The 144,179-nt window shown below is 40.8% G+C and overlaps 5 protein-coding genes across 5 annotated transcripts in view; 1 reads left to right on the top strand and 4 right to left on the bottom strand.

The window, feature by feature from the left end:
• The window catches only part of rnf144b (ring finger protein 144B), a 23,205-nt gene extending 19,087 nt beyond the window's left edge, over positions 1-4,118 (bottom strand). Inside the window, exon 1 of the mRNA XM_039806555.1 lies at positions 3,798-4,118. The gene's annotated coding sequence lies outside the window, so the exon portion shown is untranslated. The remainder of the gene's footprint in view (positions 1-3,797) is intronic.
• Positions 4,119-6,669: 2,551 nt separating this feature from the next.
• On the top strand, positions 6,670-12,950 carry si:dkey-29h14.10. Its single transcript, XM_039804804.1, has 5 exons — positions 6,670-6,934; positions 8,274-8,415; positions 9,116-9,154; positions 9,676-9,822; positions 11,331-12,950. Exons 1-5 carry the CDS (start codon positions 6,851-6,853, stop codon positions 11,546-11,548), a joined length of 630 nt encoding a protein of 209 aa, XP_039660738.1. The 5' UTR covers positions 6,670-6,850; the 3' UTR covers positions 11,549-12,950.
• Positions 12,951-13,004: 54 nt separating this feature from the next.
• Positions 13,005-23,354, bottom strand: iqcg (IQ motif containing G). Its single transcript, XM_039804826.1, has 12 exons — positions 23,298-23,354; positions 19,426-19,543; positions 18,897-18,941; positions 17,324-17,463; positions 17,110-17,144; positions 16,889-17,011; positions 16,583-16,667; positions 16,314-16,475; positions 15,327-15,401; positions 14,823-14,954; positions 14,640-14,729; positions 13,005-13,172 (listed from the first exon to the last, which is right to left on the bottom strand). The coding sequence occupies exons 4-12, from the start codon at positions 17,450-17,452 to the stop codon at positions 13,059-13,061; spliced, it is 945 nt and encodes a 314-aa protein (XP_039660760.1). The 5' UTR covers positions 17,453-17,463; positions 18,897-18,941; positions 19,426-19,543; positions 23,298-23,354; the 3' UTR covers positions 13,005-13,058.
• A 4,605-nt stretch (positions 23,355-27,959) lies between these two features.
• spire1b (spire-type actin nucleation factor 1b) lies at positions 27,960-111,297 on the bottom strand. The gene is made up of 16 exons (XM_039806298.1): positions 110,683-111,297; positions 104,166-104,194; positions 76,131-76,367; positions 73,246-73,371; positions 62,427-62,501; positions 61,007-61,171; positions 59,082-59,168; positions 58,058-58,187; positions 47,097-47,260; positions 46,871-46,964; positions 46,213-46,359; positions 33,392-33,543; positions 32,442-32,512; positions 32,294-32,321; positions 29,595-29,905; positions 27,960-28,542 (listed from the first exon to the last, which is right to left on the bottom strand). Exons 1-16 carry the CDS (start codon positions 111,038-111,040, stop codon positions 28,293-28,295), a joined length of 2,424 nt encoding a protein of 807 aa, XP_039662232.1. The 5' UTR covers positions 111,041-111,297; the 3' UTR covers positions 27,960-28,292.
• A 7,509-nt stretch (positions 111,298-118,806) lies between these two features.
• Positions 118,807-135,275, bottom strand: LOC120561788 (V-type proton ATPase subunit C 1-A-like). Its single transcript, XM_039805027.1, has 13 exons — positions 135,105-135,275; positions 134,521-134,670; positions 133,580-133,647; positions 131,740-131,825; positions 131,210-131,304; positions 130,871-130,962; positions 130,286-130,384; positions 130,125-130,193; positions 129,824-129,916; positions 129,056-129,149; positions 124,032-124,129; positions 123,745-123,871; positions 118,807-119,504 (listed from the first exon to the last, which is right to left on the bottom strand). Exons 2-13 carry the CDS (start codon positions 134,650-134,652, stop codon positions 119,406-119,408), a joined length of 1,152 nt encoding a protein of 383 aa, XP_039660961.1. The 5' UTR covers positions 134,653-134,670; positions 135,105-135,275; the 3' UTR covers positions 118,807-119,405.
• Positions 135,276-144,179: the final 8,904 nt, after the last annotated feature.

Here is a 144,179-nt window from a genome sequence, read left to right as displayed (position 1 = left end):
TTTACCCTGCAGAGATCTGAGGAGCAGTTAACCATAGTCCTCACAAATCCATCGGGGTTTAGAACGCCAACACAAAGAAAGAGGAAGGTACCGGACATCTGGCCTACAGTAAATGAGGGACATTCCGCAGAATTTCCGGCGGCACCTGAGCAATCCTGGAAGTAGAACATTGTGTATATAGACTAATATGTACTCTATGCAGAGCGGTGCTTTGAGCTAACATTAGCCTGCTAACATGCTCATAATGGTAGCACTGAAATGCTGATGGTAAGCGCTGAGCAGGTATAAAGTTTACCATATTCACCTTTAACATGTTAGCATGCTAACATTTGCCAACTGGCACTAAAGACGTCTGAGGCTGAAAAGTCAGAAGATCACCAGAGGTATTACAATTCATATTGAGGGATACCGGAATTTGTGTACCAAATTTCACGGCAATCTTTTCAGTTTTTTTTTTCAAATTTCATGTAAGCAACAGACATTAGGATTCATCCTCTCGGCACCGTAAACATCTGCACAAAGTTGTGAGCCACTCCATGGAATAGTTTTGAAATATTTCAGTCTGGACCAAAGTGGTAAACCAACCGACCTACAGACAACAAAAATACTAAAAAGCTGTATTATACTTTGAACATCAATCATAAATGTAATCTGTGACTTCCGCCTTTGGCTATCAGACATTATGCACTAGTTGCATACTTTGGGAGAGCAGGACAGAGGTTGGCAGATAATAAAGGCCTAATCTGGTGTTAAACGCAACCAAAGTCACCAAACCCAAAAATGGTCTCTTTGGTCGTGTCCAATCCCAAAAAGCATGAAAAATAATAAACTCATAATCTGGGATTTGCGATTAATCCTGTAGATGACAGTGGTTGGACACAGAACGGGGTCACACAGGAAACTGTGGCGTTAAAAACACACTCTGCTGCCTGAGCGGGCGTTTAAATCACACATTATCACACACACACACAATGTTCTCTATTCCAGCAGGCTGTAAAAGTTGGCAAGAAACTTTAGGGCAGCTCAATCAATACCACGCCACCACCAGTGTCCTACATTTTTCAGCGAGTGCGCTTTTATTATGTACTACCGATCGGAGGCGGCATTCATGCAGAGGACTGATAGTGGAGCTTGTGTAGCAGCGCATGTTGGTATTTCTGCACAGTCATGGTGTATCCTACAGCACTGCTCTAAGGCCGACGAGCTGAGCCGGATGAAGTCGTCATCCCACAATACTGTCAACCTAACCTGTCCTGCCCAAGCATACGCAGTCCCGTGGTGTCACATGGGAAAATAACAGGTCTCCAGTCAGCTTACTTTGCTGCGTGGAGACTCCTATATGTATTTAATAACAGTGTACTACTGTAGTAGGGCTGCAGCTATCCATTATTTTAGTAATCGAGTATTCTACCGATTTATTCCATTGATTAATTGGATAAGAAATACTTTTGCTTTATAGTAAACAGTAATAGTAAATAAATATACAAAAGAGAGGTTTCCTTTTTTAGAAAAAAGCAAAACATGTATTGCCTAAATTGCACACAATAACAGGGATAGATATTAATATTATGTATATTTTAAGCACTGGCTCTTCCCCTTCATGCCTCTGGCTCTTTTGAGTGTATAACGCTAACAGCAGGGCAATTCAACTACACTGTTCAGGTGGACGCATTTTAAGAAGGCTAATACTGAGTGAGGAGAAAGAATAAAGAATGCAGACATTACCGGCATGGTCCAATGACATCATTCACGTGCATATTAATTCAATTCAATTCAATTCAATTTTATTTATAGTATCAAATCATAACAAAAGTTATCTTGAGACACTTTACAGATAGAGTAGGTCTAGACCACACTCTATAATTTCCAAAACCCCAACAATTACAGTAATTCCATCAAGAGCAAGCATTAGCAGTGGCTATCGCGACAGTGGCAAGGAAAAACTCCCTTTTAGGAAGAAACCTCAGCAGACCCATATTAAGTAGCCACGAGGTTAACCCATAGAAATAAAATGAATCCGGCTAGTAATAATCATCCGTGCAGACCACAGTGAGCTGTACAACATTAGTTACATTGTTTAAACAAAGCTTCGAGGCAAAAAAGTTTGCATCGAGGATTTTTAATGGTCAAATCAAATCGCCCTAGTGTACAGTGTAAATCAAAATTTTAAGGAATTTGAGATTACCTGGGTAATCGGTTAATAGATGAGGCTGTTGGAAGTGTTCTTACCACAGAACAACAGACAAATCAGTGTCGTTGCACCTTTGATATGATGGATATGAAGCAGTTTGATTGACTATGAAGTGTATGAACATACCTGCACATGGGAAAAATTGTTAAGTCTTTGTAATCTAGAGTGTGGTCTAGACCTACTCTATGTCCTGAGATAACTCCTGTTATGATTGGACACCATCAATAAAATTGAATTGAATTGAATAGATTTCATCAATACTTCATGGCTGTCTGATTCTAATGTGATAAAGTGAACAGATTTAAGTTTGCATGAATGAGTTGGAGGATTACACCATAGTCAAGCATGTCCACCCTGAATGTTTGCACATGGGACTACATCTAAATATATTAAATGCCAACAACCACAAGCTTCAATACAAAATGCATCACTATTAGTGGTGGCCTTCAAGAACCCCATCCTGACTGCAGTCCCTGCTTCTGAGCAAGCACTTAAATCTGAGAATAAGTTAGAGCTATTCATTAATCAAAACGCCCTTGTGTGCTAACAGTTTCTTTTAGGCGTGGAGCTGGCCATTCAGTGATTAGCAGTCCTCGCGGATCAAGGTCTAGATGGCATTCCAGCCACGGGGGATCAAAGCATCATTGTTGAACAGAGAGGCAGAAACGGAAAACCAGATCTGCCCGGTGGAAAGCTGCTGCTGCTTTTCACACAGGCTGCCACTGTGTTGGGAAGGAGGCAGCTGGGACTTTGTGCTTGGGCCTGGGAGCGTGTAGCAGAATTTATATGGCATCATTTATACAGCTGCCAGCACTCCCTTTCTGCCGTTCTTGGTTTCTGGCCCAATAACCTGAGTGTTTTTGGGAGGCAGCCTAAAACAAGAGCACATAAAGTTCAAACAGCAATATGAAGTAAATGATGGGAGTTGGGAAATGCAAACCTTCATCTACTGTAGGGCTGCAACTAACCATTCATTTCATTATCGATTCATCTGCTGATTATTTTCTCAATTCATCGTTTGGTCTATGTAATGTCAGAAAATTGTGAAAAATGTCGCATGTCCCATAAGAAACATCCCAGTTTCTCAAAGTCCAAACCTCCATATTTGAGAGGTTATTTTTGCATGAAAAGTACTTTATCGATTAATCAATTATCAGAATAGTTGCCAGTGATTTTTCTGTCCATCATCTAATCGTTGCAGCTCTAACTAACTGTACATCAGTTGAAGCAGAATCTGTGTGATGGGTATTGAATTAGATTGCAGGGATTTAAAAGGTAAGGTATAGCCTATATTCCCGAAGTAATAGCCTATCCGTTGTTGTGAGATAGGCCTATGCACATTTTCCCACAATTACCCCTTGGTTAGTATGGTATTGTTTATGAAGAAGCAACAGTGTAACGTCTCATCTGTTACAGTGCATTCAAACACACCACACATGAAATCTGACACATCTGCATCCCTCTCAAGGTTGCATTCTGGTATGGGTCATGACGCATTAATGGTGTAAAATGTCATAAGGTGAGGTGTAAACAGTTTTGGTAATGCAAGGTCTATGTGATGCAGACCAAAGTCAGTTTTTGACCAGAGCAGAGAGGAGGGACCTACCTTGCCTGTGGACCACTGGGTGTAGGAGCTGCCTGAGTCCAGAGCCACAGCCGCAGTGCTCTTATTGTGGCACGGACACATGTGTTGATAAAGTGCGTTGTTCTAGCCTAATATAACCTCTGCTGTCACCGCCTAATTCCACTGGCACTCCGTTACCGCCTCTCATACACACGCACCGGGCTTAAAGAAAAACTAAACATATGTTTAGTCGTCCTGTCTGTCCTGTGTGTGTTAGCTAATGTGTCTGCTCGGCTCCTGCGTTTCGTTTTCATCCAGGAAGCTGTGGCTGCTCTCTGCTGATGAGCTCCACTCTTGACTACTCCTGCTGGTTAGTTCACTGTAGTCATGCTGCTTTCAGGCGCAGTCGGAAATGTGGTAGTCACGGTGTGAGTGGCTCAGGAACGAGTGTTAGGAAGCCTATAGAGCCCCGAAACTGGCAAGAGTAAAACAAAGGTTATCAGACAAGTCAAAACTGTGCATATTACAGTATGTATGCACCGGTGTCAGACATTCCCAAGGAGATAATTAGTATTTTTTGGCGAACAGTTGAAATATCTGAGAGAGCAAGACAAAAGGGACTGCAGTATGCATTCAAGGGATATATCCACGACATAATATGCAACCCATTAGCGAATAATTTCATCAAAATTGAAAATGTTTGTAGCTTGAAGCTAGCGCGGACCGCTGATTAGCTTACAACGCTAGCTAGTATTCGGGGCACAGGGAAAATAAAAACAAATCGCTATTTAGCTATACCACTAAAAAGGCTCAAATATCACCACACGTCAACGGTAGTATAATGAGGGTCCCTAGATGTTAACCAAAGCATGGAGAAAAGTGTAAGTGTACAGACAGTTTATTAAAAAGATAGATTAGAAAGACCATATAGCTCCCAAGACACAGCCGCCTGTATACGAGAACGCGACTGTCTTTATAATCTCTCTTTCTTCAATCTATTTCTCAATGCTTCTGTTAACATTTAGATACTCTCATTATGCTACCGTTGAAGTGTGGTGATATTTTTATCCTTTTTAGTGGTATAAATAGCGATTCCCTGTGCCCCGAATACTAGCTAGCATTGTAAGCTAATCAGCGGTCCGCACTAGCTTGTTTCAAGCTACAAACACATTCGATTAGCATGAAAACATGTACCAGAGAGCGATCGAGTGGGTACACATCTGTTATTATCCCCTAAGTTCGTTTTGCGCCGGAATTGTGCTTTATTTTACGTTCAAATATATGCATTATGAACAAAGAACCGTCATTATTTCCAAGCAATGCTGGGCTGCGTTAGCTAGCTAGCCAACATTAGCGTGTTCTAGCCTTGGAGCAAACGTAGCTAGCTGTAGGTGTTTTTGTTAATCTTGTCGACATTTAGTTGTGAATGGGGCCTCCCACACTGCTTGACAGACACCTGGCATTTCTCCCCTTGGGTTTCGGGAAGGGAACAAATTCCACCACCGTGTTCAAACTTTTAGGATACCGGGTATCGGTTTTGCACAACACTTTGGCGTGTTTCCCTTACTCGAAAGCTTGACAGACCTCCTGCGCCTAGTTACGGTTGCTAAGACACGATTGGCCTGTGGTGGTTTTCGGGCGTGGCTTAGCGAAGGGTCAATTCCTTACTCAGCAGCATTTAAATATATATATATATCAGTCCCTCCAGAAAAACGTGATTATGCGATCGCTTAATTCAATGCATAATCAGCCAAAGTCCGCATTTGCTCAAATATGCCGCACTTTCGCCGCATAAATGTCCGATTTCCGTGCAAAATATGCGGGGCTTGCATGATTTCATAATCCCCGCAATTTCGTTGAAAAAAGGCAAGATCTTAGCAGAAAGTTTAAAAATGTTTTTGCAAGTTCCCGCAATTTCATCGTATAAAATTGCATAAATATCCCACATATTCCATTGCATTTTTTAAGAAAATGTGCCGCATAATCAAGGATTTTTGCCTGCAAATATCACAAAAAAATTCTTTCAAAAAAAAAAATTTCTGGAAGGACTGATATTTAATAATAAAATAATAATAAAAAGTATAGAAAGTATTCTCATTTTTTTTAAATGCATGCAAAAAAACTTATAAATATATTATCAAATAAAAAGTATTTACATGATGAAAGAAATAAAACGTAAACATCGGTCCCTCAAGTAGTAGCCTACTTCCGAGACATGGACACCTGTTTCCTGGGTGAAAGCAAGAAACTAGAATTAGGGCTGCACCATATGAGGAAAATATCTAATTGCGATTATTTTGACTGATATTGCGATATGATTCACGATATTGGAGGGAATGATCATTTTTGTATCATTATTATCATATTTTCATTGAAAACTATAATAATTGAAGTGTGATTTTTTGCAAGGATCTGTACCAAAACATGATGTCTTCTTTAGTCTGTAGGATTAGGATTTGTAGGCCAGGATGTCTCTGCAGCACCACAATACTTTATTTTAGAATGGTTTGACACATTTTGCCTTTAACAAATATTGCGCCCCCTGTCCAAACAGCATGTAGCCAAAGTTACTGATCTAGTTTCGCTTACATCCATTTGTTTTATTAATCCTAACATACTGTGCAGTATAACGTAGGGTAGGCCTACTTGGAATTTGGAATATACGAGGTGCAGTGAAGGCATCAGAACAGAGCTAGTGAAGAAACACCAGCGAGAAATAGGAAAATAGCCGATGTGTCCAAACTTGAGAAAATAATTGTCTGAAGTAATATATCACATAATGTCATATTAAATAGTAGTTACAGTATTACTGTTGTGTCAGTCACTGGCAAACACTGAAAGTCCTTTAGCGGAGGAGGGTCTGAGCGAGACAACACAAAAACTCAGTCTCGTGCAGGCAAGCGTTGATGTCCAAAACACGCATAGTGACGTAGGCCTACACTCCCACGCTGTCTAAAGAACCTGATGGGACTTCAAGAGAGGTCGGCCTGATGAGACGGAAAACCCCATGCACCGGGGCTTTCCTGGACCATTATTGTGCCTGCTATATAGTCGTTGTTAGCAGCTTTTAACATTATAACGATCCCACCGCACGAATGATGGACGACTCTGACCCCCTAGCTCCGAGTCCCTTCAGTAACAGCAATTCAAAAGTCAAAGAAAGAACGCCGTTCAATCAGGTAAGATTTTTCTTTTATATTTTCCCAACTGACACCTGTTTCATGTTTTCCCCATTTGTAGGCTACCTGGGCTATTAGGTGGACAAGATCTGGACCTGGTCCAATGTGGTCTATGAAAAAGAACAGTGAAATCTCCCTTTCATTGCATTTTCACAAATAGAATAAAGCTTTCACAAATCTGAAAGTGCGTTTTTAAGAATCTGTAGCCTCTCTGGGATAACTTGATCCAGATTTGACAAGTCTAGGTGTAGTGGTTTTGGATCTGGACCCGGTCCAATGTGGTCTACTTATGAAAAAGAACAGTGAAATCCCCCTTTATTGCATTTTCACAACTAGAATACAGCTTTCACAAATCTAAACGTGTGTTTTAGACATAATACATAATTTACCTTAATGACTAAAACGCCTTCAATTAAGTAAGAGGTTCAACAAACGGAGGATCAGTCACTCAGCTATGCAGCTTATGTTTCCCTGCTGAATCGAATGCTGTGAATCGGAAGCCAACTTCAGCTTTAAGTTGCCTTTGAGCAACACTAAGTAACTTTTAAAAGTTACAGTGTTGCTTTAACCGCCGAATCGGAAGCCAACTTCAGCGTCGTTCAGGTATAGACAGTACAGGTCGGTGCGTTTGACGTTTTTAAAGTGAACTAAAGTAACCAAAGACGCAAAACAACCACCATATCCATAAAGCTACATTTTCAAATTTCGGAATATCCAAATTATTAATAATAAGATGAGTATTTATACAGCTGGTATACTACAATCTTTTTCTTTTTTTTAAGTAAATGTGATATAGCATACCTTTCAATTCAATCTTTTTGTATTTATTTATTCATTTTTGTTATGTATTATTTTATTTGTATTACAAGTAATTTTTCTTCTTAAGTTTACTTATGTTATGTCATCTGTAAGATTGTTCATTGAAAGGAAAATGACGTAGTATGTTGCTGTTCTACAATTGTTTGTGTCACATGATGTTTGTGGAAAATATGCAAATAAAGTTGTGAGAAAAATGACTGCCATCATACCTTACGTGCACCAAGGCTCCCTGAAATCTTGCTATGGCCTGTATTAGACAACACATACACGCATCATTTTTCCAAGATGGATAAAACAAATACTAAACTTAATGTTTTTGTGATAAAACATTTAGTTCCAGTTCCAGAAAAGTCCCCAGCCCCCAGCAAGAGAAAGTATACATGACCTAGAAAAACCCAGCTGAGCACCAGGTGCTCTAGCGGTGTGAGCTGCTGTTTTTACAAAAACTCCACTCGGACCACAAGGTGTTATGTGGGAGATTTTGAAGCTAGGGGGATTTCTGTCTGCTTCTATCCTTCAGGTGATGACCTTTAAAGCCTCCAACATGCAGAGACTGGTCCAGGTGGTGCAGAGGGTGGTGCAGAAGAGCTGCAGAACAGCCTGCCAGATGTTCTGCTGCCCCTTAGATACTCTGCTGTGTGAAAAAGTCACATTCTGCCCAGGTAAAAAGGATTTTTTATATTATCAATCTTATTCATCTTATCTTGCTTTCATGTCAGGTCATGATTTAGACTGTATCTTTAGATGTGACTGTTATAGAGTCTTTGTTTCTCAAAAACAAGACAAATACTTTTTTATAATTTTATCTTTACTGCTGTATCGTCATATTGCGTAGTAAGGCTAGTCTATATCCACGGCGTTCCACTTCTGGGATTGCTCCGTTGAAGCCGGAAATTCTGCCGGATGTCACTCTTTTTGGCCAGATGTGTCTCTGTGTTGGCGTTCTAACCTCTGGTGGATTTCTGAGGACTCTGGTTAACTGCTCCTCAGATCTCTGCAGGGTAAATCCAGACAGCTAGCTAGACTATCTGTCCAATCGGAGTTTTCTGTTGCACGACTAAAACAACTTTTGAACGTACACGTTCCACCAAAACAAGTTCCTTCCCGAGGCTATTTTGCAGAGGCGACGTACGGAGCTTAGCGTCGCCCAGGATGATTGTGACTGGTTTAAAGGAATGCCAATAAACCAGAGCACGTTTTTCTCCCATCCTGTAATGCTGTGTAGACTAGCCAGACCCTCCTCCTCAGCGCTGTGGAGGAAGGTCTGGCAAAGCGAGACTATGTAAGCCAGCAACATGTGTGCCAAAAGAAAATGTGTCGTGAGTAAGAAATGTAACTTTACCTCGTTCACTGTCTTAACAGCTCAACCTCATCAACCTACAGGGGATAGAACTACACAATGTAAGTTCAACTGTTTAGGTTTGTTTTCTGTTTTAACAATAAAATGTTCAGGATCTTTATACACTCCTCAAATCTCTTGGTTTGATCCTTTCTTGGTCTGTTTTCTTCCAATTTAAGGGACATTTATTTTTTCTTATTCTCATTTTTCACACTAGCCTTGAAGGCCACAGTGCATTTCACTATATTGCTGGTCTATGTGACAAATCAACCTTTGAATTCTTGAAACATACCATCATTTCATGTAGCTGCTTGTACAAACTAATCCGTTGACATGTTTTACCTGAATAAGGATAACATCATCTGTGGACCGAGTAAATCAGTATTCATCGTCAGCTCATTTGCCATAGAATAACCTCAAACACTTTATTGGCTGTTGCTTTTCATTGAGGCTGTCAGCAAAATGTTGAGGAACTTTGCGATTGTTACGCATTTCTGCTGTTACATCACTCTGGAAGGACAACTTCCCATTCTCATATTCTCTTCCTTTTTCCCCTTTGTCTCCCTCGCCCACTCAACAACAGTGGCACTTCAGAATCCACCATCAACCATTTTGATTGTGAACATCAGCAACTCCACCTTGATCGACTGCGTCATCGGGAACGACACCTACCAATCTGCGGTGGCTGAAAGTCAGCCGCTAATGCAGGAATCTGAGCGCCAAAGGCATGGTGGGTAACAGCCAAACCTATTTCATAGCAATTTCTAGGAATTGAAAGCACCTTTAGCTGCAATTGATAGTGCGCTTTGTAGGGCTGGGACGATATGCTTTTGTCCCGAATTTGATTATTTCACGATACATGGGTGCCGATTCGATTTGTATTGTGATTCTAGAAGTATTGCGATTAGAGATTCACAGATTACAACTTTCTAGGCCGATTCCGATTTTCTTTGAGTTAGGCCAGCCAATACCGATTTTAGCCCATTCCGATTTAATTTTTTCTAACCACTTTACAGCACACACAAATATTTATTTTCTATCTTTTCTTTAATAGAACATTTTGAACAGAACATAGAAAATGTTTTGAACAGATAATGGATCACTATAAAATAGAACTATATAAATTACTCCTGGTGTGGGAAATTCGCACACATCTAAAGTGCAATGTTAGAACCATTTCCTTCTTTTCACATCCAATATCACACTAAAAAAATGTGATTTGGGTTTTTGGTGTCGTCCCTCCACGCCCTACTTTTTCCTTGCAGGTGTTCATATTGTAAACTTGTTATCTTCTGCACACACGCTGAAGAATTTCCAAACAGCGGACATGTTGCAGGTTAATTCACGAGGTTCCCTACATGTGCGAGAATAGACCTTTTTCACGGCAGACATGTTGACATGTCATAGTAGGAAAAGCACAGGTGTATTCAAAACCATTACTGATGGCTGTATTCCACTTAGGAGAAGTCCTGGTATTGTGCATGCTGACTCACTGAAACAGCTTACTGGGACACTTGATGGAATGGAGCCATTGTTAAGGTTATCAATTTCAGCTGTGCTTTTCCTACCGTGACAAGTCAAGATGTCTGCTGTAAAAAGGTCCATTGCGTGGACACGCGCTTCACACCACGAGCGGGTATGCGCCACACACGGCGGAAAAGTTGAGAGAACTGTAACTCGTATAACATATGTTGTCAGTTAATTGTAGCGTCAATGAAATCGGCATATGTCAGACTGACCTGCCGGTCGCCGGTTATGGCTGAGCACGTGAAAACCGGCCAATTCCGGTCACCGGCCGGTCTTTTGCTGCATCTCTAATTGCGATTCGATAGTATTGAGTATTGCGATTTTCTTTTCCTTCTTTAACAAAAAAAACTAAAGTTGAATAATCCATTTCTCGAGACAATATATCATGAGACATTTCTAAAAACTAATTGTTTTCTAAAAAAGAATGCACATTACATGTCAGTCAGTCTGACATTTATTTCATTTGTAAAGAAGTACATAACATGGATTTTCTGCATTTTCTGCTGGTATGTTTGGCTGGAAACTGATATGATGTAGTCCCTGTCGAAAATGACAAAAAAGAGACGCAACACGACTGCAAAGAGATGCAAAAACCCACAAAGAGACTAAATATATGGTGAAAATACACGCACCTAACTCTTCCACAAAGCTAGGGAAAACACTGTCCTATTCATGAGAAGTGAAAACATCTCTTTTGTTGATATGGAACAGATCAGGCGAGGTGCAGCTGCAGCCGTGGACAGCAGGGGGCAGCACAGACCTCTGCTCCCCCCCCTCCTCCTCCTCCCCCCGGTCCTCCCCTTCCATCCGCTCAGCCTCGGAGCATCAACATCTACAGCTCCCGTCTCAACTGTGTCATCATCGGAGACAACAACTACATGCACGCCGAGCAGACCCACTCCACTGTAACTGAAGTACTACAGGTGTGAAGCTTTGGCCACACGGAGCGGACACACACACACAAACACACACACTACACACTCTAGCAACAATGTCATCTTTGGGAGGATCATAATTTAAGCTCTAAATATGAGATCAAATATTCTTAGTCTCCACACCACATTTTTTTTTTTACATTTGGGATTTGTTTCAGTCTTTGATTCCGACTTGTTATGAGTTTGGCCATCGTTAGCTACAGACATAATGTCTGCCTCTTCTACTCCTTTAGCATTATTTAAGGGCCCATTTAACAATTATTTAAATTAGCAATACATCTGTAATTGATTCATTGTTAAATTGTCTATAAAATGTCAGAATACTCAAAATATTGACTTAGTAACTCAGAATATTGACTAAGAATCTCAAAGTAACGAGAAACTTTAAAATATTGACTTAGAATCTCAATATATTGACTTAATAAAAACCGTTAATCACAATTTACAGAGCCCAAGTTGACGTATTTAAACAACTTTTGTGTGATCATCCATACGAAACCCAAGAACATTCACTCTAATATCAAAATAATCAAAGAATCAAAGAATGATTGGCATTTTTGTTTAAAAAATAACCTAAATGATTAATCAATTACTGCTTGATGGACTGATGGATTAATCAACCGATTGTTTCAGCTGTTGTGTGTACATTTTGACTGACACTACTGTTATGGGTTAGGGTTATGGATCTGGTCTTGGCCCTGACATTTGTGGCTACTGATTTAAAAATATTAACCATAGTTCATCACAGTTCTTCTCTTCAAGTGTTGTAAGAGTGTCAGCACGCACAAACAGACGTCAGCTCCCCAAACTTTATCCTCTTCAGTCAAGGGCTTTCCTGTTTTGCAATGTGGGCTCTTCTGGTCCTCTGTCAGATGTGGGGACATAAAGTTGGGAGCAGTTGGAAATTTTAAGTGGATGTGACGTTTTGGTGATTCATCTCCCTCTGATCATCTGATCTTTCTGTAATTGATGTCGGATATTCTGACAGATATACTCTTTTAGGGAAGACAACTGGCTTCAGGATTTATTTTTGTTTGAATTGTGTATTATGTGACTGCATAGATGAACAGTATTTAAAATCTTTATCATGTCATGATAAAGGCGTTGACTTATGTTAAAATGTATGGCCTATGGTCCTTATCAGTAGACTACTTAGTAGTGTTCATTGCTGGAAGTCATTTTGAGTTTTCACATTTATACTGTACATAAAATATGGAATAAGAGGACTTTGAATCAAGGTGCTACAATTGTGTCTGCTGATATATTTATGTGATATGATGCCAATATGCTCCAAGTTACCTTCACACAGTGTACTACTTTTCTTGTTCTTCTAAAATATTGTATAAGTTAAGAATTTGATTTTGTTGTTTGATTTTGTTGTATACTGTATGTTTGAAATGACAAAAACATGTTTGTTTTTTACAATAATAAAGAAAATACAAAGAAGATACAGAGATAACTATTTATTGTTTTTGTATTGTTTACATCATTTCAATGAGAAAACTCATTTCTTCTTTTTCTTCTTTCCTTCCTTCTTCTTCTTTCCTTTCTTGACTTCCTCCTTTTTAAAACTGCCGAGGCCCCGGCGGACCATGCAGCCCCTCCACCAGGCCTGCAGCTGCAGGGTCAAAGGTCACAGACCAGGGTCACAATTAGGGATCAGGGGCCGTATTAGAGAAACTTTCTCTAATATGGCCTTTCTTTCTTTCTTTTGTTAAGATATGGAGAGTCAAGATAGGATATTTCCCAATTTGATATTAAAGAAGCAAATCCTAACTAACTTTAGTGATCTTATCTTATTTTATGCTATCTTATCTAAGGTCAGGAAATCATAAATACTCAATCCAACAATGGTTATCAACTTTTATGTCTGTTACCTAGCAGCTGATGCTACACTTTCTCATCTCGCTGAGCTAAACAACTTTGTCCTTTTACTCGTTAAACATACTGAAACATACAGTACATCAAAGTCTTTTTAAATCATTTTTAGGGGGCCAGAGAGGCTTGAGCCTAAAATCGCCAATGGTGCACATGTTCCACCAAAACAAGTTCCTTCCCGAGGCTCTTTTGCAGAGGCACCGTTGCTCCTTTTGGCAATTGTGATTGGTTTAAAGAAATGCCAATAAACGAGAGCACGTTTTTCTCCCACCCAGGAATGCTGTGTGGACAAGCCAGATCCTCCTCTGCAGCGCTGTGGAGGAAGGACAGGCAATGCGAGACTAACCAATCATTAACCATTAACCAATAAGCAGGAGTCCCAGATCTGGGATGGGTCCCAGCCATTTAGACTGTAAAAAGAAAAGGGCCCAAGCTGGGGCACACTTTCAGCTTGCACGTCCGCACGACCGGTACATGTACAAGTCTGCAGCTGCCCGGGGGAAGGAAAGCGTGTCTCCACCGCATCCACCTGCCAGGTTTTCGGCTGTGTGTCTGCCTGCCAGTGCCTGGCATTGCCTACTCTGTGTATAGGACGGCCGATCTAACCTGCCAGTCCTCATCGTTTTAGTGGCCTGTGTCATGTAGCTGGCCGTTGTTTGTGCCCTCCAGCAGTTGGTCGTGAAAGCCAGGAACTTAAGAGCTTAGCAGTTATGAGCATTTATTTAGGACTTTGGGAAGTTAGGATGCTTGTGTAGTACACTTTTCCTATCTTTGGTTAGGATAGAAATTTAGGAACTATTCATTTGTAAAGGCTTTTTTTTAATAAATTAGGTCCTTACCCACAAGCGTAATTTACAGGGGGGATGGGTGGGTTACAACCCCCCCACCCCAATAATCAAAACTGTTAATTTTTTTTTTATTTCCTTTACTTAAATAAAGACATTAGCACCATAAAGTGATACATAAAAGGCATACATTGTTGCAGAAACATTCACCAGAATGCAGAAAGTGTGTGATGTTCAAAATTTCAATTTTGCTCAAAAGTGAAGATCTCAAACCACCAACCCCCACCCCTCCCTTCCCCCTTCAATGTTGAACCAAAAGTTAGGCCCTTGTGTAGGATCTGCAAGTTAAGACGTTTCTGTACCACAGCCCCTGGTCGATTGATCTGATAGGATGGATCTGAGTTGTGACTGGATGTTGTTACCTTGGTAGCAGATGTGGCCAGTGCCTGCTGTTGACGCAGTTTCTCCTGCTCCTCCCTGTCCTCCATCACCACCTGCTCCATCTCCCTGAACTGAACACAATTCAGCATCTCGTTAACGTTTACCGTCCCGCTTAGCATCGGCAGCTCTTTGCCGTGTCATGTTGAGCACTGGGAGCTGCTCACCCTCCTCTTCATCTCCATCAGTCGGTCCAAATTCACGGTTCTTTTGCAGCGCACACTGTTGAGCTGCTGCTCCTTCTCCTGCAGCATCTGGGTGGTGTGCTGCTGCCACTGCTGCAGCTGCTGCTGCAACTCCTGAAACAACAATAGCATTGTGATTAACAATTTTTTAACATACAGAACATACAATTCGCAACATGAACATACACCACCCTTCATCATCACCACCCACCCAGGTTAGGTTTTTAAATAAAAGAAAATATGCAATTTCACATAATTTTGGACCATTATTATCACTATATCTGTGTCTAAAACTGTGTGTCTAGAGCACATAATTAAAAAAAATAACACTCAAATATCTTAACGACTAAACTTGATAAAGAAGTCCACTGGGAGCCAACTACAATTGTTAACTAATGGCAGCAAAAAGAGACTCCAAAACGCAACCATTACATAATAATTGTAATAACATTAGTCTGTTGTTTATAGTGGTGTTGCTGTACCAACCTTATGTCGATTTTGCAGGAATTTCTCCGACTCCTCATGAACTCTCCTCTCCTCCGTCAGCTTGTTCTGCAGCAGCTGAGGGGGAAGGAGATAACAAAAGACTAAGTGTAGATTTATAACACATACAGGAAGTATGAGAAAAATGTAAGAACAATGCTCATCGGCTCATTTTAGACCATGGTAAGAGAGCTACGAGTCCTCCGATTTTGGACAGAAAGGGAAGAGAGAGGAGGTCAGGTCTGTACTCTGACCGTGGATCATCTCCTTCTGTGGGATTGGTAGGTAGTAGGGCTGAACGATTCGGGAAAAAATTGAATTGGGATTTTGTTTTTGGCCAGATATTGCGATTACAATTTGATTTTCGAAAAAAAAAAAGGTTTAGCTAAATTCAATATTCACTGTGTAACAGATAAAACGTGTCATGGAGCATTATAACATGAGACACCATCAAACCTGCTCCATATTCTTATGCAAGGATGAGAACATAGCTATGAACTGCCAGCAATAAGGGTTTTCCTTTTAATAAGCATGGAACATTGAACAGTCAAAAGTTATAATAATAAAAAACTATTCTAATAAAAAAAATCTGTACTTTCATTTGAACAAAAATTTCTGATATGCCTCGTTTTAATAGCAGCATCTACATATTGCACCTTCTACGATCATGTTAAATAAAGTTATAAAAAAGAAATGAAAAATCCACTGATAATAGGACATTTCTGTAAACAATCTGTGATATGTATCATTATTCCAGAATGTATCTTAGGAAAAACAGTTCATATAATAATAAAAAAAGGAATAAAAAATGTTAAACCAAATGTTACACCAACTAAATGTTGCACATTTGATTAATCGTGGTCTTCACGATTAGCTGATCGCATTCTTTCAAATCGCCATAACTGATTTGAAAAGGATTAATCGTTCAGCCCTGGTAGGTGTGTGGGACTAACCAGGACAGGACTGGCATGGACGGACTGTTGGACCCACCTCCAGCTTGTCCTGCAGCAGCTTCTCGGTCTCGCTGGACTCCCTTTGTGTCTGCTGCAGCTGCAGCTCCATGTTTTTCTCCATAAGCTTGTTCTTGTTGGCAATCTGGGATGACTGCTCATTCAGCTGATGCTTCAGGTCTTTGGCCAGCCAGCGTATTTCCTGGGGGATTGGACACCTTGGATTATGCACTCAGATTAACAGATTCTCACTCCCCGCTAACAGACAGAGGACAGATTTGGTTTATGGATCTGCTCTAACTTTCTCACCGTCAGTTTCTCCGTTTTCTGTTTGATCTCCTCTTTCTGTCTCTGTAGAGTTTCTTTTCTTTTCTCCAGCTTAATCTTCTCTTCTCTGGGTGGAGAGACACTCACACATTACTAATACAACACAAAATTCCTCCTATCTTTCTTCTTTTTTGCCCTTCTTCCACCCTTTCTTTCTAGCAGTCATTTTCTCTTTAAAAAGAAATCACACTACATTGTGTCTACAAAATTACCTTTTATAGTTATGCATTATTGTAATGATTAAGATTAGTATTACAAGTATTGTTTCCAAATAATGCACTGATGAACCTTCTCGTGTTATTAGCCTTCTTCTTCTGCTCCTCGTCCTCCACCACCTGCAGCAGAGAGCTGAGACTCTGCTTCTCCTCCAGCTCCAAATGCAGCTTGGAAACCTGCCGCGAGATGGACTGACTGCAGGGACAGATTCAAAGAGACAAACTTAGTCCCCAAAAAGTGTTTAAGCAACATAATGTCTTTTCTGTTTATTTGTCTGTACACTAGTCACTCACCAGTCTCTTCTCAACTTGGCCAGTCTGGCTTTCTCCTAAACACTCACACACACACACACAGTTGCAGTTATACATTATTTTGTCAATACAGTTGTTCAGTAAGATCATAAAATGGAGAATAAGCTAGCATGAAAACATTCACATCATCATCAGATCAAAGCAGCTGCCAGCTGTTTGACAGATGTGCGTCTGGACTGTAAACACAGTAAGTCACCTGTGCCGCTGCAGTGCCTCGCTCCCTGGCGATCTGCACTGTCAGGGTATGTCCCAGTATGTCCAACTGGTCGGAACAGTCCTCCAGCACAGCTGCCACTCGCACACTCTGAATCCGGGATAAAGACATCCTGTCTGGGACTGTGTGAGTTTCACACGGACAGGTACGGTTAATGAATAGCAAGGTAACGTTAACTGTTACAGGTTTTTTTTGATTGCTAAATGACAGTGAGCACAACTGGAGTCGCATGTGCAAAACTCTAACTAGAGTCTACACAGCAGCAGTTCATGTGGACCAAACTCTAGTTCGTTTTTCATTTCTTGAACACAGTTTTCAAAACTCTACACACTTATCCCATGACTTTAACCACAACGTGCACAACACTGTAGATTTACAGCACTTTGTTCAAATGCTAACACACTGTCAAAACAGAATCGATTTCAGTCTGGTGCCTATCAAACACTGCTGATTGCAATTTTAGCTGAAAGCCTAAGCAGGTGTCTAGTTTTAGACTAGTTAGTGAACATATATGGTATTTATACAGAGAAAGCTCAGAAAGTCTTTTTTTGTATACAAACACCAAATAAGAATAAAACAATTATACACTGTACCGTTTGAGAGAAACGGGTAAAAGAGCAAAGATACCAACATGTCCAGGTAAGATGTCTGAGGTTATATACACAGCTATAAAAAAAAGTGAATAGTATAGTAAAATAGTATAATAATAAAACTGCATTCTTATGGTTTTTCAGAAAGTAATGGAGGTGAAAGCAATAGAAACACCACATTCATTTGTATTTAGAGATGATGCAGACATCCAATGTGATGAAGAAAACTTGCCTCATGATGCTGGAGAGAGGCAGGATTAGTCACACTATTCTTTGGTACTGTTACATATGCACCTTTAGTTTTTTTCCCCAGTAATTTATAGTAATTCCATAAATTACTGGAGACAAAATACTATATTGAAGAAAACTGCTGATTTTCATTCCTTCTTGTTTACCTTTATCTATATCTTTTCCCTAAATAAACTATTGAGTAGTGTCAAGTCACTCAAATTGTTCAAACTGTAAAGATGAGAAAGGTTGTAATTTGTGTATTGGTGTTTGATGCTAGTGTTTTTACCCTCAGTGTGTTCTGAGTGATAGTGTGTGTTATCTCAGTGTGTGTTTCTCAGTGAGGATTGTTCATACTGTTTGGCTGCACTGAGCCTGTTCTGAGACGTGTGTTAAGAGTTGTGTTGCTGTGAATGAGTTGTGCAGGTGATGTGAACTGTTGATTTCAGGTGACTGTTGGTAGTGCAGACGGTGGCTTGAGTTTTGCACATGTAGCTATGTCACTCCAGTTGTGCCCACTGTCGTTTAGCAATCGAAAAAAACTGTAACACAAAGCATGTACTTTCATCGATAAGCAAGGTAAAACCAAACTAAGATATATTTACAATGGTGTCTATCTATGGAACCGCCCCCTCAATAGTTCACTGTAGCATGGTGCTAATGTTAGCTAACATTTACGTTAACTTTCCGTTTCATGGGAAAAGACTAACGTTACATCAACTGTGACAGTCACTTACTTCAGTTCCCTCCGTAACAGTCCCTCTCACTCTGGGTCAACCAGGCTTTAGTATTCAAAACAAACAACAACTGTCGTTATTATTTTCTAAAACACCGCTAGCCACTATTGCTATTTGCAGGGTCAAAGTTTGACAGTTTACATGTCACTATGGTAACATGCTTTTTTTGTCACGCAACTTTATTGAAAGAGCAATAACATGACAATAACAGCTGCATTTAATAATAATAATAATAAATAATAATAATAATAATAATAATAATAATAATAATAATAATAATAATAATAATATATCCACTGCACAAGATAAGGTTTTAATAAAAAAAATAATTAGCTCCCATCACTTATGGATGAACCTGTCATTCTAGCAACAGTATATACGGTAATGTTACATTTATTACCAGCCCGGCATTTCATTTCACTTCACTTCATTTTTTAATATAAGTTACATAATAATCAGTTTGTATTTCTTGTTGTAAAATGAGCATGCATTTGGTGTGAACAACACAACATCACTACATACATCCTACCAACACTGTTCACCTGTACCTCTGGCTACAGGCTGGCCCCCCAGTTTCTGAAGCTCTTCCCAGTCTCCATTGTGGTCCATAGGCTGCTTCTCATGTTTTTTTGTGTCAAGCCCATTGACTGTAAAATTAACAGTCTATGGTCAAGCCTGAGAGTGTCGACTGGATACATGCTGCAAAGATCTCCACTGCCCCCCCAGCTCATTGACAACCAGCAAGCTTCTCCATCAGATTATTTTTGGAATATTATATTTTAGCAGTTCAAGTCCACTGAATAGCTTGAAATGGTACAAAGGTAAGTGGTGAACTGCATGAGGTTAAAAAAAAAGTAAGTAGTGTGTTGCTATAAAAATGGCAGGAAAAAGGCAATTAACAATGGAAGAGAGACAGACCATCATAACACTTAAGAATGTTGGTCTTTCCTACAGAGAAATATGAAATATGCCAGACTATGGCAGAACTGAGGGCAGCCATTAACCCTATGACTCCCTCCGAGGACAATGGTGGATAGCTTTACAAGACTGCACTTAAAGGGATACTTCACCGATTTAGCATTCAGCTTTGTATCAGTAGAAACCCGATAGTATTTCTGAATGACCGTGCCTCCCTCCCTCATGTCCCCCTGAGACGAGAGATTTCTGCATTTGGGGCCTGGAAAAAATCTTCCGATAACAAGGTCTCTTTTCGCTGGTCCAAACAAGGATTTAGGTATTTGGGAATTATTATTACACCCAACCCCGTTCAATTGTTTGAGGCAAATTACAACAAATTAATTAAACAAATATAAAATGATGTGACACGTTGGGAGGTCCTTCCCCTTTCTTTAATTGGCAGAGTAGAAACAGTAAAAATGAACCTACTACCAAGACTTCTTTTTTTGTTTCAATCACTTCCTGTAAGAGTACCTGCTTCCACTTTAAACATGTTGGACAAATTAATCTCAACATTTATTTGGCAAAAGAAGAGACCGAGGGTAAGATTAAAAACCATTCATTTACCCAAAGACAAGGGAGGTCTAGGCTTGCCAAACCTTAAAAATTATTATTGGGCTGCACAGATAAATGCAATAGTGGCATGGATCGGAAATGACCGGGAAGCAATATGGACTCAGATAGAGCAAGACTCTGTTAGGGGCACGTCCTTATCAGTACTACCATTTATTGATATAAAGTCTGTCAATAAAATCAAAATAAAGAACGAATGGATAAAACATACTTTAAAAGTCTGGACAACAGTGAAAAAAATGCTCAGGGGACCGGAGACGATCTCAAGGGCCATGTTGATAGTAGGAAATATAGAATTCCCACCTTCCGTGTGGGATAGCGGGTTTAGAAGGTGGGCCAATAAAGGTCTCTGTACAATTAATCAACTTTTTAAAGAAACAGAATTCAAATCATTCCCTCAACTTCAAGAACAATTTGGCCTCCCATCAAATGATTTGTATAGATACCTCCAGATAAGACATTATATCACAAGCCATAAGGAAAGGGAGCTGCTCACCAAAAACCCAAATGAAATAGAAGAGTACTTTATTAGTGTTCTGGAGAGGCATTTCCCAACAAAAAAACACATATCTAATATATATAAAAGGTTAACGGCTGGCACCTCACAAAGCACAAACTACATCAAGGAAAAATGGGAATTAGAATTGAATGTTATAATTGAAGATTCTACATGGATGGACATATGGACAAGTTGTCATAAGGGAATTAGTAGCCAACTGTGGAAAGAATTTGACTGGAAGGTAAAGATCAGATTTTTTAATACTCTTCATTTGTGAAAAACCCCAACGTGGCTTTATGTTGGCGAAAATGTGGAACTATTGGAGACACCACACATATTTTTTGGGACTGTCCATCAATACAAGGATTTTGGGATGATGTTAAAAAGGAAATTGATATTATTTTAGAGATAGATATCACTCCAGAACCAATGTTGTTTTTGCTGGGAGCCATACCTACAGATCTATATAATACGGATCAGCGATATATACTTAGGATTCTTTTATTAGTAGCAAAGAAAATGATTACAGTGAACTGGAGGGATGTAAAATCGCCAACAATAGGTCAATGGGTCCAGAGACTGAAAAATGTATACAGGATGGAGCAAATGACGGCAAGTCTACAGCTGACTATGGACACTTTTGTGCAAAGATGGACTTGTGTTTCAAGGTATCTGAGGGTCTGATGGATGGGATGATATGATACAATACTGTTGGGAAGGGATACCTATCTAAATTCCTTTTTTTTTTTTTTTTTTTGCTTAGCTATTATTTACAGATATCTACCTCTCTGCCTGTTGTTATTGTTGCTGTTACCATTATTATTATTGCTATTCTAATTTTATTTAATCTACCTTTTTACTACTTTTTTACGCACTTAGTTCTATTTTGCTTCATATTTACTTATTTATTTAAATTTATTTGTACTCTTATTGTAACTTATTTTGCCTGTCATTTGTTTATTACATTTATATTGCTGTCAGGAAACGTTATGTATAATGATTAAAATGTTTAAATAAAAAGTTCAAAAAAAAAAAAAAATCTTCCGATGACGTAAAATGACGATTTTTGCGTCATTGGAAGATTTTTGGGCCAGAGGCAAAGGACTACAGCCAGTAGTAGGATCTACTTCCGTATGTTTTCAACACGCCCACAGGGGGTTGGACTGCCGAGTCTGGCCGAGGTATTCCGAATGAAAACGACTGTCAGCCATCTTGAATCTTCGCTAAACAGGCTTTCGGTTTTCAGCAGAAAACATTTACAACAATTATCTGCATTCAAACTACCGGACGTGTGTACCACCGGGATACATCGGTACAGATCGGAGAATATGGAGGAAACGTTATTACAGACGCAATACCTGCGCACACTAGCTGAGCTTCGCCTGCACGGAGACCAGCGGTGTCGCTCAATGCCGCTAGCCGGCTAGGGGACATCCTCATCGGCTAGGTGGAAAGCTAACGCTAGCTGTCCACCTGTCCCAGCCATCCTGCTTGCAAGTGTCTGCTCATTAAACAACAAGCTGGACTACATCCAACTTCAACGAAACTCCCAACGTGAGCAACGCGAGCGACGCGAGCAACGCGAGTGCGACGCGAACAAGCAACACGAGCGACGCGCTCCCTTTCATAGTCTATACAGCGGACGCAAGTAGACCCAAGCGTCACGGGCGATGCGTGAAATGCAATACACCGCCCACGCAACAGGGGGTAGCAGAGAGCTCCACGGTGTTCAGTCGGCAGAGCCAGACCCTCCCGGAGAGTGGCTCTCGTCAGGGAGCAGCTGGCTGGCTGATTTCTTTTTATCAGATGCTGGCGTGTTTCCCCACCAGTACAGTATGCTACGATTGGGTAGCACTGACCAATACATTGATAAAAGGTCGCTTCTAAATGGTTTAGCAGGTTTTAAAAACATATAGATACATTTGGGTCTCTCTCTCGCCTCTTGAGGAGGGCACACAGCATAGACTACACACAACGTTGATACATACCGAAAAATGTGACTCAGTAGTCCTATGTTTGATGAAATTGCACTGATATGTTTCAATGATTCATGATTCAATATTTTTAATGTACAATACGTGCAGTGTCGCCCCCACCGACAACGCATAGTATTGTGCGCATCGGCGCGTCGCGTATCAAAAACTGGGACGACACATTTGGCTACGCATCGACGCATAATGGCGGCCGAAGCGTAGCGATGCGTAGCCTTGCGGACGCGTATGCGTACCGATGCGTTGACTCTGTAACGGCCCTTAGCCACAAGTTAGCTGACGTGTGCTAACCTCTGCCAAAACAGCACAGCTCATATTAAAGGTTAACAGTAAACCAGCCCGCTTCTATGTGAAAAAAATGGATGAATTAAACAGACTTACTTGAGATTTGGGGGTTCCAGGTGAACTTGTGGAAGCCATTGCAGATATACGCTTATACTGTATCTGCGAGGATGCCTGTGGAGGTTCGGTCTCTTGCCAGTATGCAAATGATATGAAAATTATCCGTAAACCGCGCCCTCCTTGTCCCTCCCCTCAGGCCCCTCCTCTCTACGCCAAAACAGTGACAGAAAGTTGAAACTGAAAACCAGTGACATTGTGAAAATCCAGACAGCGTAAAAAAAAACAACTGTCACTGAAAAAAATTTAGATTGACATTGAAAAACCTATCATAATGCAAACAAATGTCAAATTAAAATAAAATAATAGCATTGTGAGATTGCTGTATGTGTTTTATTTATCAATTGAACATTTTTCAATGCCAATATTTGTTGTTTCAATGCCAATTATTTATTTTCAATACCACAGGTTACTGTCACTGTTGTAGCTCCATAGACTCCCACCATCATCATCCTGACCTGCGTGGCGGGACATTAGGAGCCATTTCCACGAGAAAGAAAAACATGTTTTTGCATATTTTTAAATATAGAACAAATAAGATACAGATACTTAGATCAAGTATTGCATTACAGTTTATTGTTGTAGTCATCATTTGTTGCGCTCTCTGCAGGGAGTTACAGCTTAAAGGTAATACAGACTGAGGGTACAAGCTACACCGTAGTACATGCATGATGCTGTCACACTGTGAGGTTTCTCCTGTGGACTTCCTACTCCTCCCCTGAACACACGGTACTGGGATAGTTTCCCTCTCAGAGACACGGATCTACAGCAGTCTCACTGTCAAGATATCATTTAGGCAACACACACACACACACACACACACACACACACACACACACACACACACACCTGATCTACAAACAAACCATTAGAAAAGTATGTACAGTTACAGTAGATGAATGTTCAACATATGAGTGTGATTATAAAAGGCAATTCTTAAGGCAGAAATATCTTAAGGAGGAAGATGAGGAATGTGATGAAGAATAAAAGAAACATCCAGGCTAAAAGACAAGTAATTCTTTCTGCCAGTGAGACTGAATGATGAAATCATAAAGGCATTACATTAAGACTTATAGTGTGTGATGCAATAATATGTTATTTTTTGCTGCCTATAATGGGTAATGTGAATTGGGTTTCATAAACTGTGCGTCTAAAAAAAATAAAATAAATGAATATGAGGAGTTTTATTATGACCAGAGACGGTTTAGAACCAATCAGAGTAGTTTCCTGTATCTGTGTCATGTGGGCTCCGCAGCAGGTCCAAGTGTATTGATTCCAACGGGAGAAGTGAACGTGAACACAGATTATGTTCAATTTTTTAGCCCCATAGTCACCAAAGTAAATATTGGACCCATTTCTTACAAGCCACATATCTCCAGAATATTCTGAGACTAAAATGGCATTTTTCAGACGGACACATCAGGAGAAAGTGAACTTCTCTTCTGAACTTTTCTCTCGCGAGATCGTGAACGCCCTAACAAAACTAATCTCTGTGATGCTAAATATGTCTTTTAGCTGTGTAAATATCTAATGTTAGCAAAAGAACATATAAATAACTTATTAGAATATAACTTCTCATTCATCCACGACGTTCACTCACGTTCAAACGAGGCCACGCCCCTTTAGGAGACAGTTTCATACCATTGGCGCTGCTTGAAATGCACTCTCTTTAGTATAAAGGGTCTTTGATATGACTAATCCTTACACAATACAAATACAAGTCAGGAACTTAATGTAAAGAAAAGTATATTAGTTGATATATACTATACATTTTGCAAAGGTACATTTAAAAATGCTCAAATATGTAGCTTTTTCATGTAAATTATTTAAAGGCAAGACTGAAAAATCCTCCACATGGTACTGCAGGTAATAATGTTTCTATACCCGCTTCTCTGCACATCTGAGTTATTTAAGTAAGTTGCAAATGAACATATAGGGCCCTATCTTGCACTCAGCGCAGTTGCCTTTGTACACCGACGCATGTATCATTCCTATTTTGCACCCGACGCACAGCGGACTTTTCCCTCCACAGACGCACGTCGGTAAATTAGGGAATGTATTTGCGCTCCTGGGGGCTGTTCAGCGAAAAGAGGAGGCGTGTTCCGGCGCAAACGTTACTTGGTGCTATTCTGCAGTTTCAGAAAACAATTCCGCCACTGACCAGGAAAAACCTGGTCTAAAGTCACTGGCGCAAGTCTAAAGTCAGTAGCACGTTATTCAGATGCTATTTTAGGGACGCATGCTTGGCCATAATGTAGCGTGTGCACAACGCGCATACACTTCTCTCATCTAAATTGATGCAGCAGTTCCCATTTTTGCAAACCATACATAATTACAAAGGAAAATATTACTGAAAATGCGCTTCAGGTGTTTGGATATGTCAGGAGGCATGTTACAGTACAGTCCTCAAAAAGTCGCAGCATTCTTTTGATTTACACAACATTTCCATGAATCATGGATGTGTTGATGACATAAATGAGGAAATATTAATATATAGGATTAAGGAGACGTGATGTTGAACTACGGTGGGATTGGACACTCCGGCGGGATCTGGTCCGGGAGTAATGCGCGATGCGCTCCTGATGGAGCGGGTGGACGGAGATGGAGTGGGGGGAAGAGGAAGGGGCACAACAGGTGCAGGTGGTGCGTTTGGAGGCCCACGCTCCATGGCTGCAGCAATCCTCTCCAGACTTGAGGAGATGCGCCCGAGTGGCCGCGCAGCAACATCGCCACCCGGCCAAGACGGGCATTTGTTACTTTGCCGCATCTCGCATCGGCAGCTCCCGCTGGCGTGCGCCAGGCAATAATAATAATAATAGCAATCCGCCATGGAACAATACGCCTGCTCTTAAAGGGAATGTGAGATGACGCTCTGATTGGTTTATTGCACGTTACGCCCAAACTACACCTAGCTACTTCAAACCAACCCATTTAAGATTTGCGTCGGGCGCAAGACTCATTTATCCCGCCGGTATAATAGCAACAGCGCCCGAGATTCGCCCACAAAGCTGCGTTTCAGATCGTTAAAATAGGGCCCATAGTATGAACATATGGTTAAGAAATGTGCTTTAAAGGCCCTAAAAATATATATATTTTTTTAATGTGCTTCTTACGATCAGTTACAAGGTTCAACATGAACCCAGCTTTTGTTGTCAAAGTTAGAATAGTTTTGGTTATTTTATTTGAGAGATGTCTGTGGTTTTTGTTTCGCTTAAGCTCCTCTCACTTGTTTGAAGTGGGCGGGGCTCAGATGGAAGCAGATGATGTCATGTAGTTCCTTGCACCAATCAGGATTTAGCAATGTTTAAACTGATAGTTATGGGGGTGTTTGCTTATAGGAGCACTTCACAGATTTGACACAAAGATTAGTTCAGTCGTTGTGGGGAGACGTCTGTGAAAACAGTTGTTAAGTGTCTTCTGTGGCTCTGGAGAGAGCTCCCCTGATGATGTCATCAGGGTTATTTCGGACTGAGCTTAAGACAAATTTATAACAGAAGACCTGTGTCCAACTGGGGCTGTAGATTTAGAAAGTTGTGGGTATTTACCAGTCAGGAACGTTTTAATGAAAGTGAGGTTGCATCATGGGAAATGTTTTTTAAGCTGGACCCATATAGGGACTAATGGAAACACAGACACACACACACACACACACAAAAGGGACACACTATCGCAGCCTCTTCAATGTTCACCTTTCTTTTTTATAATGTGTCTCTTACAAGTTGGCTTACTTTATCGAAGTACAATACTAAAATCGCTGGAGTGCCAGACCACTTTCAATCAAATCTGATCAAATCTTAACCACATAGCGCTGATGAAGCAGATAAGCCGAGCAAACAACTTTTTATAAAAAGCTGAACAATGCAAATTTAGTCTGAATATTCAGTTTGAGATATTGAGATTTGAAACCACGTTTTCAGAGGCTTTAATAAGTACGGTTTGTCAGGTTGTCTCATCATTTTGTTGCATGATGACGGCAAACATACATCGGGGGGAATGACTTTTCTTTGGGTGACATAGATTAGAAGGATGTTATTATTTGGCACTAAATCCGCGTGAAAACAGATTTCTATGCAAAAAACCCCAGCAAAAACTGATGTGAGGAAAAACAAAAACAGAAGCATGCTTTCAAGTGTGCTTAGCAAAGAGGACAGCGGGGGAAAGTCTCGTTGAGCATCATCAGCAAAATAATACTCAAAATTAAAAGCGGAGGGTGACTTCTTTGAACAATCATTTACTGTAAACAAATGTGTAAAAAACTAAAATAAAGCCCATACAAAATATACAGTTTAATATTCCATATTTTCTTGAGTGTCAGTTAGAATAGGATCTCTCTGCAGTGCCAGTGCCTGAGGAAGTCAAACACACGTCAGTCCTTCTTCTGTCTTGTGCTTATTGATATGAATGTGAGTTGGGATGATTAGAGGGGAGGGACATCATTCCACTTTGACACATTGCCATTTGTCATCCCAACAGTTCTTCGCATCTTCACTCAAAAGTCTGTGGCCGGAGATTAAAGGATCATCTATATGGTGTTAAAAAAAACAACAAAAAAAAGAAGACAAAAAAAGATTGGCAGGTGGCTGGGTTAGCTCAGTTGGTAGAGCAGATGCCCATATGTAGAGGTTTACTCCTCGACGCAGCGGCCGCAGGTCCTTTGCTGCATGTCACTCCCTCCTCTCTCTCCCGTTTCATGTCTTCATCTGTCCTGTGTAAAGGCCTAAAATGCCCCCAAAAGAATCTTTAAAAAAAGAAAATGATTGGCAGATCTACAGTATGCTGAGGTCTAAAGGAGCTGTACACGATGATCAGGACACGGCAACAAAGACCACACTGTCCACCACGAGGTCCATTTTGACAGCATTATCTGACTGAAGTGTATGTTCACAGTTTACAGTAAGTCCATATCCAATGTTGAGACTTTATAATTGTGCCATAGGAGCTGGAAGGAACCGGAGAGAGAGAGATGATGTGAGAGTTTTAGATCTCCTTGATTGTTCGCTCAGAGGGCCGGTACTCCTCCCTCCCTTTAGGGGAGTAGAAGGACTGGGTCTTGCGTTTTAGGCGAGCTCTTTTGGTGGCCAGTGACAGGCTGTGCTTGCTGGAGGCGATAATGTCAGAGATGAACTTCTTGCAGTCTACACACACCTCCATGGTGGCCCAGTCCTCTGTCAGCTCTGAGGGAAGCTCCAGTTCTTCATGAGACTTTAGAGAGCCGTGCTTCGAAAGCCTACGTGGAACAGGAGGACAGCATCACAAGATTTTGTTTATTTCAGTTTGGTTTACTTTGACCAATTGTTTAAACCTTCAACGTTGGTTGAAGCTGAAAGAGATACCCATTCATCCATTATATATATATATATATATCAGAATCAGAATCAGAAATACTTTAATAATCCCAGGGGGAAATTATATATATATATATATGCTGAAATAATTTGATTTTAATCATGTTTTACTGTGCAAAGCCATGCTTGACCAAACTGTTGATCAGTTCATTTTGTGATGAAGGTAACGTTAGTGATACTAAGATAATACATTTGCAATTATTCATGAAATTATAAAAAAACTTATAAATTGCTATTTCAATACATATTTGATGAAAAAATTATACATGTTGGATTATCTTTTACCATTTCTGAGATGTTTTCAAATTACATTATACATTATAATGCTAATGTAGTACTATTAATACTACTTATTCCATGGTAACAAATTTACATCTGTTGTTATACTAACATATTACTGTTATTGCTATATTAATAATATATTAGTATTATAACAGGTTTGGTGATTATGATATTTTTTTCTTTCTGTTTTACAAATACCATGAATGGACATCCCAATTTTTTGATAGAGGCCTATAGGAAAAAAAAACGTTGGGGTCTGTTGAAAACATTGATTGTTATTATTGCCCCAGGGAAGTAAAAAAAATGCAAAGAAAAGAAATAAAGAAAATGTCCAATCAGTTGATAAAAAAAATACTTAAAGATTCTATGCATATTTTACTAGCTCTGATACAAACTAAATATACAGTACTATGATTGAAGGCCATTTTCTGTAAGTTTAAAGTGTTTTCTGCATTTTGTGATTATGAGCATAAGTGTTTTCAGTTTTTGTTTTATGATTTGCAGCATTTTTGGAACTTTTTCAATGTTGTCTTTTACAGTGTGTGTTTTGATCTTATAGGGGCCACTGCACCAATATACAGGAGAGTTTGCATTACATTAGGAAATAGCATGCACCCTTGACAGACTGAATAACTGTGTCCATTGCTCTTACTTGGATATGGTCTTGTGAATGCTGTGGCGCCTTGGGCTTCCAGAGGATTTCTCAGACTTTGCAGCAGCAGCAGCAGCAGCAGCAGCAGCTGCTCCAGAGGCTTTTCCAGCTCCTTTAGATGCCCCTGTTGTTTCTACTTTCAAAGTGGGAGACTCCGTGGTCCTTCCTACAACTGATGGCCCCGGCCCCCCAACCACTGAGAGTCCCTGTCCTATGGCAGCCATGGCACTCACCCTCTCCCTGGGGAGGGTGTTGGTCGAGCCAACGGAGTAGATGGGCAAGCTGGAATAAGGTTTGGATGGCAACCGCATCTGTTAGAGAGGGAAGACATGAATGTGATTAAGAAGATGCATGATGATTACTGAGAAAGAATACTAAGGAAAATTAATATTATAATTTCATGTCATGTCCTCACTTCACAACTCAGAGGTAAGGTGTTCAGGTGTCGGATTATTTCGGTGCCATTTTGAACATAATGACTAAAAATCTTTCGTCAAACTACTTCAGTAATAGGGCTGGGTATCAACAGTCATTGTCCTGAATAGATTTGATTCTAATTCACAAGGTCTCGATTCGATTACATTTCCTATTGGGTTCCATATCAATTAGGTTGCAGAAATTTGAGTTACAATACCAATTTCTCGTGGATATAAAGGAGATTCTGAGAGAGCTTACGCTATAAATTATACAAGCAAGAAGCAACCCTACCATGTTTTTTATAATGCACCAGGTTAATGTTTACATTAGGAAATGATTTCCAAAAAGTTTGTTTTGAATACTTTTTACTTAACAGGACTAACATGACATGGTGAAAAGGCATATATTAAAAGATCGATTTCTGGATTTTATTAATCAATATCAGATAACTCAAGCAAAGATCAGTTTTAATTGGAGAATCAATTATTTTAACCCAGACCTATTAAGTAAGCCTCTTGAAACATTGTAATGATACAAAATATATCTTTGAGAGCTATCAGCAATACAATGTGATTTTAATCATGTTTTACGTTTATGTACGAGATACACGGTTAGTTTGGGTAAAGGTTTATGATTAACAGTATGTGTCCTTTTTGGAATTGGGTATGGACTCACTTATATGGACTTAAATGCATGGATCTTCAACAGGGGGTCCGGGACCCCTAGGGGGTCCTCAGAGTCAATGCAGGGGGGCCTCCAAATTATTGTTTTCATAAAATTAAAAAGTCCTAAAGTGAATCCAACATATTATAAGCAAATATAAATCCCCAGCGATGATAGGCATACTGGCCCATAGGTAAGGTAGTCACTAAGGTATCCATCCACAGATACAGTTCATCCTAACTCCTAATTTCCACTGGTTGCGGAACGGCTCCGTGCTCCGCCGTCCATCAATGCCCACCAGGTCAGGATTTGTTGCGGAACGGTTGCGGCCATGACTAACAGCTGAAATCACGAGAAAACACAAGATCTCGCGAATTCACGTAGAATAGAACCACAAAACCAACAACAGTTAGATTCCATCCAGAGGAGTAGAGGGGAAACGACTATGTGCTGTGTTTTCAAGGTGTAGTGCAGGGAAATATGATCTGCCATGAGCACTGTGTATTTTATTTTGAAAGTTAACCGGATGTTTTATTTTGCTTCTGTGCTCGACTTCCTGTCCCGCACTATCTGCCCTGTGCTGAATTGCTGCGGAGCTCTCCGGCGTCCGGCAACAATAGAAGCTCTGCGTATCTGCTCCGGAGGGCTGTGGACCGCCGGAGCTGGGACGCAGTCGGAACACAGCCGTTCTGCAGTCAGTGGAAATACACCCACTGACTTTAATGGAAACCTGATGACTCCGCCACCGCTCCGAAGCCGTTCCGCAACCGGTGGAAATTGCCAATAAGGATTCACTGTACCACATGTTTGTATGTTTAAAGCTACACTGTGTAGGAATTTCTCCCATCTAGTGGTGAAATTGTATTTTGCATTTAAAAGATTAGTGCTCTCTAGTGACACTTTTTTAAATGTGTGTTGCATCTACGGTAGCCGTTATGTACCAAGAAACTATGACAACATGTCTTCCAATTTTTTGCTTTCTTTGGTGACGAGGATTCCTTCTCCTGTGGCTCGGCATAAGTATGATCCTCCATTATGAACTAAAGGGCACTGCAGCCTTTGCCGGGGCGGTGACAAGCGCCTCTCACTGATCTCCTTCTCCGTTTCAGCTGGTTTCAGTCACGTGACGCTGGCTCTGAACGAAAACGCGTTGTGGATTAACTAGACAGGTCGGCTAGTGCTCTATGTTCCTCTCAGCCATTATAGTTTTTCAAAATGGCGTAACGACATGGAAGCCTCCTTGGACTTGCCCGTCCAATGAAAATACAGATAAGAAATTCTTTGCTTACGAGGATAAGTCAGATCATTGGCAGAGGTCATTTTACAACAATGAGGACATATATATGAATTAAGACATTGATTTTAGCTGATAAAGTATTTAAAACACTACACAGTGTACCTTTACCATTTAAACATGAGTTATAAAATCATGCCAACAATTACTAGGCTATTTAAATAGCGTATTATTCTATGCAAAAAAGGTATGTATAAAGACTTTAGGCCGACCTACACGTTCAATTTAATATGCAACTTAATTTGATACCATATATGTAGTAGGGGGTCCCTGCTCTATCTCTCAGTCAAGTGTTCATGCTGCAGCGGCAGCTGATTTGACTTACCTTTTTGCAGCACTGTGCACACACAGGCCTGCAAGGAGAAACGAGAAAGCAAACGGAGTAAGTGATGAATGAAAAAAGTCACATTTCCTTCTGGATAGTTTTCATTTAAAATACAAAAGGACGAAGATAATCATGTAAGGTGTTTTACTTTTTGCAAAACTGACAGACGTAGGACCAGGTGAAAAAGGAAAACCTTTTGGTTCGACAACAGAAGCAAAGCTGCAAAAAGAAAAAGATAAAGACCACGTTAGAATAAAGAGAAATCAATGCAAACATCCACAAATTGGACCAAATGTATTAAGTTGGAAGTCAGAAGAAAGATATACAGTATGTGCTTTTCCCTCATAGTGACATCAAGAACGGTACAGCCCAACTCATTCATAAAGGATGTGTAACAACGCATTATGTAATACCAACACATTATGTAATAACAATGCATTATGTAATAACAAAGCATTATGAAATAATCTACCACATTTTGTAATAAAAACCCTGAATGCCATATGTAATACATTTAGTGACATGTATTGACCAATGGAAGGCAATACTAATCTACTGAAACAAATAGTACATTTTTAAAATTAATTTTGAGTCCCCATCATTCACGCTAGAATTTATAAAATAAACATGGCAATATTATAAAACATTATTGAAGACATCCACTTTGTTTGGTTATTACATAATGCACCATATTACATTTTTCGTAAAAAAAAGTGCTTGCTGCATTATGTAATTTTATTTTGATTTATTACATATTATGTTCAGATTTTTCTTACAAAATGCGGCAGATTATTACATAATGCGGGTGTTATTACATAATGAAGTGAATTTATTTATTTATTTGACAGGGACAATGCACAGCTCCTTAGCAGTATAAGGGTTAGCTATAAGCTAATTTTCATCTGTGGTGCCAGGGCAGGAAATAGAGAATAACATCTCCATTAGTCTATGATTATATATTACATTTTGACACTTTATTACATAATGCGTTGTTATTACATAATGCATTCTTTTTACATAATGCGTTGTTACAGGGTGTCACAACTGCATCCACCCAGTGTTTTTTTTTACTTGACATGATACAGGCAAAGAAGTTACCTTTCCCTTCTTCATAGCGTTGTAGATGTCTTTGTATTGCTGGAACTTCTCCAGCTCGGCCTTAACCAGCACCTGTCTGATGTGCATCACCTCCTCCACCGTCAGAGACAGACCACACAGAAAACAGAACTCCACAGGATAACAACACACACCTGCCCAACATACGCAGCCGCGTACACACACACACACACACACACACACACACACACACACACACACACACACACACACACACACACACACACACACACACACACACACACACACACACACACACACAGACAGAATGGTGAGTGACCCTGGCCACAGCAGATCCAACACACAGGGCTCAGTGTCAGTGCACAAACAGCCATTCCACAGAGCAGCCTGTGTGGGTCCAGACACCAGACTATATTTAGGTAAAAAAAAAAATGTCTCATTGTTCCCTGAAGAAAAAGGTAGATTCAGAGATGGCTCATGATGCGTAAACAACTGGAGTGATGGGAAGACGTGATTGCAGCAGCGGTCCAAGCAGAGTTCCTCGCAAACTGGACAATGATTGTCTTAAAGGCTCGTTCCAACGTGATTCGATTTATTTCCCCCATTTCATATTATCTGTAATTACTGTATGTTCATCCCTGTAAAGAAACATATTTATTTACTTTGAATAATAAAAAAAGATGACAAATGAAAGCCTTAGCTGTGTAGATTTAGTTTAATTTGGTGGACTATGACTGGTGGAAGCATTGTGCTTTGGTTAGTATGACTGGGTCGGCTTTTCATAGAGTGAGAGTTAAACATGTGGTGAACCATTGGTGCAACAAATAGAAAAAGAACCTAGCACTGGGTTCCACCAGCTATGTGTAAATCCAAACACAGCCTAGTTTCAACGTAGTGTTCTAACTTTGGTCGGAGTCTACGTGCCACCTACATTTTAAGGGTTGCACCAGCTGAAAGAGTAATAAGTTGGGCATGGGTTACAACCTCAATCTTACACCTAGCCCTTAGTAAAATAGCTGTTGCCATGGTGCATCGTTTTGACAGGTGGGATCACTTGGAGGATGAGGAAGACAGCTGTTTTGCGTCTGCAACACATTCTCCCTGGTAGTTTACAGCCCTCGGTTATTCATGATTTTGATTTAATTTGCACTTTTGTTATCCACGAGCGGAGAAACAGAGGATTATCAACCTGCTGGCAGCAGACTTACATAACCTTTTAAAAACAACTACTAATTTATAACAGCCACAATACAATGTGCATGTGCTGCTCGGGTGTGTAAAAAGTATAGTTTAACCCTTGTGTTTTCTTTCCGTCGTTCATGAACATGTTGTCCTTCCAAGTAAAAAATGTTCCGATGCTTTTGACGCTTTTTTCAAAACGATTTGGTCACTTATATGCACCACTAACACCAACTTGTGTTGTTTTAATAATACATTTTACACTTCTTCTTCTTCTTCTTGGAACATTGGTCAACAAACCTAATTTTTGTTGTTGAAAAAAGCAGAAATTACGAATTATTTTGTCTTATAGTTAAGATCAGAGGATGCTGAGTGGATCACGGACTGGTTTATGTCAAAGTTTATTCAGGATACTGTTTTGAAACCATTTAAACATTTTTTTTTTCAAATGGTCTACAATTCATACATTTTATCTGAAGAACGTTGTAGGGAACCATCAAAAAACTCTGCCTAATAATAATATTGTGCTGTTATATTAACCAATGTAGTAATTGACGTTTAACCATTCAATCTCACTGTTGTTATATTGCACTAGCTCTAGATTAGGGTTACTTATCACTTAATAATAATGTTTTGTCCTAGTTTGTGCATATTGTTTAGTGTGGACTTTACACCCTAACTCAAGAGAGAACTTACACACACCTGGGGCAAAAGGATGCAGGAGAAGACAGATATGTGTGTGTGTGTGTGTGTGTGTGTGTGTGTGTGTGTGTGTGTGTGTGTGTGTGTGTGTGTGTCGTACAGACTCCAGTGACTCAACAATAAGATAATTTCTACACTCACTCTTTGACCCTGGTACACACTAGTCATTTGTATCTGGAGGATCAACAGTGTTTGAGTACGCACAAGTCTATCGTTTGAACTGAAAAATCATTGTGAGGATATCATTGTAGCTTTGACTTTTAAACCTGTTCTGTGTTTTCATATACAGGAACAAAATATCCATGGATTTTATCGAAGGAAGCAGAAGCATCTACAGACCCATCAGGGTACGTGAGAGTTTTTTTTTTAAAACTGGAGTTAGACTGTAAAATATTTTTCTGAATAACAAAACCAATGAGCAACATTATCTCCTTCAGGTGTTCTTTGACACACCCGTATATGAGCGGGCTCTGCAGATATGCTGGCACATCGGCTCTTATAAGGTTCAGGTAAGACCCACTACAGTATTAAATCCAAACCAATAAAAAATAGCAGGTCTATACATTGTGTCTTAAACAGAAAGACGAGATCTCTTGCATGCTGTTTAGATCGCACTGGTGGCTGAACTTCTGAGGCTTCAGCAGGAAAACCAGCTCCCCTCTGAGGTGACTGCGTACGTCCTCACGTAGTCTGAGATCAACAGGTCAGAGATTTTTAGTTGCCCCCCGTACACATTTTAAAACTAGAGGGGACCGTTCGTTTCAAGCTGTGGCACCTAGGCTGTGGAACTCACTGCCTCCTTCCGTACGCTGCTTGGATTCAGTGACAAATTTTAAAACTCAGTTGAAAACTCTTCTTTTTAAAGAGGCGTTTCAATAGACCATAGGGTGATTAGGCCGGTTTTATTGTGTCCTAAGTGTCTTTTCTGATTATGTACTGCAATGTATAACTGTTGTGTATCCACCCATTTGTTGTGAAGCACTTTGTGATTTTTATCTGTGAAATGTGCTATACAAATAAATTTTACTTACTTACTTACTTACTGCTGAAGACATGACTGGGTTGCTTGTGGAGGAGAGCAATAGCACACTGAGAGAGCAGTGAGTTACCAACACGCACGCACACACACACACACACACACACACACACACACACACACACACACACACACACACACACACACACACACACACACACACATAGACACACACGTTTGTGGCACTATCTTTGTGGGGACCGATCATTGACATAATGCATTCCTTAGCCCCTTACCCTAACCTTAACCAGCACAACTAAATGCCTAACCTTAACCCTTACCCTCACCCTAACCATAACCTAATTCTATCCCTAATCCTAAAACCAAGTCTTAACCCTCAAAACAGCCCTTTGAACTTGTGGTGTCCAGCATTTTGGCCCCACAAAGCTGTCGGGACCCCACAAGTATACTGGACTCCCGGTTTTGGACCCCACGAATATAGTTAAACAAGGATACACAAACACACACACCCGCACACACACACACACACACACACACACACACACACACACACACACACACACACACACACACACACACACACACACACACACACACACACACACAGTCCAGCACTACACAAAAGATGAAGCTTGTGTTTCTTTTTGAAGGCTCTGGGAGATTGAACTGGAGTACTTTGACGAGGCTGACGCCAGGCCTCTTCTCAAGCTGGTAAGACCATATTCTGAATCAACGGAAGTACATTTGCAGGATAATTGCCTGGTCATCACGCGCCGGATGTCCCTCACCCAATGCTCTCTGTGTGTTGCCGATGTCAAACTGTTCGCTTCGGGAAACGACAAAAAAAACTTCAAGCTAGAAAGCTAAACGCTGAAAATGGCAAGTTTTGAAGAAGAGCTGGATTGTGCTACACGGCAGGCCTGCTTGGTTCTATCGGGGAATGATTGTAAATATTTACGAAGAATATGTTTACGGCATTTACTCTGTAACTGGGAGGTTTTGGGACCGATTGGTGGGATTGCTGTGGACAAAGTACACACGGTGATACACTGGTAAGAGCAAATCACGTTTAACCATGTATCCAGCTAGTTTAAGTAGCTCACCTTACTGTATTGTGTCAACAGTTAACTTCATTTAATATTGGAAGTGGCGTTTTCTTTTGCGGAGTGCAAATGTTCCACCAAAACAAGTTCCCTCCCGATACTATTTTGCAGAGTCACCGGCCAAGCCGATTGTGATTGGTTTAAGAAATGCAAACATGTTCGTAAAACACTACAGAACAGTAGTTCGGAGTCCGGGGACTTGTTACATGACACTTGTTACATGACACTTGTTACATGACACTTGTTACATGACACTTGATTTATTCTGTAAATATGTATCATATCTCACTCCTCGTTTCAGGTGTTTGAAGTGAACACCAGAATGAAGATGAGGGATGTTGAGTTTGAAGCCAGAAAGCTGTTCTACTCACAAGAGGCCATCCCTCCTCAGTTTCAGTGACTCATACTGTATTTGACACACATTTATTCTCAGATAGAGAACAGTGGTTGTGATTTCTTTGTGCCGTTCTGAATGAGTGTAATCTACAGACATCCCAAGATCATCAGCCAGGCTCTCAGGTCTGCCAGGAGCCTGATCGAGCTGCGGCAGGAGGCCCCCAGCTCCAAACTGCTTGGCCCACGGGAGGTGGTTCCAAAAGTCCTGCAGGGCTTCTGGTTGCCTCCTAAAAACACCTCCTTCAACATGCACTCCCAGCTGCTCAGTAAAATGGCTGTCGGAGTCACAAAAGCAGTGGAGGACCGGGTCTCCGCTGCTCTGTCCACTCTGCTCCATCATCAGGTCACCTTCTCCCGCTCCATCAGAGACGACATGGTGCTGTCTATCCAGGAAAAGGTGAGACAGGGGTACACTTGAGACATTCTGGTGAAGAAGCTCAACTGCTTTGAAGCAGAGGTGCTGAGCACCATCGCTGACGTTGCAGCGGGAGAGATCTGTGTGCTGTTTCAGACTCACTCTCACACAAAAGTGTCTGTGAATATGAACACTAGAGATGTGGTGGATGTTGCAGAGGACACCCCAGCTGAACATGTGAATGAGGAAGCTGTTGTGGAGGAGAACACTGAACCAATCAGAGAACCAGACTCTGCAGTGGTTTCAGCTCCACCAGCTCGTCCCACTCCATCTAATAAAGCTCCGGTCATCAGATCAAAGCAGAATGACCTGACCATCAATCAGGATGAGGCCAAAATGAAGACGCAGTTTGAGGCTACTTCATCCATCCATCTTCTTCTTTTTTTGAAGCCTCTGAACACCCACACAGGTGATTTCAGTTATTCTGGCTGATTACACCTCTGCTCAGGTTAAAGGTGGGCCAGAGCTTTGATGGGAACTTATTAGGGACTGTTCATTTTTTATTAAAGGGGCTACTTAATCAACATAGACTTAACCCTCCCTTCGCCAGCAATAAATTATTCTATGACCCTCCAAAGTGATCGGGAAAAGAGGAATGACCCTCCCCAATAATTTATTGATATTGATGTAAAAAATGTGATGGAATATGCGGGATATTTATGCAATTTTATGCAATGAAATTGTGGGAACTTGCAAAAATTTCGGGAACTTGCAAAAACTGCGGTTTGATGAAAAAGAAAAAAGTGATTCCCCCAACACCCTTCTTTTCGATGATGTTCATGTCGCGTAATTGCGTCACTTCATAACGTTCCCATGGCAACAGGGGAAAATGGCTTGTGTGAAGTAAACACAACATTTTTCAACTTTCTGCTAAGATATATGTGACTTTTTTGCAACGAAAATGCGGGGATTATGAAATCATGCAAGCTCTGCGAAAATTTATGCGGCGAAAGTATTTGAAAATGCGCGGCCTCCGCATAAATATGTGGACTTTGGCTGATTATGCATTGAATTATGCGATCGCATAATCACGTTTTTATGGAGGGACTGACTAGAGAACTTTTCGGTGGGTGCCTGCCGGGGTCGCTGGCTTGCTGTGAGCTGGCTGGAGCTCTCGCAGGAGACTGCGAATAAATTCTAACATGTAGATCTGTCAGTCTTCCTCTATCATAGGCGCCGATTTATGTTTTCCTCCGTGGGTGCTCACAGGCGCACGCCCTTTAAAAAAAAAAAGTAGTCAAAAAATGTTTGCATTTCAGAACCTTAGGAAATGGACAGCGGCCGACACGAATACACACACCTATTAACTCGATAATAAAGGTGTAAAGTAGGCTATCTTTCAGCTCAGGACAGCGCCACTTCTCACAATTACAGATAGGATTGGAGATGAGAAGTGACTGAAAACTGACACGTAACCACGATCAGCGCTCACACGCTCAACTTAGCATCAACTGCAATGTTTAATTTTAAATGAATGTAGCCTACTGGCAGTCTGGCACACGTGGGTGCTCGAGCTCGAGGCAACGTGAAACCTTTCAGCTAGTCAGCTTCATTATATTCCTTCTTCATGTCAGTGACGATACTTTGGCAACAGGTGGCGCAGTTAGCTATAGGGTTACATTCTCAAAGAAAGCAACTCCAAACTCGTGTTGCTGTCATGTTGCAATTTTTGTTGGGTCAGACCTATCTGCTAGCGATGGGGGCAGAGACTGAGAACAACATGGAAAAGTATGCACCAAACAAGCCATTTTGAAATCTTGCTGTTTTCATGAATACAAAAGTTGGGGTGACCCTCCCCCCTAAACAAAAAACGTTGGGTGACCCTCCCCTCAACAAAGAATAAAAACACATGACCCTCCCCTATTTTCCTCCGGTGGTCCATTCCATAAATACGGTCCCTTACATCACATATTTCATCTTCCAATAAGAATGATTCAGCTGTCCTTTGCCCTGCCACACACAAAACTAACAGAAGGCTCAGGAAGATGTCAATCAATCAGCCTATACACACCCACACAGTCCTGGGAAGAGGTCCAATCTGCCGGATTAACTGAAAACACCTGTGTGGTAAAGTAGTTCAGATCCTTTAAGATTATTTGTTGGGGCTTTGATGGCATTTAATTGACAGGATAGCTTAAAGATAGGAAAGGGGAGAGGGAGGGACGATATGCAGCAAAGGGCCGCGGGTCGGATTCGGACCCGTGCTGCTGCCGCACACTTTATTTGGTGAGCTATAGGGTTGGGTACCGAAACCAGGTTCCACTGTAGTCTACCGTTAGCTAGCTACCGTAAATGTAGGCTACTTTTAAAATGTCATATTTTCCCTCTGGGCTTTCCAAAACAGAGCCTTTCTTTGATGTCATTTTTCAGTTTTTCAAGAATCAGTTTAGGAATCGGAATCACAGCTCCAGTAGGGGACCCCAAACTTCTTTTTCCCGAGCTACATTGTGGTAGTGTGGAGATATAATCTCTCCACCTAGTCCTGGGTCTTCCTCAAGGCCTTCTCCCAGCTGGATGTGCCAACACCTCCCTAGGGAGGCGCCCAGGGGGCATCCTCACCAGATTCCCGAACCACCTCAACTGGCTCCTTTCGACATTGTCATGGATGACTGTAATGCTGAAGGAGACGCCAGCCACCCTCTTGGAAAAAAGCCCTCATCAAGGCCACTCGTACCCTCGATCTAGTTCTTTAGGTCATGCCGGTATTCTATAGCTGAATTATTGACTTTGTTCATTTCCTCATATCACTCCTCCAAATAATAAATAAAGTGTTGCATTGCAGTTAATTTGCATCAAATTAATTTATTGTGAATTAATGCATCATAAATTGAGCGTCAGCGTCAGTTCTGGCAGGCCAAGTAGTCAAGATGCTGCTAACCGCTATTGGCCAACAACACGGTCACATCAGCTGGTCAACTCCCCTTGCTACTTAATGGCTACGCTCAAAACAGGGCGCCCTATTTAAAGCAGATTCAGTTTGCTCTAACTGCTTGCTGCTCGCTTCTCTGCAGCCCACCACCTCCCCAGCTCCTCCTTGTCGTGTATAACGTGGCATTTGCTTCTTTGTCATCGTTGCCGCTCTCATAAGAGGGAATAGTTTAGCTCTCCCAGTCCTAAACTGTGTCAGCTTATTGTCATGTGTGGTCTTGACTTAATGGACCTGACAGAAATAAAGAAAAGTGTACATTACAGTAAAAGCTGGGTCCTTATAAAGGTGTAACTTGTAATTTATCTCAGACAGGTTTGTCAGAAATCAAGTAATTTTAAAGAGAATGATACTGGATTTTTGAGGCAGATACCAGTATTGATAATTGAGATTTTTAAAGTATGTAAATGCTATTTTGGTGTTTTTTTCCCCACATACACAGAGAACCTAAACTTTTTAGACACGGATCCCTTAAATTTGTTTATAGAGATGTGTGACCATGTGTACTGAGTAAGGAATTTGTGTTGAAATAAACTTGTCTGTGCATACATAGTGGACAAACCACCATAATAATAATACAGTTTCTACATACATATCTTTGGCATACAGCATAAACTCCAGACCGCTTGGTCTGATTTGTCTGTTTAGCTCTGATTAAATATTCACAAAATGTGACAAATGGAGCAGAGGAATGGTCTTTGTAAAAATAAAGCTGTATCAGTGGTTGAGGTGTTTTATGGTTTTACATTACAGTTCTGCCAAGGAACACCCAATGTGCTCAGGTGATATTGATCATTATTCTGAACTGGTGTGTTGATTGTGTGCTGGTCGTGCATCCTGTTGAAAGTATATTCAGCAGTCACATATTGTGAGTCACTGACTGACTGCTTTAGAACAAGTTCATGCACTATGATTCCCGCTGATCCCGTGACTTTGAACTTTGACTCTGCTTGTGGCTGGTTGCTGCTGCTCTTGTTCTCCTGTTCTCCCTAGTTTCGGTGGTTTCCTTTTTGGTTTGTTTATGTAGTTTAGTTTAGTCTTTATGCTTCACTCACGCACACACACATAATCCCTCATGCACACTTACACCCACGCCCATATTTAATGCTGTCTTTTTTTAAACTTTAATCTTGCACTGCTATAGTTTTTATATTACTATGTCTTGCACTACCACACACTCTCATAGAGCACCTTACTTTTGATTTAGTATCTTTTCTTTTATTGTCCATATTATTCTTGTGGATTTATTATTTATCATCCTGTTTATGATGTATGTGTATGTTGTGTGTGATGTCTTTAAGATACTGGGACCTTGAATTTCCTCTTGGGGATCAATAAAGTATCTATCTATCTATCTACACCACTGGCAATACTGACAGCCACATTCCGCACCTCAATAATCCTTTTATTTGGTCTAATTTGGTTAGATTTGAGTTAATAAAGTACATTTTGGTTAAACTTTATCATGGTGTGTCTCCTCTTTGTCACATGCTTTGAGCCGGTTTGTGACACCGAACCAGAGGCATCAAAATAATTCTAAAACATTGCTTTTATATCTTCAGAGATATGTGTATCTATAATGTCATAAATAAACCAAAATATGAAGGTCAAAATAGACATTTTATCATAAGTGCATCACACCATCAGCAAAAAATCATTTGTTCAAAATTAAAGTAGATTTAAATGACTTTTAGCTGAAGCTAACTACCTGGTTTGAGTGTTAAAATGTTATCCAAAACAGTGAAATGAATGATTAATAAATAAATGGTATTGTTTACTAGCTATACGATCACACCACAGATCTGTCTGTAATGGCAGCAGCCTGCTCTATAGCTCAGTGAGCTCTAATGAAGCAGGAAGCGTTAGGAGAGGATGGGCAGCTACAGTTATTACGCCAGGACGGACTGAGGGAGACTGGCAAACCTTGGCCGACTCTCTTCCTCTGACGTAAACGCCCCTGCACAGAGCAAAAACTGCCTTCATCAAGCCCAACACAAATGCCTCGATGGGGTGGCAGCTCTGCAAACGGTGGAGAGTGGAGGAAGAAGGGCAGAGGAGGAGGAGGAGGAGGGGTATCCAGGGACGATAGGAAGCTATCGCCCCAACCTGAATAAAAGAAGGTTTCTGCAGTTTGATGAAGTCACACCACGAGATAATGTGCGAGCATACACAGTAGATTTGGTGATAGAAAAAAAGGAGAGGGAAGAAATCCGGGAAAAGACACACGTCACGCAAATAAAAGGGTAATACTTTATAATACGGGTACATGAATTATCGTGAATTAATTAATTCATGTAGTACTTCACGAACTTTCAGTAATGTATTAATAGTATTTCATGCATGACTTAATGCAGGAACAATACGTTAATTAATGCATCAATGAAGGTATTTCAATCATCATGATTTCGGATTTATTAATGATGTTCATGTCTTCTTCATAGTTAAATCTGTAGTTAAAGTGACAGGCTAAACAATGGAATTGTAGTGTTATAATCATGATTAACTAAATGTTACTTCTTCATTACTTCATCATGTTTGTGGCCCTTCAAATAAAGTGCTGACCTGGTCCATCTTTAAAGCTATAGTGCGTAGTTTCTGTCTCCCCCATGAGGAATTCTAAGTAATAACAACACCACTGTTGTTGCATCCACATGACACAAGCCTTCCGTAATCGCGCACAGCCCCCCACCCCCCTATGTTCAGGGGGGGGCTTCTGAACATAGTCATACTGAGAGATCCAGAGAGAGTTGTGTGGAGCTGATAGTCTTAATTAGCTTTGTAGCAACTCATTTGGCAATGGCTTGAATGTAACAGACGTTTGTTAATATAAAAAAGTTGCGCACTAAAGCTTTAACATTAATAAGATATGATTAATGGTGGCATATGCAGCAATAATCTTTGTGACCCCCTCAAATAAAGTCAGCCTTTCTGTCTATTTAGGCATCTCATTTTTTTTTTTTTATTACAAATGCCGATTAAATAATAATTTGGGAAATTTTAGGTGTGTAAGAAGTTAGTAAAAAGTCAAATTAATATCAATATCCTATTTGGATGAGCATTGTTTTTAGGCATTACAGTTTGCCTTATGTTGTTGTTAATAAAGCAACTATAAAAATGCATCTGCAGTATACTGTATTTCTTGTAAATTTAGTGACCTTAGTTTCATTTTGCCAACCCACTCCTTTAATTCTTAATACATTTAATTTTACGCCACCATTAATCATATTCCTATTTATCAGTGTCAAAGATGGACCAGGTCAGCACTTTATTTGAAGGACCGCAAACATGATGAACTAATGAGGAAGTAATTCTTCAGTTCATCATGATTGCAACACTACAATTCATCAGTATATATATTGTTATAAAGTGTTACCATCAAAAGGGTAAGAGAGATGACAGAGAGCGTGTCATGTGTCAGGAGCTTGCAGGTTTGGATCCAAGGAGGTAACAGGGAGAGATTCAATGATTCAATGACCAAAAATACATTTACAATCCAAGTAAGCAGGCAATAATCCAAAAATCAGAAAACAGGGAAACCCAGGAAAATGGGCAAAAAGAGCACTAGGCACAGACACACAAATAAGATACACAGACTTATGCTGCGTTCCAGACACAATTTTTAGCCCGTAAGTTACGACTTCAAGTCACGACTCACGACTTTCAGGCAAAGTCACGACAAACCCTTCTAGATGCCGTTAGCTAGCGGCTACTTAACGTTGACGTTAGCTAGCGCAAGCTGATACTAGCAATTTCTAGTCGGCGACATATTTTGGGCTTCATTTAATAAACATAACCTGTAGTAGAACACAATTGAATGTGTATTGTTTTGATTACAATGTGCGGAATTACTTTACGTTGCTTATTTATGTCTATTTAGTTCTATTTCTCACCGTTAATCACCGGCGTCTGTACAGCATCAACAGGGGTCACCATTGTTATTTATGTGTGTGTGACGTCAAAAACTGTAACTGGGAGTACAACCATCTGGTACCAGTTGACGGGTAGTAAGTTACGGGTTTGACTGCCGTTCCAGGCCGCTTTCACTGGTAGAAGGTTGTGAAAACACGGGTTACGGGTTGCCTGGAACGCAGCACTAATACACAGGTTATCGAGGGTTGTAACGAGAGACGGGCGAGATAAGGTCAGATGAACAGGTGAAACACATCAGGGACTAATCAGACTCAACAGAAGACAAAGCTAGACAAAGACACATGGAACTGAACACTACAAAATAATACAGGAAGTAAAGCATGCAAACATACACAAGGATGGATCTAGGAAAACAGAGAAACAGAGAACAAGGAACAAAAGAACAAGGACAAAACATAACCATGGACAAGGAACGACAATACAGAGACAGGGAGTGAAGAGACAGAAACGAGAGGGAATGAAAGCAATACAGAAACTGGAAGCAGAGAACAAATAACAGGGAAATGGCAAGCAAACATCAACAAGAAGGGAATGAATTAACCAAATGAAACAGGAAATCGCAAAACTGAAAACCACAACCGTGACAGAGTGTTTAGTTTCAATCCCTTCTCATTTGCTTTTTGCTTGCCTATTTTCCATTCCTCGATCTTTTTGTCTCCCTTTTTAAGTGACAACTCCAAACTCGTAAAATACGGACGTTTGGACAGTGACTGTCAGCGTCAGAAACAACGCGAAAAGCGCCCTTCAGCGTGTGTGTAGAACGCACCAGAGAGAGCAGCAGCTACACAGCGTTTGAAGATGACGTAGTTGCTAGCGAGTAGTATGAAAGCCCGAAAATCCGCGTAGACAGGTCGACTGGGGTTGTGGATGGGTCAAACAACACAGGACTTTCACTAAACAGTTGGGTTTCCTAACCTGGTCAGGATGTGTGGCCGGGGCTGGGTTAAAACTTTGCCAGGCTACACTGTCCTCACAGAGCCCACAGTAATATGCTCTAATACTGTTGCTGATTTTGTCAGATTACCAATGCTATTTTCTATTTGTTGTTTGTTAATGAATTGCTCCTGCTCTTATAACAGTTTGAAAATGATTTAAAAAAAACTCCTCCTGCCCCTTTTTTCCCCAAAACTAAGTTTTTTTTCTTTTCAAGGTACCATCTACTGAGTAGATACGGTATGTGAAAAGATGTTTGACTCACCAGAGACTTGGAGCTCTTTTTGGAGGGCGGCTGAAACAGTCTGACATTGGTCGGGGTTTCCTTCTCGATGGAGTGTCTCCTCTGGGGGGTCTGACGCCTCTCTGGCTGGGGTGTGGAAGAGATGGGCAGGAACATGGGGGGAGCTGGTGTTAGTAGAAGAAAGAGAGGTTGAGATTAGGTTTATTGGTTCATTCAAGGCTCAAAAACCTCTGAAACTTAACAGCAAAAAAAAAGGGAAAAAATCTCCAAGAAAACGTGGCTGGCGAAGGCTGTAAGATGTCTAAGGGCATTTTTAGATATCTTCTTGTATTCTCCTTTTAAGGGTATTTGCATATAACCTGATCTTCATGTGTTTCATATTAAAATGTTCAGAATAAAGTCAGCTTTCTGCATAGTGACGCCCTAAAGCGGAAATATTTTTCAAATCTCTTGTGAAAACATACCCACACTTCAATATTTTGGTGCTTGAAATGAGTTTACAAAAGTCTTGGGTTCACAAAAGTAGCATAATATATGAATGAAATAGTAAATAAGTGTTGTCAAACATCTATTGGACTCGCCGGTGCGTCTTTTGTCCTCGGAGGGTTAAAACTCATCGATCACTGTCAGTGTGTGGTTTAGCTGAGGCGGATGTAGAAATAATTCCTGACTCACTTTTCTTCCCCAGAGCACTCTCTGGGGACGTATCATCCATCACAGATGTAGCCACGCTGGAGCTGCTGGCTGATCTGCGCCCGACAGTCTCATCCTGAATGTATGGAATACACAAACAACTCAGCCATGATTTTGCTCTGCACATGCCAGAAAAAATCCATCCCTTACACACACACACACACACACACACACACACACAAACAAAGACACACAGAGTCATACTGACGTCAGAGTCAGAGCTGTCCAGCTCAGCGAGGCTAGGAGCCTTCAGGAGCCTTTTCCTCGGAGGGACAGACTGAGATCCAGAGGGTTCTCCCCTGGGACAGGCTGATCCGTTGCTTAGAGACAGAGAGCTGGACGTCCTCCTGCCCATGTACGGACTAAACTCATCTGCACAGAGCCACACACAAGAGAGAGTCAGACAAAAAGGGGAAAAAGCACTTGGCACACATCTCAAAACAATTCCTCGTATGATTCTTTGCATCCTGTGTTATTCTTTTATTTGTAACTTTTTTTGGGGAATTTATTCGACAGAACAGCTGAAGACACAAAAGTGGAGAGAGAGGGGGAATGACATGCAGCAAAGGGCCGCAGGTCGGAGATGAACCCAGGCCCGCTGCGTCCTGGAGTAAACCTCTATATATGGGCACCTGCTCTACCAACTGGGCTATCCGGGCGCCCCTGTTATTCTTTTTAACCCTCTTGTTGTCCTCGGCTCCAATTTTAACCGTTATCAAAGTTTCTATATCAAACGTTTGGGTTTCTTTCAACCAAATTGCCCCAAATTAACATGGATGGTTCCATAAAATAGCTCTTCACAAGGGAAATGAAGGATCAGATCTTTACTTTCATTGAATTGTGTGTGTTTCATTCAATTTGAGAGCATTATTCTGACTGATTTTTAAAAAAGCGCCAAAAACGTTGAAAGAATTAAGCAAAACGTGGAAAAAAAGCGACAAAAATGTATGTCTAAAAAAACACAACACAAGGGTTAATTTATTGGGAGTGTAAAAAGGGAAACCAGGGGTCGACCAATACTGGTTTTTCAAAGCTGATACCAATTATTAGTAGTTAATGAAACCGATATTTGGAACCAATATGCATTTAAAGTGAAAATGAAAAGTCTTTTATTAAAAATTAACATTTTGGAAGTTTCTTTACATGCTTTAAGCAATTATTTAATAAAACTGAAACTTTAAACATAATACATAGTCAAAAAAATGAAAAAAAATGTGTGTCCGGATAGCTCAGTTGGTAGAGCAGGCGTCCATATATAGAGGTTTACTCCTCAACGCAGCGGCTGTGGGTTTGACTCTGACCTGCAGCTGTTTGCTGCATGTCATTCCCCCTCTCTCTCCACTGTCATGTCTTCAGCTGTCCTTTCAAAAAATAAATGCCCAAAAAATAAACAAAAAGAAATTAATAAATAAAAAACTGAAAAAGCTTCCTGAAGTTTGAACATGCTGTCAGTTTGTTTGCATGTGTTAAGGACGGCTTGCAGAGCCAAAGTAGTGCTCTTTTTAATGAATTAACTTTACCGGTTACGGGTAAAATAAAACACATACACAAAATCTGCTAATTACCAATTATCGGCCACGGTTATCGGCCAGGTTGATAATTGGTCCATCCCTAGTTTTCAAATCACAGCGTGTTTAATGGGAGGATACAGTGAAAAGATGCAATGAATCCTATACAGAGGACTGAGGTTTGAGATCCATCCCAAGGCTAAAGAGGTGAGGAAGGGTGAGTTAAGTTGGTCTGAGAGGAGGCAGCGGAGCAGGCTGGTGTTACATACAGAGCACGGACATACGGAGCTGAATCTTTGAAATGAAGTGCCACTAGGTCATTCTGCACTGAGAGAGGAGTTGTTGGGACCAAAGATAGAAACCAATTGATGATAACCAACCACGTAACAAGCTGCCTGACACCAGCTGTGGATTCTAGGAGGATGGGGGGAAAAATGCAACTTTAAAGGAGGGTTTAGAGGGAGGAGGTGTGAGAAAAGGGGGCGAGGGAGTGCTGATAGGATCTATGGGACCCCTGAAACATCTCACTTCTTTCCTTTTTTCTTCTTATTTGTGGGGAAAGAATCCACGTGAGCTAATCATCTCAGGCTACATTTACATTGCTACCTTTTGGTTTAAAAACAAATATCTTTTGCTACGTTTACACCTCACATTCACACTGCTCTGGCGTTTCAGAGGCCCTAAACCGGAGACGTTTGGTTTGGAATCTCCAGGGATGTGCTAGCCTGGGAAAACCCTGACGAACTTCCGGCAAATTTGAGATTTTCTCTGCAAGTCAGTCTGGCCGAGAGCCCATTTAAGCCCATTTCCAATTTTTCCAAATCGAGGCACCAATCACAACCGTTGAGGCGGGCTTTACACGATGGCGCAGCGACAGCGAGCAGCTTTTTGTTTACATTCAACATGGCGGCCACTGAAGCACAGCAACCCGTTGATGCCGCTGTCGCTGCTACGTCATACGGATCGTTGGTCTGATTGGTTGAAGGACTATCCAATTGCGCCCAGAGGCATTTGAGCGGCGTCCGTTGGTGACGCCCCTTTTGGAAATGGGCTGTGAATGAAGCTTGCCCAGACCCCCTCTCAGTTACAACTGAGAAGGGGCTGGGCTCTACCAGGCTAGGGATGTGCTGCAGTCTCAACGGCATCAAACGGAGACCTTTGCCAACATTGACACTGACGCCAATGTTTCGCCACCTGATTGGGTCTTATGGGTCATGACGTCTCGTTCTCTGAGACTAAGCTACTAATGTTACCATGGGAACTACCAGCAATGGGTGGAGTATACATGCTGCCTCCTGTTTACCCCTCTCACGCATTCCCAGTATACGAGAATGTTCCTGAGATATGCTGTTTGGACGTGTTAGTTGAAAGATTAGTTCTTCTACTGGAGCTGAAAAAACGTGTGCACGGAGATCGCTTTTGGCTCAAAACTCAGCTTAAAAACCAAAAACGTAGCAATGTAAATGTAGCCTCAGCAGGAGCTCTGTTTCTGCTGCTAACTTTTCTACAACCAAAGAGACTACATCGCCAGGCTTTAGACTTTACTAAACACAAACAAACCAGCCAAAATTAGCTATTATGTGTCTGTGTCTTGGCTAGGCAATAGTATTCAAATATTTAAACAGAGCATAGAGTATATTAGTTTACAGCCCAGGAGGCAGACAGACAAGGCCGTTGGGTTAAGGGTTAACAAGGCCTTCATACCACAGCGGTGCTCATACTTTACCTATTCCAGTACGGAACAAATCCTGTGGCATACTGCGAGTTTTGCCAAGACCTAAAAGGGGACACCTCCTTTATTAGGATAGCTATTATACGCTAATATAAGACTATTCCACCATTTGGTATGTATGTGCTGTTAGGTCCCAATAATATATCCTGATTAATGCAGTCATTGCATTGTTATGTGGTTGAATGTGGCAAATTTATTTTTGTCACCCTCTCTTAACCTGGTTTGTTAATTTTTTCTACATTGTCATAATGCTTTTTAACTGACGCCAATGTGTTGCTTTCAATGAAAAGCAGCTGCATGAGTATATATAGATAGCTTTAGCTAGCTTTAGCTGTTGATGTTGAAATTGGTCTTTCCAATTTCGGGGGTTGTTCCTGTATGAAATGTTGGCTCGACAAAAAAAAAAAAAACGTGCTTATTCTTTCAAATGCAAATTATATCAAAACCTAACATTTAGTATTCTAAGCTGAACCATTTTTATTTATTTTTTTAAAGTGGTAGTTCAAGATTTGAGGACACATCCTTATTTTCTTTCTTGATGAAAATTCAATGAGTTGATCGGACTCGGAGAGCCAAGAGGGGATTAGGTTAGCTTAGCATAATGCCTGGATATAGGGACTCTGCCAACCAACACCTTTTAAGCTAATTAACAAACTTTTGTATCTTGTTTGTTTAAATCTGTGTATAAAAAGAAATGTAGAAAGACCAAGTTGTGGTTTAACAGGGAATTATAAGTTGTAACTATTTCTTGGCTGGGTGCAGCGACTTCCTCTAGTCTCTAGAGAAGTTACTGCACCGTTGTTCGCCTAGAAATAGTCCCTAAAAACTCCTCGTAAAAAATACAAACTTGACCATTTTTTTCCTTCCAATTCTGTTTGTGTAACTTTGGACAGCGCAACTCCCGGCAAAAAAAAAGAAAAAAAAAATTTGCTTTTTCTAAAATGTCGAGCTATTCCATAAATTGTTGATAAATTATATATATTACACTCCAGTCGGACACACCATCTCCCCTTTGCCACCACAACAACAAAATGGACCCAGAAGCGCATGATACATCACCAACAGTCAGATTTATATCTTGTGAAATGGATTTCTTGTTCCCGATTAAAACCTCAATCATGTTCATTAAAGTGTCGGGCATGTACCATCTCCCCATAAAATATAGAGAACAGTGAGAATGAAAGTGCTCACTCCGCATGAGAAAGCCTCGTTATAGAGGGAAGTCCGCACACACACGCCACACACACACACACAACACACACACACACACACACACACACACACACACACACACACACACACACACACACACAGATCATCGGACAGCATGAATGAGAGGTGATAAAGCTCGTGGTGTGATGAGAGACACTGGCGTGGAAGGGAAAGTGGAGCAAAGCATTATTCTGATTTGCCTGCCTCAGCCGTATTTCCTTAGTCTCTCAGTCAAAACTGTTTCGTTTATGCGGTCATATGCATAAAGCAGAGCATGACACAGCACCCTGATTCAATTCTGCAAAGTCACCTACTACATGAAAGACTCTTTTGTATTCTAGTTGATGGTTCTTAGAGACACAGAGGTGGAAGTAACTTCTTTCATTTCTTGATTAGATGGCTGGCTGCACACTTTTACTTAAGATTCACATTACAGCAGTATATTTGACATATGATGCGCTTAGCAAAGGCGACACTTTTCCTGAGTGTTTAGAGATCCGCAGGACCATTTTTCAGAAGTGATATAATCCTGTCCAATGACAAGAGCTGTGGATAAGACAGACTGTATTAGCTATACTGAAGTCCACTTCTGAAGTCCTGCCTCCCGGTCCTATGCCCCTACCTCACTAACCTCTTCAACTCCTCACTGTCCCTTGGAACTGTCCCCTCTGCTTTCAAAACTGCCGCTGTCACCCCAATCCTTAAAAAACCTGGTCTGGATCCCTCCTCTCTCAACAACTACCGCCCAATATCCAACCTCCCCTTTCTGTCTAAAACCCTGGAACGCATAGTCGCCTCACAACTACAAACCCATCTTCTTGCCAATAACCTATTCAAACCTCTCCAATCTGGTTTTCGCCCCCTACACAGCACAGAAACCGCTCTCCTCAAAGTCCTCAACGACCTCCTCACCTTTGCTGACACCGGTTCCCTCAACATCCTCATCCTCCCCGACCTTGAGTGCAGCCCTCGATACTGTGAGCCATAACATCCTGCTCACCAGACTCAAAGACCTCGGTATCGACGGTACTGCACTCAGCTGGCTCCACTCCTACCTTTCCAACAGATCCCATTTCATCTCTCTCCACAACCACACCTCTGCCACAGCCACAGTCACTCAAGGTGTTCCCCAAGGCTCCGTACTTGGCCCCCTCCTCTTCATCATCTACATCCTCCCTCTTGGTCAGATACTCCGCCACTTCAACCTGGACTTCCACTGCTATGCTGACGACACCCAGATCTACCTCAGCTCCAAATCCCCCCACAATCCTCCCCTCTCCCACATCAACTCCTGTCTGTCAGCTATTAAAACCTGGATGCAACACAACTTCCTCAAACTCAACAGCGACAAAACAGAATTCCTTCTGATCGGCTCCAAATCCACACTCAGCAAAACCAATAACCCCACATCTCACCATCGACGGCACCATTGTCTCCCCATCTCCCCAGGCCCGCAACCTTGGCGTTATCTTTGATTCCACCCTCTCCCTTGGGCCTCACATCCGCCAAGTCATTAAAACCTCCTTCTTTCACCTCCGCAACATCCCCAAAATCAGACCCTCTCACACACACCCCCGCTGCTGAAAGACTCATTCACGCCTTCATCTCCTCCCGACTGGACTACTGCAACTCACTTCTCCTCGGCATCAGCTCTACCAACATCAACCGACTCCAACTGGTCCAGAACTCAGCCGCCCGCCTCATTACCTGCTCCAAATCCTGGCACCACATCACTCCAGTCCTAAAACAACTCCACTGGCTTCCCATTTCCCACCGGATCACCTACAAAATCCTGGTCCTCACCTATAAAGCCCTCCACCATCTGGCCCCCTCATACCTCACTGACCTCCTCTCCCCTTACCAACCCTCACGGTCCCTCAGATCCACCTCAGCCGGTCTCCTCTCCATCCAAAAGTCCAACCTGCGCTGTTTTGGGGACAGAGCCTTCTCCAGAGCAGCTCCCAGGCTCTGGAACTCCCTCCCCCAAGAGATCCGCACCTCTGAGTCCCTCACCATCTTCCAGTCCCGCCTCAAGACCCATCTCTTCACCTCAGCCTACCCATAGTCCACCTGCCCCCCTCCCTTTTTCATCTGTATCTTGTTTTGTTCTACTTGTTTTGTTTGCTCGTTTTGTTTTGTTATGTTTTTATAATCTACCCTGCCCTGTAAAGCGACTTTGAGTCCATGAAAAGCGCTATATAAATTCAATTTATTATTATTATTATTATACTCATACGACAGCTGCATTTCTATCATTGAGTAGGATTATAACACCAAAACGATGTCCTCTAAAGAAAGAAGTGCACAGAGTCAATGTCTTTTCATAACTCTTGCTTCAAAATTCCACATAAGCGTGATGTGCTCAGCAGTAATAAAACAAACAAAAGAAAACAAAACTCAGCTGGATAATGTTACATCATTTAAACCGTCACTGGCCATTCGTTCAGTATCTAAACTCATAGCACCAAGAGCAGTAAAGCCCTTTAATAAATATCCCAATCCGCCTGTGAGACGATGTGATCTGTTCCAATCAGCCAGCTGAGATTAATCTCTTTCCCTTTAGGACAGCCAGATGTTAATGGGATTCCCTCTTGTGTCAAAAACCACAGGCACTGATAAGTGTACCTGTAACGAACCCTGCCCATGTTGCCATCATGATAACTATCAACTATTTTCTTTTTTCTTTCCAGGTAAGAAGATTCAAAAGGGAGGAAAAATGTAATACTGCATGTAAATGTGACCTGATTGCTGCATGAAGAAAGATGTCTGTTATTTTTGCAGAATAAAAATTGACAATCATTTTTATTTTTTAATGTGAACAATAAATTTAAAGCATTAATAGAACCCCACATTGTTGTCAGAATGCCTCTCATACTGAGATTAGGATGCTGTTTGAAAAGCTTTGCATTTCAAAACAACGAATGACATCACACAAACCATGTCACTACAGCGCGGAATGCATAAACAGTAGACACAGCGATGCCATAGACTTCGACGGAGACCAGTGAAGTCACTGAGAGTTACTGAGCAGCCTCCAACTGAGCTTGAAGACGTAGATGTGACGTGAGCAACCTGTCTGAAAGTGTGAAGTCTTCTGGTAGCTGTGCCGAGAGAAATCTCAATCATTCCCAATCTTACAGAGACCGAGAGCGTAGGTATATGTAAGGAGATAACATAGGCACAGGTTAATTACTGATCACTAACATGTTAGTTAACATTAGTAATTAAACCTAAACAGCTAATGTAAGTCCAAACTGCCTGTGAGCTTCTCCTGTACTATACGGTAATTCCTCTACTATGCAACAGTAAGTCGCGTGGTTATGACACAATCGTTAGCCTATTTTTACAAAATTGTCTGCTACGGAGCCATAACGTGAGGTACAAGGTAATGGAGCCTTTTATACATTGTCGTGTTTCTTTAGAAATAAACAACGGACAAATCGAGTCTTTAAACGCTTCAGATGTAAAGTTATTTGCTGTCAAAGTGATGCCAAAATTAATGGCAGTCAATGGGATGCTAATGGGAGGTGATGGCTTGTTAGCCTACAAACTCCCCATAGGAGGTACCCTTTCTGGATGCTTGCTTACCCCCTTGGTGTAATGTGAAGGGAGTAACACACACTACTTTTAACAAAGACTAACAATGATGGGACTTTCTAAGGCTGCAAAACAAGGAACAGACTGCCTACAGGGCCGTAGCTTAAAAATACTGACACAAGTCTCTAATGCAGTTTTTATCTGACTTATGAAAGTGTAATCACAGAAAGTTTGTGTTAGATCTACAATCCATAAAATATCAGAAAAGGCACTGGCAGCTCATTACCTGGACTTTGCCCTAAAAAAAAAAAAAAGGAAATGATGTGTGTACCTACAGTTAAAATACAGAACATTTAGAAAAAAACTTCTGAAATGTCGGAAAATTCAACAAACATTGAAAAAAGAAGTAACAGCGTGGACATTAATCTACCAAAACCAACCTCCATGGCAGACAAAGTTGTCAGAGCACAAATTATGCAGTTTAAAATAGGGTTGGGTTAATGTGTTGACTGAAATATTTTCCCTCGGTCACTCCAAAACGGACGTAAAAATATCCCCCTTTCTCTGTAGTCTACCGTTAGCTAGCTACCGTAAATGTAGGCTACTTTTAAAATGGCATATTTTCCCTGTGGGCTCACCAAAACAGACGTAAAAGCATATTAACCATTCACTGCACGTGATCGCTAGTAAACATATTCATCACATCTTTGATGTCACTTTTCAGTTTTTCAAGAATCAGTTTAGGAATCGGAATCGTTTTATAAGTACCGGTTTGGCATCGGAATCGTAAAAATCCAAACGATACCCAACCCTAGTTTGAAAGACATAAAACAAAAATACAACTGTGAATAACATTCTATGGACAATTTCTGTCAAAATATACACAGTCATAAAACTGTTAATACATAGATATTTCTTAGAGTGTAGTTTCAGCATTGCCCCTTTTTTTTTCTTTTTCCATATGTTCAGTCATGTTTGCACTCATAATACTGCTTAGAGAGGCAGAAGCTGGATGTATCCTCCCTTTCAGCTATTTATCTCAACTTCTGTTCTCACATGCAAAGAAGTCATTACAAACTCCCAATTAAAAGTTGATGGGAAACTGTGCAGCCAGCCTAACACATAGTATTATAGTAATCATGATAATAAATGATAAAGATTATCACACTCATTTCTAATCCTATTTGTGTGCATCCTAAACACAAATGAGTGGTGATATTTTTTTAATTGGCTGAGCCACTCCCTGGTAACTGCAGTACCACCTGGGATACACTTTAGTTAGTACCCCACCTATACACGCAAAAAAAAGTCTTTACATTTTTTCATTTGGATTTCTTAAATTCTATTTATTTGTTACTGTTCAGTTATATTATATTTCACTCTGTCCAAAGATATTTGAATATATTGAGCAGTGTATAAAATACTTACCATGTGTAGGTAGCAAAAATCCCCTCTGGTTGCTATGCCCTGACTAACAGCTAGAGATGTTCCGATACCGACACTATTGGGTAAAAGCCTCCGATACCGCCTAACATGCTGGTATCGGAAAGTACTTGAGTTTATGCGCCCATCCGATACTATGTACAAAGTAGTTTAGCCCTGAAGAAAATCTACTTTAAAGTAGTTTATTTATGTTATTTTTCCATTAAGACTGACTGTCAAACTGGATAATAAAAGAAAGTTCAGTTACACTTTACGTGAAGGTATCTAACATAAACATTATAATACATAGAAATACTCTTTAGTGAGTCATTCAGTTTTTGTCATGACAAGTTATAATATGGTTAGAGTTCGGGTTAGGGTTCATGTGTCATGACTGTGTCATGACAGTGTCATGTGTTCATGACCGTGTCATGTCACTCTTATGTAGATACCTTCAAGTAAAGTGTAACCGAAAGTTCTATGGCTTATATTGTTTAACCTGAGCAAGGCCATATAACAAATATAGAAATCATATCACATCCATACAGGGATAGCACCATACAGCTGTTAAAATAGAATTAAATATATAACACACTTGTAGTGGATCGGTACTCAGTATCGGCCGATACGCAAGTTCAGGTATCGGAATCGGTACCGGGAAGCAAAATAAATGGTATCGGACCATCTCTACTAACAGCTCCACTGTATGTTTGAAAATTTTAAATCCTGTGTGTCCATTCTGCCGGTCAATGGGTCGCTCATCAGTTTGCTCTCATCAGCGTCCTCCTACTGACCAGCGTCCCACATCACCATGTCCCCCCCCCACACACACACACAGACCACAGCCAACCATCACCAACCACTAAAGCATAACATAAAATGAGTGTGCAGTGTGCTGCTGACACAGTATGTTTAATGTGTGTGTGTGTGTGTGTGTGTGTGTGTGTGTGTGTGTGTGTGTGTGTGTGTGTGTGTGTGTGTGTGTGTGTGTGTGTGTGTGTGTGTGTGTGTGCATGGTGTGCAGACTGGGAGAGCAGATGAGCAGCCACAGCAGGGAGGGAAACAGAAAGAGACAAGAAGCCAGAGAAGCAGCGAGGTAGACTTTACCTGACGCATCAAAACTGAAAGACATGCTAAGTGGCCGAATTACTGCAACGAGAAACAGTCATGGCATCGGACAGTTACTGCTTGGGATTAGGAGGTTAAATTAAGACAAGACTTACTGTGACACATTAAAGGATGTTATCTGCTAGTATTTGGCAAGACATGCTGAGGTATAGCACGCTTATTGTCTAATTTAAGATCACTGAAGTAGAACCACTTACATGATGGGAGATATTGACATTATTACTGAGAGATTACTGACATTCACAAAACAGGAGTGGTTTTAGCGTTGTTAATATCAAAGGAATTGCAGACACTTAGCATTATTATTCATGTAAAATGCCACTATATTGCAAAAAAGTGTAGTCAAAAAAACAATAATAGGCATTAGTTGCAACACAAATATAAAACGTTAGGCAACAATAGCTACAACAGCAAAGAACAGAGGTACAAAATAATAGTGTAGTAAGGTGTTAAAGGAACTACAAGCTACAAGACATTTTCATCTCAGCAGGTGCATGCATTATCCATACTTCATCTTAAAAAATACATTTCACAGTGAAGTATGTTTTCATGTGCATGAGAGTGTGCATGTGTGTGTGCAACATGTAAAAATAACAAGAGCAGGGACCAAGAAATGGCGAGCTGCCTTACCCAGCCTTCCCCTGCGGACCTCACCAGGCGACACCGGTCGTAGTTTCCGCTCTGATTTGATTTCCTCCAAGATGCGTTCATGCAGCGTCGGAGGAAGCTGAGTCTGTGGCTTCAGCTTACGAGCCGACACCTAGAACAGGGTGACAATGGGTAAAATATAGATGGTGGCAGAGAGAGTTAGAGTTTTTAATATACTATATTTTAATACAGTATATGATGGAGTTAGAGAAATTGTGTTACCTACTTCAGTTTTAATGTGAATCCCATAACGAGGTCTAGAGCGTTCTTTTTTTTGCTGCGGCAAATATAACATTTTAAAGCAACATAGTTTTGCTAGTCCTCGGTTTTTGTCCTCGTTTGAGACATACCCACCAGTTTGAACTGTTCTGTTCTTTTGTCTTTGTGCTTTTTTTTGTAGTTTTTTCAAATTTTATCGTGTTTGTTTTTGTAGTCTGTCTTTGTCTTACCTTATTTAGCTTTTTATTGCGTCCCTGTCAGGCCTGGAATTTCTTCATTTTAAGGGAAATTGACAACATCAAAGGCCACCTGGCAAGAGCCTCCTATAGCTTTTCAAATAAACATGTTTTTTACCCTTGTTCTGAGTCTGACCAAAAGTAAGGCTGTCTGTAAAATGCCAGAAAAACCAAACTTCACAAGCGTCTTTGAATATCTACTTGAGAATGGAGAAAACTCAAAAGTTGCCACTGCCATGGTTTCTTGAAACGAAAAGAAAGAAAAGAGACTGAAAGTGAAAAAGCGGTGTCCAAAAAGGCTGCAGATTATAACCAGAAGACAAACTGGAGTAAACATTGGCGTAGCTTTTCAGCGATGGCGACAGCTGGGGGAAAAGAGCGACACCATTGTGATGGTTGCCGTCTTTCTGTTGGACAGGTACCTTTTTGTTTTGTCTGTCAGAAGGGATTTGTTGCATTCAGGAAATGTTAGATGGAGCCCTTAAGAGTTGCTACTTTTAAATCTTGCTAGCTTTTTTAACATTACCAACCCTGCCTTAAGTTGTACTTACAGGTTTGAGAGGTGGTCTGGACCTGATGAACTCCAGGATGACTTCATGAGCGCTCTTCTTTAACCTGGGTGGAATGTCTCCATTTATCTGAAACAACAGAACCGGATAAAAGAAAAGTATACAGCGACAAATAAATACGCCAATGGCTTGATGGATTCCTTACTTACCTTACCCTCGTGTAAATCTAGCTCATGAATTCTGCTTGTTGCAGAAGGTTATTTACTAACTGTGTGCATGATGTGGAAAAGTTGAATAATCTCATACCACATTACACACAAGATCATAAAGTCCAGTACCTGTTGCTACACTACCAAATCAAGGACCATAAACAGAGCTATCAGCTAAGGCTGCAACAAATGATTTATTTTCATTATCAGTTAGTCAATCCATTATATAATTATTTTTGGAGTTATTTGATAAATTGTTTTGTCTGTATAATGTAATAAACAGTAAACTGAAAAATGTCCAGCCCATCTTCTCAGAGCTCAAGGTGATGTCTTTGACTGTCTTTTTTTTGACCAACAGTCCAAAATCAAAAGATGTTAAAAATTGACAATGATGGAAGCGAGAATAAAGCAGCAAAATCTTTCCTTCTGTCAAACTAGGCATGGGCTGGTAACCGGTGTCAAGGTATACCGCGGTTTTAAAAAGTCACGGTTTTAACCCTAGTGTTGTCTTCCCGTCGACCAACAAGCAGCTTTTTTGTTTTTCGGGGTCAAAATTTTAAAATTAAAACTTTTTGGTCGTCTTTTTCGACACTTCCCCCAATGTTTTTGGTACTTTTTTTCCCTCACTTTTATCAAACGTTTTCCCGACGTTTTTGACGATTTAAACTTTTTTTTTCAAATTCCATAAAATTGAATACAACAGCCAAATTCAATGATAGTAGTGAACTGAAACTTTTTGAAAATTTGAGTCAAGGACAACAGGAGGGTTAAAACCACTAACCTTTTCGGTCATACCGTTCCTATGAGTCTTCAAGGACAGAAAGTGCACGTTAGAAATCCCTCACCCTGGCAGTGTGCAATGTATTTAAAAATAAAAACATTTTAAAGCTGTAATTGCAAACCATGAGATTTTTTTCTGAAGGTTATCATACCATCAGAATCTCATACTGGCCCATGTCTACAAACAACCAATTGATGAACCGTTTCATTGTTTCCATACAATTATCAGCAATGCCAAATGGCTTATAGTTGCCGTGTAACATGGCTGGGATTAGGGCTGCACGATCTGAAGAAAATATCTAATTTTGATTATTTTGACTGATATTGGAGAGAATTATGATTTTTGTGTCACTCATTCTCATTCAAAAATATAAAAAAATATTAAAATGATTTTTGTGATTTTTGCATGAATCCTACAAAACATGATTTTTTTTTCTGTAGTCTGTAGGATACGATTTGTAGGCTGCACATCTCTGCGGAACCACAATACTTATTTCAGAATGGTTTGCCACATATATTTCCTTTCCTTCCGATTTGGATATTGCAGTAGTCCATATTGTGATTTCGATAAAATTGCGATTAATTTTGTAGCCCTAGCTGGGATCAATCCCAAACAGCCTGTTGCGTGGAACTATTTTTTAGGCTGTTTTGTTACAGTGAGTGCTTAGGAAAGCATTTTTCTGAATGGAACTCATCCAACAACTTGAGGTGAAATACTGCAGCCTTAAAATTGTCAAAACAAAATGCCTGTACATCCTTTTATATCACCAAATGTAGTGCTTGACCAAAAGTCAAGCACTACACTACACACTACACTACACTGTTATCCAAAAAGAGCATCAGCCCATCCTGCAGTTATTACACAACAGTGTGGAAGCTTTTCCAAGCAATTTCCCATGGGACTGGAGCAATAGTACAGCAGAAGTGCAGCAAGCATGTGGCATCACTTTCCATTTGTGGTGCAAACTGGACACTGACCATGACTTTGCGCAGTTTGTAGCGTCGGGACTTGATGTCGTCCATTAGCATCTCATAGGGAGTGAGCTGGAACTCGATGGGCAGAGGGTCGTACTGACGCTCCTGCACCTTCTTCAGCTTGACTCCTTCACGCAGGTCCCTCATCACCTGAACCCAGAATCGAGCCTGACGGAGGAAGCAAAGGGCAGCATGGGAAAGGGGAAGTAGAAAATACCATGACCCTTTGACTATAAGAAATTATTTGGATAATCATCTGTGCTCTGACCTCTCTGTGCACACAGAGTAAGGAGGGTTCATCAAGGAGATCCATCTCAACATGCTTCCTGAGAAGTTCTTTAATCACTGCCTATTTAGAGTGTAACATGCACATTAGTTCTAGTTTTAGTCTAATTTGATTCAAAGTATGGCTTATTATTATTCTTATAAGTGTACCATAAAAAACTGTGCAACCAGATTTCTTGATGTGAACATGCAGTTATGGATAATCTTTTAGTGCGTTCCATTTGTACTCAGAAGTCAGATTTTACGAGGTCAAAGTCGGAAACATGCCCCCTGACCTCGGATGTCCGAGCTCGGACCCCGGACAACCACCGAGTACCCAGAGTTAAAAATCCAACATGGCTGCTCCGTGCGTCAACAGTTATGAAAGCTGTAGTAACATACAGTTATGAGCACTTCTGTCTTATTTGTGTCTCACTGCACGCAGTCATGTCCATCTTCTATCTGTGGACATGTTGTTGCGCTGTTTGTATTCACAAAAAACAGCATAACGTGTCGTTTTAAACTGCCATTGCTAACAATGGCTAACCTGGCCAGAGCTAATGATAACAATCATAGACAGTATATAAGAATAGACCAACAGATCCCGTTGCTCTGGACAGAGACCAGTGAAGGTAGTAATTAATCCTAAACAGCTCATGTAAGTCGAAACTGCCTGTGAGCTTCTCCTGTACTATATGGTAATTCCTCTACTATGTGACACAATCGTTAGCCTATTTTTACAAAAACGTCTGCTACGGAGCCATAACGTGAGGTACAAGGTAATGGAGCCTTTTATACATTGTCGTGTTTCTTTAGAAATAAACAATGGACAAATAGAGAATGGCAGTCAATGGGATGCTAACGGCAGGTGATCGCTTTGTAGCATCAAAATGGCGCCATAGGAAGTTCAAGTTCTGAAGGGAAGCTTACCCCCTTGATAACAATGAAAATCTGACTTGTAAATGGAACACATTCAACTCGGGTGCGACGTCATTCCCAGCTCCGGCTTCCGAGTTCCGAGGTAAATGGAACGCACTATTTGACGTGAAACCCAAACCGTGTCTGATTTCCCCCCCTGTACTTTATGTTAGTTAGACTTTGATGAAGATGAATGATCAGTTGATGCTGTATGCCAGAGGGCAGGAGTCTAGCTGCCTACCCAGTCAGCGTTCTGGAGCTCATTCAGGCCCCCGTCAGGCTCCTCTGATGGCCCTGCCTCCATCTTACGGAGGTTCTATAGTGAAAAGAGAGAGAGAGACAGAGTATGAATATTAAAGAAGAAATCAGAAAGACATCAGGGAATAAAGAAGCTAAAAAGAGGCAGATGAAGAGTACATGTGGACCAACAAAGTCATAAGGGCTCATGTTGTAAGCGTATGTTTTTTAATGTCGTTTTAAAAAACAAATAACAATTATTAATAATTTAAAAAAAGATGCAGACACTCTGTAACCTGACGCGCCAGATGGTTTGTTCAACATAACCATCTGAGAAGCCGTCATTGCAAACAGTTTGGAAAAAGGAAGACACTTTAAAAAAAAAAACCTGGCAGTTGATTGGTTGAAACATCCATCTATCACGTCCGCCACTGTTGTCGCAACATTTATTAAAGTCTGGAACATGCCAGACAGAACATAGTGGTCGTTGAGGTCAGACATGTGGAGGGGGTGAGTCAACTTGTTTTTCCACATTTTTCTGTGAAAAAGGGCCTCTTGTATAGGGTGGTTAAGCGGGGTGAACTCATTGTTGATCAGCTCCTAGTCCCAAGATGCTATGTTCCCAAAGTTTTGTACCTTGCCCACTCACATCTTTTGGGAGCTCATTTAGGGGTAGAGAAGACCTATGACAGAATTTTGGGTAGATTCTACTGGCCAGGGGTCAAACAGGCAGTCCAGGATTATTGCAAAAGTTGCAGGGAGTGCCAGAAGACAGCCCCGAAGGTAGCATATCGGAACCCCTTGATCCCTTTACCTATAATTGACACCCCTTTCCAGAAAGTGGCCATGGACATAGTAGGTCCCCTGCCAAAGTCCAGTAGGGGGCACCGGTATATACTGCAGTGTTGGGAAGGATACTTTCAAAACGTATTTCGTTACAGAATACATGCCCACAAATGTAATTTGTAACGTATTCCGTTACTTTACTCAATCTGAGTAACGTATTCTGAATACTTGGATTACTTCAGGATTACTTCCACATTGAATTGCGTTTTATAAGTTATTATATTCCAACTAGCTGAATGTGTACCTGAACAAGCAGATAGATTATTGTATTGGTAGTCCCGAACTGCATACTACAAAAATCTAACCGCAGTCTTGCTACCACGAGCTAATTTTAACTAACGTTAGCTAGCATGTAAAACGGGGCTAGTCAGTCTTTAAACGGCTCTGGAGCTAGTAAATCAGCACGTAGGAGAATGTAAAGTCGCACGTCAACGTTAAAATAGCAAGGTGACCAGTAAAACTACAGCAGACGACTACACCTGGCTAATTAAAAAAATAGCTTACTTTAAGCTGCTTCTTCAGGTTGGAGGTGGAGTAATTTGGACGCTGAAAGCAGGTTGGTTGCTGGCAAGCAGAGGTTGCACTGCACAGTTATATTTCATTCTCCCTGTTCGTTCTTTAATGTGAAATGCTGTTTGAATTTCCAAGATAGAAACTTATTGCTGCCCTGGCTCTGTCGTGCCGGTTCCGACTCCATTGTGACTGATCACGCAAATAGCTATTTTTTTCGATTTCATATCGGGGCTTCTGGAAAATGCATAGAGTTGCCTTAATTTAGTCAGAGTGAATAAACTCGTGAAACAGAGAAGTATCGTCATGTAATCCATTGATTTCAACAATGTAACTGTATTCTAAATACCAACGATTTAAATTGTAACTGTAACAGAATACAGTTACTCATAATTTGTATTCTAAATATGTAACGCCGTTACATGTATTCCGTTACTCCCCAACACTGTATACTAGTCATCATGGATTATGCCACTCGCTACCCAGAGGCCATCCCATTACGTACTGCTAACGCTAAAGCTGTTGCTCGAGAATTATTTCTCCTCTTCAGTCGAGTTGGCATTGCAGAAGGCGTCTTGACGGATCAGGGAAGCTGCTTCATGTCTCGGGTAATGAGGGAGATGTGCAGATTGTTAAAAGTGAGTCAAATAAGAACATCAGTGTATCACCCACAGACAGATGGCCTTGTAGAGCGGTTTAAGAAGACCCTCAAACAGATGCTGAGGAGAGTCATTGATGTGGATGGGAAAAATTGGGACCAACTAATTCCTTTTGTCTTGTTTTCCATACAAGAAGTTCCCCAAGCCTCCACAGGGTTTGAGTTGCTGTATGGACGGAGACCCAGAGGCATGCTGGATCTGGCTAAAGAGGCTTGGGAGCAACAACCATCGCCCCACCGCTCCGTCATAGAGTATGTGGATCAGATGCAAGAGAGGATGGCTAGAATATGGCCACTAGTACGGGAGCATATGCAGCAAGCTCAACAAGCCCAGGCCCGGGTCTACAACCGGAATGCTCAAGTGCGGGAATTCCGGCCTGATGAGTTTGTCCTTGTCCTCATACCAACTGCAGAGTGCAAGTTCTTGGCAAAGTGGCATGGGCCTTATGATGTGGTGGAGAAAGTAGGTGGGGTCAACTACAAGGTGAGACAACCGGGTCGAAGAAAGACCTGCCAGATTTACCATGTAAACCTTCTTAAGAAATGGCATGTCCCTGATTGATGGCATCACTAACAGCTGAAGTCCCAGGTTCTGACAGGTGCCTTTAGGCGCCCAGCTGACCCCTGTCCACCGTCAAGACCTGGTAGAACTGACCAGTCGGTTTAAAGACGTCTTTTCCGACCGACCTGGCCGAACGAATGTGATCCAACACGACATAATCACTGAACTAGGAAAGAGGGTGAGGATCCGCCCCTACCGAATCCCGGCCAAGAGGGCAACCATTAAAGAAGAGGTGAGAAAGATGTTGGAAATGGGTGTTATAGAAGAGTCACATAGTGCCTGGTCCAGCCCAATCGTTCTGACTCCCAAGCCAGATGGCACTGATAGATTCTGCAATGATTTCAGAAAGTTGAATGAAGTCTCTAAGTTTCATGCCTACTCCATGCCTAGAGTGGATGAGTTAATCGAGCCCTGCCCGTTTTGTATCTACTCTTGATCTTACCAAAGGATACTGGCAGGTTCCCCTCACCGAGGAAGCCAAGGAAAAGACGGCCTTTTCTACTCCAGACGGCCTGTATCACTACAGAGTGCTGCCATTTGGAGTACATGGAGCGCCAGCTACGTTCCAACGCATGATGGACCAGAGACTCCGCCCTCATCGTGAGTATGCCGCCGCCTACCTAGATGATATAATAATCCATAGCCCTGACTGGACCTCCCATCTTGGCCACCTGGAAATGGTCCTGGGAGCTCTACGACACGACAATCCCAAAAAGTGTCATCTGGGCCTTGAGGAGGCAGAATATCTCGGCTACACTATCGGGAGGGGCAGTGTGAGGCCCCAGCTCCGAAAAGTGGAGGCCATAACCACCTGGCCTAAGCCAGCAACTAAGCGGCAAGTGAAAACATTCCTGGGCCTTGTGGGCTATTATCAGTGTTTTATCCCTCACTTTGCTACCATTGCAGCCCCTCTACATGAGATGACGAGGAAGAGCCACCCACACCATGTCCTTTGGAGTGCCGAGGCAGAGGAGGCATTCACCACCCTTCAGAAGGCCCTATGCACAGAGCCAGTCCTGAATACACCGGACTTTGAAGACACGTTTGTGGTCCACGCCGACGCCTCAGGGACGGGGCTTGGAGCTGTGCTATCCCAGGCCAGAGGGGGGGGGGGAACACCCTGTGATGTATATTAGCCGTAAGTTGCAAAAAAATGAAAATAATTATTCTACAGTGGAAAAAGAATGCCTGGCTATCAAATGGGCCCTAACCAAGCTGCGGTACTATCTCATTGGCAGAAAATTCACACTGGTAACCGACCATGCACCGCTTAAGTGGAAGGCAACTTCCAAAGACACTAACGCACAAATCACAAGGTGGTTCTTAGAGTTGCAAAACTTTCATTTTACTGTTGTGCACAGGTCGGGAAGAGCCAACGGGAATGCGGATGCCCTCTCCAGGAGGGAGGAATGTGGTTTTGTGGATGCTCTCGGCGCCTGCCTGGAGCTGGTGGAGGGGGTGTGTGGCAAACCAGGGGAAACAGGTCAGCCAAACCGGCACAGGGGGCGGGTACATAGGCTCAGACTGGGGGAGGTGATAGAGGGAGTCTATCTGCCTGTGCAGGTGCTGCAGCCACTTGGCACTGGTCACACCTGCAGCATTTCAATTCGATACAAGCTCCAACACTGGGTTTCGAACCAGTGTGCTTTGCGGGAGTGATACAAGCCCCATCATTACTTAAATCCTCCCAGGACAACACCTCCTGAAGGCCGACAGACCCCAGATGGGAAGAAACCTAAGTTGCAGTTTGTACCAGTACCCTTTTTTCCGAGCTACTTCATTAAAGAACACTTTCTGTTTAAGCCGACTGTCTCTGTTTCCTATGTTCATTGTGAATCTGGCGTTCAAGTCCCCTGGGTTGCCACAACACGCACACACACATACACACGCACACACACACACACACACACACACACTGATACACAAAAACACATACACACAAACACACACACGCATGAACACACAAAAAAGGTTTATTGCCACAGTAAGTTACACACAAGAAATATAACACTAAAGTCATCAGGTCATATGTAGGCTACTATATAATTTTAGTATCTGGAGACAATTAAGCTAATAGTTAACCTACATTTAATAACTACATGAAAAGTCAGAGAACAATTAATCCTGTGGAGACCATGAATGTTTGTACCAATGGCAATCGATCCAATAGTTTGGAGGAATCGCACTCCAAAACACAAATGTCAGTGTCTTTGTGGTGCTAGGGTTAGTCCGGGGATCAACAGAGAAAACAACATCTCTTCTTTACTTTCTAGGCTAAAAAGGCTGTAGTCCCCAATTTCCTGTTTTTGAGGCTTCTTTCTCAGCCTTCTCCCCCCTGCAATAAGTCCTCTCTCCTAACAGAGAGTTATGTAACCAACCAAATCCCCTCTATTCATCCCGATGCAGTACACACAGTAAATGGTCAGCAGCGGTAGTGCATAGCAGGAAGTAACCCTGAGGTGGAACACACGCACGCATGCAGGCACGCACATAAACGCACACACACATGCACGCACGCACGTACGCTTGACGCATGCACGCACGCACACACACACACACAAACTGGAAATGTTCCAACCCACTGCTGAGCTCAATGCTCCTGAGGAGAAACAAAGTCCAAAAGGACTCCTGCACTCGATCTTAACGAATGAGTTGAAGAATAATAAATTGTAGACAATGTACAACAACAAGACATGGCTGTGTGATTAGAGGAGCAGCCTCAATGTAAACTCTGGGAACATGAAAATAAGCAGATAATGTGTTTGTGATGACCGAATTATAATGTGAACTCATGTTCATTTTCCCCAGGCCACTTTTCAAGCCTTTTCATCAAGTAGAAAGGAGCCATTATAATGTATTCTAACCAGCTAATCACTGAGGAAAATACCAGCTTTACACTGAAATTGTTAATCCTTTGTGGAATGTGGACAGGTTAGAAACATATTACATCCCACAAGACTATTGGAATCATGCCTCTCTGAATATTAGCTGTGAGAAGCTGACCTCAGTGTTTTTGGCAGAATGAGAGTCAGCATGTCTCCAGATGTTGTCATCTATGTTGGACATGAACAGCATACATGTCACTCCTTCTTCACAGTGACCCACTTCCACCTGTCAGCCCGCGCTGGGTGTCTGGAGCACGGCGTGTCATCCACACACTGTGGTTGCATGGAACTGTTTGGACATTACCACACCAGTGACGCACACTTGGCCAGTTTGCATTAAAGCTGCTGATAGCTGGTATTTTGTCCTCATTATTGTCAGGTCTGACCACTTTCATGCAGAGATTGTACAATGCCATCCTGTGACCATGAAAAGGTCCATAAAGGGTAGATTTAAAAAAAATAAGGGTGACCCGTCCTACCAGTGAACAGTAAGCGGCTGGAAAAAGAAATCTGAGATACACTGAGATACAATCTGAGATCCCCTGTTTAATTAGGAATGGACACCACAAGTTAACAGATATTTGATATTTAATATAATGCCTTAACTTGCTGGTTTTACTGTAACATCTGTAGCATCCCTAAAACACAATCCTAAAATGTAATCATCATTGCATGTGGCTATACAAAAGTGATTAGGGTGATAAAAGGGGCCTGAACATTATGTTTCACTTCACTTTCACAAAAAACTAAGGCTCCCCCCAGTGTTATTAAAAAAAAATTGCAACATCCCTCCCCACAGCATGTTAAAATAATAATATGTAGAGTTCACCACCATCAATATACACTTTAATACAATGTTTTTATTACACCTAAAACATAGACCAAACCTGTTGTTTTCTGCAGTGGTGGTGTGTAAGTAGTGTATTTTAATGTAACTGTGCATGTAACTATTTAGCAAAGGAATGCTGAACTATGATATAAATTTAGGATAAGAAAAAGGCAAAAAACCCTCCCATGCTCTTCCAGAAAAGTCAGACAATTACAACAATTACCTTCCCTTTTTTCTTTCCTTATGTGATGTTTATGCACAAGCCTGATTTTTGGCATAAACTGGAGTTTCTATTTGGTATATACAATCTAAAACACGCGTCAGTTTTTTTCCACTTGCTCCCAAATGTTATAAGCAATGACTAATGCATACAAATGATGGGGGCAAGCTGTTGGTGAAAGCAGTGAGTCAGAGTTACGTGGTGTTATGTCATAGCTTGAGGAATATAGGCTGTGCACTGATGTGTCCATTCATTTTATTATGCACGGTCATTACCACGGATGCCTTTCTGTATCAGCTGACCGCCTCTGCTCTGTCACACAGGAAACAGGGTCTCTGTGTGTGTCTCTCTGTTATGTCCATGCCTATTACATGCTGCAGCTTCAGGCCTTTTCTCTCCAAAATGATGACTTATTACTGAAACAGGCAAGACGGCTCAATCAGATATGATTTATATGCTGTGCTGGTTTCCTCATTTGAACCTTTGACCCTCCTGTTGTCTTTGGGTGAAATTTGACTCGTTTTCAAAACTTCAAAATCAGAACTATCATAGACAGGTAAATACATGGACCAATAGATCTGCTCTGGACAGACATAAGGATATTAGAAGCACTTTTCCGGTGCTGGCTGAGCGTTACTGAGCAGCCTCCAACTGAGCTTGTAGACGTAGATGTGACGTGAGCAACCTGTCTGAAAGTGTGAAGTCTTCTGGTAGCTGTGCCGAGAGAAATCTCAATCATTCCCAATCTTACAGAGACGGAGAGCGTAGGTATATGTAAGGAGATAACATAGACACAGGCTAATTATTGCTAACTAAAATGCTAGTTAACATTAGTAATTAAATGTAAACAGCTAATGTAAGTCCAAACTGCCTGTGAGCTTCTCCTGTACTATACGGTAATTCCTCTACTGTGTGACAGTAAGTTGTGTGGTTATGACACAATCGTGTTTCTTTAGAAATAAACAATGGACAAATAGAGTCTTTAAACGCTTCAGATGTAAAGTTATTCGCTGTCAAAGTGACTTCAAAAATGAATGACAGTCAATGGAATGCTAACGGCGGGTAATGGCTTGTTAGCATCAAAATGGCGCCATAGGAGCTACGCGTTGTGAAGAGAGACTTACCCCCTTGTGAAATATGGGTTTCTTTTTTAACCAAATTAGCCAAAAATTAAGTACAATTGCAAGTACTTGATCACTACGTTCATTGAATTTTGGGTATTAAATTTTGTGGCATTTGGAAAAAAATGTAATGGTTTTCAAAACTTTGACATACACACGTCTATGATTTTCCATCAACACTTCCTCTAACACTTCCTTCCTCTAATATTAGTCATAGTAATTCATAATTTCAAAATTAGGTATAATTCCCTATAATTGAGATTTATTGAGCATAAATTCCCAAAAATAAGTGTAAAACTACCTCTAAGTTGGTGTCAGTAATGTTAGTGAAAAATAGCGTCGAAAATGTTGAAAAAGTGAACTAGCCATTTAAAAAAAACGTCAAAAGTGCCGAAAAAAAGGGACAAAAATGTCAGAAAATATGTAATAACATCAAAAAAAGGTAATTTTCAATTTTGACCAGGGAGGACAACTGCATGGTCGACGGGAAGACTATTTCTATTATATTCATATGACTTTTACCATAGGCACCAACAGTGACACTAAAGTAACACTGTCAGTGGTACCCACATAGAGTGAGAGTCATGTGGGGTCAGGCTCTGGGGTCAACCATTCGTACATATAGCTATGAAAAGTAAAGCACTGTACTTTGTATGTATTCCCAGTATTTATTGCTGTTTGCACCCCACTGACTGCTGCTTTATAAGAACGCTGTGGTCCATGTAGGGAGGAGGTCGGGCAGGATAGAAGAGTCATAAATCATTCATATAACACTCATTATTGCTGTTGTCTAGATGACAACATTCAACAGTCATAAGTGAAAATTAGCCAACTGGCTAACACTGGCGCATTTACAGAAATGTTGATTAATGTGCATTGTCCTAATCAAAATAAATAAGTATGGATGCACCGAATCCAGATTTTTGGGGTTCGGCCGAATACCGAATCCACTGGTTAAGATTCTGCCGAATCTGAAACCGAGTCCTCCTCCCATCCTCAGTCCATTAACACAGTAAACACATTAATGAATGCCCACAGCCTCTAAAATAGTTAAATGTAACAACTTAATGTTGAATTCACACGCTCTTTTCACATCGTAGGAAAGCACATCGCTATCGCCAGATGAGTGACAATTTTGTTTGGCAAATTTTCGCTAACCAGTGTAGGGAAACTCATTTGCTGAGAGAACAGCTGACAGCCCGGGAGAGGCACTGTCTGGTTTACAGTTTTAGCTGTGACTGTTCATGCACAACTCGTATTCTTTCGGATGTTTCATACCAAATGTTGTAACAGTGGCCATGTTGTGTATTGTTTAGGGTCCTTGCCACCATGAGACAAATCAGCATTGCAAATTCAACATGTAGCTGGACTTGAATGGCCTTCTTTTGACTGAAAGTACTGCCAAACAACAACTTTTTCTGCTCACGAGTTCCATTTCCACTTTCTCACAGCCTACTGCATTGAACGCTCCACCTACGTACACACCTTCCCGTAATCAATGGCGCCATCATTACGTCAACCAGCTGAAAAAAATTCTAAGGTTCAGCAGAAACCGAGCCCCATCAAAAAGCCCAATATTCGGCTACATCCGAAGCCGAATCCTGGATACGGTGCATCCCTAGTCATAAACACAAGACTTTCACCCAGGAAACGCGTGTTCATGTCCCTAGAGCTGGTTACTGAACTTAGATACATTTTAGGCACCGGCCGAATTGCCTCCATAATATCGAGTGTCAAAAAGTGCCATGTCATTCAATACCAAATTTCAAGACCTAAGAAGTAAATCTCATCAGCGTCAGTGAGCCAATAAGCATGCAGCATGCTTCTACCAAGATCTAATAATGGCATGCTGAAGAACACTAGGGTACACAGAGACAGTGCTCACGCGTGTGTTGTTGTATTTTGAGAGGCTTGACTACAGTGTTTATAAAGTTGAACTGTAAAAAAAGGAACTGTAAAAAAAGCTTACCATAATGTTATAATTTCTATTTTGTTAAAATGGATTTTATAAAATTGGTTTCGAAGTCAAGGTATCGGTATCGCTACAGGTATCAACATTTTTTGAACGATATCCAGCCCTAGTCCGGGAGTGTTTAATTCAAACCATGTTTTTTTTTTTTTGATTCTTAAATAGACATTTTGATGCCTAAACTTAACTGTCGTCGCTGCATGACGCTCACTTTTTGTCGGCTAAACTCAACTGCCGCAGCCCGTAAAAGGACCCTCACCCAGAGCCCTGTACTCGGACCAAAGTCACCTTTTGTTGGCTAAACTCAACTAATAACGGCCTTTGAAACGACCAGCAGCTCACAGTGCTCTGTAGCCGGCTCCCAGTAACATTTTGTTGGTTAAATTTAACTGTAAAGGCCACTAAACTTAACTGTCATGTGACAGGCTGTCACATGACCACGTATGATATCATATGAACCCGTTCATGAGAATGCGTTGGTGGGGTGCATCACCCTGTAACTTTGCATGAGAGGACAGTGATGCCATGTGCAGTAAATGGGGAGTGTGTTTTTAAGTAAGACTGGTATTATAAAGCATTAACTTTTGCATTCCAAAAAAAATAATGTTCCTATATGTTGTGTAATGAAGCTCAGCATAAATTCTTTTAGGAAGACTTCTAAACGTCATCCACCTCTCTCCCTTCCTAAAACTGATCAGCTGTTTTGATGGCTTTCACAGTTAAACCAACCAGAATTGGCCATGAATTCCACGAGCCAATCACAGCATGGCATCCCTGCCTTAATTCTGTTCTTCTCTCTGCTGCTGTCAGTTGTTATTTCAGGCAAAGGGTGCAACCCTCCTCCTCCCCTTCCACCTCCAGTCATCGTCACCCACAGCACCCTGGGTCCTCCTCCGGCAGACCGCTCCCGTCGGCTCCTTCGGTCCGGTCTTCGGGCTCCTTCACCACCACCACCACCAGTGTCTAGACTCCATCGGGGTGGATACGCCTTGGCTTCTCTACCCCTTTAAAATTATTTTTATGACGATGGAGTCTAATCTCCAAAGGCTCTGTACATTTCATATTATGCATATGTACAAATAAACCTTTGCATATTTGCAACGAAGTCTCTCCTGATTGAAATGTGTATCTAAAACACATGTCAATTTATGTGTCTGAAAAAAAGAGCTGTACGAGTCTACAGCCATGATGATGATGATGATGATAATATGATAAGGACCCACCTCTTTGGCACTCTTGATCTTCTCCAGGAAAGTACTTAGCTCCCTGGTTTCTGTGTACAGAGCCCGGCACACTGCCTGGTAGTGGCTGGGGGCGTCTGATAGACTGGGTAGATGAGCTGTGCACAGCTACAGGGGAGACAAGACAGGGTTTCAGTACACAGTTCACACAGCTGCACTGATTAGAAACATGACACAAAAATGATTGAGGTGCAATGTAATGTATTTTTTATACCAATGGCTATCAATGCCCATATTATTTTGACATTACTATCACATTCTCAGTGAAGGGATTTCAGGTTATGTAAAGCACCCTCTGGCAGCCATGTTTGGGGTCTACTAACCCTATCTGTGAACAGCTAAAATATAATGATAAATTTTATGCTGGCATTGTTAGCTAACAATGCTAACAACTGTTCAGTTTACAATCGTAAAAGGGAACCAAATATTCACATTTCAGAAGCTGGAACCAAAGGATTTGGGCATTTTTTCATTAAAAAATCCCTCAAAGCCATTATTGATTATCAGAATTGTGGCTGATTATTATTATATTTTTCTGTGGATCAACTAATTGATTAATTGACTAATTTTTGCAGCTCTACACTACATGACATGTTTCTGTATCACAGCAACCTCAATTTAGAAACAAATCTACATCATCAGATTCTTCACATTAACTCCCAGTTTTCAGTCTACACCAACAACATAACAGAATATGACACTGGCGATGTCAAACTCAAACTGGGAAGGCTTGTTAAAGGATCTCAGGGACAAACAGACATTTGCTGACATTTGTAAACGACTGAACACAATTGACAAGACAACTATGTCTGCTGCTCTCTCTCTCTCTCTCTCTCTCTCTCTCTCTCTCTCTCTCTCACACACACACACACCAAGAGTGGTGAGAGAATAAGTCCTTGTCTCTCTCAGATGAACAGAAGGTACCCTGGGCCAATGTTTGGCTTCCATTTGTCCAGACTGCATCGCAGTATGAGAAAATGTCGCTTAACACAGAAAATACCAGACAACCGTCTCTCCATAAGCTTTATCCTACCCACATCCTATCACAAGTTTGTGAATAACACATACCATTGTTTTTCCAGGGCAAATGAATATGCTATTGTTGTTATTTTCATGTGGCACCCAGTTAAAAAGAGTTAATAATGTAGGCCATTCTATCTCAGCCAGGGTTAGTACAGTAGGACAAAAGGTAAACTGAGGGAGCACATAGAGTGAATGGACTAAGGGTGGGAAATACTGAGACAACAATTGGGAACGACAGCCATCAGGCCAGCCAGGCTGCCACACTGCTCAGATACCTTGGAGAGGAGTCTTGGTGTGTGTGTGTGTGTGTGTGTGTGTGTGTGTGTGTGTGTGTGTGTGTGTGTGTGTGTGTGTGTGTGTGTGTGTGTGTGTGTGTGTGTGTGTGTGAGTGAGTGTGTGTGAGACTGGGTATGTGGTCATTATGTAAACAGTGTGAGGCCAGACACAGTGACTCTGACTCTGAGATACATGCCTCCCAGCATGGATGAGGCTGGCAGCCAGACTGCACTGTGAGTCTAATCTCTGTGTAACATTTTTATTTTCTCGCGCATATCTTTTCCTGAACAGTTACCCTCGCTGATATCATCTGTTCCTGGAATCCATCATTGGATTATGTTTACTCAACAAATGTATTTCCATTTTAAGTTACTTTATACTTCTTGTCCACCACATTGCAAAGGCAATTATGATACTTCTTACTTCAATAGACACATTTATTTACTGGTAACATTTTTGTCTAAAACATGTGATGAGATTACAAAATATGAGGAAATGTTAACCCTATAACTAACCAACATAAGTTAAAGTGGTTTAAATTAACTCCACCTCTACCAGCTAAAAACAATGAAATGCTTACAAGTTATGTGTGTGTCACTTATAATAATCCAATAATACAGATTGTATGATAATATACCACTCTGAAAGGAGCCATTTTGTATAATGTGTGTTTCTACCTTTGATACTTTCTACAGCCTTTAATATCAGTTTTCAGGCTGCCAAATAGTACACACGTTAGTGCAAATTAACCTGAGAAATCAGGGTTTCAATCTCCACCTCTGAAAAGTGCTGCTTCTCAGCCGGATTACGTCTCGCCATGTCGGAAATTGTAAGGGCGAGGCCTCAAAACCGAGAATATATTGGGGCGTGATATTTAAATTATGATTGTTTCCAGCCGCTGCATTTCTCAATGTACGACCATTGTTACGCTCTGATTGGTGTGATACGAACGTTTCATGAATCACACGTGTCACACATATCTGCGCTGGTTTCTACGTTAGCTTGATAAATGAGGGCCAGAATGTCTTATAAAGTTGATACGTCTTTCACGTCCAGCAGACATGGAGCAACATTAGCATTCATTTGGAGTCATTTTGCCAGCAACCCAACGAATTAAAGTCCAATATTCACTCTCGTTTTTGCTCTGTTTTGGTTTCCACCAAAGCTACCAAGGGAAATGTCTGGCTCTTAAGCTACTACATGGTCCACTATGTTACAATGACGTTGCATGCTATAAAACCCAAACAATAAGCTTAAAGATGCTAAAATATCTGGATGATTATTCTTTGAGGGTTCATCACTATGTGAAACACCTTTCACATTACACAGTCGTTTGATCCATTGTTAACGTAAACATATTTGAGTACAGCTTTAAATTGCCTCATTAGCTGTTTGCGTGACAGCCTTTCCCAGGGTAAAATCCCCCTAAAAACAAGAAGTGATGTGTTTTACATCTCAAAAGTAATTTGTATATAATCAGCCAAAATGACATAAGCATAAATAGCCACTAATGGCTGAACAAACACAGACAAGACAGCAACAGTCACTCACTCCGCTGCCGTACGTACCTCGAGGATATCTCTGTAACCGTGGACACTGGAGATGTTGTCAGGGTCATCCTCTGCCTCATCCTCTTCCTCTGTTGCCTCGTAGCCTTCGTCGGGGCAGGCATCCCTCTCAGCCTCGGCCATGTTGGTCATGAGGTCGATGAGCTGCTCCAGAGGAGGGCTGAGCTCCCTCTCCTCGTTCTCCTTCAGCCCGTAATCCAGAGCCTTGTAGATCATGATGCCCAGAGACTCAATCACCTGAGGAGAGCACAGGAGACAACCAAGAAGCAACTTTAAATGATCTGCACTCTCTTTACACTCATTTTTGAAGGTGTCACCTTCATCTGTAAAATGTACAAGTCGACCTTATGCACGTGTGCATGTTCTTTTATCTGTGAACAATATGTTACTTCCAACAATGCTAATACAATGCATATAGACAGTGTTGGGGAGTAACGGAATACATGTAACGGCGTTACGTATTCAGAATACAAATTATGAGTAACTGTATTCCGTTACAGTTACAATTTAAATCGTTGGTATTTAGAATACAGTTACATTGTTGAAATCAATGGATTACATGACGATACTTCTCTGTTTCACGAGTTTATTCACTCTGACTAAATTAAGGCAACTCTATGCATTTTCCAGAAGCTATTTGCGTGATCAGTCACAATGGAGTCGGAACCGGCACGACAGAGCCAGGGCAGCAATAAGTTTCTATCTTGGAAATTCAAACAGCATTTCACATTAAAGAACGAACAGGGAGAATGAAATATAACTGTGCAGTGCAACCTCTGCTTGCCAGCAACCAACCTCCTTTCAGCGTCCAAATTACTCCACCTCCAACCTGAAGAAGCAGCTTAAAGTAAGCTATTTTTTTAATTAGCCAGGTGTAGTCGTCTGCTGTAGTTTTACTGGTCACTGGTCATTGACGTGCGACTTTACATTCTCCTACGTGCTGATTTACTAGCTCCAGAGCCGTTTAAAGACTGACTAGCCCCGTTTGACATGCTAGCTAACGTTAGCTAAAATTAGCTCGTGGTAGCAAGACTGCGGTTAGATTTTTGTAGTATGCAGTTCGGGACTACCAATACAATAATCTATCTGCTTGTTCAGGTACACATTCAGCTAGTTGGAATAAAAAGAACACACCATTATAGGCCTGTTTAGTAAGCTGGATGTGATAGCTGCATTCCTACACTTATAAAACGCAATTCAATGTGGAAGTAATCCTGAAGTAATCCAAGTATTCAGAATACATTACTCAGATTGAGTAACGTAACGGAATACGTTACAAATTACATTTGTGGGCATGTATTCTGTATTCTGTAACGAAATACGTTTTGAAAGTATCCTTCCCAACACTGCAGATTGTACACATTGTGGTAAGTAAAATCCAGCTGAATAGTGTCTGATGATAGAAATGGATGTGTGGATATTCAGCAAACAATACATTCATTTGTGAAGAATGCAGAGCTGGTGTGTAACAGGTGTTCTAACGGAACACCATACCCATCAGAATGGGATACCTTCGGTTAATGCGCATGCGCAGCAGTGAAATTTGTGGGATTGCGCATGCGTTAAATTTAAACCATCATTTCAGCATACCTAAGATTACAAGCGGTAAGTGTTGGTGTATTATATCCAACCCGGTCTCACGGCAGTTCGTGTAAATGGCCACGTTATTCTTAATCTATTGATACGTGTTCACGGAGACGTTTTTCTCGTTTTTTACGTGTAAATGTAACGTTATTTTTTACGTGTAAATGTAACGTTATTTTAGGACTTGTAAATGTAACGTTATTTTTTACGTGTAAATGTAACGTTATTTTAGGACTTGTAAATGTAACGTTATTTTCTCGGGGTAAGGACGCCGGGAGGCGGCCGAAAAGGTCGCTCCATAAGCCGGAGGCGCCCGCGAGGCGCCCGCTGGGGACCCGCTGGATGAGGTGGCCGGGAGGCGGCCGAAAAGGACGCTCCATAAGCCGGGAGGTGCCCGCGAGGCCGCCCGCTGGTGAAATACATTACTTTACATTTTCGTCTTGTCCACGTAAAAACCGACAAAAACGTCTCCGTGAACACGTATCAATAGATTCAAATAACGTCACAATTACACGAACTTCCATGAGACCGGGCTGTTATATCGCATTAAACAATGGGCTATCAAAACAGCATACCTCTTTTATAAACTGTATTTTTTTTTATTAAACCAGGGGTTATCAAAACAGCATACCCCTATAGAAACTGTATTTTTATTAAAAAATGGGCTATCAAAACAGCATACCCCTTTATAAACTGTATTTTTTTTATTAAACCAGGGTTTATCAAAACAGCATACCCCTTTATAAACTGTATTTTTTTTTATTAAACCAGGGGTTATCAAAACAGCATACCCTTCACAAACACTGGTATGCTGTTTTGACAAAGTAGGCCAAATTGACAGACCCCGCTATAAAACTAAACTTCCGGTATGCTATTCTGACAAAGTATGCTACATCGACAGAACACCGGGTTAGCTAGCTAAGTTGGTAGAGCAGGCGCACATATATAGATGTTTACTCCTCGACGCACTGGCCGTGGGTTTGACTCTGACCTGTGGCCCTTTGCTGCATGTCATTCCCCCTCTCTCTCCCCTTTCATGTCTTCAGCTGTCCTGTGAAAATAAAGGCCTAAAAATGCCCCAAAAAATTATCTTAAAAACAAAAGAATGCATAATTTGTTTAGCTTTGTACCACAGATTGTAAAAATAAAGGATAAATAGTGCGTTACGTTGGAATCGGATTTTGCCGAGGTCAAAGTAGGAAACATGCCCCCTGACCTCGGGTTTAAGTTTATCAACTGCCATTGCTAACAATGGCTAACCTGGCTAGAGCTAATGATAACAATGAAAATCTGACTTGTAAATGGAACGCATTCAACTTGGGTGTGACGTCATTTAAAAAAAATACATTTTATTCATCAATTCAATTATCAATTACAATCAATTACAATAAAAGCCATATAAGTTACATACAATACACAATACAATGTTCAAGAGCAAAGTGTCAGTACCCGATCCGTTCCACCTGCACAATCCGTTCTGCGCATGTGCAAGATGACACGTATGCCATGACGTAGGCGCAGATGATAATGCTGCGTTCATTCCACCACCACCTTGGAATAACGGCACCGCTTCCACCTGCACGATCCGTTCGCGATGCTAAGATGTTCACACGCTAGCCTCCAGCTAACGTTAGTTAGCTAATAGCTAATTCGGCGGACCGCTAGGTGATTATAGCAGTCTGCCGTTTAGCCTCCCCGAACGTTAGTTTAGCTAACGGTTAATTCGGCGGACCGCTAGGTGATTATAGCGCGGTCCGTCGTTAGCCTCCACCGGGAAGCTAACGTTAGTTTAGCTAACGGTTAATTTGGCTAACCGCTAGCTGATTGCAGCGGTCTGCCGTTAGCCTCCACAGTTAAGCTAACGTTAGTTTAGCTAACAGCTAATTTGGCTAACCGCTAGCTGAGACAGCATGTAAACTTTAAAAGACCCTCAAAATAAAACTTGAAAATAAACGTTAACATATATAACAGCTGTTACGTCAGTTCTACTTGTGCTCATTTAAAATACAATCACTCAATACTTGTCTTTATTGTTATTACTGTAATGTCTTAATTTAGCTGTAGCCTGCTTTTCCCATTAAGTTTGACTTAACGTTATATTATTTTAGACTGAATCTAGCTGCAGAAACAACGTAACCAGTGGGGCGGTAACTGTTATTTCGAGGTGGCTTGAACGCAGCATTATCATCTGCGCCTACGTCATGGCATACGTGTCATCTACACATGCGCAGAACGGATTGTGCAGGTGGAACGGATCGGGTACTGACACAAAGACAAAACAACATTCACTGATGATGTCACATTTGGGATTCTACTTTAGGCTCCTCCCCCAAAGCTTTTTTACCTGGCTAAATGTGGTTGTAATGTGAGTTGATCAGATGTCTAGATTAGATATAACCATTGTTTCAACAGCATTCTAATGAGGATATTTCATTTTTCTAAAGGTACTCCTTTCATAATCCTGTTCTGTGTCAGAGCCGTTAAATGATTAATATGTGAAATATTATCTGTAATATTGACATCTCATTAAGTTACATGTTTAAAGCACATTTTCCCCATTGATTGATGAATGAATTTTTAATCTCAATTACAATGTCCCCAAGACCTAACTGAACTGATGACATCATCTGTGAGGTGAAAAACAGGGTGTATTAATAATAATAATACATTTTATTTAAAGCGCCTTTCATGACACCCAAGGTCACTTCACAAACAAACAATCATCAGACATTGATAAAATTATAAAAACAATAAATAAATAATAAAAAAGAAGAAAAAAAATCAGTCAGTTAATCAGTCAGTCCATAAGCCATCTTGAAGATATATGTTTTAAGTGTGTTTTTAAAATCAGTAATGAAGTCACAGTGTCTGATGTGGTCTGGCAGTGAATTCCACAGTTTGGGGGCGGTGTAGCTGAAAGCCCTCTCTCCCAGGTTCACACAAGGGACATACAGTAGGCCTTCTGAGAAGGATCTCAGTGAGTGGGCAGGGGTGTAAACTTCCAGGAGGTCAGTGAGGTAGGTGGGGGTATTATTGTGTAGGGCCTCGTATGCCAGGAGCAGAACTTTGAAACGTATTCTGTAGGCAACTGGAAGCCAGTGCAGTTGCATAAGCAATGGTGTTACATGGCCAGTGGATTTGAAGCATGTTATGATCCTCGCTTATTCGCTTATTAGGGATTCCAGACAAGGTGGAATTACAGTAGTCAAGGCTGGATGTCACATATGCATTGACAAGGACTTCTGCACTCTGGTGGGTGAGCGCTGGGCGAAGTCGCGTAATGTTCCTTAGATGGAAAAATGCACTTCGAGACATTTTATGTGCACACTAAATGAGAGTGTATTGTCCAGTATGACACCAAGGCTCTTGACCTGGTTGGAGCAAGGGATGGTGCTACCATCTACAGAAAGGGTGAAAGGTTCCATCTTAGCAAGAGCTGATTTGGAGCCAACCACTAGCAGCTCAGTCTTACTGTTATTCAGCTTCAGGTAGTTTTGTGTCATCCACAAGTTTATGTCATGGAGGCAGGCAGCAATAACAGCTGGTGGAAGGGTTGTGTAGATAAGTAGAGCTGGGTGTTGTCCGCATAGAAGTGAAATTGAACACAATGTTGCCTGAGGATAGTGCCAAGTGGGAGGAGGTAGATAATGAACAACAGAGGGCCCAACACAGACCCCTGGGGCACCCCTCTTGTCACAGCATTACTCTCAGACTTGCAACTCAGCATTTGTACGTACTGTGTCTTTCCAGAGCGATAGAAGGTGAGAGAAGGTATCAAGGGCTGCACTGAGATCAAGGAGAATCAGAATGGAAATCAGCTGCACAGAGGAGGTCATTAGTAATCTTAATAATAGCCATTTAAGTACTGTGCATAGGACGAAATGTAATGGCTCGAAGAGATCATTGTCCTTCAGGTGATCCTGGAGTTGAGTTGCCACTATCTTCTCAATAACCCTGGAGAGAAAAGGCATGTTGGAAATAGGCCTGTAGTTGTTGAAGTTGTCAGAATCCAATCCAGGTTTTTTCAGCGTTGGTCTGACAATAGCAGTTTTAAAGGATGGTGGTACAGTGCCAGAGAGAAGAGAGGTGAGCAATAGATGGCAGGCAGCTCTTAACCAGGCTTGTTGGAAGACGGTCCAGCTGACAGGTGGAGGAATTTCACTTTTTGATGAGGCCACAGATGGTACTTTCAGCAGGGAAAGTGAATTCACAGAGTTCATTGTTGTAAGATGATCCCTGAGTGCTCAGTGAGCATGGTTGTTTCAGCTAAGTAATTGAGCATTTTAATTGCTGGTGGATTGCCTCAATTTTGGGATTAAAAAAGTTCTGGAAGACTGAGCAGCGTTCATCAGAGAGTTCCTGATGGGTGATGTTAGCAGGTGCCTTAAGGAGACCATTAACAGTGGAAAAGAGAGCTCTGGTGTGTCCTTGTCCTTCACTGATTATCTTTGCATAGTATGATGTTTTTGTAACACAGAGGGTTTTTTTTATACTGATGTAGGTGTTCAGAGTACATGTCTTTATGCACAGTAAGACCAGTCTTTTTTGACAAGCGCTCCAGGCAGGATTTCATATGCCGAAGTTCAGGTGTTCAGGTGTGCACAATTGAAACAGTTTGCGTCTTCATAGGAGCAAGTCTGTCAAGTGCTGTAGACATGCAGTCATTGTAGTGGTCAACTAAATCCTCCAATGAATTATTAGAAGCAGGGGAGGAATAAGTGGCAATTAGAGAAGTGAGTTCCTCTGGTTCCACCTTTTAAATGTTGCGATATGACATCACATGCTGAATTTTGGACTTCATGACAGGGAGATGGGTGTCAAACAGTACAGCTTAGTGATCAGAGATGGGTAGTTCAGCAGTACTGATATTGCTAGGCTTGATACCAGAGCAACAGACCCGGGGTCTCATTTATAAACGTGGTGTACACACAAAACAGGGCTGAAAATGTGCGTACGCCACTTCCCACGCAAAGGTTGTGATTTATAAAAAACAAACCCGACTGCATGGAATACAGGATAGCATCAAATACCCTACCATTAGATAACGGCAGATCACAGTGTAAAATATCTGTCTTTAAAACGTGCATATATCATCAAATGTCAAAGTCTGAAACTAAGCTCTCGCGCAATCATTACCCTTAATGTCCTCGTTATAACTTTAATACTGTTTGTGACAAAACCTGCATGAAGAAAAGTGTGTTTGCCTATTAGACTTTCTTTTGTCTTCAAATTGTATCTCAGAGTGAAGGATACCACTAGTTGATGCTGTGTTGGCAAGGTGTTAACAATCACAAATTGTTGTAAACATATAAATACTGCGGTGAACCTGTGCGTAATGCTGCATGATATCACTGCTGGCCCTGCAGGAGGACTACGCTAATGGAAGAATCAGGAGAAAAAGAGACTTCAGGGACCATGACGATGACTGGCTCATATGCCGATTTAGATTCCCTAAAGTTGAGCTCTTAGATCTATGTACTGAATTGGGTCCAGTAGAGAGGGCAACGGTCCCGGTCCAAATACAGGTACTCGCCACTCTCGGGGAAACCGGAGGGTTTCCAGAGGGAAATGTCAAACAGCTAAGTGTTTTTTTATATATAAATATTATATATAATCTTCAACTTTATCACTAAGGCTTGTTTGGATATATTATATAGTTCAGTTAAATCTTATTATGTCTGGTATATGAAAGCTGTCCCCGAGTTCCGTAATGCCTGCCGTTTTGGACGTATTATTAATACATGTAGTTATAGATCAGGGTTCCATACACTGCAAGAACAGGCCGAAATTGTAATTCAATTTCCAGCAATTCCTGAACGTCTGAGAAGTTTTTTGGTTTTTCTGCGCCAGTCATTATGATTTGGTGTAACAACTGCCAGTGTCATTCATACACTGATCAGCATTCACGAGGTGCTTTGCATTATTACCATATTTATGTTTAAAAATGGCCGTGTACAGGGCGGGATAAGAGGCTGATCCATGTATGCACACTTGTAGGTAATCTCTGATTTATAAAGGAAACATTGCTTACAGGTGTGTTATTAAAATCCCCCATCAGGATGACATTGGGAGACATTGCATTCAAAGCAGTAAGAACAGTTGAAAGTTCAGGAATAAACATATTTGATAGTTTAGGTGGTCTGTACAATACCGCAATAATGGTGGGTATGGGTCCTCTGAGTTTAACAGCCAGCAGTTCAAAAGAGGTGTGATCAGGCACAGAGAGTGGTGTCAGTTTCACGTTCTCGCGATAGAGCAGTGCGAGACCACCTCCCCTCCCGGATGAGCGGGGTTTACAGATGTAAACAAATCCATGCGGGACTGCTTGGTTGAGGTGGAAGAAATCACTGCTCTGCTGCCACGTTTCCGTGAGACATAGAAAGTCCAGTTTATGGTCCACAATGAAGTTAATGACAAGAGAAGCTTTGTTGGTGAGGGATTTTATGTTGAACAATCCAGTTTTCAGTCGGTTTGACTGACTGTGCACATCCGGGCAGACGGCCAAGCACAGTATGGTCAACTCGTCGATCAGGCTTCAAATGATCAACAGTCCAGAGACGGGATTATTTTGCCATCCTTGCCATCCTTGTGAGCGGGTATAAGTTAGCAGCAGGTTTGATATTTGCAGGATATTCGTTTTCAACCTACCCCCATTCAGTGTCTTCAATAAAATTCCACTACATTACTAGTGTAGTATGTTGAGGACAGTTTAGGACATTGTATCAAAAAAATACATGGTATGTGGTGTTACAGAATGCTTGGTTACAAGCAAAACAGCACACTTAAATCTATGTTCCGGCTGTTGGCTGAGTTAGGGACCGTCTACAAATTACATTACTCAGGCTGGTGACATAGACTACTGGGATTCTTTCAGGAAAGAAATCACCAAAAATCTATAAAAAGACATTTTCTCATTCTGATTGCTGTAGTAGTTGCCAATGGTGGACTGCTAGTTACTACAGGTCATATTTTTGTCATATGTCACATTATAGTGAAACAGTATGAAATTAAAAGTTTAAAATATTCACCAAAACTCAACAAAAATAAATTTTCTCATTCTGATTGCTGTAGTAGCTGCCAATAGTGGGCTGCTAGTTACTACAGGTCATATTTTTGTCATATGTCACATTATAGTGAAACGGGATGGAATTAAAAGTTTAAAATATTCACCAAAAATCTATAAAAAGACATTTTCTCATTCTGATTGCTGTAGTAGTTGCCAATGGTGGACTGCTAGCAGCCCACTATTGGCAGCTACTACAGCAATCAGAATGAGAAAATGTATTTTTATAGATTTCATACTGTTTCACTATAATGTTACATATAATGTATAATGTTACATATGACAAAAATATGACCTGTACTAACTAGCAGTCCACCATTGGCAACTACTACAGCAATCAGAATGAGAAAAAGTCCTTTTATAGAATTTTGGTGATTTCTTTCCTGAAAGAATCCCAGTAGTCTATGTCACCAGCCTGAGCAATGTAATTTGTAGACGGTCCCTAACTCAGCCAACAGCCGGAACATAGATTGAAGTGCTGTTTTCGCTTGTAAATCTGTAGCGACAACAAATACCATTGTGATTTTTTTTTGATACAATGTCCTAAACTGTCCTCAACATACTACACTAGTAATGTAGTGGAATTTTATTGAAGACACTGAATGGGGGTAGGTTGAAAACGAATATCCTGCGAATATCAAACCTGCTGCTAACTTATACCCGCTATCCTAGCGAGCCATGTCGCTTTGGTTGCGACGAGATCTTCGGTAGACATACTTTGGGCGTCGGGGAATGTTGAGTATAAAAATCAAATAAAATCATCAACGTATTCGTTAAAAAGAGTAAAATTATTGATAGTAAACAAGCCAGACGGAGTGGCGTCAATCTTTCCAGCGTCCCCGTTACAAGGCAACATTAGCCTGTTGTTCAATGGTTTTACCCCACTGATGATGTCACATTTGGAATTCTATTTTAGGTTCCTCCCCCATAGTTTATGATCTGTAATGCATGAACACAGAACAGTGTACTGAAAATGTATAAGTAGGAGTGGAAAAAATAAAATCGATAGAGCTGTGCTACCTTCGATGGAATGCTGTGATGTGTTACAATAAAACGCGGTCATTACAATAACATGTAAAGGTAACTAATCTGAGTCAGAAAACCAGCCTGGTTTCGCAGCTTCGTCCATTATTTTACAGTCTATGCATTGATTGAAAAATAATGAACGAAGCTTCCAGGCCTGAAAAGTGAAGCCAATGTGGAAGTGCCTTAAAAACTGCATTCTATCTCATTTCCAGCAGGGGGCGACTCCACTGGTTGCAAAAAGAAGTCTATGGGAAAACGGCCCTACTTCTCACTTGATTTATTAACTTAATAAATATTGTTATGAGTTTATGGCCTCAATCGCTACTTTCAAATCTTCTTCAATACAGTATGATGTTCCTTTTGTAAATTATGGTCCCATTTATTTTAAAATTGATGATAAAGCAGGGCATGGCATGCTTAATGGGTGTGGCTACATGCCGACCTGCCAATCAGGACAGATGCAATGTGTAGCCATGGCCCTAGTCATGAACTTTTTGATCGAACGTTGAACCTTTGAACACAGTGTGTTTTCACTTCATCAAAGTTAATTGGAATATTTGGTCGCCTAAAAATGTCCTGCCAACCAAGCTAGCTAGCTAACGCTAGCGGATAATTTAAGGATTACTCTGTACTGCCGTGCATGCAGACGAATGGCGTCCACAATCTATGTTTTGTACAAATTATTCTGTACAATGTACAAAACATGGATGTTTGTCTTTGTTATGCAATATTATCCTCTTCTGTGTGTAAAGCCTGAGCTGAACAGCTAAAAAATATAGTTACATCCATTCATACACTCACGCAAACACATAGTCTCGCTGGCCTTTGACAGGCTGATGCTGGGAACAGATTACTGATAGTAGATCTTATGATTAACTGACGCATCATGGAAAACACTATCATCACATTGTCCTCATGTAGATACAGTCAGTCTTTTAAAGGAAGGAATTCTGAATATTCAGAGGCAAGAGCCAAGGTAAACTTGTAAGAGGTCATCTGTCTTTTGTTCACTGTCTGAGATGAATGCGAGACTTTGAGGGCGTCATGACTTGGATGATACTCCACCCAACAGTTTTAGCATTAAAAACTCACGCCTGGAGGTTTGAAAGATGGCTATTAAAAGTTGAGACATTCGTTCTTTAAAGAAAACGAGAAAACAGTGCTTTAATTCATTTCAAAAAGGTAAAACGCCTCGCATTATTCCTTATTTATACACACAGATTACATTTGTTACCATGGACAACCATAAGCAACCAATGTAAGCATTTACAAAAAGCCCAGCAGTGTGTTGTAATTGTAATTGTAATTTATTTATTTGAACAGGGTCAGTGCACAAAGAACATTAATAGATGTCTTGTGCCAGGTTGTAGCAAATTGCTAATTTCTGCCCGTAGTCCCTGGGCAGGTAGATAGATTAGATTAGAGATTAGATAATACTTTATTTATCGCACAATGGGGAAATTCACTAATTACAGCAGCACATTACAGATAGCACATTAAAATGCAAAGTATTTACAGAACATATATATATTACATATAATACGGATACATCAAGTCATAAAGATCTAAAATCATTATTGTTCCCTTATCCCACCCCAAACACAGACATTAATGTTACACATCAATTTACCGGTGAGAGCAAGTCTGATTAGTTAACAACCAATGCTTAGCCAAGCGTGAGAATGAGTGGAAGTTAGTGCATGAAATTAGCTCTGTAGGAAGAGTATTCCACTGATTTATAGCTACAACGGAGAATGATGTCCTCCCAAATGCGGATTTGCGTTGTAGAAGACTACATTCACCCCTTGTGGCTGATCAAGTTACCCGCGTTGTTTTTCCAGAGCAAAGTGTAACAAATTGTTTCAGAGGAGGAGCAGAAACATTATGAATTATTTAAAAAATAAGGCAAACATTTGAGTGAAATATAACATTTTCAAGATTTAGCATGCCATATTTAGTGAGAATATGACAATGATGGTAGTGACGAGGCTTTTTGTCATGAATCTTAAGGGCACTTTTATATAATGATTCAAGTGGCATTTTGGCTGTTTTACATGCCTGAGACCAACTTGAAATACAATATAAAAAATGTGGAATAATCATTGCGTGGAGGTACATACTAGATGCCTCAACAGTAAGGGAATTTCTTATGTTTCTATAATTAGATAGATTAAATTTCAGTGTGTTGCCCAGCTTTTTGAGATGTTTTTTAAAGCTGAGCATTGAATCAAGGGTAACCCCCAGATATTTAAATTGGTCCACATTTTTTAATATTTGCCCATATACAAAGATGTCAGGACACTCACTAAGTTTGCGCCTGTTTGTAAAAAACATTGTAGCAGACTTATCAACATTCAATGTTAGACAGGAATTGTGCAGCCAGTCAGCAACACTATGCATTGCCTTTGTTAGTTTTATAGAAACCTCTGTTGCATTTTTCCCATGAGTATATAAAACCGTATTATCAGCATACATTAATATGTCAACGTCACCGCATACAGATGGTAAGTCATTAATGTATATACTGAATAGCAGCGGTCCTAAGATCGACCCTTGTGGTACGCCCATTTTGCATGCTTTAGATGGTGACAGAGTGTTATTCACCCTCACACACTGGAGTCGGGCACTCAGATATAATTCAATCCAATTTTTAGTATTTATGGAGAGGTTGTAGCTGGCCAATTTGTTTAACAGTATTTCATGATTGACAGTGTCAAAAGCCTTCCGTAAATCAAGAAAAACTGCTCCCACCACTCCTCCTTGATCTAGGTTTGTTTTGATTACTTCAAGGAAGTAGCAGCAGGCTGTTTCAGTTGAATGTTTTTTCCTAAAACCAAATTGCATAGGATGTAGTAAAGCCTTGGATTCCAGATGAGTAATTAGTTGTTCTGACACTATTTTTTCCATCACCTTTGAGATGGCTGGAAGGATGCTGATAGGCCGATAGTTGCTGACCTCCTGTGGGTCCCCAGATTTATGTACAGGGGTAACTATGGCAAATTTCAGGCTACTGGGGAAGATACTCTCATTTATTGACTTGTTAATTAAAATAGTTAAAGGAGAGGTAATAAAATCTGTATGCTGTTTTAAAAATGCAGTATCAAGTCCATGTACATCTTTTGCTTTGCTGTTAGACAGGGTTGAGAGAATTTTTCCAACCACTGCCTCATTGGTAGGCGTCATATTTAGGGCGGAAACACCACTAACCAGTGTGGGAGAGAGATGGGTTTTTGTACAGAATTCACGAAATAATCATTAAAATGTGTAGCAACAACAAGGCATCAGTTTGAGTTACACCATTGATTTGGAGCTGTATATTTCCACATTTAGGTTTTCCCTTTCCAAGCAATTTGTCAATGCTTTTCCAAAGTCTTTTACTATTCCCTTTGGCATCTCTGATAATATCCAGGAAGAAGTTAGCTCTAGCTTTTCTGAGCTGCTGAGTGACTTTGTTTCTCAAACTTTTAAAAATAAAATGATCAGTGGTCAATCTTGATTTAAGAAACTTCTTTAAAGACGCATCTCTTTTTCTCATTAGGTCCCAGAGAGCAGTAGTGAACCAAGGCAAAGTATGTTTTGTATTTGATTTCCTGGCCTTTGATTTTGTAAATTTCAACAAGATAACTTTAAATGCACTTACTAGATCATTGCATGATTGATCACAGGTTTTGTTTTCAATAATATTGTTCCAGTTTGTATGCTTTATTTCATTCTCAATGTTCACAACATTCTGAACACACAAATGGTTTGAGATGATTTTATGAACCTTTTGATACTTTGTTTCCGCCATGAAAACTTTAAGCTGATCACAGTAATTATTAAGAGTGGTGAGAATGAATCAAAACAGTATCCACGACGTTCCATCTTGCCAGATGTCCGTTACCTTCGGTTTTCTTTGTTTTGGAATTTTAAACTCTGGTGGATTTGTGAGGACTATGGTTAACTGCTCCTCAGATCTCTGCAGGTTAAAGTGATGGTTCGGAGTAATTCACCCTAGGGTCCTTTGCACCATGACCTCGAGCCAAACACCCCCCCAGAAGCTTTTTTCACCTGGGTCGAACATTGGGAGAGTTAGAGTAGCGTTATCAGCTGAATAGCTTAGCGCAGGGGCTAACGGACCCACGTTTGTATCTCGTAAGTTACCCCACTAATAATGCCCGAAATGATACCAAACGTCTACAAGTAGTACAAATAGGTTATGCTCTCATAAAACGATGGATTGGAAAGTTTGTAAGTACACCAGAAGTTTATGTAAATAACACTTGCCTGCTGGCTTCTGCTCTCTGCTGTTGTTGTTGCTGCTGTAAGACGAGTGCTTAGGGCCGTCTACAAATTACAACACCGAAAAGAGATGCAACAAAAATAGTTATTAATTAAATTTTTTTTTAAGTAAGTGTTGTAGTATAACTAGCAGGAGACAAGTAATAATTGAGGTAAGTTTGGAGACATTACGATATTTAATCATTGAATTAATAAATATTTTTGTTGTATCTCTTTTCGGTGTAGTAATTTGTAGACGGCCCTAAGCACTCGTCTAACTGCAGGTAGCAGCAGCAGCAGCAACAGAGAGCAGGCAAGTGTTCATAAACTTCTGGTGTACTTACAAACTTTCCAATCCATCGTTTTATAAGAGCATAACCTATTTGTACTACTTGTAGACGTCTGGTATCATTTCGGGCATTATTAGTGGGGTAACTTACAAGATACAAATGTGGGTCCGTTAGCCCCTGCGCTAAGCTATTCAGCTGATAACGCTACTCTAGCTAACTCTCCCAATGTTCGACCCAGGTGAAAAAAGCTTCTGGGGAGGTGTTTGGCTCGAGGTCATGGTGCAAAGGACCCTAGGGTGAATTACTCCGAACCATCACTTTAAATCCAGACAGCTAGCTAGCTATCTGTCCAATCGGAGTTTTCTGTTAACACGACTCGAACGTACACGTTCAAAGTTTTTCTCCCATCCCAGAATGCCATGTGGACTAGCCAGACCCTCCTCCGCAGCGCTGTGGAGGAATGTCTGGCAATGCGAGACTACTGACCATGAAACTAAAATAATGAGCTGAATAACCCTGAGAAACTCTGTGGAGCTGGAACTGGATGAATTCTCTGTGGGTTCATCACCTTTTACATAGTTACATGATTTAAAGTATTAATATACAAATTTTGATTAGAGCAGCTTTAACACGTGGTAATCTTAGTATGAGCTCAACTTTTATAAGATACTTTTTTGTAGCCATTATGCTGTAACTCACTACAGGACTAATTATCTAAATGCAATAATACCATAATGCAGACTGAGTCAAGCTTTTGAAAAGCTTTTGTCTAATGAAACCATGCTATTGTTTTTTATTTTTTACATCGAGGCCGAAGGAGTCAGCTGAGCAACAGCATTTCATTTTATCACATCTATGAGGTCATTCAAACCCAGAAGACAAACAACAAGCAAACATGGACTTTAGGACATTTAAATTGTGAGTTTTGTGGTGTCTTACATTAGCTTCATGCATGAGATCTGAGGTTTCCCGCTGCACTTGAACACACACCGACACACCAATCATTGTTTTACTGAAAAACACTCTCCTTTTAACTGTATAACCAAACACAACAATAATTTAGCTTTTGACATCACATAATGTTTATTGTAAAGTCAAGCTTAACCATTGCAAACGCAGCAAAACATTGCTGCAAGTAAAACTAATGTCTTCCTGGAAGGTGGAAACAATGCATTCAAATTTTTGGATAAAATGCTTGCCAATAAGGTCAAATATAGGCCAAAACATATTCCCAAAAAAGGTTAAATGGGACATATGAAAAACTTTCAGTGCTTGTGCACATTTTCTCTCTCTCTCTCTCGCTCTCTCTCTCTCTCTCTCTCGCGCTCTCTCTCCACCCTGTTGAGGCAGATGGTTCTGTTCAAGGTTCCTGTTTTTCCTTGCCTCTGTCACACCAAATGCATGTTCTTGGGGGGAGAGACCTTCTCCATCTGTAAAGTGTCCTGAGATAACTTCTGTTATGGTTTGACACTATAAATAAAATTAATTATTACAATTAATTTAAATTGTAATTGAATACATCTGTGTATCTGTAATGCCTGCTGTGAAATAAGACAGCCCAGACACTTTTTTGTGGGCTGCCTAGATGAGAAAACACTGGATTCTTCACGGCTTGAGAACTATCTTTGCAAAGGTGCGCCATATTTTTCTCGCAAGCCAATCAGAGCAGACAGAGCTTTTCGGGAGGGGAGCTTAAAGAGACAGGTGCTAAAACAGAGCGCTTCAGACAGAGGGCGAATACAGGTATATTGAGACAGACAGTATGAGAAAAACAATGTGTTTTATGAACATTAAAGCTTGTAAACATGTTCTAGCAGAAATCCAAAATACAAGTATGAACCTAAAAATGAGCATAATATGTCTCCTTTAAAATATATAATATTATGTCTATTCTACAGTAGTTATTGCTGCTTGTAGATTAAGATGCTATCCTCAGTTACAATCTGCCCTGGAATTGGAGAGTCATGGTGGATAAAGACAGCGATGCCAAAGCCAAGACAAAAGACAAGAGTGGGAAATCACACAGGGGATTATTCCGCAGCCCTGAGCACCGAGAAAAGACTGAGAGGGAGCGACACAGCATGTAAAACACTGAGAGAAAAGGAACTGTGAGAAAGGGGGAATGGGGATGCATGAAGGAGGGAGAAAGACAAGGATCAGAGACAGAATAATATCAAGAGACAGGAAAAAGAAGGAGTGAATGACATGATGAGAGTCACTGAATGGATCAGAGAGGTCAAGGGGGGCGGAGAAAGGTGAGACATCAAGAGAAACAGAATCAATAAGTGTGTGTGTGTGTGTGTGTGTGTGTGTGTGTGTGTGTGTGTGTGTGTGTGTGTGTGTGTGTGTGTGTGTGTGTGTGTGTGTGTGTGTGTGTGTGTGTGTGTGTGTAGACATGAAGATCAAGAGCAGATCAATGGACATTCATACATTCATGGAGGGAGGAGGAGTCATATGAAAGATCTGTCCTCCTCTCCCCCATCAGTGCGTAGAGCTGGGTTTCCTCAGGGGGGGAACAGCTGAATGCCACCTCTTTGTCTAAGCTCCACCCGGATCCACACTCACTGATACATGACGCTATGCAGCCAGGCGCGCGCGCACACACACACATACACACACACACACACACACACACACACACACACACACACACACACACACAAAAAGGCTGCACATTCAAACATACTCCCCCAGGGATCTGCTGTAACCTCAGGCTATAAGTGAGAAAGCTAGAGCGTGTTGTAGAAAATGTCAAATATAAAGAAAGTTCTGCCCTGCTCGGCAGCTAATGGTTTTATGTGTTAAGTATGTGGATTTTCAGGCTCCCGTTTCTTATCTACAGCTTATCTAAAAACCACGTCTTCAAGAATTCAGTCAAAGACTGTAACAGTATCTGATCTGCAAAAGGAGAATCACTTAAATGGATGAAATAAATGAAAGGCTGCAGCAGATGGGTTTGACATTTTTTTTGTCACTTTAAATTTTTTCACTGACTTAGGAAAGATGTGCATCTGGCAGTAGAGGCATCCGCAAATTAAACAATCAACCTTACAGAGATTGAAGGCATCGGGAGGCCAAGGTGTGCCACATTTTGAATTATATATATAAATATAAATAATATTATTTGTGTTATATTCTCTGTGCCCTAGGTGTTCGGTTTAACCCAGCATCAGGACCTTTGTGAGAACAATAATATAGTAGCAAACAGGGGTAATCAGGGGTTAAAGTGTATCAGAACCGTTCCGGCACCTTTCATAAATACATTAATTAATGTAATTGGCAGTTTCATACATTTGTGTTTCTCGTTCGTTATAAAATATGGCAAATATACATTCCAGCGTTTCACAAAATTCATTCTTAGCAGTGCACTGCCGTGAGTCCATGAACGGGGCAACTGCCTGTGGTTAGTTCACATGTAATGTAATGTCACTGTAATAATAGCAGGACAGTCACGTACTATCTGAACTGGTAAAGTCAGTTTAACAGGTGAAGATCACGTTGTTGTCGGTAGCCTGCCCATTACAAACAGGCTCGGTAGGGAACGAGGCGCTAACGTGGTGTTTTAGCTGAGCTAGACAGAGAATATTTGGTTAAAATAGATTGGTGATGTGTTTTGCCCTCATCTTCCCCCTGATGTTAATTTTTTTTAAAGATACAAATAAAAATATTGATCACAAACAAAGATGTGTTTTCTATCACAATCTCACATTGTGCGTACTTCAATTTACCCCTGATCATAACAATTTCAGTGTTCGACAGAATCCTGTCTATGCAGCTTTCACTCAAAGTCTGAAAGAGCCTGACGGAGTCATTTCTTACACATCCCTTACAAATAATTAACTGAAAACTATGACTGATTGCAGGAAATAAGAACTTTCCCTGTGACTGTGAGGCGTCTGGACACGGAGGCAGGCTAAAGCAAACATGTTTCCATTCCACTTAAAAATCTCCCTGACTGGTTCCCAGGCTTCCAGGCAACCGAGCAGAATGATGGGATGCAAGGGAGGAAGGGGTAGAGAAGAAAAGAAGAAAGAAAAAGAAAAAAAGTGGGGAGAGGATGAAGATGTCAACCAAAAGAGATTTTGCCAGTGCTGCAAAGTGCAGCAGTGGCCAGCATCACAGGCAGGCGTGCCAGCGTGCCCAGTGGTAACAAGGCATGACGGATCCATGTTCTCATTCTGTTTACGTCAAATTCTGACTCAACCATCTGAATGTCTCAACAGAAATTGAGACTCATCAGAGCAGGCAACATTTTTCTTTCTCTTTGTCTTCGATTGTCCAATTTTGGTGAGCTCGTGCAAATTGTAGCCTCATTTTCCTATTTTTATTGGAGATGAGTGGTACCCGGTGGGGTCTTCTGCTGGTGTAGCCCATCCGCCTCAAGGTTGTTTGTGTTGTGGCTTCACAAATGCTTTGCTGCATACCTCGGTTGTAACGAGTGGTTATTTGAGTCAAAGTTGATCTTCTATCAGCTGGAATCAGTCGGCCCTTTCTCTTCTGACCTCTAGCATCAAGAAATGGTTGTGTGTGAAAATCCCAGTAACTGAGCAGATTGGGAAATACTCAGACCAGCCCGTCTGGCACCAACAACCATGACACACTCAAAGTTGCTTAGATCACCTTTCTTTCCCATTCTGACATTCAGTTTGGAGTTCAGGAGCTTGTGTAGACCTGGACCACACCCCTACATGCATTGAAGCAGCTGCCATGTGATTGGTTGATTAGATAATTTCATTAACGTAAAATTTAACAGGTGTTCCTAATAATCCTTTAGGTGAGTCTATATTATGTAAACTAAGGGACACTGCAGTTTTTATTTTTATTAAAATAATCCAAAAAGGGACACCTGAATGTTATGTCTAGGTGTCAGTTTCTGATCCATTCATGATTGAATTTTACTACAGCTTTCGAAAGCAACTGTGGTATGGTATGACAACAGATGGGTTGTTGACAAGATGTAGCCTTTATTCTAGTTCAGTACAAATGATGTAATAGGACCCTCTGGGTTAATATGGCCAGGTATCTGCTGCCATGCATTTGCTATTTATAACATACAGTTCCCTACAGTGTAAAGTCCACTATAGTAATACATTATAGATGACTGGGCAACTTTTTAAAGTTTATTAAATTATAATACCCTAAAAAATAATCTCATGTAATAAAAGTAGATCATTCATGTTTATCAATGGGGCCAGTCTACGGTAGGGCTGCAACTAATCATTATTCTTGTCGGTTACCATCACATATTATCATGTCTGTACAGTAAATATGAAGCTGGACCCAGCAGCCAGTTAGCTTAGCTTAGGACAAAACAGGAAACAGCTAGCCTAGCTCTGTCCAAAGGTAACAGAATCTATCAAAATTCTGATTATTTTTCTGTCACTTGACTAGCTAATCAATTAAAGCAACATTGGGTAATTATTTTACCTTAAAATAACAGCTTCAAAAACATGTTGATGTTACATTGACTTGTAACAGAAATAATGGGGTCATTCCTATCCTGCGCCCTAAACACTTGTTCTTGCACTATGTAACTTTGGCGAGCGGGTACGATCTTCTGGGAGAAGTGTGTAACACTTTGCGGCACTGATTCACAGCGTTTTCTGACAAACAGAAAGCTTAAGTTGTTGCTAAAGTAACTCTACCCGCTAACTGCTAACTGTAGCTGCAGTCAGCTAGTTAGCTCAGTTGGCCATGCTGAGTTCAAAGCACTGGTATAGCTAGCAGAGGAGCTTTGGACCGCTAGCAGGAGGACTTTTTCAGGCCCAGGGCGGTGGGGGGGGGGATGCCTGCGGGGAACGGGCGGTGTCGTGCCAGAACTGCAGCCGGGCGATTGAGCAACAAAACCGGGTTTAGCAGCCTCTAACTCTCTCTTTTCTAACTGATTCCACCAGAACACAGCGCATCTCAGTAGCATGCGAGAAGCAGCTCTCCGCTCCGCAAACAAAATGCCCGAGGTCTATTTCTGATGCGAGCCGCAGGGCGTTCAAAAGGGAGTGGAAGGGCTGGAGCTCGCGTTGGGCAGGCATGCTCCCGGTGTGGTATGACGCATTGGCAGACAACGGAACAAAACCGGAATGCAACGCATCTGCGCCTGGTGGAATTTTGGGGTAAGGACATCATGACGGAGGCAAACAGACCAACCAGGACATTGACAGAGGAAGCTAAAAAGAAAAAAGTAGAGAGGGACCAAGCAGAGGTAAATCTCGGACTGGCTTTTAGTTATTAACAAGAGATTGCGAAATAAAAGGCTGCAAGACAGACGGCGAGCTGGTCATCTTGCTGTTGGACTAGTAAGTAATATTATCTGGCTTGCGTTGTCTTGTGCTGTTGCACTTGCTTGATGTTTGGCTGTTTTAGAAAAATTGGCGACTTGCTAGTTTTTGATAATGAGTAACATAATCATAACAAATGCATGTGTACAGCTGTCGATATTTATGACAGCAGTGTATACGTAAATTGCACTCTGAGGTGTGCTAAATCACAAACAAAAAAAACAATGTTACACAATTTTACTTTAACCAACAAGTCGTTTCAGCACAAGCTATCAATGCACATGATAAAATTAATAAAATTAATAAAACATGAGCAAATTTATTGAGGGGGATGAGAGTGAAGTGAGAAGTGAAATCCATGTATGAATGACGGGATGTGGGAAAACAAGCTCATGACAACACTGTCCGACAAAGGTCAGGCAGGATCACATGACATGAAAAGGCATGTGTTCTATGGATCTGGTAATGTGATGTTACGGTCTGATATGCATTTTTAGTGGACAAAAGCAGCAGCTGTTAGAGACTGTGAATCTCATTAGTTTTAGGTTTGTAGCTTTGTGTGATTCTCACAGACCAACCACCAGAGCCAATTGTGGTAATTAGATGCTTACTGAGATCGGCTCCCTCTTACGCAAAAGCCTTCCATCAATCACTGTTAACCAACCAGCAGAGGATTACCAGAATCAGCACAAACTGGTCAGAATTAAAGGATTGTAGAAACAACGTGGGGATATAAAACATTTATATTTACTCATTTAGTGGGTTCACATGAATTAGGTCATGGCCGTGAAAGTAAACAGAAAATGAGCTTAGTGGAATTTTACATTTTACCGAACAAGACGCGCTATGTTGAGGATAGAGCGGCGGAGACGAGTGATTAACGCAGCTACCACGGTGCTAGAAAACAGCAGGTCTCAGCTGTGTTTCAGCCCCAGTTTTCTCTACCCTTTTCTTCTCACTCGGGAGAGGAACTCCTGTGTGGCAAGAAGATGGCACAAGACCTACATTTGATAGATTGTCCGGATGTTGACCACATGCTGTCCACACCTCACTGAGACCCGAACTCAATGCAAGCCAGGCCACCTCGGCATGTGGTCTGGCGGTTCGGATCCCAATGCGAGCAAGATCCGATCTCAGAGCGTACAGACTTGACAGTGAAAGAGCCCCTATTATGCTTTTTTTGATGTTTCCGGTCTTTTAGTGTGTTATATAGATTATTGTGTATGTAATAGATGTATAAAGTACAAAAAAACACATTTCACTCCACAGACAGCACTTTTTCACAACTGCCTAAAAACGCCTTGCGCATTACTGTTTGAATTTCTTCAATTAGTGATGTCATTAATGAAGAATGTGCTGCCCATAGGTGCTGCCTGAGCAGGCACAGCCCACCCAGTGGCTTGTTTAAATTTGGTTGACCAATCACAGCAGAGTGGGCCAGCTGACCAATCAGAGCAGACTGGGCTTTTCAGGAAAGCACAAGATCTCAGACAGGTGCACTGCAGTAATGGGCAGCATGGGAAACATAAAATGTTTTTTGAACATCAAAGCATGCAAACCTATTCTAGTAGACCCCAAGAGTACAAATATGACACTGAAAAATAGTATAATAGGGGCTCTTTAATGCCTCCTTGCATGATAGGTTGAAGTCTAAAGTTGCATTTAAAGTGGAACTATGCAGTTTTTTTTAGCTTAATTTACCTTAACTGAACAGCTTCGGAATGGTTATATTACTTTTTATCGGGTTGAATGGTGGTCATCTCACTCCCCTCTAGTGAGCAGAAAAACCACCCTTGCAACTTTGGGCCGGCGAGCCAAATCTCATCTAGATAGATTCTGGATACAAGACACTTTTTAATGCCAGGTGTAAATAGGGCCTATAAGTCCAAATAAGTCAATTGATTTTTGACCTCTGCACCCATCCAGCTTCACCTCCATCTTCAACCAACAAACACAGCCTTCATTTTGATCTCAACTACACACCTGTAAGGTTTCATAACTGCATCTTGCACGGCTGTGACACTACCGTGGTGACAAAATATGACAAAATAGACACCTGGCAAAGTGATCACAAACTGCCTCTGTACCAGCCTAGTTCCCGCTACAGTACATGTCTCCAGGACCACATTTGGCTATGATGACACACACACACAGCCTCACAAGCTGAAAACAATACCAGCGTTGCTGTGTCGACAGGTAATAAGTCACTCATGCTGCATCTGTTAGGATGTACTTAGGCGAGGCTTTCAGATAAATGCTAATATCAGCATCCTAACACAATGGCAACGGTAAAGGCTGCTGTTTAGCAGGTATAATGTTTACCATGTTCACCATCTTGGTTCAGTGTGTTAGCATGCTAACGTTAATTAGCACTAAACACAAGGCACAGCTGAGGCTGCTGAAAATGGCATTAGTTTTGCAGGTATTTAGTCATAAATAGTATTGGACAAAGGGAAATTTTGATGATGGCACTAGTGGAAAAAAAAAATGACTACAATTCAACCTGTTGGGGGACATCAATATCTGTATTTCAGGGCAATCCATCTGACAGATTTTCAGATATTTCAATATAAACCAAAAGAATTCAACCTTATGGGGGCCCTAGATGAAAAGTCAGAGGATCACCAAAGTTACAAGGATTGGGGATCTTTTACGTATGTTTCTCCATGGCAAAGATGGCACAAATAGGCATTTTATTTCAATTAATCAATCTAAAAACATGTATGTTTATAAAAGGAGCAAAGAGCACCACAGCAAAATGACTATGGTGATGGCAAAGTTTGACTGGGGGAATGTATGGCCTTTTAATTCTCTAAAATTAAGAAATAAAGCTTAAGTAATATTCTTTTTTCAGATAAAGAAATATCAAGTCCATCCAGATATCTGTTCGGGCCTTCCTTCAGATTGGGCATATTTAATTAAATCAAGATTTATATAATTGCAGGAACCACACAAAAGAACAGAGAATACACGACTCCTCATCTGACAAACCTACTAATGTGATTATAGTAAAATCAATCTGTCCACTTTATAACTGATGACATTTGTGGTAAGTGTGAGTTATTCCTCTCAGGCACAGACAAACGGTGAGGAAATTCCTTTCTCAGATTCTAACGCCTGACTATGCTGCTGTGACCTCTGACTATCATATGACTGAGCTGGATTGCTTTGGTATGTGTGGTGGACGTGAAACCCACAGAACTCCACATACAGAGCAGAGGAAACACTTGAAGCAGAGCACATTTTTCCACCTTCTTTGCATCACCTTTGCAATTTGTTTATCTTTCATGGACACACATGTCCTATCGGAAACATAAAGGCAAAATGCTATTCCTGCCAGACACTTCCACATCCAACTCCTGACTGAATTTTCAGTTTACGTTCAACACTGAATGGGACGTTAACCTCTAATCCCTTTCTAGACATCAAAGCTCCGACATTAAGAGAGCATGGCGCATGCACAGTTAAACTTTGACAGAGGGGGATGTGATGAAGCATAATCCACAAATGTATACCCAGGTTATACTGCATCACAGGAACAGGAGGGTCTAATTGCACAGCTACAGGGGTCACCAACAAATTCCTTGCAAAAGCTAGCATATAAAAAGGTGTAGCTGTACAATACAACATTCCTAACACATTTTAACCATTTCCAGTGAACTTAGCAACAGTGATTACTGTAATGTATATAAAGCCTTGCCAGGAGCGTGGTTCGTTGGCTCTGAACAAAACAGCATCAACTGACATTCACAGCCACATCATTTGCTAGAGTTCCTGCTGTTTGAAGCCATGTGCAGATAATGTGTCAGCTATACACATGTGCTCCTGTTCATCCAGCTTTGGGCTAATTCCACACTGTATGCTAGCAGAATGCCTCTGGCGCAGGATTTAATGCTGTCAAGCATCAAGCAGCTCCGAAAAACTTGCCAGTAGTTTTGTCAGCCAGTCTGTGACACACTGTATTGTGAGAACTCATTTCTAGTGCAAAGCTGCTTAGCAGAGATTTGTCTGTACAGTTTCACATTCTCTGCTTCTACAGTGAACTGTGTGTGTGTGTGTGTGTGTGTGTGTGTGTGTGTGTGTGTGTGTGTGTGTGTGTGTGTGTGTGTGTGTGTGTGTGTGTGTGTGTGTGTGTGTGTGTGTGTGTGTGTGTGTGCCTGTGTGTGTCTGTGCTTGAGTTATTCGATGTCCATCTGTTATCACAGCCCTATTACAAAGCAATTCAACTGCAGAGCCCCCTGAAAACTACTGCACATTGTCTCTAGTGAACTGGGAGGAGATCCTCAGGCTACATCTACACTACTACGTTTTCATTTCACGTTTTGAGACAAAAACGATCTCCGTCCACACAACAGTTTTAGCTCCGGTAGCAGAACTAATCCCCGTCCATATTAACACGTTTGACCACGCATATCACGTGACCATTCACATACACTGGGCATGTACGTGCCGGTGTGAACAGGAAGCAGATTGTCAGACGGTCCTCTGCGGTTGAAAATCATGGATGTGTAGGTTGAAAATACAGGAAATACTTTGGAGAAAGAACAACAATGGTGAAAAGTAAGAGCAGGGATTTATTTGCTTGGACAGACAACGAGGTGGAACTGTTACTGAAAAGCCTCTAGTACATATCGATAAGACTGACCGACGTGCGTTGTCATTTCTAAAGGTCTCTGTTTGTGCCCGTCCAGACCACAAAGAGACCCCAAAGTTTTCAAACCAAAAAAGACAGCAGCTTTGTTTGCAAATGTCTCCGTTTTAGGGGCTCGGAATCGCCGGAGTAGTGTGGACATGAGGCGTAAACGTAGCAAAAGATTTTAAACCAAAACATAGTAGTGGTGATGAAGCCTTAGTCAATGTGCAACAACATCACAGATACAAAATACATTCAGACCAAAACCATTCATCAACTTCAACTTAAATTCATCAAACACCCTGAAAGCATCCGCTACCTAGAGTGACACCAAACAGATCCTTAAATGTTTCTATCTACAAAATCTGGCAAAAATATTCCTAAAAAGCAAAAGCAGAGAAGATAATCCCTCCATACTGTTCTATTTTCACAAGCTATTATCACATAACAATTACCAGCAGTTGATGACAGAGAGAGTGTGTGGGGGGAGGGACAATTTTACGCAGTCATTTAATTACATCTGAAATTGCTCCCAGATCTGTCATCAAACTAGAGGCCTTGCTGGGTGACATTTCCTAATAGTCAATCTGAAAGGCCAGCTGGGAGCTCCAGGGCGGGTAGAGAAAATGACTGGGTGAAGAAACCCACTGAGAGGGGGGAGGCTGCATGGGACACATGCCAGGGAATGGTCTTAACAAACATCCTGGACTACCTGTCCATTGCACATCCTGCACTAAAACATATGGCCTTTTTTTTCTTATTGTTAAACAGTTATATTGTATATATTTGTTTAGGTTATCTTTCCTTTTGCATTTATTGTTTATTTCCCTTTAATAGCCTATGTTTATGTTTATGTATGCACCATCCACCAAGGCGAATGCCTTGTAAGTGTTACTTTCATGGCAAACAAGTCTATTCTGCTTCTGATTAATCCTTTAATTGCCTTTCATTTACACAGCTTGACTCTGAGAGATATACGCACAAATAATTCCTATGTATCTGTACCGTCCTGTACCTGTGCAAAAATAAAATATGCCATGTGTTAAGAGAATAGTTATTCGCTTTCTTGCTGAGATTTAGATAAGAAAAGGAATGCCATTCTGATGTCTGTAAGTCTGTTAGGGCTGTTGGAAAGAATTCCGAAAGTCGAATATAATTCGAATAGTAAAATAATCAGTACTATTCGAATGCTGAAATTACTATTCGAATGTGATTTTTTTTTTTTTTTTTTTATAAATAGGTTGGCTAACGTTAGCTAATCTCCCTCTTCTCGTGTCCAGTAAAGGAGCCACTACAAGAGGTGCAGTCCGTGGAGACTGTAAACCTGCAAAGTGCAAGACAGAATTCGGCCGGTACTCTTTTTCAGTTAAAAGCCCACAGATTTGGAATACCTTACCATCTGATATAAAAAAAATTAATTGATCACAAAGTTTTTAATACTAAGGTAAAACTATGGCCTAAACAGAGGCAAATTTGCAACATGTTTGATACAGCACAGTATAATTAACACTCCTCTTTTGTTTATGCTTAGTTGTTATTTTAGTAAATGTCTTTACTTTTTATCCTTAGTTACATAAGTCTGCCTGTCTGTGTTTGTTTTTATGTATTTATGTGACAGTTGGCTTTAATTGTCAGCTTTTAACCATCTAGGTTGCTGCCTCAGTCTGCTGTATCGTTCGTCTTTATGCATGTACTGTATGTGGCTTTACTGTTAGTGTTTATGCATCTGTGGCTGCCTGTTAGTCTGCTTCAATTGTTAGTTTGTATGTCTATTTAATAGTGTCCTACCATGTGTCATTTCTAAATGCCAAATTAGCCTACGGCTAGAAGACCCCCACACATTGCATCGGTTGCGCTTTAGATGTAACAATGCCTATATGTATCGTCCCTGACAAATAAACTGATAAAATAAAATAAAAAGATAGACGATGTTAATAGTGCTGCATGCCACAAATGCTCCATCAACAACTTGCATTGGAGACTGTTAGGTGTATGTTTTGCTGTTCTGAAATTGTTATTTTTCTATGTATTTTTAGGTCTAAAGCTTGCAGCGAAACTAATTGCCTTTAAAAAAATGCATTTAAAGTTGTTTTATTTATTAAAGGTATTAGTTTAAGCAGCAGGAGACCCGCAGCAGCAGCAGCAGCCTGCATTGCAGGCATGAGGATTAACACATCACACACTCAACTACATCTACCCTCAACACACACCCATGGCTTATGACAGTTTCAACCACAGCACTAAATGACACGGGTTGCACTTGAAATAATCCTGCAAAGTGCCCCCTCTAATATGCTATCCCTGTTGTTGTGGCTTTTACTGTAACTAGCTAATGTAACCAACTGTAGAAGGTAAATATTTAAAAAGGAAAATAATGATTTTATTGTGGTTAAGCCTGCCATTATCTCTCCCTGTAAAACCATATATTTCCCTTCATTAATATCCTTAATTGACTGGCTGACTGACTGACTGGATCCTTTCCAGAAACGCTGGAGTTTCCCAGTAGGATTTTTGAGTTGTCAACAAAAGCATCCCAAAGCAAGGTTTCAAAACTAGTTACACCCAAGCTAACCCATTCATGTGACCAAAATACTCATTTTAAACATGTAAATGTTTATCTTTTTACCACCCAGAAACTGGGTTGCACACCAAAAAAAACTGAAGTAAGCACTGCCAAATCTCAGTAAAGAAAAACTGAAATAAAAAGTCCTGGTTAAAAGTCCTGGTTATTCCAGATCTAATGTGCCTAAGTTACCATTTCCTTCATATTTGCTCTTATGTCCTCCCTCGGCCACAGCAGGTACATTGACACTACACAAGACAATATGTCCATATAATATTGTTCATTCTGTTCATGATGATGAAATACGATAAGTACAGCAGAACCACAGTAGAGTTACTCACCTCTGTTGTTGTGCAAGGGCTGTATTTACCTGCAGGGAAACAAGAGAGCAGTGTTGTGATAAGCAGCAGATGTACAGTTAGCATAAGTATAAAGCAGCTTACATAAGCACATGCATAGTTACATAGGTAACACTGTTCCGTCACAGGACAAAAGTGTACGACTGGCAGAGGTTAAGTGCATGTGATGCTCTAAGCCTTTATAATGTCAAAGACCATGCATTATTTTAGATTCCATGTCTGAATATCATATACATAGCATGTGAAATGTACATTGTCTCAATCCGTTTTTTAATGTTTATCACTCTCTACAGCTGCTCAATCAGAAATAGGAATTTCAGCTGAGATAACAAATTTTAGATGTCATACGTTCTTTTGTCAATTGAAAATCTCAGGCCACAGTAGGGCTGCTCGATTATGGAAAGAATCATAGTCAGGATTATTTTGGGCAATATTGAAATCACGATTATTTTACACAATTACTCATTGACTTTTGGAAAGACGTAATTATTGAATTTCAAAAAACAAAGTTAAACAAATCAACAGTGAAAACACCTTGAACTGTGAAATTTCCCTCTAATACTTTTCCCGTTTGAGCTTTTTTCTCTCCATTCAGAACACAGGACTAAGTAAGAGTTGACTTGCAAAATGTTGTGTGCAAAATAATCGTTTTTCTCGATTACAGAAATCGTAATCACGATTAAAAATCGATTAATTGCACAGCCCTAGGCCACAGGAGATTTTGAATCGTGACAAACAGCAAGGAGGGAGAACTTCATCAAGATACATCTGGCTTCAACAACCTGCAGCCAGATTGTTTTCATTCTTTTCCCCCTTAAGGCTACATTGTGTAAGAATTTCTCCCATCTAGCAGTGAAATTGTATATGACAACCAACTGAATATTACTTTCTAGCCCCTCCCATTCCGAGTGCGTTTTAACTCCTACGGTGGCTGAACCCGAAATTAGCTCTTAGTACCTCCATCGTTTACACGCAGCTGTTCTAGCCACTCCAATATTAACTTTGGTCTTGTTGCTTTGCCTGTCGCATTGTCGTTTTAATTCTCTTTTTAACTTCCTTGGCGACTCCGTTACATGCCTTGAGAATAGGCGTGATCCTCCATCTTCAACAGGCTTTCAAATCTGCCGGCAGTCGCGTTTAATCTCCCCCTGGCATTCGTCACGGTGCCACTGAGTGTAAAAGTGTGAAAGGCGGAGGTATGTCCCTCTTTGGCTAATGTATTTTAAAGATGGAGGCGCAACATGGCGGCCGTCATTCGAGCGACTCGCTCCTATGTATTCTGAATGATTCTGAATGTCAGATTCTACGTGTACAAGAATACTTTGATTAGTTGGTGGAAGTAATTACACATGAATGAGCACATATTTGTGAAAGAACAAAGTGTTTTTTGCCAAGAATCAACTCAAAAAATTACACAATGTAGGTTTAAACTAATCAGGAACAAAATGCTTTTTTTATACATTAAACTCTCACATTCATAGTGCAGCTTTAAAGGATACGGCTAGTCTTATTCTGTTTTCTTTTTGACAACAAATCCCATGAAAAGACCAAAACCAAAACCTAACGTAACCTACTGTGACTAAAAACTGTGCCTCACTGATGCATTCTGTTAACAGATTTTGGACAACAATGTACCATACTTAGTAGTACCAATTCATAGTTGGTTTTGGTTCATGAAAATGACACATTCCTAGTGCAGGATAAATGGAAAAACTGTTTAATTGGAATTTTAAATTCTATCTGTAACTTCTATCATCTTTTGCTATTGTATAGATTGCTCCGTACTTGTACCCTAGAGGGTACTTCTACAGTTGCCAGGGGGTACCTCATGGAAAGATTGTAGAGTAGCTCAACTCATTTGAAAATTTAAAAATTATTATCCGACAAAAAAGCATATACATCATACATATTCTGTAACACCTGAACACTACATGTTGCAGTTGTGTAAGAGAAATCTAGTTAGCAAGTGAGCACAGAAGTTTAGACAGGTAGCTAAAAGTAATGAATAAATGGTAGAAATAAGTAGCTTAAAGTAATGGCTAAACAGTTCAAAAGGTTAGTTATAAGTACTGGATAAATGGTTGGAATAGTTAGCTAAAAGTAACGTTAATGGATAAATGGTCAAATATTCAGCTTCACTTTACCTAGTAGTAGCCTAGTAGGTTAGTAGTAGTATGATTGTTGACCAAACCAACCTTAATATTGACAGCTCAATTGACTTACAGACCTCATATTATGCTCATTTTCAGGTTCATAATTGTATTTAGAGGTTGTACCAGAATATGTTTAGATGGTTTAATTTTTTTTTTAAACACCATATTTTTGTTGTACTACACATAGCTGCAGCTCCTCTTTTCACCCTGTGTGTTGAGCTCTCTGTTTTAGCTACAGAGTGAGGCATCTCAATTCTGTTCCATCTTTGCTGGGAGTCGCACATGAGCAGTATCTAGGTAAGGACTACTAGCCAGTCAGAAGCAGAGTAGGGCGGGCCCTGACAAGTAAGCTAGTGTGATCCAAAACAAACCTGGTTCAGCTGGTAACCAAGGCTTTGGCTCAGCCGTACAACCTGGAGCAAGACATTTCAGAGTAATGTTTTAAATTCTGCACTCTCTCCTGGACAGGGCGATACAACTATCTGAACTCTTCAGGCCTCCGCTCTAACTAGCTTGGTTTGAGGGCGTGCCATGCTAGGCGAGCATTATAACGTGTGTTACAAAGTGACGCAAAGTGACGCAAAATGACACGCGTTTGTCTCTGAAGTAAAGGCTGGACTACAATAGAGCTGTTTGGAGCAGTTTGTGAACAGTGTTTTCTGTTGGAGATGGTAAGTCCCTTTGGGGGGGACTTTGGGCTTTTTCACTTGCACTATAACGTGCACAAAAGAGATATACAGTATAACATAACATATAACACAATAAAGTAAAGGGATAAAGCCAAAAAGCATAATATGAGCAGTTTAAGACTTAACAATATCCACTTTTACAATGAACAGTGTTATACATTTGCAACATACATGGGGAATCAAAGAAGGGGTATGTGGGTCCATCTGACAGGGCTGTGGGGGTACCTCAGACCAAAAAGGTTGGGAACCACTGGTACCACACTTGTAGCTTACTTTTCAGTGATTACATATCTCGTCCTCATTAAACTAATTTCAGTAAAAGTGCTCTGCGCTCTAGCTCTCATAATGCAAACTAGACCAGTTTTAATAAAAGCTAGGTTTCATTTCTAATTACTCAAGTAGCGTGTGACCGCTGACGACATGACTCCTTCCAGGAAACTATGTTGCATGAATGTTCTCCCTTCAAAAAGAAGACCCAATTAAATGTTTCTCCAGGCTCCATCTGCCCAGCTTTTACTTCATGAACAAACAGCCGGCTAACAGATGACCCTCTTAACAAATGGCTGTTTTGTATTGTAAGAGGCAGTAATGCAACATCACAACAGCTCTGACATCATCTCATGACCTTAGTTGCATCAGCAGGTTTGAACAGTCAACAGCGGGATGTGCAAACAGGGTAAGCAGATAATCAACTGAGCTTTCTTAATAATACTATAAACTTGGGGAGGGTACCACCATGAAATTGAATCTATTCATCAAAGTGGCATGACACAAAACTATTCATAGAGGTTCTTAAAAGTGTCCTGCTTTCATGATCTATTCAGCTATAATACAAAGTGTCAGGTGCCCTGGATAAACTGCAGAATAAAAGAATACTAGGCCAGTGCGGTTTTGATTGACAACAGGATCTAAAACTAACCTTGTCTGGATTTTTAACTTGAAGTCAATTTAGCAGATAAAAGCTCCAGAAGTCCTGAATCCTTAGAACTTTTGCCACAGATTTATCTCATTCTTTACATGAATGAGTTTGTCTGACTGAGCTTTTGCATCAGGGAGAGAGACCCTGCGCTGAACAGCACAGATTGGCGGCAATTAGACCAGCAAATTACCCTGCGCACTGAAACCATTTGTGTGGTTGCACTGATCAAAACCCTTACCAGAATTACTTAGATTGAAGATTGTGAGGTGGCTCAACTAACTTGACAAAATAGAAATCACGACTTGATTAGAAAATACAGTATATCCAAATATCGAGTCAGCTGTACACTGAACTTTACATTACGTGTTGCGATTGAGAGCGTGTGATTAGCAAGCGAGCACAAATAGATAGCTAATGAGTAATCAATTTAAATAGCCAGCTAAAATGAATGTATACATGCAAAATACCGTCTGCGTAGGATAATGTCTCTCACCTTATGTGTACTTGTACATGAAAAGACTAAGTGTGTATAATATTGTGCACATTTGGTGTATGATGTGAAGGAAATGGTAAGATGTCCTCTTACCATCCTCTGTGAAATAGCAACATGCTTACTGAAGCAATATTGACCATGACATCCACATATATTGCAAATATAAATGCCAAAAAACATGCTTCATAACATTCTAAATACATTTTGCATGATGTGACATTGCATGAGCAACCAAGGGAAAAAAGCCTGGACTCCCCTCCCCAATGGATGCTTCCATGCTTCTAAAAATAGCCCATTCATTCTAAGCATATAGACCTACAGGCCACAGCCTGCATCATCATCATCATCATCACAGCTGTGCCTCTCAGATTTGCTAATAAAAGTTGATCAGACAAAGCATGCGGTGCATTTATTGAATCAAAGGCCAAAGTGTCGACTGAGCAGTGCTCAGTATTGTGTGTGTACAGCTGAGTTGAGAGCACGTCCCTCCGGCCCTCAGCTATATTATGGACAGAGATAGATAGATAGTCATTTAGTCAGTCTGCTCTGCACTCTGTGTTTGTGATTAAATGTGATTAACAGCAAACACTGAACATGCCAGGCTGGTCTGACTAGACAGTAATGTGTTTGGGTTATCGTTCATAGACACACCCATCGACTGTAGCAACACACATGACATGGCATCTTTCTGTTTTGGTTTGAATCCTGGTTGATACTTACCAAAGAGGACTAGGGCCACATGTGAGAAAAATGATTGAGTTCTGAGAATAAAGTCAGAATTCTGAGAATAAAGTCAGAATTCAGATTTTTTTTTTCTCAGAATTCTGACTTTAAACTCAAATACATGTTTCTAATGTGGCCCTATGTCCTCTTCCGTAGATGCTGGGGCTGGGTATCGCCAATGATTTCCAGATGATTTCCCCAAGGTCCCGATTCGATTATATTTTCGATTCAATATCAATAAGGTTAGGGAAAGTTTAGTTACAATACTAATTTTGCTTGGATATAAGAGATTTTCAGAAAACGTATGCAGTAAATTGCAAGAGGCAACTCTCAAATATTTTTGTATAATGCACCTGGTTAATGTTTACATTAAGAACTGACCCCCAAAATGTTTGGGGTGGGTTATACATCGATTTTGAAAGGGCATATATTAAAAGATCAATTTCAGATCACCCAAACAAAAGTTGATTTAGAGAATCGATGGATACCTTGTTAAAAGATCTGTAGTAACAGGGAACCTGGATAAATACCACAGAAACACTGTAACTCTCTCCCATGTGAGAAAAATTAGTACAATAAAGTCACTATAAATGCCTTGCATAGTCCCACAGATGCAGTCTATATCCCAGAAGGAATATTTCCAGAATATTGCAGTGATTTTTCATTTGGCACACTATGCTGCCACTGTCTCCTCTCACTTTCTTGGATATTTTCAGTTTGGCAACAGAAGCACTGTCATATAGCAGTGCTCTAACTCTTCATTTGTATAGCACCTCATTATGTACAGCAGTAATCAACAGAGGCTCCCATGTCACAGATAGTTAGGATCAAAGCATAAAGATACAAGGCACGTGCAGGGCTGAACCAACAACTTTTTCATTTACACACAGACACACACATTGATCCGATCAGTGCCCATTCACACTTCAGCTTGTAATCACATGCTTTAATCAGATGAAGCAGAATGAACACACTGATCTGATATGAAGTGGCAAACAAGCTGAGAGGCCTTTAATAAGAGATGGAACCACATGATGCACACACACGTGCCTTCACCAAGGAGGAATAGTGAAAATCAGTGAAAACACTAGTGTGATGAAAGGGAGAGCAGCAGGGGGCCTCTTTGTTTATCAGTGATCAGGTCATGTGTAATGGAGCCTTAAATCTGGCTGTCGTTGTCCTCCTGCAGATTAAAGGACTAATCCTGAGGTACAAATAAAGCACCTGATCAGGAAAAACATGAAGAAAGCTTTCACACGTGCAGCTGAAAATATGCGCAGGCCTACACTATTTATTTATTTATGGTTATTATTGCACTGTGTTTTAGTGGGGATTATATATGTGTGTTGCTGTGATTTTGTAGGCTATATTGGCCTCCTGTAATTTGTTACGGCTACGTCTTTTAGCCTGCATAAGGACAATCACAACACCTCAGCCCCATTATTTGAAATGCAAGTGATGGCCTGGCCTAGATCGGAGTAGCTTTAGGCGCACTCAGTCTTACATAATATTTTAACGTTACCTTCACAGCCCTGGTGTTCCACCCTCACAGAGCCGTCTTTCTGGATCCTAACATCCCCCGGTCCGGATATCCTTCTCGGAGCCGCCGAGGGTGATGCTCCGGCGGCGGCGGCGGCGGCGGAACTTCTCCAGCTCCGATGTCCCTTCGCCAGCGTCCTGCAGCACTGGTAACACACCGCCCAAGCCTGCTCCTCATTGATGGGCTGGCTATAAAGCGCCAGTATCTTCTCCAAAGAGAGACCCTCCACTGCTGCTTCCTCCGTCGGATTCATCTTGTTGCGATGCTGCTGCTCATCCCGGTGAGTCGCTGCAGCAGCATCCGTCAGCCCTCCGTGGTCCCCGCATCGCTGCTCGGCCATCCTTTCATTCTCTCAGCGCAGGAGGCCCGATGACGAGAGCAGTTCCAGGATATGTGCGAGGGAACCTGGAGGCATTGATGCTTCCCCCCTGCTCCTCCGGGGGGGGCGGCGGCGGCAGCCAGCAGCTCACCGTGGGTTCGTTTCCCCGCGCGACGCTTCGTCCAGGTCAAGGTAGCAGCAGTCAGGAGACGGTGTGTGTGGGACTGGTGTGAGAGCAGCTTCTACAGGCTACACTCACATCACAACCCCGCAAGCCAGGCTCGGTCTCTTTTATCACATGATCTCTCTCTCTCTCTCTCTCTCTCTCTCTCTCTCTCTCTCTCTCTCTCTCTCTCTCTCTCTCTCTCTCTCTCTCTCTCTCTCTCTCTCTCTCTCTCTTTCTCTCTCTCTCAATTCAATTCAAGGTTGCTTTATCAGCATGACTGTTGGTACAGTGTTGCAAAAGCACAAGCAAAACAGCATAAACATTTTTTTTACAGTAACAATTAGAACATTGACATTAAAGTGCCCATATTATGCTCTTTTTCAGGTTCATAATTGTAATTTGAGATTGTATCAGAATAGGTTTACATGGTTTAATTTTCTAAAAACACCATATTTTTGTTGTACTGCACATTGCTGCAGCTCCTCTTTTCACCCTGTGTGTTCAGGTCTCTGTCTTAGCTACAGAGTGAGACATCTCACTTCTGTAACATCTTTGTTGGCAGTCGCACATGCTCAATAGCTAGGTAAGGATCATATCAGCTAGCTAGCCATTTCTCCAACTTCGGCCAGTACAAGCCAGGATTAGCCAGGAGACTTCTTCTAAACGAGGGCGCACTTCACACTTAGCGTGGAATACCTGCAGAACAGGGACATGGAAGTAGTTCTATACAATTTATTTTGTAGATTAGGATGAATTTGTGTGTGTTGTAGCCAGTGTTGGGCAAATAACTTTTAAAAAGTAATTAGTTACAGTTACTAGTTACTTCTTCCAAAAGTAACTAAATTAGTTACTCAGTTACAAATTATAAAAGTAACTAGTTACTTCAGAAAGTAACTATTGCGTTACTTTCAAATACATTTTTAAATGCTCAAATGTGACCCCACCTCCACCCCTCTTTAATGGAACTTAAAATAGCCTACATGTGCATGTTCAATTATTTATGAGAAATCTGAATATTATAATGAAATGGACACTTAATACAATACATTATTAACAGAAACAATGTACACAAATCTAAACTATTTTAATGTTGCTGTGGGACAAAGTGAGACTAGCCTCCAATCAAATGCCATGTATGTAGATATTAGATTTATATAGTGGATCGATAAAAATAACACAACACCTCAACAGGCCACAACTGGACAAAATTAAATTATGCTTGTAAAGCACTATACCAAAAATATATAACAAATATATACACTCTTTGTAGACAAATATCGTAAGTGGCCTGATGTTTATACTTGTGCACTGTTGTGTGCGTCGAGCCAGCATGTGTGTGTGTGTGTGTGTGCGTGTGCGTGTGTGTGTGTGGGGAGTGGGTGATAGAGCGAGGGATCAGTGAGAGAGTGACGGCGATTAGCTTCGGAGCGAGTAGCGACTCTGGAGTCCTAGTGAGAGAAACAAAGAGTCTCCCCTGTTCTTTCTGACCACGGTGGGAAATCTGGAGCAGTTAACCCTCTCCTTGATTTCATAACACTATACCTGTCTCTCTCTCGTTGACTGACTCGCTTGTGTTGTTCGTTGTGTGTCTGACTATGAATGCTTTCGAACACCCGCCCAACTCTACCTCTGATTGGCTTACCATGACATTTTACTCAACCTCAGCCAATTGTCAGCATTTATGCGCTTGTGTGGACTGCCCACTAACCAAGGAAGAACAGTAAAAAAAAAAAAAGTCTTTGCCTCTCGGCTCAGACTCAGAGATCTAGTTGGTCTGATGAAAAAAACTATTATAGTAACGCGCTGCATTTTTTGGCAGTAACGGTAACGGCGTTATTAAGATGGGAAGAGTAATCAATTAGATTACTCGTTACTGAAAAAAGTAACACCGTTAGTAACGTCGTTATTTATAACGCCATTATTCCCATCACTGGCGTGTAACAGTGTTTTGTCATTGAGAACGAGCTAGCATGCTAACGGTTAGCCCCCTAGGCTCCTCGTCTCGGCTAGTGACGTAGAAAGCAGTGCTGATTTTGACCAGCTCACCCGGAGACTGAAGCCAGGACACATTCAGAAACCGGATCTCACTCAGAACACCATGGATGGATTTATTTTAAAGTTTGTATGTGTGTGGAAGCACCAGAGACACAAAATAACACCCCAAATCCCAGAAAAAGTGATTTTTTTCATAATATGGGCACTAAGGGAAACCGTAAAATGTAAAAAAAATTTGCACACACACACACACATAGACAGTCTATGCATTACAATACATTGGATTAAGTACAGACATTAGGTCGGGCATTGTAGCAAGGTGCCCGACTCACTGTCCCTCATGTCATGGCAATTGCTGCAACGTATTTGGCAGCCAGCGGAGCAGTCAGTCCTTCTCCTAGCAGGTTGACCAATTTATTTATTTGGGGGCCAATTTCTATATTTATTTAAACTTTGGATAGTATAGGAGAAATGGTTTTGTTTCAAACCAAAAACTGATACAGAGCCCAAACACCCGCCGGTTTTTTTTGGGCGCCTTTTTTTTTTTTTGCTTTTTTTTTTTCCCCGCGCGGGCCCCCCCCGAGCCTGAATCTGTCTCTGCTTTGGATCTCTGACGGTGGAGAGCTACTCTGCCAATTCATAATCTCTTTTTAGTGACAGGTAGCATTCTAATTTGGATTGTGATTTTGTTTGATCATCCCAATGTTCCAGATATTTGTTCTTACTTTCATAATTTGTTTTACTTTGATCTGATTTTGGAAAGCAGTGCTGGTCTGAGATCGAAGGGTTAAGCACATGTGTCAAACTCAAGGCCCGCGGGCCAAATCTGTCCCTTTGCAGATTTAGATCCGGCCCGTATATCAATTTGGGTTCACAATAAATTGTGGTCCGTCTAGTTGTGCGCCGAACCAAAAACACAGGAAAGTGTTTTTTAAACTGCAATTACCTGACATTCAGAGCAGAATATGGCAGATTTGCCGAGTCTGAGACTCAGAAATCCCCCCAGAAGCAGAGAGTTTTCATATTCAGGTTGTTGTTAAAAAATAATTTATCATTGTTTTGCTTGATTTGCTAAATTCTATGATGGCTAAGGAACTGTTTTAATGACTTTTGTAGGGCTTCATGTCAACAAAAATGCAACAAAAAGTGTACAAAAATGTCGGAAAAAGCAACAAATTTACAAAAAGGTGACAAATGTCTGAAAAAGGCACAAAAAAGTCGGAACAAAAACAACACAAATGCGGAAAAAAGCTACCAAAATGTTTTTAAAAAAGTGACATGCAATAACAAAAGGATGTCAATAAACTCTACATTTCTGGCCCTGGGTGGGATTCTCTTTTTCCAGTGAGGCCCCTAGTGAAAATGAGTTTGACCCCCCTAGGTTAGTGTATTAGTTAACTTCAGAACCAGCTGACAGAGGGGACTGGTGTCAGGGCTGACCTCTTGGGTTTTGATTGCTTGAAACTTTATGGTATTTTCTGCACTTAAGCAGCAAGGCAATTCAAAGTGCTTTACATAGTGCTTTATAAAACAACAGTATTATTTGGAAATCAATCCTTTGACAGACAGGAAGCCAGTGTATTAGACCATAGTGATATGGTTATGTTAATGTGCGCATACTTATTGTAACTTTGTTGTTGCTTTCCATAATCTGAGCCAGTGGAAGCAGCAGAAGATGCCCCAGAATGTCATATGTCATTAGTTACTGTTCTTTAAGTAGTATTCAAACCGGTTTAGTAGCCTACTGTGCCAGAAAGTCCAACCCAGTTTTCCACTCAGTTTAGTAATATGTACAAATGTCCAAAGTATGCATGTCAAATGCAGCCTTTGGGCCTTTAATTGCTCATTAGTGATTGTTCTTTTTTAGGAGTGGCTTAATGACGGCAGTTTTCAGGGCCTGTGTGAAGAGTCCTGAAACAAGAGTCGTGTTTCCAATCTGTACAAGTTCTAAGGCTAAAAAACCTGTTGGCAGAATATCAAGGCAGCAGGTTTTTATGGTTGCTCGCACACAATTGTGTGTCATGGCATTTGAATCGGTGGGGACAACACATATCCTCTACCTGATATGAAGGCACTGACTGCTTTTTTCCGTGAAGAAGGAGGCAAAACCATTGCAGGCCCTGGTGTGAGGTTACACTTGATTCAAGCAGGTTTTTATTGGAGTCAAAGTTGGATTACCAACCAGGTTGGGCACCAGCATCCCAGGGTTAGGGAGCATTTGCTGCTTAGATGATGCATATTCCTAAATATATAAGTGTTTAATCAAATGATCACAAACTGATTGGCACACAGAGAATTTGGGGTCATGTCATAAAATCCCCCTAACTTGACGGTAGAACTATAGCAGGATATAAACAATGCACAGAGGGTCTGAGGTAGCGGGACTCATAGAGAGCATGACTATTACAGGATACTGCTACGTTGTGGAATCTGCTGTCGACAGTATATATAAGCTTTTATTTAAATCATTTGCATGTTTTTTGTACATTGTTTTCGTTTTTCTTTGTCCATTGTTACATAGCAACACTGATGCAGTTTATTCATTGCTTGTTATAAGTAACATAGTGACAGGTACTGTTTATTAAATTGACTAGATGTAACTTTTAAATGTTTCTGAAACAGTGTAATGATCCATCCGATGATCATAAATGACCTGTAATAGCTTACAAGACTAAAAGTGAAAAGAACGCTATTTTTATGTTGTTTTTATCAATGCCTCTGCCCGGGTACGATTTTCCGCGCAAAGTCACAAAATGATTTACGGCAGAAAGTAGGTAGCAGGCGCTACAGAGCACACATTCTGACGGGTCACAGATTTTGGCGTACCACCGGAAAGGCCTGTGTTGAGTATCCAGCCAGGTTAAAGGTAGCAGGAGATTTCTTTATGTAGGCCTAATAGTATTTTAGTTGTATTTTAGAAGTTATCTGCTGTAGTTATGGCTGATACTGGGGCAGGACCGTCACAGAAAAAAAGGAAACTAAACGAACAACAACTAAAAGCTAAAAGGGAAAGTGAAAGACCACAGGCGATAACCCGAGTCACACTCAGTGGGGCTCTCAACAGATGGAGACAAGTACGGGATTGAAAATGATTCAAAAACGTCCCAGAATTGTCCCTCAGGTATGTAATATGTCTATTTCATTCATAAAATAACTTTAGAATGCGCAATGTGGTTGTACATCGGTAGCTGACATTAAATTAGGTCCCCCTTCCATTTAGAACGGACGTGTTATTCCTTTTAGTCCGTGTCAGTGCTGGCCTACTATGTTCTTTTCCCTTGTTGCCTTATACTTGTGTAAATTCTATGGGGTGAGAATTTATTAGAAATATTCTCAGGGTCCAAAGGAAAACACCCATGCAAGGCAGAATTAGGCAGATTCCCATTGGCTTTAAATGTACAAAAAAGATCATTAAAATTCTGGATACATCTGAAATCCAGTGCAGAAAATACCATAAAGTTTAAAGTAATCAGAACCCAAGAGGTCAGCCCTGACACCAGTCCCCTCTGTCAGCTGGTTCTGAAATTAACTAATACACTAACCCAGGGGTGTCAAACTCATTTTCACTAAGGTTTCATGAAATACGCTAAATTAATATAAGTTATTATTATGTTGGTTGCTACAACAATCTCCTAATGCTTTGGCTGGTGACACAGTGATAGTGATACCCGGTTTAGCTCACAAGACATCCAAAGTAGGTTAAGTTACCGTATGCAACACTTGAAATGCAACGATGCATCTGTAACTTATTCTCTTATTGTAAATTAATAATTTTCTTTCTGAGCAAAACATTCATCGGGACTACATGACCTCCTGGTAACGCTAACTCTGTAACACAGTGGGAAATAAAACACCGTAAAGAAAAGAGCTTTACCACAGCAGGTGTGGTAAAAACACTACAGCTTTTGTCCAAAGGGGCCGCTGAAATCAACACAAACTGAAAGTTACATAAAGCCACTTTAATGTATACTGAGCATCTTGGGTCCTTCTCTGAATAAAGTCTTATTTAAAGCTTTAGTGCATAACTTTTTTATATTAATGAACGTCCGTTACATTCTAGCCATCGCCAAATGAGTTGATACAAAGGTAATTAAGACTATCAGCTCCACACAACTCTCTCTGGATTTCTCAGCATGGCTGTGTTGAGAAATTGGTGTCGTCCGGACCTCTTCTGAAGAGTCCATCATGTTTTTTTAATCCTCCGTGTCCTCCTTGGCTTCTAGCAACTGCGTGGAGGAGGGGGGTGGAAGTGCGATCAGGGAAGGCTTTTACAGTATCGTGGATGCGTGACAGTTCTGTTGTCATTACTTAGAATTCCTCATGGGGGCGACAGAAACTACGCACTTAATCATTTAATTTCTTCATTTGTTTTATTGTGGTTTGTTTCTTATTTGTCTTGTTAATGTGTTCAAACTACTTTCTCTCTTTTGTAAATGTTCAGATATCAAGGAGCCCGACACAACCATGGTCCGCCCACGCAGGTGTCTCCACTTATTTGCCCGATTAGTCCTCCAATTAGGACAGAGTATGCGTGCACAAAATGTGTTTGATTAGCATCAGTATTTTGAGATCGTTGACGTGACATCATTTCCACCATAGCTCGACCCATCTCCAACCTGAGCAAAGGTCCCAGGTAAATAGGCAAAATAAGGGTACTTTTGATACGTTAAAGTGGAAAGTCTAACCAAAACGGCTTTTCATAGTATATAGCAATATTTTGTGTCTGTCGACTTTGTATGAAGTGTATTTTACAATGATAAAATGACTGTGAATGACAATGAATGACTGGATACATGGAGACTGGTGGCTTTAGCGATCGCAATTTCGCAGATGTTATTTTGTTTAAAAGGATCTCACTCTTTAACAGAAAGGTTAAGCTCCTTAGAAATCCTTTCCGTGAAGTTGTCAGACACTTAGAACAACAATCTGAGCCTGTCAGTGGAAAAACAAGCACTTTTGTGGACGTAAACTGAAGCCGCACAATTGTCCTGTTAACTTACATTGTAGCTTGTTTCGCTGACTGCCAACTGCAGCGATCTCGCCGCTAAATACCGGACCAAAATCCCAGATTGTTGTTCCTCATCACTTAGACAAAAAAACATAGTAACATAGGGTCCAGGTTGAAAAAAAAACAACCCCGAAGGTACCCTTAAAGTTGTTAATAACAGTAGGCTATGGACCAAAACACTTCCATCACGTTCAAATATCATCTCATCTAAAGTGTCTGTTTGGTGCCCTCTGTTGCTAGTATCTCCGATTTCCCTCCAGGTTCAAACTGAAGTATTTGTCTGGTAGCTATGTGGAATCCAAATGACTTCTGCTTAAAAAGGAACAGTCCTTAAAAACCGCCTGTGGCTCTGCATATGATCATGAATCATCACAAGGCTTCACAGAGGATCTCTGTCTTTACCACACACACACACACACACACACACACACACACACACACACACACACACACACACACACACACACACACACACACACACACACCTCTGTTTTATTTCCCTCACATGCACATCAACATATAACATCTTCACAAAGTATTCTGTTCAATCAAAATAAAATCTGAGATGGAGTTATATACATACAGTGGTCCTTATCTAATCAATTCACCCGTTTGATATGATTTATTCATCAATCCTATTTATTCAACCAATGGCTTACACATACTCAGACAGATCTTATTTGACAGCAAATATACACATGAGACAACAGCACACACTCATATGACATCTTTGTTACGCAATGTCTGCAAGGGTGAGCCCACAATCTCAGAAAAGCAACAAAACTGGTTGCCATGGGTACAGTGATAACACTGCCCATATGTTAGCATAAATCTGTGAACACCGATACAGAAGATGTAGCTATCAATACACACCAGCACTTGTGGAATGACGCAGTAAATTTACAATATTTCCAACATGATTTCTTTGTCCATTTCACATCAAAAAAGCAAAAAAAAAAAAAGAAATCTGTGTATCTTGAGAAGAAAAATAAACTGTAAAAAAACAATACAATAATTAAAAATCTTTTTTGTCCCTTGGTTATAAAAGTAGTAGAAGCTTGCTGATGAGCCCTTTCACCACGATGAAAGAACATGCAGTGTTTTCATTCAAGCAGCTGATAGGGAGAGGTGACAGACAGACAGCAGGGACGGGGAGAGAGGTTTGTACCAGGAAAGACTAATTCAACACTCAAAATAAATACAAAACGGGTCAAGTGTTAAACTTTAAAGTCCAACAGGTTGCAATCGATCTTGTAGTAGACGTAAGGATAATACTCCTGCTGGCTCAGGTTCAGGCCTGGGATGTCCATCGCAGACTGAAAAAAAAAGAAAGAAAATAGACAGTTCAGGCTGTTAGTGAGTAAGCAGCTGTTTCCAATACTAAGAAAAGAAACCCATGCATGAGTAGAGCTGGGCGATATGAAAAAAATAAAAATCTGATACCACGATATTCTTGACCACATACCTCGATGTCGATATTGTGACGTTATTGTTGGGTTGACTATTGGAGCTTTAACAAAATATCTTCACAATTATATTTAAATAAATAATCATCAATAATGTGAATTATAATGTCTAAGTGGATAAAGGCAAATAATAGAACAGCTAGAACATTCTGGTGAGTTCAGAAAATTAACATCACTTTACTAGGGATTGTCGGCCCTGGCTGATTATCAGGCCGTTTTTTGGCAGTTTGTAGATTATCTGTATCGGCATTTTATTTGCCTGATAACTGATCAAGTTAATTATTAAAAAGTGTTCTACTTTGGTTCGGTTACAGCTCTGTGTCTGTCCCTCTGCTTCGCTTTCACTCCCCACTGAGTCGGACTGTAAAGGTGCTGTAGGTAGGATTGGGAAGATCCAGGATTTAGCCAAAAGAGTTGAACATCGACAACTTCTCAGTCCCTCCCCCCTTTCTGCTAAAGCCCAAAACGGTCTCCTAAGCCCCTCCCCCACAAGGGAGAATGAATGCGTGTGCATTAACAGTGACTGACATGCAGTTAGATACCCCCCCCCCCTCCCCCCGGCCCTGATTGGTGCATCTGAACAGGGAGCGGTGGATTTTTTCTAATCACACTACAGGCTGTAGGTGGAGCCAGAGGAGCTGGATTTATTTTTAAATGACCTGCTTCATGTAGTTCTACTGGAACATAGGGTCAGTTTCAGCAGATATGACAGAAAGGTAGTTTTATAAGTCTTACCTACTGCATCTTTAATGTCCTGACCACAACACTATCTGACTGTTACTGGGGATTACGTTAAAAGTTTCTAATTTATTAAATAATTGCTTAAAGCATTTAAACAAGGTTTTGTGTTTGAGTTTTTAACTATCCAAAATGTTAATTTTGACTTAAAGATTTAAATTTTTACTGTAAATGCATATCTGTTCCAAATACAGGTTATCGGTTTCATTAACTACTAATAATCGGTCTTGAAAAACCAGTATCGGCCAATCCCGTCACTTTACTGTGACGCAGCCTTTAAAACCAGGAAAAGATAACACTTACGCCATATTACGATATTACGACATCCAAAATCTAAGACGATATCTAGTCTCATATGACGATATCAATATAATATCGATATATTGCCCGGCCCTCATAAGGTCAAATTTTTAAAAACACAACAGCATTCAGTGCTTTGCAAAAAACATCTCCCCCCTAATCCCAGGCATCCAGCCACATTAACTCCATCTTTGAAATTCAAACTGAAAACCTCTTTTTCATGCCAAGTTTCTTATTATTAAAACTTATTTACACAACATTGTTAAAAGATTGGAATATTATTCAATACAGACTTATACCTCAATAAAAAAACATTGTTTGATACAAGACTACAAGTTTACAGCATAGACTGTATGTAGAGAGGTTTGTTGTTAATGCAGTAACCAGCTTCAGCCCTGAGAAGACACTGTGATGGAGGAGAAGCAGAGAGTGCCGCAGTAGAGACTCCATCGGTATGTCCCACATTGATACTACTATCCATAACAATTCTATACAGAAGGTACTACTAACTAATCATCATAGTATGCTTTTTTGCATTTTGTATAAAATCAACGTACTTTACCATCTTATACTAACAGGAAAGTTTTCAATACATGTCAGATGTCAATCAAACTAGGGCTGCACGATATGTGGAAAATGTCTTAGTGCAATTATTTTGACTGATATTGGAGGGAATGATCATTTTTGTATCATTATTTTCATTTTCATTGAAAAATATTTTAATTTAAAAATGGAAATGTTTACAGTGTGATTTTTGTGAGGATCTGTGCCAAGTAAAGATGTCTTCTGTAGTCTGTAGGATCCAATTTTAGGCTGGGACATCTCTGCAGCACCACAATACTTCATTCAGAACGGTTTGACACATATTTTGCCTTTAACAAATATTGCGATATTTGGATATTGCACTAGTTCTTATTGCGATTTCGATAAAAATTGTGATTAATTGTGCAGCCCTAAATCAAACTGTTCTTTTGAATTTTCCTGGGTCCAGACCTTTGAATCCGCCCACTCCCACTCCAGTGTAACAAGTTAACTTCTGTCTGATATCAGCCAACCTTGGAATGTCACAGGGAATTAAACTTCAACTTTTTTTACAGCTGCGATCAGCTCCTCCAGTTCCTTTATGCATTGCATTGTGGGAGAATAATGTCCATCGACAGTAAACTCAAAAATCGAATATTTAGAATTCATAAAGTCTGGTTTGAGCATACTGTATTTTTGTCACTTCTCAAATGTGAACACACTACAGACTCCAAACCTGCTTAGAAGGAGTGTGTGATGTGGCTTTAGGGCACGCAGCATGATCCGCCATTGAAATGAAGGTCTTCTTTTGTCATTGACTATAATGTAACATTTAAATCTAAAATAACTACAAAGAATTTCATTAAACTGTTGGGAAAAGCCACATCACCTATTAATGCATTGTGCATAGAGAAGTAAAAGTCTCTAAAAGAGATACTTTGCGATATAATTCTTTTAAGTTGTGGCGGAGATATTGTATGCAGTGGTGGAAGAAGTATTCACATCTTTTACTTAATAAGTAAAAGTACTAATACCACACAGTACAAATTCTCTGTTACAAGTCAAAGTCCTGCATTGAAAATGTTACTTAATTAAAAGTATGTAAGTATCATCAGGAAAATGTACTTAAAGTATTAAAAGTAAAAGTACTCAACGCAGAAAAATCCTCCCATTTTAGAAACTGGAAACGATCCAAACAGTTCTGTCAATCAACTAAGTGTTCAATCAGCTGATCATTTCAGCTGTAGTAGGCCTGTGTATTGTTGGGTAGTTTAATTTATAATAAAACATTGTATTTTATAAACTACATGTGTTTTTTGTGCAAACATCTTAACGTGTAAAGTAACTAGTAACTAAAGCTGTAACAGATGAATGTAGTGGAGTAACTAAAGTAACTAGTAACTAAAGCTGTAACATGAATGTAGTGGAGTAACTAAAATAACTAGTAACTAAAGCTGTAACAGATTAATGTAGTGGAGTAACTAAAATAACTAGTAACTAAAGCTGTAACAGGTTAATGTAGTGGAGTAAAAAGTACAATATTTCTCTCTGAAATGTAGCGGAGTAGAAGTAGAAAGTGGCATGCAAAGAAAAGACTCAAGTAAAGTACCTCAACATTTGAACTTAAGTACAGTACTGGAGTAAATGTACTTAGTTACATTCCACCTCTGATTGTATGTTTTAATATGTTGTATTGTATTTTTAATATCGGATATGGATTAAATACATACTGAGATGATATTTTATATCCTAACTTCTGCCATGATAAACCTAATGTAAAGTTTTGGTTACACTTTACTTGAAGGTATCTACATAAGAGTGACATGACACTGTCATGAACTTGTCATAAACATAAACATTTATGACATAACACTTCTTTTAATAAGTGTCATTCGGTTTTTGTCATGACAAGTTATGGTAGGGTTAGGGTTAGAGTTAGGGTTCATGTGTCATGACTGTGTCATGTGTTCATGACAGTGTCATGTCACTCTTATGTAGATACCTTCAAGTAAAGTGTTACCAAAGTTTTTATAGTAGCACATGCCTATGTTGCTCCAAGAGGCGCAGTGGTTTTCTTGATGCTACCGCCTCGTAGTAAGTACTAGGGCTGCACAATATATCTTTTTTTAATCGTCATCTCAATATCAACTGACGCAATAAACACATCGCGAAGGACTGCGACACGTCGCGAAAGACACTCAGATTTATTTTTTTTGCAAGTTGAAAGAAAATATCAGCAGACAACTGCACTTCAAATGCAGAAAATCATTGTGTTGCCTTTTATATTCAATTCAACGTTCAATTAGTTTAATAAAATAACGTCGGAAATGATTTCATATTCAACAAGCAACTTGTCGTATTTTAGCAGAACACTGAAAGCAGCAGAAAGGCAGAACTGAGTAAATAGTATCCATTTATGCAAATATCAACAATGTTAATCGCTTTTATCGCATATTTTCCTCATATCGTGCAGCCCAAGGAAGTACGTACAGTAGTAAGAACCTTTACACAATATTACCAAAGTACTCACATCAATGATAGACGCAGCACTGCTGTCCAGATGTTTGTACAGATCATTGAGCACCTCCCTCAGCTTCTTTACCGTCTTCTTGCTTGGCTGCAGGAGCATAGCCTGAAAGTTCACTGGCAGCCCATATCTGGAGGAACACATCACATAAACACGCTGCTGACCAATTGATCTTTTTCTTTCTTTCTTTTTTTAACTGCTGCCAATGAAAAGGAAGCATGCCCTGTCATATCACACTTCAGTTTATAAGTGTATGGGTGATTTTAAGACTGTATTTCTGATAGCAGTACCTTAAAACAGATTCCACAAAGACCCTTAGTGCTTTGATGTGAATCCATGTGATGAAGGCTTCGCTGAAGTTCACCTTCAGCCATCGGACAAGTGGGCCCTGCAGAGAACAGATGCAGATTAGGGTTATACAGTGCCTTGCGAAAGTATTCGGCCCCCTTGAACGTTTCGACCTTTTGCCACATTTCAGGCCTCAAACATAAAGATATAAAACTGTAATTTGTTGTGAAGAATCAACAACAAGTGGGTCCCAATTATGAAGTGGAACGAAATTCATTGGCTATTTCAAACTTTTTTAACAAATAAAAAACTGAAAAAGTGGGCGTGCAAAATTATTCAGCCCCTTTACTTTCAGTGCAGCAAACTCTCTCCAGAAGTTCAGTGAGGATCTCTGAATAATCCAATGTTGACCTAAATGACTAATGATGATAAATAGAATCCACCTGTGTTTAATCAAGTCTCCGTATAAATGCACCTGCTCTGTGATAGTCTCAGAGGTCCGTGTAAAGCGCAGAGAGCATCATGAAGAACAAGGAACACACCAGGCAGGTCCGAGATACTGTTGTGGAGAAGTTTAAAGCCGGATTTGGATACAAAAAGATTTCCCAAGCTTTAAACATCCCAAGGAGCACTGTGCAAGCGATAATATTGAAATGGAAGGAGTATCAGACCACTACAAAATCTTACGAAGACTGGGCCGTCCCTCTAAACTTTCAGCTCATACAAGGAGAAGACTGATCAGAGATGCAGCCAAGAGGCCCATGATCACTCTGGATGAACTGCAGAGATCTACAGCTGAGGTGGGAGACTCTGTCCATAGGACAACAATCAGTCGTATACTGCACAAATCTGGCCTTTATGGAAGAGTGGCAAGAAGAAAGCCATTTCTTAAAGATATCCATAAAAAGTGTCGTTTAAAGTTTGCCAAAAGCCACCTGGGAGACACACCAAACATGTGGAAGAAGGTGCTGTGGTCAGATGAAACCAAAATCGAACTTTTTGGCAACAATGCAAAACGTTATGTTTGGCGTAAAAGCAACACAGCTCATCACCCTGAACACACCATCCCCACTGTCAAACATGGTGGTGGCAGCATCATGGTTTGGGCCTGCTTTTCTTCAGCAGGGACAGGGAAGATGGTTAAAATTGATGGGAAGATACAGGACCATTCTGGAAGAAAACCTGATGGAGTCTGCAAAAGACCTGAGACTGGGACGGAGATTTGTCTTCCAACAAGACAATGATCCAAAACATAAAGCAAAATCTACAATGGAATGGTTCACAAATAAACATATCCAGGTGTTAGAATGGCCAAGTCAAAGTCCAGACCTGAATCCAATCGAGAATCTGTGGAAAGAACTGAAAACTGCTGTTCACAAACGCTCTCCATCCAACCTCACTGAGCTCGAGCTGTTTTGCAAGGAGGAATGGGCAAAAATGTCAGTCTCTCGATGTGCAAAACTGATAGAGACATACCCCAAGCGACTTACAGTTGTAATCGCAGCAAAAGGTGGCGCTACAAAGTATTAACTTAAGGGGGCTGAATAATTTTGCACGCCCAATATTTCAGTTTTTTATTTGTTTAAAAGGTTTGAAATATCCAATAAATTTCGTTCCACTTCATGATTGTGTCCCACTTGTTGTTGATTCTTCACAAAAAAATACAGTTTTATATCTTTATGTTTGAGGCCTGAAATGTGGCAAAAGGTCGAAAAGTTCAAGGGGGCCGAATACTTTCGCAAGGCACTGTATCTTTTAGGCTACGTTCAGACTGCAGGCAAAAGTCTGAACTGATTTTTTTGGGATCAAGTGACCAGGTCAGACTTCTTCAGAAGTAGTGTGAACACTCAAATCTTGCCCAGATCAGATTTTTTCAAATCAGATTTAGACCACTTCCATATGTGGTCCTGAATCAGACCCAGGTCTGATTTTTTTCAATGCGGCCGCTGTGTAAACAACCAAGGCGGATTTGATGCGACTTTTACGTCAATCTACATCGACATTTGTCACAATTATGCGCCGGCAGGAGTTAGCCCTGGACACAGACAGTAAAATGTAAAACTTGACTAGGCCTACAAAATGGAGAACAGTGATGGAGCAAGTCAATGGAGGGAGAGGGAGGTGTTAGACCTCATTAGTGTATGGGGAGATACTTCAATTCAATCAAAACTAGAAGGATCATACCGTAACCGCTCCGTTTTTGAAAAAAATTGCCTGTAGTGAATTGGCAGCCATAACCCTGCAAAAGGCCAAAATAGCCAATTTGGCTCTCTTTCTCTTCATTCTTCTCCTCCTCAGCACCTGCTCATTAATGTTACGGCTGCCATTACACAAACATTTTGAAATAAAAGCGAAAATGCTGACTTCCTCCATAACCTCCCTAACTTTAGCGCAACAGCGTGCTGCGTCTGATGTCATTATTCTTTTGCGCATGCGGGTCGGTTCGAAACCGCATACACTTCACACTGGAATCTGATATAGGCCACATTTTAAAAGGTCATGTGAACAGCCAAGACAAAAAAATCTGATCTGAGCAAAAAATCCAAATTGAACGTAGCCATATTGGATGTGGCAGTCTTACAATCTCGCCCAAACAGAAGAAGAATGAATTTGCAATCAACAAGATAAAATGTCTTATGTAAATGTTTCTTAATAAACCCAAATTTAGCAGACAGGTCTTTCTCTCCATATTATGCGACACCACTGAAAACTTTTTTTTCACCACTTTTTATTGGGGTGGATTTATGTGTGGTCAGTTTTCTGACTGCAGCTGGCTGCACAGCGCCAAGATTTCCAACTGCTTCAGACTCTTTTATTGATGGTTTTGAAAAAAAATAAAGTAACCACTACATACTAAATACAGTCAGATTAAAAACATAAAAAAAAAAACTTTTGTAAAATGCTAATGTACAGTGCCTTGCGAAAGTATTCGTCCCCCTTGAACTTTTCGACCTTTTGCCACATTTCAGGCTTCAAACATAAAGATATAAAACTGTAAATTTTTGTGGAGAATCAACAACAAGTGGGACACAATCATGAAGTGGAACGAAATTTATTGGATATTTCAAACTTTTTTAACAAATAAAAAACTGAAAAATTGGACGTGCAAAATTATTCAGCCCCTTTACTTTCAGTGCAGCAAACTCTCTCCAGAAGTTCAGTGAGGATCTCTGAATGATCCAATGTTGACCTAAATGACTAATGATGATAAATAGAATCCACCTGTGTTTAATCAAGTCTCCGTATAAATGCACCTGCTCTGTGATAGTCTCAGAGGTCCGTTTAAAGCGCAGAGAGCATCATGAAGAACAAGGAACACACCAGGCAGGTCCAAAATACTGTTGTGGAGAAGTTTAAAGCCGGATTTTGATACAAAAATATTTCCCAAGCTTTAAACATCCCAAGGAGCACTGTGAAAGCGATAATATTGAAATGGAAGGAGTATCAGACCACTGCAAATCTACGAAGACCCGGCCGTCCCTCTAAACTTTCAGCTCATACAAGGAGAAGACTGATCAGAGATGCAGCCAAGAGGCACATGATCACTCTGGATGAACTGCAGAGATCTACAGCTGAGGTGGGAGACTCTGTCCATAGGACAACAATCAGTCGTATACTGCACAAATCTGGCCTTTATGGAAGAGTGGCAAGAAGAAAGCCATTTCTTAAAGATATCCATAAAAAGTGTCGTTTAAAGTTTGCCACAAGCCACCTGGGAGACACACCAAACATGTGGAAGAAGGTGCTCTGGTCAGATGAAACCAAAATCGAACTTTTTGGCAACAATGCAAAACGTTATGTTTGGCGTAAAAGCAACACAGCTCATCACCCTGAACACACCATCCCCAATGTCAAACATGGTGGTGGCAGCATCATGGTTTGGGCCTGCTTTTCTTCAGCAGGGACAGGGAAGATGGTTAAAATTGATGGGAAGATACAGGACCATTCTGGAAGAAAACCTGATGGAGTCTGCAAAAGACCTGAGACTGGGATGGAGATTTGTCTTCCAACAAGACAATGATCCAGAACATAAAGCAAAATCTACAATTAAATGGTTCACAAATAAACATATCCAGGTGTTAGAATGGCCAAGTCAAAATCCAGACCTGAATCCAATCGAGAATCTGTGGAAAGAACTGAAAACTGCTGTTCACAAACGCTCTCCATCCAACCTCACTGAGCTTGAGCTGTTTTGCAAGGAGGAATGGGCAAAAATGTCAGTCTCTCGATGTGCAAAACTGATAGAGACATACCCCAAGCGACTTACAGCTGTAATCGCAGCAAAAGGTGGCGCTACAAAGTATTAACTTAAGGGGGCTGAATAATTTTGCACGCCCAATTTTTCAGTTTTTTGTTTGTTAAAAAAGTTTGAAATATCCAATAAATTTCTTTCCACTTCATGATTGTGTCCCACTTGTTGATTCTTCACAAAAAATTACAGTTTTATATCTTTATGTTTGAAGCCTGAAATGTGGCAAAAGGTCAAAAAGTTCAAGGGGGCCGAATACTTTCGCAAGGCACTGTATATTATCCTAATGTAAACATTTTCATTTTCAGCTTTAAACTATTAATTCTCAGTTATTAGGAGCAATTGGTAATTTACCATTTAGAGAACCCCATTGACCCACAACACCATATGGTCATTTTGACAAAAAAAGTTAAAATGTTGTTATAAACTAAAGTGACTAAATGGATTACCTATCTCAGGCAGGATTTAAATCGCTTTACGTTTATTTACATAATGTACTTAAATGAATCCAATGGGTGCTCAGAAAAACAGTATGCTTGGCAATAATGAAACAAATGCACAATTTGTGTCATAGATAAGGGGCTACGGCATGGCAAACCACTTTGTGGTTCCTTGAAAAGATCAGAAAGAGGCCTGAGCGTGAAACTGTATCGATGAGCAAGTTTTAGCAGCCACGCATTGCAAACAAATCTCAAAGAGAAAGTTACACATCCACTACTTACATTGACAGTATTTGCAAATTGCAAATTGAAAATTCCTTCCAGTTCCATCACTTACAAACTGCTTCTTCTTATCTGTGGAGAGCCGTGTCATCTCCTCTTTGTCTGCCTTCATCTCCTCTTCATTGTACCGGAAGTCTCTCACTGTGAACCTAGAAATAAGATGTAAAGAGCAGGAATCAGCTTCATTTGATCATGAATATTTCTGTTTCTATAAAGATAATGACATAATGCACCATCTGTCCATCCTCTGAGGTCCGCAACCTTGGTGTAATCCTGGACTCCACCCTCTCTTTCCATACTCACATCAAATCCTTCACCAAATCAGCCTTTCTTTTCCATCTTAAAAACATCCCCAGACTCCGGCCATCACTCTGACTCTGTGGCAGAAACCCTCATTCATGCCTTCATAACCTCCCGTTTGGACTGCAGTCCTCACCCACACCAAGACTGACAGCATATCAACAACCCTCATCCACCTTCACTGGCTCCAAATTAAGTCCCGCATCCCATATAAAATCCTCCTTCTCACCTACAAATCCATCCATGTCCTGGCCCCACTATACCTCTCCAACCTCCTCCATCCATACACCCCACCCCAAAATCTGAGGTCCTCAGATGCTGGTCTGCTCTCCATTCAGCCACACCAGACTCTGTCCCTTAGGAGACAGAGCCTTTAGTGTTGCAGCCCCATCCCTCTGGAACACCCTCCCTCCATTTAAAAAAAACAAAAAACTTTCCATTTCAAATTTCACACCTCTTTCTTGTGATTCATACAGTCCAGGGCAATGATAGCATGCTATAGCTATTAGCTAACCACTCTTACTTGTTCTCTCTGGCTTTGTGTTTGAAGTCATCGATGGCTTTCATAAAAAGAGTGACACTGAACAGTCCACTGTCATTGTCTTCAAATAGCAGACTGCAAGAAAAAGAGAGAGGTACTTCTTATACTGCTGTAATGATGTTCACTACAAATGGTGGATTACTGGGCATATAAACACTCATTATAAGACCATTTAAAAAAAGATGCAATCATGTGAAACAAATCACCCACTAAAAATGCAAAAACAGTGTTTCACTGACAAAATGTGTTTATCTCATTTATTTGACATGATGACATGACTTACTGTGAGGATCGTGGCACCACCATCTCAGCCAGCGTTTCATATGTTTTATGCCAGTCATTGTATGCGATCCTGAAACAACAAAGGAACAGGATTCTAATTCAATCATCTGCATTCAGATGTGCTTGCAATACTTACTGCTATACCAGAGAAATAATACTCACTTTGGTACAACTACCAGCAGAGTGATGAGGTACTCTGAGTCAAGTACAAAGTCTTCCTTCTTGACTATGTCAGCCAGGCTCCTGGTCAGCAGGCTCCCCCTGGTGGCACATAGCAGTGATAACGTAACATGGATGTAACATAGAGAAGGTGCCCAGGGTTGACAAAGCATTTCAGTCACTTTTCAGAACACGCTGACATGGTCACGGACACATGGTCAGTGATCCGTTAAGTTAAAGTGTGGCACTGTGGCACATTGGGATCATTGGGCAAAAATTCCATTCAGAACTTTCTGCGTAATGTACTTCAAGTACTCTGAGAGAAAACTAGACATCATTTTCAAAGAAGAAAGAATTAATATATTTAGTTTAACCCTTGTGTATCACATCCATGCATCCAAGTTAATTTTGGGCAAATTGGTTGAATGAAACCCAGATTTCTTTTATCGAAAAAAAAAAAAAAAAAAGGGTTAAAGAAACTTTGATTAGAGTTGAAAAGTCTGGTCTGGCTAGCTACATTACTTCTTGTTAAAACTCTTTAGCCCAAATGTAGAGTTAGCCATGCATATTTGTGTGTGGATAACTTACGCATTTTTCCTTTCTAGGTTCTGCAGGTTTCCCTTCAGGTTGTTATAAGCTGATGCTCTAGTCTTCAAGTCATTGTCTATCTGGGTTACTTGCTGTAAAAGATTAAAAACATGGTTGAAATTATTTATAACTGACAATTAAAATACAGAGTAGCATGCTCTCTAAAGGCACACCTCTACACAGAGCACCGTAGAGTAACATACTGTAGGTGTACAAAGGTTGGATGGAATTATAGCTCTACCACTGACCGTTAGGCTAAAATAAATACACACAATTTCCAGAAATATCTGTAAAACATACACGCTGAATCCCCTTTTCATAACTAACTGAGAGACCTACCTTTGAGATGATTTCAGCGATGTTTTTAAGGGACTGTTTGATGGGATATTTTGCCATGTCCCATTGAAATCTTGTGATATAGGTGACAAGATCAACTGGAAAAAAGAACAACAGAGACCTGTCAGCCTATTATCCGCTTATTATGAGATTATAAAAAGACAAGAGTTGGGTAAAGTTAAAATTCTATTATAGTGATTTCAGATCTGATCCATCAGATAGTTGTCAGTTGGCATTTTCTTAGGATTGTAAAAAATATTTAGAACATCAGTTGAGACTTAAAGCAATATTGCATAACTATTTCACCTTAAAGGCAATGTATACAGCTATCCATATTTATGACAGGCGGTGTAAAAGGGAATTACACATTGAAACTGTAGGGGGCGCTACATCACAAAAAATAACAACAGTACATAATGTTGCTTTAAGTTTAAGTTTGTTTGTATCATTATTGGCCAGTTGATCTTAATTTGCATTATCCCACAGCTTGGTACTAAATGTATCTGGACACAGTGTTGCAACCATCGCTGTACCTCCGTTGGCCAGCAGATTCTCCTGTACTTTGTCTCGACTGTCTTCCAGCACGTCAGCCATGTACTGAGCCACCTTCTTCACCACACTGTGAACAGCCAGGAGACATCAAAACACGCCACGCCAACATAGACTGCATGCACAAAGCCACCCTGCACATGCTCACACGACCACCCCGACCTCACACCCCAAATTTAACACAAACGTACACACACATCAAAGCCTTTCACATACTCCTGTTAAGGTCATTTCCTGTCAAGGCAATTTATAATATGGCAGACTTGCAGAGTTCAGGGGTTTTTAACCAAACTGTTTCGCAGCACATCAAAGCCGAACGGGGTCTACAGAAGTGAAGCCAGGGAAAAAACTGAGAGCCAAGTCACACCTCATGCCTGAAGAGTTCACAAGAACGTACATCTGCCACTTAGGTTTTCATTTTTGTCTAACTATAAGAAATTTTTTTATTGTTCAAATAATGGTGAAAGACAACAAAATAACCCAAATAAAATAATCCAATGGTAAGCTTCAATGAAAACAAAAAATGCATTAATGGGTGCAATGCTGAAGAATTCATTAGTTTATGTATTCTTTTTATTCCCAGATATGCTGGATGGAAACTCTTAAAAAAGAAACTCTGTAGTCAGACGAGTGAAAAGCGTGCTTCAAGGCTGGTCTTTCTCAAAGTCTTGGAAAAATCTACAAAGAGGCAAAGCAGAACTCAGGCAGCATTGTGTGAGATTTGGAGTTTTGGATGTCAATATTTCCAAAAGACTGTAAGGGGGCTTTCACATCTATAGTTCGGTGGACTCGGTGCGATTCGGGGGTGAAGCTGCAATATTGTTGCATTTTTCATTTAATTCGGTTTGCTTTCACACGGCACTTTGTCAAACTCACCAAACCCTATAAACACGCGTCACGCGGTAGAAACGGTTACTAGTTTATTGGACAGAATATCCGAAACTCGCCGACACTTCTGGTCTCAGGAATAATGGAGCAACACCACATTTATAACTTCTCGGGTTTTCTGGTTCTGCTTTAGTGATTCTAATATTTTAGAAGAAGGCGGACAATGAGCAGCTGACAGACAGCAAGTGAAGGAGAGACAGAGAGAGAGAGAGAGAGAGAGAGAGAGATGATGATGATGATGATGTCACACAAATGACAAGCGATGTATGGTTAGAACAGTTTATGGATCTGAAAGTTATCATCCCTTAAAATCATATATAAGTCTGTAAATTGTGTGCAAGGTTGAAATTGCAGGCTATTAAATGCTCAGTTTTTGGTTCACATCTTGTATTTGGGTCGGATCGCGTCTCACCTGAAGTGAACCGAACTCTAGTTCACTTGGAAGCAAACCGAGATCCCTGTTTTTAAGCACCAGTGTTCAGGTGAGCTCGTAGACCCAAACGAACCAGACTATCCGACCAAACGCTCCAGGGTTCGTTTTAAACGGACCAAACGAGGTAGGTGTAAAAGCAACCTAAATTACACTCAAACCTACTTGCAGCACATTAGTCACTGGGTATAAATATGACTGCAGAAGAGCTGCTGGTGTGTCACCCAACTGTAAATTGCCAAGTTTAGACTGCGAGGCCCGCTAGCCTCAAGTCCCTGAGAAATTCCTCAGTGTTACAAGGTAAGAGAATGGATCAGGGAATGGTAAAGCAGCTACATCAGAGTCAGGAGTGCTGCACAGGTTAGGAGATTTTTTTCCCATGCCCTTTAAAACAGTGTTAAACATCATTATGAGAGCCCTAATAAATAAAAATGTAATCAGTAAAACATTAATTCCTCAGAAAATAGCAATGTTCATTCCAAGTTAGAATACCACAGACAGCATACCTTTCGACAAAGGAGTCTAATTTGGCCAGTTCATCCGACAGCCCGACCAAGACATCTAGTGTCCCCACCTGTTTTGGAACACAAAAATGAAAAAAAAATCAGCACATTATGACTTTTGAGTCATCAGCAGAGCCATACTAAATCTGTGGACGCAGAATTTTCTGTCGATTTCCTGCAGATTTTCCACCGATTTAAAAATATATAATAATAAACTCAGAATGTTAACACATCTCCACCACAAGCAGAAATACAGTCCGCTAAATTCCGCAATTTCCATTCTGGATCACTGCTGAAAGCTGTGAAAAAAAAAAAATATGCAGATTCCGTTTGGACCTGGTCATCAGTCCTGAGATTTGTGTCATTTTAAAGTGGGGTCAGCAGGGTTGTGTTTTAACAGTGACATCTGATGTTCAGTTTAACTACAGTGACATCCAGGGGGCCCTATGTGCTTATGATGGCGCCTCTCTGTCCAGAGTCACTCATGCATTGCTAACAATTCCAGGAGAACATTACAGGGCCGTGTGGCTGCCAGGTCAGTGGGGTTACTTCGCCTTCAGCACGGAGAGGAACCGAACCAGACGAGCTGGGCTGCTCTGTGGACGAAAACTTCAAACCAACGCTTCAACATGCAGGCAACGGATCTGTGTAAAGACTGCTTCCCATATACACAATCAGCTTATTCTTGACAGTGGATATATATATAAGGTGAGTGATTTTGATATTGGCCTACTTCCACATGTAAAAAAAAACAACCTTACTTTAAAAAGAAAAAATAGATGACAGATAACTATGAATCGTGCAAGAAAGAAAATGATGTCCACATTTGACCAATTGAGTTGAGTCGATAGATTGATTGCCGCAAAGTAATGGCTGTGTACTTCAGTATGGGAGAAAAAGTATGGGATTGTGACAAGCAGAGAAGCCCATAAATCCATGCTAACCTTGAGGTCTGGGATGCTGAACTTATGGTTGGTGGAGAGGTTGTTGGTACGTGTGGTGGCTGCCATCATCATGTCCCATGTTTGCTGGCAGGTCTTCTCTCCCGGTGCAGAGATCAACCAAAACTCTGTCATGGTTACAGCTAGAGAAAACTGAGAGGCAAAGTGAATTTAGACTCATACGTGGTGTGTTACATAATACAGCTCAACCGTTAATACAACACTAAGAAGCACTTAGTATGTCTCTTTATCAACCGCGCTGATTTGGCTACAGTACCGTTGTTGTGTTGACATAACGTAACCTCCTGTCTTTAGCTACATTTTAGCTCCAGAAAGCTGTTGTGCTGTTGTCATGAAGTGTCCTGACACTGTTTACCCATGCTGTTTCCCACAAGCAAGCAAGCTAAAGACACCATGCTACATTAGCAACAGCAGCTCATTCACTGTTTAAGTAGTATTGTATTGCATACAACCCGAAAATAAATGGATATGGTCGGGCAGCATTCAGCAGGGATTAGCTACAGTTAGCCGCTTAGCTTTTCTCACAACAAGGCAGGTTATTGCTATTGTTTAACAATTTCACTCACCTGTGAATACAACAATGTGGCCGTTAGCAGTGAAAAATATAGCTGTTAATAGCGTTTCTATGGCTTGATAATTGTCATAGTTTCCATTCAATACAGTTGGTAAGGTCTCCTGAAAGCAGCATCAGAGTCAGCTGATCTGCCAGAGAGAAACCGGAAGGCCACACACACACACACACACACACACACACACACACACACACACACACACACACACACACACACTCTGCATGCGCATGCGCTGCTCACTGAGGAAACTCAGCAGCGCCCACAGCTGGTGGACAGTGGGTACTGCAGGGAAAGTAACTGACATAATGACTGGGATTCTGTGGGATTCTGATCTTTGTGAGTGAGTTTGATGCTCAGGTTCAAGGACACTTCAGAAGGGCAGATGCATGCGAACATATGCAATAGAGGCCAAGTCATTCAGATAAAGGAGGGTCTCAAAAACTAACATAACTGTGTCATCATGATTAAGCAAAGGTACACAAATCCGCAACTGCCATGAATAAGGAGTTTATTTATTAGAATGGGGTAGACATTCCCATACCACAATCAATTCTACAAAAACGTTCTTTCATTCTTGATATGGAATTTATCCAACTTTCCTTAATTACAAGATGTGGCAAGAACCCCACCCCAGACTTGAGCGTCAGTCAACATTCCAAGTGCAATTTTACCTTATTAGAGAAGGACACAGGCGATCTTGGATGCCAAGTCAGCAGCATTTGGGGCTTTAGAGTTACTAAATTTGGAAAATCCAGGTCAGGTTTCCTGACTTTGGGTGTCTCCTGCAAAGAATCTGAGGAAAACGCCCCCAAAGGGACATGTTTATAGTTCAGTGGGTCTGGGGTTCATTGTTTGGGACACAATGGTTGGTCTGCCTGGAGCCAACCCCCGACATCAAACGGCAGGTTGAGTTTGCCCATGGCTGGCTAGAGGCCAGTCTGCCGGGATGTTATCAGCACACACACACACACACACACGCCATAATCAGTCAGTCTGCAGAACGCAGACTACTGCTGAGAGTCTGGTGTGTGATCTCTTCGTGTTCAATAAGAGAGAAAAGTGTTGTAGCAATAAATAGCATTGAATGGAAAAATAACTATTTGCAAGCATAATGCCATCCCCTCTCACGCATACCATTCAACATTGTGTCCTTTGGAAACCATCACAGCTTCTGACACACTTGTTAGCACAGATTTGTCTCATAGTTGTGTTTCTGATTACTGAATAAGACCTGGAATTATTATAATGGAATAGAAGTATTATAATAGCTAACAAATATTAAAACTGTTGTAATAGGCATACTACAAAGACAACACACATTTTGTTGTTGGATTGTTGGACTCGAGCATTCCAGGAATAAAGGTCCAAGTGCTTTGAATACACTGTGTACATCACCTGTTAAATTGTAACCTACCTGTCCTCAGTTCACCTGGACTACAGTGAGCTACTGCTTTCAGAAATGCAAGCCTGCTCACATAGACACATAGCCTAAATGATGGCTATTTTCATCAGCCACGATGCTATTGTTTTCACCGTGTGTGTGTGTGTGTGTGTGTGTGTGTGTGTGTGTGTGTGTGTGTGTGTGTGTCATCATGGCAACGGAACTACCACAGAGACAGTTTTTGAGTACTTTGTCAGGTGTTTATGTCTGCAGCCGGATTTTTTGTGGGAGGCATTTTAGGCCTTTATTTGATAGGATAGCTGAAGACATGAAAGGGGAGAGAAAGGGGGAATGAAATGCAGCAAAGGGCCGCAGGTTGCTAAGGCAAAGCCTCTGTACATGGGGCGCACGCTTAACAAGGTGAGCTACCCAGGTGCCCTTGCAGCCAGATTTTGTCGTCACAACCGTGCAAGATACAGACCCACACAACTTTACAGGTGTGTAGGCCAACCCTCTGAGGACAAAAGACGCACCGGCAAGTCCAAGCGATGTTTGACCACACTCCTACTCAAAAAGCAATATTCGAAATTTTTTATTTATTTACGAATATACGAATATGAATACTATTTTATTCATATAATTCGCTACTTTTGTGAACCCTAGACTTTTGTAAACTCATTTCAAGCACCAAAACAGTTGGGTGTATGTATGTTTTCACTAGAGATTAGAGAAATATTTCCGCTTTAGGGCCAAGAGACATAGCTCTGGAACAATTTTGGGTATCACACTACAGAAAGCTGAGTTTGTTCTGAACATTTTGATATGAAACACACGGGGATCAGTTACATGCAAACACCCTTAAAAGGTGAATTTAAGAAGATTTCTCTTAGACCTCAGAGGGTGAAGAGCAGGTGATGAGATATTAACAATGAGGAAGATTAACAACAACGTTACTGATAGCAGAGACACAAGGCATCTGTGGAAAGGAATATAGGACATCACGGATTACAAAGCCCCCCACCCTGGACCCCCACCGATATGCTTATCGAGCCAACAGGTCCACTGATGATGATGCATCCACTACTCTGCACATGGCACTTACACACATTGACAAAAAAGAACACACATGTCAGAATGCTCTTTATTGACTTCAGCTCTGCATTCAATTCCACAACAGCTGATAAGAAAGATGGACACACTGGCTTTCAACACACCTCTCTGCAACTGGATACTGGACTTTCTCACCTGCCTGCCACAGTCAGTCAGAATTGGAGGCAAAACATCCAGCACCATTACAGTGAGCACCGGGGCTGCCCACTCTTGTTCACCCTACTAACCCACGCCTGCTCTGCCAGGTCCAGTTCCAACCACATTATAACATATGCAACAGTGGTCTCATCACAAACGACAATGATGTCCAATACAGAGATTGGCCAAGTGGTGTGACAGCAACAACCACTCCTTAAATGTGGAGAAAACCAAGGAGATGGTTGTTGATTTCAGGAAAAGACGCAGTGTGCACACCCCACCAACCATCAATGGCGTTGTCGTTGAAAAGGTCAGCAGCACCAGAATCAGAATCAGAAAGCCTTCATAAATAGACACATATAAAAGTATTTAAAGTGCAGCAAGTGCTTAGTGAATTGTAAAATGGCAGTAATTACCAATTTCCTGGGGGTGCACATTGCCGATGACCTAGTCTCCCATTGCCAGACCTTCCTCCACAGCGCTGCGGAGGAGGGTCTGACTAGTCCACACAGCATTCTGGGATGGAAGAAAAACGTGCTCTGGTTTATTGGCATTTCTTTAAATCAATCACAATCTTCATGGGCGGGCAGAGCCACGGTGCCGCTGCAAAATAGCCTCGGGAAGGAACTTGTTTTGGTGGAACATGTGTACGTTCAGAAGTAGTTTTAGTCGTGCAACAGAAAACTCCGATTGGACAGATAGTCTAGCTAGCTGTCCAGTTAACCATAGTCCTCATAAATCCACCGGAGTTGGAAATTCCAACACTAATAAAGTAGGGAGTAACGGACATCCTTTATAAGAGTAGATCGGGATATCGAATTGTATCGAATCGTTGACAGGATAATCGTAATCGAATTGTATTGTGACACCAGTGAAGAGTCACTACCCTGATGTAAATGCTCTAGCACTTCCAATGTGTATCATCGCACACAGGTACCATACATATATTGTACAGTACACGTCACAACAGCACTTTTTCCTCTCTACCAATCACTGCTTTTTTTAATGGTTTTGCTATTTAATGCTGCCCCTTTTTTCAATGAAATGTTAACGTATGTGCATGTAACATACCATGATCTATGGAGAACGATATATCGCTTCCATGTATGCCGAGTGTGAGCTATTGTAGTGACAATAAAACTCTGATTCTGATTCTGAGGCTATATCTGGTAGCAATCAGGTGCACACACACATATGCAGACACAACGTCATGGGCTTTCTCCAACATGATTTAAATGCAGTTTATCTTACAAAGCATAATATAAAATAGCAAGTGTCAACATTTAGTTTTACTGATGTGGTCTACCTGATGGAGATGTTCTTAGAAACAGAAAAAGAAAATGTACTTTTACAGTAAACCACAAGTGATGAACTCAACTACTATTACTGGCACAGAGCTATGTTATGAACATATTCTGCAATCTATCTTGGCAAAAAGGAAACAAGGGTGAAATGTGCATCATTTTTTGAGATTGTGTTATTGTCTGGCAATCATGGTATATCTTGTTGAATCCCTCCACCACTTTGATACTATTGTTGAAAATGACATGTCCTGGGAAAGCCCATAGATAGCTACTTCCTTTTTAGCATCTTGTAGAACCGAAAAATGAATTTTACAACACATTTTTGGGTGTGTCAAAGATTGCACTGAATTTTCATAAATGTACAGTATGTTGACAGAAAACATTGTGACATTCACTAGCATTCTTGGATCTGGTTCTTTAATGAGTCTTTTTTTGTTTGTATATTTGTCATATTCCTGCAGTCAGTTGCTTTATATTTCCCTGCTTAACATTCAGATCAGTGTTTGTTTGGAGTTCCTTTTACTTGGCAACATTCTTTGGCAAGAAACGCTGCTGAGTGACTTAACAACAGTTACAACAACATCTGTTGTGTAAGACCAATTCATGTTGGTTTGAACCAGTCCCTCATGTCCGTGTAATGAACAAGTTATGCAGAGGTACTGTTGATTTAAATGTGTGTTATCTGATTGAGTCTGTTAACATGTATTATTTTGTGTTAACATTAACATTAATTGTATCTATAGGTTGAAGGTGCTTTATTTTGTTATCTTTTTATTGTTGGAATATGCTGTTTATTCCTCTTTGACTGGAGACTTTTGGTCAGTCAGGGTTCATCTATGCTGGGTCTTTCTAAGTATGTGTGTTGATGTCATCTATTTGTAATGTTTGCAAACAAGAATTCCTGCTGCACAATGCAGCCACTGGAGTATTTGCCCTCACAGTGGGTGGTGCACATGTCTCGCTGTCCCATATACCCAATGGCTGCAACGGCTATTATGATCCAAACAATGGAAATTAAACATTGTGCTTTACTGGAAGCCACTTTAGATGCTATGTGTGATTAGACTTACATATACATAGTCTCGTTTAGTGCTGGAGAGAACTGGCACAAAACATGGAACAGCTTTTGTGTTGCGAACCGAGGAAAAGACATTGCCTCTGCCGCCTTTACAATGGACTCTAAGCAATAGTTTAATTAGTGAAACAAATGCTGCTGTTGTTTATTTTTCTCTAAGGAGTGCTCAAAGCTCAGCTAACATTGAAGAATTATAAGTTTTTTTGTGAATTCACAACTGTTTTGGGTTCAATAGGATGGTTTAGATTGAAGAGATCTTGCTTTCTTCTTGGTTACATATACTGTATGTACTATATATATATATATATATATATATATATATATATATACAGTACAGGCCAAAAGTTTGGACACACCTCATTCAAAGCGTTTTCTTTATTTTCATGACTATTTACATTGTAGATTCTCACTGAAGGCATCAAAACTATGAATGAACACATATGGAATTATGTACTTAACAAAAAAGTGTGAAATAACTGAAAACATATCTTATATTTTAGATTCCTCAAAGTAGCCACCCTTTGCTTTTTTTGATAGCAATGCAAACCCTTGGTGTTCTCTCAATGAGCTTCATGAGGTAGTCACCTGAAATGGTTTTCACTTCACAGGTGTGCCTTGTCAGGGTTAATTAGTGGAATTTTGTCCCTTATTAATGGGGTTGGGACCATCAGTTGTGTTGTGCAGAAGTCAGGTTGATATTCAGCCGACAGCCCTATTGGACAACTGTTAGAATTCATATTATGGCAAGAACCAAACAGCTAAGTAAAAAGAAACGAGTGGCCATCATTACTTTAACAAATGAAGGTCAGTCAGTCCGGAAAATTGCGAAAACTTTGAATGTGTCCCCAAGTGCAGTTGCAAAAACCATCAAGCGCTACAACGAAACTGGCTCACATGAGAACCGCCCCGAAAGGAAGACCAAGAGTCACCTCTGCTGCTGAGGATAAGTTCATCCGAGTCACCAGCCTCAGAAATCGCAAGTTAACAGCAGCTCAGATTAGAGACCAGATGAATGCCACACAGAGTTCTAGCAGCAGACACATCTCTAGAACAACTGTTAAGAGGAGACCTGCCGAATCAGGCCATGGTCCAAATAGCTGCTAGAAAACCACTAAGGAGAGGCAACAAGCAGAAGAGATTGTTTTGGGCCAAGAAACACAAGGAATGGACATTAGACCAGTGGAAATCTGTGCTTTGGTCTGATGAGTCCAAATTTGAGATCTTTGGTTCCAACCGCCGTGTCTTTGTGCGACACAGAAAAGGTGAACGGATGGATTCTACATGCCCGGTTCCCACCGTGAAGCATGGAGGAGGAGGTGTGATGGTGTGGGGGTGCTTTGCTGGTGACACTGTTGGGGATTTATTCAAAATTGAAGGCATACTGAACCAGCATGGCTACCACAGCATCCTGCAGCGACATGCCATCCCATCTGGTTTGCGTTTAGTTGGACCATCATTTATTTTTCAACAGGCCAATGACCCCAAACACACCTCCAGGCTGTGTAAGGGCTATTTGATCAAGAAGGAGAGTGATGGAGTGCTGTGCCAGATGACCTGGCCTCCACAGTCACCGGACCTGAACCCAATCGAGATGGTTTGGGGTGAGCTGGACCGCAGAGTGAAGGCAAAAGGGCCAACAAGTGCTAAGCATCTCTGGGAACTCCTTCAAGACTGTTGGAAAACCGGTGTCACGTGATGCAGCGGAGCTAGAAGGACGCATCTCTGAAGGATCTCCGAGATTTTATCCTTAAAAACACTCTTAACCCTTTAAAAAGACCAACATTTTCATATATTCAGATTTATAAACTGTCCAATGGACCTAAGATCTAAAAATAAGCAAGCTAATTCGGTAACTGTGCCTTTTGCATTGTGTGAAGAGGAAAGCCCGCAACAGGAGGCTAGCATTAGCAAGATGGCGCACGGTCAAGTGCAACCTACTGGGGACAACGCTCTCATACTTCAGGAGATACGAAATGGAAACCAAGCCCTCTCCAATAAACTGGATACCAAAACGGCAGAGATTAATGAGTCAATTTCGGGGCTAAAGTCTATGCTTGATAACCTGACATCCCGCGTCACCGAGACGGAGGAACGTATCGGGACGGCGGAGGACCAACTCACTGAGTTGGACTCTCGGGTGGACAAGTTAACTAAAGACAATGAGCATTTGATGGAGAAAGTTGAGTCACTTGAGAATTACAGCAGACGCAATAATATCCGCGTCCTTAACGTACGCGAGGGTTGTGAGGGGAGTGACCCGATTACATTTTTCGCCAACTGGCTGCCGACTGTGTTGGGACAAGAGCAGTTTCCCGAGCCGCTAATAATAGAGCGAGCACACCGGGCACTCGCACCAAGACCATCCGCGGAGGAGAGGCCGAGGGCCGTGTTGATACGCCTGCTGAAGTACCAGGACCGGGAGAAGATACTCCGTACGGCCGCAAAACTATCCAGAGAAAACAAAGGCCCTATAATGTATGAGAATACGCCAGTGATGTTTTTTCCTGACCTGAGTGCCAACCTGGTGAAGCGCCGAAAGGAATTCGACCAGGTGAAGAAAGAGCTGAGATCCAGGGATGTCCAGTTTGCTTTACTTTATCCTGCTACTTTGAGGATAACGCTCCCAGATGGGAAAAGGAAAGTATTTAAAACACCAAAAGAGGCAGCAACGTTTGTGAGAGGCCATACATGGGGAAACTGAAGAGAGGTGTAAACAAGTTACCTGACATATTTTTGTGGTCATCGCGCAAAATGTAAGCTACCACTGCCTTACGATATTGTTCACCAGTTTGTTTGTTTGTTTTTTTAAAGAAATTGTCGTGGCAGTCATTGTTACTCTAGAGTGTTTAATATAATGTCTTATATTATATGTCGGAGAGCCCCCAGGGGGGCGGGAGACCTTAGGTTTAAGTTAGATTTGTTATTCACGAATACAAGACCTTTCCAGATGAAGGGAGGTGTGTCACATGTTTTGGTGCTGGCACTGTGGGATTATATATGCTGTTTTTGGGGTATTTTTCCTTTTTGTTTTTCTCTTTGGTTGGGTGCTCCACTTGTATGTTACACACTATCTTCTAAATACTTTGTTTACTCTAATATTTTGAGAGGTCAGGGGGAGTTTGTGAACAAAATAGAATCTTTATGGACAGCATATTGAAGTTTGTCAGTTTTAATGTTAATGGATTGAATGGGCCGATTAAAAGGAAAAGGGTCTTGACATATCTTAAAAAGTTACAAGTAGATATTGCTTTCCTACAAGAAACTCACCTCACTTCGCAGGAGCATAAAAAATTAAAGAGAGAATGGGTAGGGCAGGTAGTGTCGTCATCATTCAATTCAAAGGCCAGAGGAGTGGCCATTTTGATAAATAAAAATACACCTCTGGAAATACTTGATACTGTCACTGACCCCTCAGGGCGTTATGTCTTTATTAACTGTAGAATATTCTCAGAACAATGGTCACTCCTAAATTTATATGCACCTAATTATGATGATGAGTTGTTCATGCAAGATATATTTCTAAAAATTGCAGGGGGACAGCAAAACATACTTATAGGAGGTGATTTCAATTTCTGTTTAGATCCTGCCCTGGACAAATCGACTAAGACCATCTTCAAGTCAAAAGCAGCCAAGACCACTCAAATGTATATGAGAGATTTCAATTTAATAGACATTTGGAGGCAGATGCACCCTCAGACTTGGGATTATTCCTTTTACTCATGCCCTCATAAATCCCATACTAGAATTGATTTGTTCTTATTGTCCACCCACCTATTTCATAGAGCGTTAGATGCAGAATATTTATCTAGAACTTTATCTGATCACTCACCATTGACCTTGTCCATTTTATTCCCAGATAAACCCAAAACACCCTATAGGTGGCGCCTTAATCCCACTCTCCTCCAAAGAGCCGATTTTTGCGCGTTCATATGGGGTCAGATTAAATTGTTTTGTGAAACAAACTGTGCCTCCTCTCCCAACAGTTTTATTTTATGGGATACGTTAAAGGCCTTTCTGAGGGGACAGATAATCTCTTATACAAAGGGTCTGAAAAAGCAATA

This window comes from Perca fluviatilis, chromosome 7, assembly GCF_010015445.1.
Source record: "Perca fluviatilis chromosome 7, GENO_Pfluv_1.0, whole genome shotgun sequence".
Taxonomy (NCBI): Eukaryota; Metazoa; Chordata; class Actinopteri; order Perciformes; family Percidae; genus Perca; species Perca fluviatilis.
This window is presented reverse-complemented; position numbering and strand designations above follow the sequence as displayed.

Excerpts from the sequence above, each read along its gene's own strand:
- spire1b (XM_039806298.1), bottom strand. The coding sequence starts at position 111,040 with ATGGCCGAGCAGCGATGCGGGGACCACGGAGGGCTGACGGATGCTGCT. Across the intron at positions 104,195-110,682 it reads GGAACACCAGGGCTGTGAAG|GTAAATACAGCCCTTGCACA; the intron begins GTAACGTTAAAA and ends GTTTCCCTGCAG. Across the intron at positions 58,188-59,081 it reads CCAGACCACCTCTCAAACCT|GTGTCGGCTCGTAAGCTGAA; the intron begins GTAAGTACAACT and ends ACCCTGTTCTAG.
- iqcg (XM_039804826.1), bottom strand. The coding sequence starts at position 17,452 with ATGTCTTTATCCCGGATTCAGAGTGTGCGAGTGGCAGCTGTGCTGGAG. Across the intron at positions 14,730-14,822 it reads TGATGGAGATGAAGAGGAGG|TTCAGGGAGATGGAGCAGGT; the intron begins GTGAGCAGCTCC and ends AATTGTGTTCAG. Across the intron at positions 13,173-14,639 it reads TGGCCACATCTGCTACCAAG|CTGCAGGCCTGGTGGAGGGG; the intron begins GTAACAACATCC and ends TTGACCCTGCAG.
- si:dkey-29h14.10 (XM_039804804.1), top strand. The coding sequence starts at position 6,851 with ATGATGGACGACTCTGACCCCCTAGCTCCGAGTCCCTTCAGTAACAGC. Across the intron at positions 8,416-9,115 it reads AAAAGTCACATTCTGCCCAG|CTCAACCTCATCAACCTACA; the intron begins GTAAAAAGGATT and ends CTGTCTTAACAG. Across the intron at positions 9,823-11,330 it reads ATCTGAGCGCCAAAGGCATG|ATCAGGCGAGGTGCAGCTGC; the intron begins GTGGGTAACAGC and ends GATATGGAACAG.
- LOC120561788 (XM_039805027.1), bottom strand. The coding sequence starts at position 134,652 with ATGACAGAGTTTTGGTTGATCTCTGCACCGGGAGAGAAGACCTGCCAG. Across the intron at positions 133,648-134,520 it reads TCAGCATCCCAGACCTCAAG|GTGGGGACACTAGATGTCTT; the intron begins GTTAGCATGGAT and ends GTTCCAAAACAG. Across the intron at positions 130,194-130,285 it reads CTGCTGGTAGTTGTACCAAA|GATCGCATACAATGACTGGC; the intron begins GTGAGTATTATT and ends TTGTTGTTTCAG.